This window comes from Channa argus, chromosome 15, assembly GCF_033026475.1.
Source record: "Channa argus isolate prfri chromosome 15, Channa argus male v1.0, whole genome shotgun sequence".
In the NCBI taxonomy this organism is placed as follows: Eukaryota; Metazoa; Chordata; class Actinopteri; order Anabantiformes; family Channidae; genus Channa; species Channa argus.
Window position 1 is genome coordinate 10,293,719 of NC_090211.1, and position 144,179 is coordinate 10,437,897.

Consider the following 144,179-nt stretch of genomic DNA (forward strand, 5'->3'; position numbering starts at 1 on the left):
GGAGTGTCATTAAGTTTGCAGGAAATAAGTAAAATGAAATGGGATCAGGTGAAAAATTTAAGGATCTCTAAAATTCTGATATGTGTGCGTTTCAAATTTCTTGGTAAACCACTGCTGATATATTTGACTACAAATCACAAATGTTAACCTCATGGTTTTAGCAGAAAGGTTGTGGAATCACCAAAGACAAAGGGACAAATTATCTGGCTGTGAATGTTTGTACTAAATGTCGTGGCAATCAACCAATAATTGTTGAGATACTTCAGTCTGGTTCAAAGAGCCGTTGATATTGCAATCCCCTCGAGCCAGGCTGCTAGCATGGTTAAAAGGGGCAGTAATTTATTTTTCCATTTGTTATCTCATCTTTTCAGAAAATATCTACAAAAAATTTCCATCATTTCCATCACTGAGCCACAAACACCTTATGTACTATGTGCCCATAGCAACACAGGTTCGGTCCTTATTTGCAACGTTCTCTCTCTCTCTCTCTCTCTTTCTCTCTCTCTCTCTCTCTCTCTCTCTCTCTCTCTCTTTTTTTTTTTAAGGCCGACCATATTGAAGTAATTTACATTTTAAAAGATCATTGTGACATGGCAGAATAGAAATACCAGGGTACAGCATGAAAGAATGGCAAGGATATGAGCAATTATGAATCCATTATCGAGGGAATTTTTTTTATCCTACAGTGAAACACAAAACAGGCCTGTCAGTCACTGTGATTTTAACAAACATGAATTAGCCACAGTACATCAGGAAAAAAGAGAGGCCAAAGCAGGAACTGCTTAGATAAAAAAAATAAATAAATAAAAAAAAACACTTTCATTGACAGGGATTAAATCAATGGGACTTTAAACATGAATAGCACACTGTGCCTCCAGTACAAAGCAAAACACTCAATTTCTCAGCGGAGGCTTGATGTGACCGGTGTGTAGCAGCGACTCTACTGAGGGGTAATGATGCTCCCTTTCACTGTATTAGACAGATCCACAGGAACATAGGTTGCATACAGTGATTTTCTTTTGCGTGAGCTAAAGTATATGTTTTGTGCAAATTATACTGCTAAATGTGTACAGTGAGCTCCATCTCAGTATCCCACAGTGTAGGCCCCTGTAGCTCCATTGCCTGCTCCTAAAAAATGGATTTAGAAAGCTATAGTCATTTGAGTCTTTCTTTGGCCCATGCTGGTGGTTGAATATTTACTCTTGGGTCATTAACAGTCTTCAAACTGACAACAGGACAAAGGTAGTTGTATTATGTAGCATTACAAACACAAAGCTTTGTTCTTTTAAAATAAAACTAAGCAGAAAAGAAATGAGACACACACGCAGACATGCATGCACACACACTGTCTAAACAAGCTCTGAACCTCATTCTTGTGATAAGGGATGGCAGGCCTGTGATATTAGACCTTTGTTTGAGGCGTTATTGGAAAAGACTTGTATGCCTGACTTCAAAGAAATATGTTTTAGCAATCTTTAATATTTGCCCAGGGTTCATGGTATCACCTCAAGGAGATGAAGAAGAAACTACAGTACAGACTATATATTACGGTGCAACCAACAGAACATTTTTAGTATTTATTTGCAAAGATATTGTGTTAAGAAAATAAATTAAATTATGTATGCACAAATTTCTTTGGATTTCACTTTGGGCATATAAGGTTAGAAAAAAATAATAATTGGTTCTGGTAGTGTTTCCCAGAGGAAGGCCTTTATAGTGGAATATACAGTAACAAACCGATGTCCATGCTTTCGGGGTTTATTTTACCAATGTCTTAATGTCAAGATTTTTATGAAAGACTTCACAGGAGGTCAATTTAATGTGGTTTATTTGATTAGTAAAACCGTGGAGTGTATTTATGCTAGACATAAGAGCTGTGATGTATGGATTTAGGGCATCTATTAAGTCAGTGACCTGCAGACCCAGAGGACACAGCAGTTAAATAAAAGTAAATATCTTTGTCAATATAGTTTTACTGTATTGTTCCTGCTTATATTGATCCCTGCTGTATAGTGTGCAGGTTGTGGTCACCCTTTGGCTGTTCTGTTCATCAATACTTAAATGCTGCAATACACAATTTTGAGCAGAAAAATATTTACTAGACCAATACATTGTTACATGTGGCAAATCACCGAAAATGCAGTTTTGACAGACAACTGCCCAGTTGAAGCCCTTGAAAGCTAAACTGGTTGGCATTTTAAAAAGCCTCCTCTTACATGAGTTAGTGCACGCTTGGGATGCGTTGCCGTGATTTCCAGCATATTGCAAGTTGTTTCTTTTCCCTGACATTGTGAGTAAAATGCAGGTGCATTCATTATTCGGTAATTACCCTGCTTTTAGTCTTCTGCTATATTATTCATTACATGCGTTTGCCACACAGTGCTGTGATAGGAAAGGTAAGATGAATGAGAACCATAGATAGCATCAACCTGCACTCTTGTCATTAATACTATGCTACAGCCAAGGCCACTGCTAAGTGACCAACATGCTTACACGCACACACAGAGCCACACACACACAGACACACACAATATGGTCACACAATCCCTAACTCTTGGCAGTCTAATACTGGAAGCACATGAGGGTTTGTCCAATATTGGTCTGTGATAAAAACAAATCTCTAAAATCTTTTGTTCACATCACACTGAGAAGATACAATTCCAGTCCATTATTGTGGGTACAGGTGGCACTTCATTCTTGGAAGTATTTCATTTTTGTGTAGGAAAGAGCCAACAGCTGGAAAATGTAATGTTTCCGTAAATGATGCTTCGCGCTTGATGGTGAACACGATGCTCGCTGACTGATAATGTTACAGCAGGGGTTGAACGCAGGCCAACGTAGAAGGATTTGGGAGGATGTAGGAGAGAGATGGGACACTGAATCACTCTGTAGGGATGACTGCACAAGAGGAGCGGCTCACCTGAATGCAAGCAAAGCTGGTGGAGCGGGCGACGCGAGCTTACATTGACACTAGTGATCCCTGCAGGGAACACAGCACCAAGTCAAAGTGTAATGTTGGTGACAAAAGAGGAAAGTGGGAAATGTGAACACCACAGAGATAATGCTGTACTGTATGTTTTTGCTACTATTTATACATGTTCAGTGTATATAGTACATGTACAGCAATACATAACACTTACTGCATATATGTTCCGTGTCCCAAGCGCTTCAATATTTGCACTAATGGCAGTCTATCCCCTGGGGAAATGTGTTATTCTGAAACCAAAGGAAACCTGTGATCAATGTGTCTTCTCTCTGCTAACGTCATGACATTTGTGGCCAGGGTCAGAATACACATGTTCCAATATTTACTGTTCTTCTGCTTGGTCTGATAACATTGTTTTCAGCTTGACTTTCCCAAACTCCAGCAGCCATATACTGTAATTAAATTTAAATAAAGACATTTGTGTAAAAAATTAAAAAAAGCAGCAACAAGCAGACACAGAGTCTGTTTGCCCAGACGACAAGTGTTCAGCCTGCTCATCAGCATGTCTCAGCATTAAGAAAATTACTATAACGAATTTGACTTTTCAATGCATTTTTAAGAACTACTGCTGTTAATTTCCTGTCTTTGCATGGTGCTATCACTTATTTAAAATCTCTGACAAACCTCAATCTAAATGACGTGTTTCACAAAATGACGAATTACATGCCTGTCTTTGTTTGTTTGATTCCTGTGGGTCTCAGATCAACATTCAAAATTGATTTGGCTGAAGGCGATTCAGAACTGTCCCACTTGGGGTTTGATTCTGGCCCTCATCGGTCTAACAGAGTTTCTGCAACACAGCAACATTTATATTTCAACGGTTGAATATGAATTATGCACAATAAGCAGTGAGAAGGAATTTAATGATGCCTCACTGCTACAGTGAGGCAAACGAAAACGAAAAGTGACTCCCCCTGTCTAAGCTGCAGGGATGGAGGTGCTGATTTGAACAAATCTTTGACCCCCATCCCTTCTTGTTGCTTGTTTGCAGTCAATGCACAGGTTGGGAGAAGCAGATGAGAATGAGGGTACATCACCCTGTCAGAATATTGATCCTCTCTGACATCTAATGTAATCATTCTTTGTCAGTAAAGAAATGAGTGGACAGGCTGAATTTGGGTCATATCACCAGTGACTTTTAATTAAGACTCATCTGCCATCTCCTTCTGACCTCGTCATCTACAGCACACTGCAGCCAATAAGAGTGGATGTTTGTGTCATCCAAATAGTGAATGCTTCGTCCACTGACACTGAGTGAGTTATCCTCTGTCGCTCAGAATAACCTTGATTTGTTAACAAGATAAAACCAAATCCTTAGAATCAAATATTAGCTTGTAAAAGCAAAAGTATAAACAATTTATTTTATGTATGGGATAGCTTCTACTGTGTCTTGGAAATTGCTCCACTTGAAACTCTTGAAAGAGTGTCCTAAAACAACAGAGAGACTGTTTGGTCTTCCTTTGCAAACATTTGAATAAAGCTCTGGGACCAAATTAAACATTTAAGCAACCATGTTCACTGATTCGCTCGTTTACTGCTAACACTGGTGTCATTCAGAAACATAGAGCTGTTGTGCTAAAGGAGAAAGCAAGTCACATTTTTTAATAATGCATTTGAAAATTTGATTAGTGGACATTGTGAAAAATGTAATTATCATTCTTTCCCCCAGCCTAATTACAGAAAGTACCAATTTCTGAATTCTTCAACTGATTTTTTTCATTCAAAATTAAATGGAATATTATTGCAATCCAAGTCTGCAGTAATTTGGAAAAGCGGTCAAATGATTTAGCACATTGTTGCACAGTCATGAACCCAGATGGGACACTGGGTGCTCAGGAAATTAAGAGACACTCATCACTGCGACAGAAGCACATTTAATAAAACAGAATGGCTAAACAGCCCATGTATTGTACATATTAACATTTTGAATATATAAAGGATCCATCTATAGATGGTTGACACTATCTAATTCTACAAAAGTGCATGATGGCAGAAAAGTGAACATTTAAACAAATCACTTTTTTTCCTGTTTACTTTTTAAAGCTTTTTTGTTTCATGTTTACTTATCTTAAATAATCTAATTTCCCTTTTGCTCCACGAGCTCAAAACAAATGATGTTTACTTGATTTGATGATGATCTAATGTGGAATGGATGAAAATGCACATTTCTTTGAGTTTACATTATGTACTTTAAAAACATATATATATATTCTTTTGTAAAGATATGCTCCATAACTTATCTTGATGTGGAGACGTACAGTGAAAACATCCTGTGATGCCCTGGGTAAATTTATCTCAAGTGTCATGCTGCACCCAGCTTGATTTCAAAAGTTGCATATTGCAGCTTTAACTAGAAGCATACTCTGCTATAATGAGGAAACTACATGTTAATGTTAACTCCTGAAGTACTTGGAGACTTCTGTTTCATCTTATATTGCCTGACAGAAAATCATTCTGTACATCGGATCTGACTTATTCAACACATCATGAAATCTGCTACAGTTGGAGGTCAACAGGAGCATTTCCTGACTAATAATATTGCTATACTGTAACTATGATGACTTGCAAAAACTATCTACCAAACTGAAGGATGTTGTTGTGTGCACTTGTCTGAAGGAGGATGCATGGGGTTGGAATCTGAGCCAAATCCAACACTTTTAAAATTAGAAGCTCCTTCATGGGACTCTGTGCTAAAATAGAAAGGTGAAAGGCTTCATGTTGACCTGGTGTGGTGGCTGGGGAAATTAATCATGCCTATTAGGGTGAATACATGGAATACATAATGTGCAATAATAATCTTTTTCTGTCCCCTGACATGGTGTGACATACACACAATGCTAATGTCCATGTCCCCACCTAGCCACAGCCATCAGCTTGTTTTGTTTTGCTGTTTTCCAAAATAGGTCAGGCAATAAAACACATTTGAAGGTGTGATGTTGAAGGGTTCTTTAGTTTTTAGAAGCTGAAATGGTTTTCAAAATGTTTTAGTTTGTCTGTATATGGCCCCGGGCTTCCATTTGAATCAAGTCACAACACTGTAAATGCCTTTGGACATTTGCTCTGAATATAGAAGTGAGCTATATTCAGTTCTCTGCAAACTGACTTTCTCAAACTGAATTTTGTTCCAATTTAGCAGCATTTTCTCTTGCCGTATCTCTTGTTTTCATATCACTGAAACAAGTGACTATATGCTCAGAATGAACATTTTTAATCTCTAAATGTCCTCGTTCTGAAAGAGACCAATGACTCAGACACTGAAAGCAATGCATCTGAATGGGGAGGTACCCATACTGTAGTAATGCTGTGATAACACTCTGTCTAGTCATCCACGCATTTCAGTAACAAATCAATCTGCCATAGTGGAGATTCTACCATCTGTGGATCACAACAACTGGACTGGATTTTTCTGCATCACGAATTCCCCTGTTCTCTGTCTTATGGGATGTCGTTATTGTGTGTCTTCAGCACAGTTTTCCTCATCCATTTTGATTTCTGCTGCTGTCAATTTCCTATTCAATTAAATGATAAGCCTGTTTTTCACAATTCAAATGAAGGTACAGTGTCCAGGCAGTTTACAGAAACGGAGGTTATGCGACTACTGTTTAAGGGCTTTTGTTCATAAAATATTTATCTTTAAGCCTTAAAATTGTCTCAGTTTATCTTAAGGTTTTGAACTATATCTGTTCTGTCAAGATAATGGCCAATATTTTTTGCAGGCTCTGTGAGCATCCCTGGTAATGTGAATCCTCTTTCTATGTCTTGATTACAAACACACAACTGGTTTCTGCAGTAAAATACACACATTGCCATTTCTAGCAGATGGGAGATGGTGTTTTGTGTTAAGGACATTAACATATTACTTGTTGTTTGACAGCATGGACAGCAGGCTGGGAATACCTGCATGCTGCTGTATAATCCCAAAAAGGTTCATTACACTAAACCTGCTCAATCCTCATTCCCAACAGAATGCATCTTAGAAACACACACAATATTTGAAGTTGTAGTGTTTTTACAAGCCCTGTGTTTTCAGGCATATTTTTTAAATTTCTTCTTCCTTTCTTTCTCTCATTGTCATTCACTTAACAAGTTGTTCTTTACTGCAACATACAGTCCACAAAGATGCTTCCAGTGCTCCTAATTTAATCTGTCATGTGTTTCAGGGATGTAGGAGTCTTAGTCATCTGAAGAACATTAATAATGTTTTCATGCATTAACCATAATTTTCACTTCAGCATGGTCTGCACTGTTTTGCTTAGGAGTTTGATTGCTCGAGGCGAAAACCTGACATGATTTTGAGCCCTGCATCATTCATGCCTTGTCAGCATCAGGATGCAATGGTTGCAACAGACTCAGTCCAATGAACAAACATATTGACATGTTGCCACCCACTATAAGATTAAATCAGAGCCTTTGTTTGCGCCACATCGTTCCACCGATAAACAAATCAAATTTTCTTTATTTAAAGTCAGGTTCAGGTTTGACAAGAGCAGTGACTGAAAACAAATCCATTACGTAAAATAGTGTTAAAAGAGTTGATATTGGTTAAACAAAGAAGAAGACCACGTAAATGTCCGTCACTAAATAAATAAATATACTGACACATAAATAATTGTGATGATGGGCACATCAATTGAATGTCTGTGACCTGCACGAATTTAGAACAAACACATTTTTATTACAAAGCGAGCTTATATTAGCAGTTCTTACTTCAAAAGGCTCTCCCAGGTTATGAGTCACTCATTTAATATATTTTATATATACATTGATCAGCCACAATATTAGGAACATCTGTACTAATGTAATCTAATGCAACCCAATACAGCAGCTCTGCCATTAATTTGACTTTTACCAGTTCATGATTTCAAAGTGTTTAAGTTGAAACAGGAGAGAGTCCTGTGCAGTCTATTACTGTAGCTGTTCCTAGGACAGAGACCCCACTGTGACCACTTGTGCATTCACCTTCCACATGTTTTTTAACTCTTCGTTCAGTCTTTGGTGTTTCTTGAGTGTCTTCTTCCTCGGAATCACTCGGAATTGGGATGTATCGGAAAGTCCCACAGGATCTTAGCTTGTTCTATCTCCACCTTCGAAGGTGTCCGATTTTGACCTTGATTATTACAGCCCATACTCAGCACACATGTTTCTGTACACTATGCCAATCTGGTTATGGTGCTCCATGTATGCCCTGCCTGTTGAATCTTGCACCCTGCTGTTATGCACATGTTGTCTTTTGCTAGGTTGTCTGAGGGGCATCTTTGCACAGCCTGGAGTCCTTCCTCGTAGACCAGGACAATTTATTGTGAACTAATAAATGGATGCTCAAAAAAGAGGATATGTTGGTGGTACGGATGGTAGTTAAGAGAATTTCCTTTGTGAAATGTGTATAATTGACAGGAGTCATTGGTAGAACTTGGAAGGACAGAAACAGACGGGCTACAAGTTGGGACGTCTAAACCTTGGACAAACAAACTGGATCACCTCTATGCATTTTTTTCCCAGGTAATTTATGAAAAGATACCCGTAGAGCTCTGATGTTGATGCTAGTGTAAAACACGGTAAAAAATTTTAAGGTTAATAATTTTTGAGACAAGACAGCAGAATAATACTGTATGTATGTATGAACACAGACACTAACCTTTTGAATTATAGAACATGTGCCCAGCCCTAGTTTAAGGTGGAGTATTAAATTCACTCTAGGCCATCACTGCAACTGTCTGATCTGAGTTTCTTCACCTCTCAGGTCCAAACACCACGGTTCTGGTCTTATTTGCATTCAGGCCTGCAATGTTTTTAGTCATTGCAAGATTTATGCCTGCCACGCGTAGGGTCAAGTGCACTCCTTCAAACGTTATCTCTGGGCTGACAGAAGCAGTGCTGGTGCAGGAGTATATCATTTAGTAACATTTACAGGGAGAATTTATGTTGGTAGGAAATGTAAACTATTGTCGTGACCAGAAAGAAGAAAGAGCAATCAAACACGATGAAGAGATGCAGCTGTCAGCTTTCCTGTCCAGTTTTGACTGATGTCAACAATAATAATATCAGCAGCAACATGGGCCATTTTATTTATATTTCTTTTATTTTAGCTGTACTTTGACACTCATTGGAGTGTACCACTGCCTTATGTTTAAAGGTTTGTACTCTTCTATGCTTTATTTCTGCTTGACCTCTTCTACTTTCTTTGCTCAATATAGTAGGTCTTTAAAATAATTTTAAACTTTAAAGTAAACTGATTTGTGAAACATGTCATTTTTTTACTTGCAAAAAAAAAGCATTTTGTTTTGCCAGACAAAATATCCTCATTAGTGCCAGACAATGGGCCACTGGATGTTGAGTCCCTGAAGAATGAAAGTTTCTGCCTCTCTTTAGTCTTGCTGTAGTGCAACATATTTAGTTCTTTCTTCTACCTACGCAAAAGTGTTCTTCTTCCACCCAAACACTGTCATCTTATTCCTTTAAGCCATAAACTCTATTTTGATTTAAAGTGAGACATATGGTGTGCAGTACTTTTTATCCCTTCAGTAATCTGCTCAGTTTTAAACATTTTAATCTCCACAGTGACATGAATGATGGTACCTTCTATTTGGTGTATCTCTTGTTGTTCAATAAACATTTTCTACGAAAAACCTCTTTTGTCTACACACATATAAACAGTATGTTGCATTCACCAAACTTTTACTGCACCATATCAGGTTTTATCATTCTGAGCACATTCACTGTATGCACCTTTATTTTTTCTTTCAGTTTCTTGTTTCTGTAAAACTCCCTGTTTGGTAGAGGATTTACTGGACTCCTGTTGTAGCTGTCTTTCACAGGAGTCGATAAAATGATATTCTGGTGCTGAAGGCTCATGTCAGGAGTACTTCGCACAAGACAGTCAATGTACCTCATACAGCGATGTGCTGTATAATTTAATTATCAAATGCAGGTAAATTCCAAGCTGGATTAGCCAACTATCATATGAAAAACTCACTCACAAACCATGCAGTGCATGTATAGAGAAGTCTAGAATACTATAAGAGCTTTGTTGACCTATTAAATAAAAGACATTACAGGTGTGCAAATAAGCACATTTATTGCTGAGCAGTAAGTTAAGTACAACTTTTTTATTATTTATTCAATTATACTATCAGTTGGAGTCAGAGCATTCAGTCAAAGGGAAAATGGGATGCAGTGGCCAGGTGGTGCACAGTAATCCCTGACTGGCTGCTGAAAATTTATGAGTATTCAGAGCATGATAATTGTCCTAAAAATTCATGCACGACTACACAAAACAACGGGAATAATCCTCGTTGTCACTTACGGGGCAAAACTTATACTGTGTGAGGTGAGTGATTGGATTGGTTCTAGTGTTGGTTATGGTGGATCAATAAATCCATCATTTGAGTTTAAGAAGTCAGCTGGACATCACCAAAGACCTCTGATGTCAGAAGCCTATTAATTGTTTTGTTTATACAGCTCCAATCACAATAAACCACACCTCTCCAACAGAAAATTAATGATTACTGGTGAAAGGTTAATATCCACTCAGCTGAAAATAAATCAACACTGAATTAATGAGATCATTACCTGCATGGATTGATAATGAAATTAGTCTTCTTTCAAACAGGACTTTCTGCAATGTGAAGGTATTGATTTGAAAAATAATGCATCTGTTGGTAAAGCCCTTGACCAGATGGCCTCTGCGCTGAGTCCTCCACTCTTGGAGGTTGCTGCTAAAAAAAGGCCGGAACAAATTGTACTTTGCACAGGGTAATACTTATATGAATTCATATTATTAAGAAATGCTTTGTTTTGTATTTTAAAAAATACAAATACACGCCAATAAATGAAAAACAGCCATTTACCATAACCACAAAATTTGGAAAAAATAAGCAGTTATGTAACTAGTCATGCTAAAGAGACTAAAATGTTCTTTTTTTTTTTTTTTGCTTTTTTGCAATAACCTGTCTTGTAGGAGCGAAAGTATATCAACAGGTCCCCACAGTAATTTCAGGAGTGATTCAAACACATGAAATATGTCTCTGCAGAAAATTGTTCTGGGTTATTAATTGGCAGGGTGTCAGACGGTACTTAGAGAAAAGTCTAGAGATGGGTTGATTCATGTATCAATTCTTCATTTGAACACCACTTCAAAGTTACCCAGTCGAACCGAACCTGCAACAGCACTAAAATATAATATGAGTACCGCAGTGTAGTCGGTGAGTGCTTTACGTATCCACAAAACAATCAGCCGAAACTGAAACCCTGCAAAAGAGACAGTTAATTCCTGCAAGCTTTTTCTAGACAAATCGTTAGTAGCCACACCCCAAAAACCTAAAATACATTTTTGGGGGGAAACACTGGGGAATGAACACTTAATTTGACTATTTTGGTGGGGTAAAATATGTAAAAAAAAATGGAAATTGTTATTTTTTAAATATCTGTGTAGTACATTTACTATTAAATAACTATGTAATTTCGTCCAAGGTTGTATTTAATGGGTAATTATATGGTTGGGTTGATACTTTCACATAATGTCACCATAGATTGTTTGTTTTTGAACCACATCTACTCTTCCACATTTTTTGGGGTATTTGAAACATTCATGTGTAAAAACTGTAGGGTTGAATGAAAGAGAGGAGCACCACTGTAGTGGCGAGCTGCTGGTTGCTGCTGCATCTCATACCATTGTGTGTATTTATGTAAATGATGTATCACAGTGCAGACACCGAGGAAGAGGAGCAGCTGAGCTGTGGCGATACTGCAAGATGGGATCACACAGAGAGGAGGAAAAAAGTAGGGAGTGCTGACAATAAACAGCTTTTAGAGAAACAAACGCTTGTGTGTCAAAAGGTGGCTTCACTTTGACAAGATTTGAAAACAAGGTTCTGTTTTCAATATTTGCAAACAGAAAAAAAGTGTATGTATATTTTTGCCACTGTTTTTCTAGTTCAGTTTCTTTGATTTAACAGAGTGTAGTTCCTCACGCAATATATGACTTTAAACATCTCAATGCAACTTTTTGAAATAACTGAAAATTATGATTTTTACAATTACACACAGTGATTGTATTGATTTTGTTTTAGTTTTTTCTACTTTAAAAATCTACCATAATAAGCTAATTTATTTAAATTTTTATTACACAAATTAAATATATATTTTTATTATTCCTTTATTGTTTCTGTCCTCTTTCTAATTTGTACATCTGTCGTTGTCTGATAGCCCAAACTAATATTGGGAATTTGTTTTGTTTCTTTTTACAATTCAAAATAACTCCCTCATTTCATTTGTATTTCAGTTTTTTTTTCAGCAACTAATTTTTTTAGAGGAAAAGTCACATCACATACTAAAGCTGCTGGTCCATCACTTATGTGGACAATCACTCCAACAACACCACTGATTATTTTAGGAAAATGTAACTTCTCATAACGCTGATCAGTTTGTTTATTTACAAATACATCATGCGTAACAATATGTGGGTTCTTTCTAACAATAGTAACTTCAAATTTCACTATTATGTGACCCTGATATTAGCCTATTTGTCCTCTAGCTGGCATTTTCTAACAACACAGCTCATAAATACATTGCTGTCCTTCAGCCAACTCTGAAGTCTCTATGTTCATTAACACTGTGGCTTGGCTTCTGGTTAAGAATGTGACTGAATCCAACCAACGCAGTTGCCTCAGGCCTACTCACACTGCCTGCTGAGCCCTCATCATTATCAGAATTAACATGAATAAACAGACAAATTAATGAAAAGGCTCCATCGTGCTATTTTTTTAATGAGTCTGTATGCTCACACCTAGTTGAATGTCTTACATAAGTGATAATTTCTTAGAAATCATTTGGGAAACTAATCCAGTCCAAAAATGGCTCAGAGGTTCACAAAGAACAAACTTCTGTAAATCCCCCTTGCCTGTCTGATGCTAAACCTTCCAGTTCATTCTGTTTCTGCGGTGCTTGTATTTTCTTAAGATCTCGAAATACTAGATACTACTACCTGGTGCTTGTGCTCTGCTATATTAAGGACCTCAATTCAAGGTGACGGAAGACCACCTTAGAAGAGCTTTTCTGCCAGTGGAGTGCTGGGCTTCATGACAAGCCTCTGGTTTGGCCTGAAGCCTAGACACTCAATTCTGCTCTTTGCGGACCAGTTTCCTACAGGTTCATGAGCTTCTTTCTGATACTCCTTGATAGTTCATGTGCCACACTTGGTGCCAAGTACGGCAGATACAGACCATATCAGGTGTGGCTTGTTAACTGTCAGGGTGCATCAAACACCTGGAGGACCAGAATAAAGTACCTTTAGCGGCTTGAGCAGAAGAAATGTTTAATTTGTTCCAACAGAAGGAGAATGAAATATAACTCTGCCTTATAGCCTGTTGGTGGTATGTTCTAGTCAATAACAGGTGAGTGAAGATATTAACTGTCTTGTGATTTTGTTTGACCAGTTTCCTCCCAGATAGAGATTGATCTTTCCCTTACAGTGCAATAGGAAGACAGAAACAAATGTTCCTGTTCTGTATATTTGAATTATATTTCTTCTGTGTTTTTGAGGTATCACCACAGCTCTACGTTTCACTAAGATGGCAGTCGGTGTTTACATGCACCTTACACCCTTTTTGTACTATGTAGCATTGTGGGACATCATATGTAATTTACAGTGACTTGCTGTAATAAAAAAAAAGTTGATTTATTTTATTATAAATTTTATTTTATTATATTTTATATATCGTTAACATATTAGCAGTTGTGTGTCTGTGGTTACTGTACATAATGTCACATGAACTGCCCATGTGACAATACATTTTCTTACAACTTTCATGCTTTTTTGCAGTTCAGTCGTTACATAACCTGTAATAATAATCTAATTATATCACCACAGTCTGGTCCACTTTATCCATCTGAATTAACAGGTTTAAGTTAAAAGGGCTGATGCTTGTTATGCTGCTTGTTAGTATTTCTGAACTTTAACTCATAGGTAAGCATCACCATTCCTGGGTCTTAATCAACTCAGTGGCTCGATCTCCACCTCCTCCTATCGATGTGCTAAAGAGGGAAAGACACTGAGCTACCTTTTCATTTGCTTTTATGTGAATAGGTGAATGAAGTGGGTACCAATAAGGAACAAAAGCACTAAAATGTCTCTGGACATAAATGTTCTTGTGTTTAACCCTTTAGAAAACATTTTTGTGACCAAATTTTTTTGCAGATAAAACATGTCTAGGTGTTGCTTTTTTCTGCAACTGAGGGTGAAGAATTGTAAAATTCTGCCAAAACCATGAAAATGGTAGATGTTATTAAATTCTCACACACAATGCATCGTCATCATCCAGTGAATTCTACTGGGTTCAAAACGTTAGGAACCAAAACCAAAGCACATAGTTGTGCTCCGGGTCCATAAGACACACATGTTCAGTCTTAGTGTGTGTTAGTGTGTTTGGTTAATTCTACCAAACACGAACGCACTCAGACACACAGACAAAAAACATAGCAGCCAAATCTGCCCCTGTGTTTGTTTGTGATCGAGTTGCTGTTGTTGTTTTTGTTGTTGTTGTGAGTATTAATGGAGGACTGTGTAGTGAGGAGTACTGGGTTAATATAATTCAGTTGCAGCTGGATTACTGCACATTATCATAGCACAGTTTCAGGAGCCAATGCGATTTTCTGCCGATTTCATTAAACATACATTAATTATGTATGCCTAATTTATTGGTCTACATTATCAACATGTTTATCTTGCAGTGATTACAGTTTAATTGGTGATTAGATGATAACTGTGAGCACTGATGCCGAGTGACATTTTTTTCTTTCTTTTTTTTCTTTTTGCTTTTCAAATCATCTTTCTCAAGTGAACCTATAAATACTACCTGCAATGAACACATTGCATCTCATTAATTAACAGAAAACAGAAAACTGAACAACAAACCACTATTCCTCTTCATTTATAACATCAGAATTAGTGATTATATATAACTCTAAAATGCATATCAGCAAAGTCATAGCTCGGCATTTGCAAAAACAAACAAGATGAGTCGAATTTTGGTCAATGTAAAAGCATCATACCGGACTCTAAGATGAAAAAGGACTCAGAAAGTGTAGATGGAAAATCACCTTAACAGCACAGAGGAAAGAATGGGTTTTGAGTCAAGATTTATGACAGGATGCTTTTCCTCTCCCGAGGTGGTTGAAGCAAAGTTCCTGATTCAGGAAACAGCATCAGATGAAATGATTACTTCTAGCAGTGGAAATGGTTTTAGCTGGATAGATCCGAGGATACAGGAACCATGTGTGATTGAAGACATTTAAAAAAAATATTTTACTCCTGGACTTTGAAACTGTTGTTATGGAAACTTCCATCCCTGTTTTAGCACCTATTTTGGCTCTAAAATGGGATGGAACATCAGTTACACTCCACAAAGGAGGGAAATACTTGAATGAATTGAAAATTCATGGACAATTTACAAGTGTGGAAATGAAGAATTTTTGTTAAAGAAACAGACAAAATAGATGTTTGGAAGGTGAACCTCAATATGTTCAGTCACCAAAGTGCAGGTTGTCCTTGACAACCACTGTGTGCATTGTCCTCATTTTCCAGCGTCCTCCTTTTCATCCACCTGACAAATATATTAAAAATAAAGAATAAAAATAACTGTACTGAGCAAATCCCTAATTTTGTGATCAATAGGAGTTTAGTTGCATGGGCAGCAGCTAAATTTAATGAGTCACTAAGCCACCTTGGGAAAATTTTTATGCAGATACAATTGCAGTATGGATAAATGAGTGATTTCATTACAGAGGAAAAAGATGAGCGCACAGGGAGAGTGTACAGTTGCATCTCATTTTAAGCTTATTTCATTTTGTGGATCTTTGTTTTTCAATAATTCACAGCTGTTGTAACATGATTACAGTATGGTAATGATGAATGAGTGCACATTGTTCTTTTGAAGATATGAAAGGTATTTGATAACACTGCACAACATGCATGTGTTCCTATAGGAATTTGGATGCCATTCTGCATTAAAATTAGGATTTAGAATCTACAATAAAAGACTAATTAAAAGGTTGTTGTAGAAGTTTAGGCCAACATGCCTTAAACACAGCTGGTAATAATTCAATCAAATGAAGTGAAAAAACAATTAGTTGGTAGTAATGAAGATTTCCAAAAGCAAACTAATCACACTTGTTTTGTTTAAACTGAGTTTTTTTTTCATTATACCCTTTCATTATGCGCTTCATCAGTATATCATTATAGATCATTAACAGAACAGTGAATACGAGATTTTCAAATATCTCTCAAATGCAGATTCAAGCCCCTCAGCCAAAAAAAAAAAAAAAAAAAAAAAGCTGTTAGAACAAATAATTTCCACATCCACACAGGTAACATCTTCACTCCATGAATCGCTTTCGCAGCTCTTTGCCAAATTAAAGACTGACAAATAGAAATTGTACTTCATTTTGAAATGACGGCACTTAAGCGGTGACAGTTTGATGAACAGGTGATGCTCGTTTATCATCGCAGTCGTCTTAACTGGATGCTGCAAACACTGATGAACAACATAACGCAGCGTGACCCCCACTGGGAGGTACACATGAAGGGCAGCTTAGCATGTCTTTCATGCATCATGACTCTCGCAGGATGTATCACGCTACTCCGCCTGTACCTAAAACAAGCAAGGGGTACAAAAGAAAATAAGTGCGTTTGTGTGTGTGTGTTCTCTTAATGAGAGGTTGGAGCAAAATGTTAACTTTGGAGAGGAATTCCCATATGTGGCTGATCCTGGAAATGCAAATCAAAGCACAAGTACATATTCATAGATGGGAAATAGAGTCCTCATGTATCCTAACAACACTGTAGGGTGCCTTCTGTGGTTTTTTTTGAGCGCCTCTACACTGAGTAGGAGGGACTGTCTGGTTTAGAAGGGGGATTATACATGTTTTTAAGCTTGGGGAAAATGTGAATAAATAAATAATGATGAAAGCCTTTTCTTAAATGCATGATTAGCAGTTCTTGCATACAGTTGAGTTATCTTTATAAAGAGAGCTGCACCTTTGTGGAGCAGCTTTCTACCAAGGCACATCAGCTCAGAGGGTGATGTGCGTGGCGAGAGAAAGAAAAGCAGGGGGGTGAGAGACAGAGAGATTGTCAGGAAAAAACCAAGGGATGACTGCACAGAAAAAGCCTCAAAGTGGAAGTTGTGACTCTAGGATAGTGAGACTCAGAGGTAAGTGTTCGGGCTTGGTGCTACAAAAGGGCAGTATAGTGCTTACTTTGATTGAATCAATTGCTCTGTGTAAGTAGCTGCTGGTGCCGGCCTCCCCAGGGTGACCGAGAGGTCTGCAGAGAGTGAACCATTCCAGCCATGCATGGCCAGAGAACTGGGAGGATTAACAGAGCAATGCATCATAGCTGTAGCAACCACTGATGTCTAGCACACTGTATTTATTGACTCATTGACTGTATTGATTGTCTCAATTGATGAGAAGTCCAGAGACAACAGACAGATGCACAGCGAGTTATGCAAAACCAAGTGATTAATAAAGAAAAGATGGTGGATCACTGCTGTTATTTCATTGCATGAATAAAGGAACATATCACATTTAAAGCTTGTTCTTTTCAAAACAAGCATCCACCCATCAGCACTGCTGATCACAAGTGTTTGGTAGTAAACCTCTGGTTACAGCACATTTCCCTTGCAGACATCATCTCATTCAAGTTAAGTACAGACAGTAATGGCTTGGTAATTTACCTGGGCATGTATGTGGCTTTTCCTTGACAGCAAATTCTCTGTGACATTGACATTGTTCCAGTGGCAGCAGTTTATTTAACACGCCATTAATCTCTGATGACAAAAGACCACGTTGCAGCAGATGTTTGTTAACAAACTTCTGCTCAGTCCACCGCTGTTGTTCTTCGCCCTCATTGACTTGTATTGCTGTTACAAACTGAGGGTCAACCGGTAAACAGTCGAAGACTGTAAGAGTTAAGTGATATCTTGAGACGTGTGTTTTGGCACCGGAAAATGTTTTTTGTCAATGTGCAGATTGGTTCGATGCACAGCTATCCCTTGATTTCCGCAGTACATAGATTCATTTGTCAAATTATGCCAAAACCACTGATACTGCACCACGTCTGAGTGCATGGTCATCAGTATGCTAATGTTCAACTATGCAGTGAAACAATCCAATTATTGAATGATGTCCACTGTACATCAGCTCCCTTATTGAATATGTGCAATTAATGAGTGCAAAGCAACCAGAACACTGAAGCTGAGTATATTAACACTTTGGTAAACTTAGTCTGATAAAAATGGATTGTCTCCACTCAAAATATGGACAACTTGAAAGATGAGCACATGTCAAAGGATTGTTGTACTATATGAATATCGGTTTTCAATGTTTTCTCTACGAAGCAGCAGGACAGTGTTGAAAGAAATGATGGAGAGTACTTCATGGCTGTAGCCTTTGAGAGTGAATATCTTTTTGCACTGAATGCTGGTGAGTGGGAGTGAGGGCAACAAACTGCAGAAAAGTAAAGGGAGAAGAAACAGGCAGAGTTTACCCTTAGGACTCATGAGGTAAGGACACTTAACTCATCGCATGCATTGCCATAGTTGACTTGATTTTTATATCAGTGCTATGCTTTAAAAACAAAATGAAAAGATCATCTCTTTTTCACAAATATAAATATATTTTATGTTTAGTATATACAATAATGATTTGCCATCATCAACATTAGTATTGGAGGGAGAGGAAAAAGCATGTCAGTAAACTCTTGCTAATGGATACAGACACTGCAAAGACGGCCATGATTGGTTGATGTGCTCAAGCACTCTCTCTGAAGACAAAGCCAGAAAATAGTAGTTTTATTGAGAAGGCTGGTGGTGTGGCTGTGCCGTGCCATGCCGCAGTCTACTAGTCCTGAGAGCTATGAAATTCACTGTCCTCCTCCAGCTCCCATTCAAAATTCTGGCCGGTCATTTGGTAAAACATCATGTTAAAGGGTTTGTAGAACTTGTGCAGTCGCCGAATCACATCCGGGTCTATTTTAGGGTGAGTTCTCCCTTTAGACTTTCCGAGGCACCTGGGGGTGCTGCTGTCCTCGGGCTTCTTCAGACAGGGAAATCCCTTGGTTTTATTAAAGTAAAAGTGTTTGTCTGTGACGATCTGCTTCAGTCCCAAGAAGTCCTGCACTTTGGCCATCTCACCCGCGGGGTCCACAATGAGCCTTTCCCCGCTAACAAAGTGCATTTGAGAGAGAGGGAAATACTGCATCCAGCTCTCCAAGTGCAGCGCATATATTCCTATACGTAAAGCACTCCATGACGCATCTATAAGACCCAGCGTCCGGTTCTTAAAAGCCAGAACCTCAAAGGTAGGGATCTCAGGTTTCTTGGACAGAGTTTGTGTGTAGTCTGAAATGGCTCTAGTGACAGGATTACGCACTACAATAATAAGCTTGATGTCTCTGGCCATGGAGTGGATACGCTTTGGGGCATGGTTAGTCACAAAGTAGCTGGGTGTCTTCTCCATGGTGATCTGCCCCTCCAGCGTCGAAGGCATCAGGTCTCTGGGAACACAAACAGCAAGAAAAAAAGCTTAGAGCTTAAAGCACAGTATTATCCTCAACACCTCTTGCAGTGCAAAAAAAAAAAGAAACAAGGACACCGCACAAGCAAATTTGGTACATTTATTAAGCAGTACATTATTTGCACTTACAAGTGAAAATAACTGTTATTATCACTGGACATTATGTTGTGAGAAGAAACATACAGCTAATTACATCCATAGAGTAATATGCAAGAGATAAAAGAAAGAAGATGAAACGGCAGGCAAGCAAGTATGCTCATTGCTTAATTGACTCCATCTGTGTTACTCCAGGAGCTGTTTTGGAACTTTAATAATGAGTTTGCTGCATATCATTAGTACTGGGGTGCCTGGGGTATTGTTTTGTCATACAGTTATTATGCATGCTAGGCTCACACTCTGTGCAGTCAGTTTGATTTCTTATGCACATGCACTTCCCATGCAATGGGTGCAGGCAGCTCTGCTCCTCTCTGTATTTAAGGTTAGGGACTGTTCATTGAAGGCAGCAGTGATTAATTATTAGATTCAAGGTGATAATTTATAGAACAATGTAAATGTCCCAGACTTGAGAAGTTTATCCCAGGGACAATGGGAAACCATTTACCATTGCCGCAAATATTATGTTCAAGTGTATTATGTTCGAGTTTTAAGAGTCGACAGCGCAGAGGCAGCATATATCATATGCTTGGAGGCAAGTCTTGTTTTTACAGATTCTATTTTTGTATCAATAATAAAGCATACCATTCGCCACGAGCAAATCCTTATCAAATGTTTACACTGATGTTCAATCCAGTCCGTGCTGTTTTCTTTGTTTGTAGGCTATGTGATTCAGTGCTAAATTGGTACATTAAATCCTCTGTGAGACATGCCGTTTATTTAACTACTAACAAATCTGAGCACAGGAGCTCCACATTGTAATATAAAGAGAATCAGAACCCAAACACACTATTTTTTACCTTCCACATTTAGTGACGTGTCTGAATATACACTCACACACACACAAATATATGTGTGTGTGTGTGCAAGCGTGAGTGTGTGTGTGTGTGTGTGTGTGTGTGTGAGTGTGTGTGTGTGTGTGTATAAAACAGCCAACCAAAATTTGAATTATTCCATCTGGAATTAGTTGCAGAACTGTCTCCATAATTCAGGGATGAAAGGGGTTTCCTCGCCCCTCTAATATGTTTTTTTTTTTCTGTTAGGCTGCCCTGCACTGCAAACTTACAGTTTTAACCATATAGTCACATCAATCATTTGCATCTTGGACATATTCTAAATTAACTGTTCTCCAGCAAAGAATCCAATTTACTCTGCAAAACATGAGAGCTGTTATGCACATATCGACCACCCTCACACACACAGATGCACCCATGGATACTGGGCTGAAAGTCTCACAAGTGGCCTGGTAATTGCATCTCAGTAACAGTATTGCCTTCCTGATGGGTAATTTCCCTCTGGATTATCTTTGTCTCCTGACAGTATACAACTGTGGTTACCTCTGGGCCTGTAATGGGATGAACATATCTACACATAACATAAGGATTAAAAAACGTATTAGTTTTCATTATATTCCATCGCTTGCCACACTTTCTCCTTTACAGTAATGAATAACTAAAGGTTTTTGTAACCTTTCAAGGTCTTCAGCTCCGTCTGCCATTTAACTCCAAAGTACAGTGGGTGGTCTGAGAGTGCAACATCACCATAAATTCTAATAAAAAACATGCACAAATAAAACTACCTTGAAACAGCCGATTTCCTATAGTATGGACACAATCTGCAGTTTCTCATTGGCGATTTGATGTGCATCTTTGGAGCATATCCAATTGACAGATGTACAAGGTTACCTTTTTGAAGGTGCACATAACAAGGTATTGTCCTCATCAGGCCCAAAGCTAATCATCATACAGTAATTATAAACCAATGAAAACCCCACAAGCCTAACACTTTGTTATCGTGGTTTCATTCTGATTGGGAATCAGTCATGGATCATGTACATCTAAAATATTAGTGGGTGGGGAGTGCGGGATGGAAATCAAAATGCTGGTAAACAAGCTAATTTCTCCATGCACAGCAAATGACTCCTCTGGCCTTGCAGTGTAGTGGAACTGGTATAAACAAGAGCAAACAGTTAACTCTTGCTTTTTTTCCCTCTCTGCATCAGCTGCTTAGCTTAACACAGGTCATTCAGGTGGGTAGGTAAATAAAATCCATAGTGCTAAAGAGGCCCTGCAAACCATCTGCTGTTTACTGCCTCAGAATAAGAACATACCATCTTCACATTTACTTTCTTGGTTTTCAACACATGTCCAAAGCTTTATTTACACAGCAAACAGAAGTGTGAAGATGCAGACGAAGATCAAGTGTTTTAAATACCATGAGAGGCAAGCTGCAGTATGCCTGTAGGAGAATTACCTTTGTAGCAACTTTGCAACATCCCTCATGCAGAATACAACCGTAATATTTCACTGCTCAGAAAATGGTAAAAAAAAATTCCATAGAGAACATCTGAATGCTGACAATCTCATCCACAAAATGCAGCCAAAATGGGATTTAAGTCAGACAAATAAATATTCACACAGAAAATCAACCTTTCAAACTACGTTTGCCCAATTGTATCGTGGTCATGTCCTATAACTGAGAAAGGAAATCCATTTCACACCCACTCCACATCAAATTCCAGTATGGAGGATGCACATTCACCTCTGAAGGTTGATTCATCATTCAGAACATGCAGTGTTCAAAATCAGAGCAAATTTTGCGTGTTTGTTAAGACAGAAACTAATCTTCACAGATAATCACAATTCTTCATGCCTAAACACCCACCACAAAAGTGAGGTGGAACATGCCCAAGCATTTAACTCAAAAGTCTTATCAGTATGCTCAGTTAAACTGGTGCACTGGGAAAATTTTGAGGCATGATGAGGTGAGGGATCACGCTAATTTACATTCCCAGATACTAATAGGTCCAAGCTGTTTCTGGAGGGATTGAGTTTGTTCAGAGAAGCTTAGTTGTCTCTAATAAACCCTGGCAGAGAAATAAAAACTCCCCCAGTCTCTCATTTGGATTGATCACAGCTCGGGTGCAGAGTATCAATCCGCCGGGCTTCCTCCATGTCATGTCAAATACAATCAATTATTCTAAGGGAGTCCACTCATAATAAGCTCCAGAGTCCTTGGAGAGCACATTTTTGAGACAGCGCCAGTGATGTGGGCAGACTTCTGTGATCCTCTAAGTTATTTGTATAAAATAATACAATGACAATGTGAATAAAATGTCTCATCTTTTTGTTTGCTGGAAGTATTGACTCACTATAGAGACCGATCATGACTATGTAGAAGACTTTGTAAGATACCAAGATTGTTTTGAAAAATATAAGCGCTGGAATGACACAAAATTGTAGGTCCATGATCAGATTTTAACTCTGATTGCAGGCAGACTATGGTGATAGTACTGAGATGTTACCCTGAGTCTAACTGCAAAGATGAATCCAATGTATGAGTGGCTGTTCATCAAAAACAGTCTCTTAGGACATTTGAAGTGAGAGATACTGTGGTCAGATTGCAATTACTAATCCTATTGTTACCCTCTGAGTGACATGTTTGCCATTAAACCAGCACAAAGAACAAAGACATTGGCTTACTGAGAAGTAAAGAAAAAAAAAAAAAAAACACTTCAAATGAGTCATTCTTTACTCGATTCTCAACAAGTAGATGTGTGTGTTGTGGTGCGATGTGCTTGTGCGTTTGGCACACACAAAATACAAGCCTACAGGCCAGAGCAAAGGGCCTTAGTGGGTCTGTTTTGGAGTGGGAGGCATTGTTTTGTCATGGTTCAGGTGCAACTTTTAGGAGGAAAACAAATACAGGAGTTCAGGCTCAAGTAACGGTGGAGAGTTTGAATCTGACCTTTTCACCTGAGTGTAGTGAAAAGATCCTGCAGTTGAGCTTCTCTTGAAGCTTTCCACTGGGTCTAGTTATGCAACCTACTCTACCGTTAACATGTGCGTTTTCCACACCACTCTTTCAACATTCTCTGACTGACTTCAGGGCAGACTTTCACCACATTCAGACAACTGACAGTATCAAGAAATGTATTAAATGGACAGGATAAAAATAGCCTATCGTTTATTTTCTAGGCTCATGACGCATCAGCAACAGGTTTGATTATAACTCTTGGATGAATTCCTGTCTTTAATTTAATTAAGATAGTGAATATTTGATGAAGCTGTGGTGGAAATGTAACTACAACTTGCCCTGACACTTCTCACTCACACCTTTTGCTTCTCCACACCCTTTTAATAAATTAGTTTCTTTTATATTTTCAGACTTTTTTTCCCCCAAACAAATCACTTAATTTAACTACTTTTTAATGGTTTCTGCTGATTTCTTAGCCAGTTTTGTTTTATATAACTGGATGCTTCCAAATCCAACAAATCCTTCCAACTAAAAAATACAGTTTTGTTGATTTATGGTTAGTTTGGACTTTGTGATACTATTTAAATTGAACTGACATCATGCTGCATCATAATAAAAAGTATTTCTTGTATTGTTATTATGTACACTCTGTTAATGAGGTGCAATAATGTCTCACTTCAGTATTTGTCCCATTGTTAATGAGGAGGTGTGAAAACAGTGGAATATAAAGGTGGTCACTGTGTCTCTGTGTGGGTCACTTTACTAGAATCCAATGCAATTTTGTGCCATGCATTTTATTTTATTCTATTTTTATATATTAAAACTTTATTCATACCGATAAATTAAAAACCTAATTGCTAAGATTAACCTGGCAAGGACTGCAGTATTCAAAGCTCCTAAACAGACAAACATAACACATACAGCACAATACTATTAATACACAAGAAACAAAGTATAAAGGCTTCAATAAGTGAAAAGTAAAAGTTTCACAATTGCTAACAATGTTAAGTCTGTGTAAATTAAGAAGGAAAGCATTCACCACAGTTTACATTCACTCTGTGGAACCAATTTGCTTAATTTAATTTCTTTCTGCTTAAGTTCCAGGCAGTTTGAGCTGTGACGGTGAAAACTTTCTGCAATCTCTGTCTGCACACAGGAAAAAACAAGACATATGTGTCCTGCTATCTGAGACCATGAATGGACACTGACTTCTGTGAGATCAATTTGTGCTTTACTTGAGCTTTTTGACATTTAACATAAAAGCAACACATTTGTCAAGGCTCACACCAATACATTTGTGCCAAGGAACAACATTCATTTTTTGGGGGGGGGGTCATCAGAGTATTAATAGAGTTTGGTGGCATATTTGTTTGTTTGCTTGTTTGTTTCCATTAGAAATTTTTTTTACCTTCTATCCACATTCAACATAAACTTAATTTTATTAAAAATAATTGTTACACGCTGCCTGGAGTGTAATAGCATGCCACAAATATTATATGGCCCTAATGCACCTACTTTGGTCAATCCACAGACTCAGTCTGAGACATCCTTTACTATCAACAGTAATGCTACAAAAGCATAAAGGAAAAAATGCTGGTAACAGCTGAAACAATAGCTGGAACTACTGCAGCAGTACAGATGACTATATTTTACTGACACAAAAATCACATCATTACTTACAGAGACACAAATCAAGCTGATGTGCAGTACTCAAATAAAACAGGCACAACCCATAACAATACAACAAACACAGCAACAACACATACAATACAGTAATAACAGCAATAATCCAACAGCAGCACAGTCATAAACACATATGCCTACCTTTAGCAGGTTTCCTTCATTGTTTTCCTGACAGAGAAGCCCTTGATGAGGCTGGTAAAATCCAGTTTGTGCAGAAATGTATTTTTAATGGATATCAGAGACAGGTGATTCAGTTTGTTTTGCCCCAATGTGGATCCCAGTCTGCTTTTAAATAGCCCCAGTTTAGAAAAAGAATGATCCCCTCAAGCATTGGTTAAAAGTAAAGTCATAGTTAAAGTTCTATGTCAACTCCGCCAGTTTGGCCATGAGTTGGTCTATGATGGTGATAGAAACTAATCTTTCAAACTTGTCTTGGCCTGATTGCTCTCAGTCATATTCAATTGATCTATCTGTTTGTTTAATTCTTTTTCTTTGCCTCTGTGGGTCCACTTTGTAGTGCTGAAACACAGTTGGAGACATGTATTTTGCACTACTTTCAAAGTTGTCAAAATCATCTCGTGGGCCACCCACATAATTCCTCAATGAGTTGACCAAATTAACACTATTGCATAACTCCAGCTCAACTGCCTGCCGAGCAGTACTAGTCTTGTCAAAGTGTACACAAAACATGTTTTCCATCCCCATGTGGAGTGTCCTTGCTTCATACTGGTTTGGATCATCGACACTTTACCAGGGACTTTTCAAAATCCTGTAAACTGCCCATTTCGGGCATAATTATTACACTTATATGCTGGCACACTGCTCCGTATAATATACTCTGTCATGCTGGCATATAAATTCATTGTTGACCCTTCTTTAAGCTGGTTCAAGAGTTAGTGACAAAGGTGACGCACCTTTCCATTGAAGTTTATAAAATGGGCAGCTTCAGAGTATGAAACATTGACCCGGCGCTTAACCTGACTCCATTCCACCCCTGCCCACTTTCCTCTGGGTTCGGATTAGGGGAATTCTGCCTTTTCCTCCCAAGATTCATCACATATTGCTGCAGGAAACAAAATCTGTGACCATAGTAAATCATAATTATGTTGTACTTGACACAGATCATCTTTGTTTGCGTTACCATGCCTTCAGAGTGCAAAATTAGCAAACTGTTTCACAAGTTATATGCAATGTTTTTCTGACACAAGTCTTAATAAATCACGGTGGATGTAACATTTAGTCTCGATAAGTAACAGATAATGAAATGTGGGCTTAGAAAAAAATCATGACAAAATGTAAGAATTAATCTCAAAGCATCACTTTCAACAGGTTTTAAACAGTGTCTGCTGCACACAGTAGGGGTTAAAAGGGTTAATCTTTTTAATGCTTGCAGACCTCTGCAAACATCAGTCATGTAGGAGTCTCTTCAGTTAATTATATCAATGCCCATGTCTTCTGAAACACAGAGAATGCAGTGGTACAGTGATTGTCCTGAGTGACTCTGAGTGTTCAATAACTTTACAACATGCACCGTGATGCAGCTGTTAGACAACACATACCATATTGCATAATTAATTTGAGCGGATCTGTGAGTGTAACATCTTGAGGGGAATCTGCACTGAACTAAAATAATTTTGCCTTTCTTATCTGACAAATTATCTCTATCTCAGATATACTCTGACCATGTTGATGATGTGTTTTTTCTACCAGCATTGTGGGTCAAACTTGCTGAAAACGTCCGGCCCACCCATCAGGATGTCACTGTGTCCTTTAAAAAGTAATCCTCACTCTGCAGAAAACCACCCTTTTAAAAACCTCGATCCAATATCCATGTTCACTGTCAATTTGCTTTTCAGTTTTGAATCAGCACAGCACGTAATATAAGAAACCAGTTCCATTTGCTATAGCCTGCTATCAATATAAACTCAAGACCACTGCCCCCACATGTTTTACATGCCAAACAAAGCACTTTGTCTTTTGAAGGGGAATAAAGCAACTATTTTCTTGTCACAGTTTCACTATTTGACAGTTTTCTTTTACTGTGTTTTAGAAAAATATCTTTTGGTATATGTGTTGCCTGTCTGATGTAGCAACAACACTGTCTTTATTCTTACAACTTTTAGGTCCTATTTTAATTCAGTAGTTCTTCATATGTTCATTAGTTTTGTCCCAGCATGCAGGATCTGACCCATAGGTAATGGGATTAGCTATTATTGAAACATTAGACCCTTGTTCCCTTTTGGCAGCAGCATGTGATGTTTTGGGGTTTTATAAATGCATTAGGTATCTCATTATTGATGCGTGTTGGAAGGAAGCGGAGAAGGACGTTTTTGGATGGGGGTTTTTTTTTTACCAATGAGCCAATCACCAATCAGGAGGCGTGGCACAGCACAAACAATGACGACTACCCAGCAGGCCCATGTGGGGACCTCATGCTGGCTAAATAATCTACTTACAGGGCACAGTGAGTTTTACAACACCTTCTGCAACAACCATGAATCCAGCTTCAGGAGGAGAGAAGAGAGTTCCAGCTGATTTGACACCAAATCTGTGCACAGTAGTTATGATTACTTTAGAATTGCAATAATTATAATCTGAAGATGCAGAATCTCAGCACTGAAGCTTGTTGCATGTTCAAACGTCCAGTTTTACAGATGATACATCTTTTGCAACAAGAAGGGCTGGACCACTTTAGAAGGATGTAAAAGAGAGAGAGAAAGCTGTTTGAGGTGAACTCCAGCTGAAATACGTAATATGATTAATTCATAATTATTGGCTCTTTATCAGTTTTTGAGAACCACCCCAAAAAACTTCCAAGGAGTTCATATACGGTGGCCCTGAAAGCTCAAAGCACTGCAATTTGAGAAAACCCATGCAAATAGACAAAACACAAGCAAATATACAAAAACAACTTCACCAAAGTGACATGTGCGCAGCATTAGGAAACACGCTGAAAAAATCCAAAATCTAAATGTCCATCCATTTTAAGTGTCCCCTGGAAACATTGCTATGACAGTTGTCTACAACTTTTCTGGGGGACACTAAAAGCTGATGGACATTTAGAGATGTAAACGTATTCAGTTGCTCGTTTCCATTTTTTATTTTTTTGGGGTGCTTTTCTTTTTGCTGCGCTTTTCTCGAGTTGGTTGTGTTGTGGCTTTCTCTTTTGGGTGACCTCCCCTGGCTCCCATGTGATTCCAAAGCTGTTTTCCTCTAAAGTTAGAAATTGTCGTTGTAAAAAAAGTGTTCCTCAAGTTGTACGGGCTGAATTGCAAATTGTCTAAAACTTAACCTACAACATTGTGCTCATCTTTCTGCCACTTCCAATGTACAGAACCCCGATAGATGGCAGACAACAGATTTTGATGACACAGAAGTGTCATCTCATCTAAAGGTGCACAAAAGCACTTATCACATTTCTGACTGATTAAATGTACTTTTTGGAGCCAGGCGGTGAAGCATATGCAAAGTTAGAATGTCATAAAATTATAAATCTGCATGAATTGTCTGTGTCTCCTGAGTTCAATGGCAAGAAGAACAAAAATGGTGAGACTAATTAAAAACACAACACAACCTCAGCACTCTAAATGAGCCATTCGTGTACTTCTGCAGGATTGTGGGCTTCAACAGAATAGTTGAAGAGAGAAGTGACAGCTGGTCCTGATCAAAACCCTATTCCCCGGTCTCCTCCTGAGATCCCCCAAAGACTGCCCAATTTATAACAGTGGGCAAGCCAGGTACTTCTCTCCCCACATCACCAGACTGCAGCACTGAGATCTGACGTTGTGTTAAGACGCCCTTTGGACATAAAACATTATGAAATAATGCGTGGCAATGAGGGAAATTACGAGGATGTGTGGAATGCTGTGCTGTCCTGGATTGTTAGTTTATATCAGGGTCTGTTAGACTGAAAATTTGTCCTAAATTCCATGAAGAGAGTGGAGAAAATCTTATCTCAAATCTAAGGCTAACAGATCTTTACTGTTTTCATCTTCACTGTGTAATTTTAATATATCAGCTATAAAAAGGTAACAACTTCTCGTCTCATATACAGTACAGACCCCAAACCCCAAAAATAACTTTCTTACATAACAGTTCATCTGTGCTCTAATATAACAACAACAGCCCTTGCTGAAAGATGATTTCTTTCTCTTATTGTTCTTTGCTTGTTTATTTGCCTTTAGATGAGCTGATGAGAGCACTTCAGCCTACTTTCATACAATTTGATCACAATTGCCCTCAATATTCTGTTACTGATGTTGTCACTACAAACACATTTGTGACGTGATGGTCCCCGCTCTGTAGCAAACCAACCCACAGAAAAACTTTTTGTGCTTTTTTTCACTTAATTTAAAACACAAACAAAAAATATAAATGGAACATACTAGACATTCATCGCCTTTAATGGAAATGTTTTAGAATACCTTGTCAATTTATATTTCTTTAACTACAATAATAGCATTGGACTTTCTTCAAAAGCACACAACAAAGGGTTTGCATTCAATTTGATTTGCTTACAGTGCAAAAACCCACTCAAAATGTTTGTTAGCTCGAAGAAAAGCACAACACGACCAACGGTAATTGGAAGTCACACCTGAATACATCAGAGTCAAAGGCTAAAATTTACATCCTGGTAATGTTTCAGATCCAGCTCACTTAAGCAGAACCAATTAATACGACAGTTTGAACATGATAGATTTCCTTGCCTGTGAAAAATGGCCAGCACTTCAAGATCCAATAATTTTTTACTGAAGTTGACCACAGATAAAACTTTGCACCTGGCCGTAGCACATAAAGAAACAATCCACATTAATTACCATTTATTTCTCATCTAGGCGCAAATATCCCATCACACACTCTGGAATTCATATGGGATAAATTAAAACAGTACAGAATGTCTCAGTTTCGTAGAGTAAGAGCATTTGTTGACATTTTTTTTAATTTAGAGTTGTACGCAGTGCATTAAGCCTGCAGTGATACAGCAACTGACAAAATGACATGATTGAAGGAGATGAAATGTTGATACAAACTGCTGCTTTTATTAAGAGCCAAGACATATGGCTGAACCTATCGTAAGAAATAAAATTAAACTGGTCATTAAAGACACCAAGTGAAACAACATCTGTGTATGATTTCATTATCTGCAACTGGAGGCTCTTTTATTTTAAATATTATTTAAAATGAAAGTGTATATAATCACAAATACTAATAGAGTATTTTGTTTTGCCTGAGATTTGATGGTGTACCATGAAAGGTATACCGGGAAGAGGCCATCTGTGTTTTTTTTTCCCTTTTTGTATATCCGAGAGGTTCTTTTTTGGCAGCACTATCAGTTAAACACCTGAACATGAGCCTTTCCAAGAAATTACCTCCAACCGTCACTTTTTTCTCCATTTTTTCCAATTCATTATGAAGCTATAGGTCAGCGTGACACCACAAAAGAGAAGGCTGCACAAACTCTTTCCATTTTCTCTGCCAGACATCAGTACATCCTATATCAAGTAATAGAGACAGAACGTGATTCAGGGAATCAGCAGAAATTCAGCAGTTTTCTCTTCTTAGAGAAATTGAAGTAAACTCACAAAATGTCAGGATGAATATCAGGGAAAAATTACAGCTAGGAAACTTGGATCTTTTGAAAATGTTCACACTGCAGAAATTGGTAATGTGTGCCATAAAACAGCTGGGAAATGTCAATGTCTGCTGTTGTCTGCCTAAAGGATCAGCAAAACCATTGCTGTGTTATCAAGCTTTGAGTATTTACTGTTTCCACCAGGAGAGACAAAGGTTTTGAGATGACTGGTCACTGGCTAGATTTATTTCTTTTTTTTCTGTCTCCAAACATATTTTACAACATTAATCATAGCTACAGCAAGAAGATGGAAGGCTCTATTAAAACACTGCAGGTAAAATCTCCTTTTCTATGCTTGAGCATGTTTTAATTTAAAGCAACAATTGTCATCAGAACTCACGTGATGACACACATCAGTTTTACACATCAGTTTTACTTGTAACAGACATATTTAATAACCCATTAACAAGTTAAATGTGAGTGTTAAAACAGCAATGAATGATTCTTCTGCACTTGCTCTCACAAGAGTTTGCCCTTGCTCCATTTTCAAGCCCAGCAGGTATTTCACAGGCATACATGGTGTGGGAGTCTTTTGCTTTGTCAGGAATTAGAAACAGCAGAAACATGAGGATGACAATGATAAATTTGAAGCCCTAAAATATTTACTATAATAATCAGCAGAAAAACAATTGTCCATCTTAGACAACTTGCAGAACCATAATTTAAAATTTCAATTAAACGACTATAGAATACACCGTGATTCAAGAGTACATGCAGTTTTACTTTTTAAATTTTATTTTCTTAAGTGCTATTTTAAAAAGTCTGATGAGAATAGGCCCCATTATTCTTGAGCCAGTGAGGCGAGGTCATGTCTTGATAATCTTCATCAGTGACGTGTCCTTTAGTAATGACGTGTGTGTGTGTGTGTGTGTGTGTGTGTGTGTGTGTGTGTGTGTGTTACCTCACTGTTATGCATCCATTATGAATGGAACAATAGTCTTTTATCGATAATGTCCTATCCTGCTATTTCCCATTGAAAAATGCACACTTCCTGTTTCAATTTCTTTTGTTCTAAATTATATACTGTGGTGATTTAATGAAGAATGGCAGTGGACTAATTACTGCGTAAAAATGTCATTGAATCGTCGTTCTTCTATATTTCCGTTGCAGCAGTGTCTCCATCACTAGAAGTGCTACTGATGCATTGTGACTCATGTTTGACCGCTTGTTATAATGGCCACATGTGAAGCGGCAGCACACTGACATGGGATACCAGTGGAATGTCTTTCGATCCTTCTGTTTAAATGGTGGTGCAACTTGAAGCTTTAAAATCAGTTTAAAAAGCAAAATGTATGTGAAGTGTTTGGTCAGCATTTTCCTGTTGCAACTGGTCAGCAACTTAATGTGACAAACGGAAATGATTTTCTCTCGTGAGGAGGGGTAAGAGCAGAGTTGGCAAACCACCATCATATTTATGGTACTGTGCTGATAGGCCTTTGTATGGATTGAAATTCATTTTAAACTTGTGTGAGTCATGTGTGATGCAGCTGCTCTTTGGCATGTTATGACCGCTAAGACCCTGAGCACTGTGAGTACAGGACATGCGTAGCTGGGAGTGTTTTCTATGAAATAAGTTAAAATGGACAAAATGAAATGGCATCAGGTGCTCACCATTCTAACTCGATGGAACACACGTGTTGTTTGGGAAAGAAAACAGAAAATGAAAATGTTATGGGTATAAATAGTGAGGCACTAAGAGCGAGACCAAGTCAAGACCCCAAGGGCAGTCACACAGAAAATACTGCAAAAAAAAAAAAATAGTTATATTTGATCGGTCTGGTTTTGGGTTCTTAACTCAACCTGCGTTGGTTTGGTCTTGATGTATATTAAGGTCTTGGTCTCGGTGAGGTGGTAAGACCACAACACTATGTGGAACCAGCATAGCTTGGTTACATTATGAAACAAAAAGACTTGTTTGGTTATGTGAAAAGGTTGTGATCTGGGTTAAATCACTAAGGTGGCAGGTTATTTGTTGTCATGGTTACATTAAAAAACATACTGTGAAACTATCATTCCACATAAATAAAGTTGTGGAATGATGGTGTCCTGTTTTCTGACCCCTTCCTTCTAATGTAAACTTTCTAGCTCCATATACGACGTCCCCTATGTCCTACATACATCAAGTTATATGCAAGCAAGAGGTTGCTTAACCATAAAATGCTTCTGTTCATAATAACCTGATGCCACAAACAAAATGGACTTGATTGACAGTCGCCTCTGGGCAATATGTTTTTCTCTAGAATGCCTTGATAGTCATCTGATTTCATGTTGCCCTGTACAAATTAAAGGCAGCCTGGGCCAGACATAGCTAAGGAACCCATAGCATAACTGAGCTTCACAGTGGGGATGGTTTTCTTTTATTTGAAAGATGCATTTTTTTCTTCTGTAACATGGAGCCGATGTGACTTAGAAAAATGCTCTCATTTTGTCTCATCTGTCCAAAGGACAGTCTCCCAAAAGCATTGTGGCTTGTCAACATCAATTTAATCAAACTGCACACATATTTTGTTATGTTTATCTTTCACATGTGAGGTCTTCCCAGGTCTTCCATCATTCAAAAAAAACCAAAACAAACGATGTTTGGAGCTAGTGGTTCCTGTTGTAACCTGCTATTGCAGATCAGGTTTCATTGTTTTACTTGATAGTCTATTCCATTATTGAAACATGTCCCCTGGGCTCCGAATTCAGAATTCTGCAAAAAAAAGTCAGAACTCAGATACATTTGTTTGGAGTGGTCCAAATCGTCTTGCATAACAATCTTTATTTATCATAATTTTTAAGGGATAATATACTTGCTCACACCAGTTTAGAAGATATTACGTAAAAATAGCAACTGATTCAGCTCTTTTCACAGACTCTTTCATTTGATGGCGAACCAAAGGCATGCAAGTATGAATGAAATAATAATAATGAGAATGGTTTTATCCATTTAAAAAACTGTGTTTTTCTAATAAGGTCTAAAGGTATGAACACTTTTAAGCATGCCAAGAGAGAAAGGAAGAATGTAAAGTAAAATGTATCTATATATATCTATCCAGCCCGTTCTCATTCTCAAGGCATTGAAAAGTGTCGCTTTGTCAAGGCCTTCTGCATTACTTGCTGACACAACAAGACACAGGACATGTCCACGGTAGACCGGGGTTCAACTCTAGTATGAGATCTTCCTCGCTTAATTGATGACTTTTTTTTTCACAATATAATAAGGGAGCACATGTGTGCAGTTGTCAATTTTTGTAGCGTTTAATTTTTATGTAGTTTGTCTTCTAACTTAAAGTTACCCTGAGGTTTTTGCGCCTAAACCTAACCGGTGTTTCCAAACGTAAAGTTACCCTGGAACGTCCAATACCAACGCCAAAGTGCACCTGCAGTGTCACTACGGGACGCAGTTCTTCACCTAGATAGTGGCACCCCAGAAGCGTCCAGAAATAAATACAAACCAGCACAATTTAACACCATAGGAGCATCAATATCTGGTGCTGTGGGATGTTGCTATATCTTTGCATGAGATATTTAGTGTACCTGCTCCCTGTCTCTTTTTTCTTTTTTAAATACCAGTCACACACAAGTGCAGGGGTTCAATTCTTTTTAGTTGTTGTGGCAGGTCATCTGGTCAGGTTGAACTCTCCCATAATCACTGTAAAATATTAATGTTGCTGCAGCGGTAGAAGAATATGGGGAGAGAAATAGCTCCTCAGACATGGGAAATGCTAAAATATGGTTGAACTGACTTTGGGAAGAGTCTGGTTGTCACTGCTAATTTTAGAATTCTCATGAGCTTCTTGAATTCAGGTTATTCTGGGCCGATTAACATCAACTAATCCATAAGTATGTTTAGTGTGTGTGCTTGTTGATTTGTCATGCTATGGAAATAAGCTTGGATTGAAACTGAGCTGAGGCAGCTTTAAATGTTCAAGCATTCAGACAGAATTGATGCTTACAGGTGACATGTAAAAAAAGAAATCTACCTAATAAGAACAATAAAATTGATTAACTAAAGCCTGGTGCAGATACAGATACATTCTTAACAAGATGAAAACACATAGTATGCAGCAATTTTAGAAGTTACAGAAATTGTATCATCTTATTGCTCTTTTTTCTTTGTCTTTTTTTCTTTTTGATTCACTAAATATTTTTGGAAAAACAAAACAATTATCTGTGTTTGGAAAAAGGGAACTGGGACCTAAATCACGAACTTCATTAAAGTATTTTTCTTTTTATGGCAGAGATCTACTGCTACAGTGTTGTTGTCTGTCTATCACGTTATCCAAATGAATCTGGGAGGTTTCTTTAGCTAAAACAGTAGAGCAGTTTTGCAAGAAAAAAAACATTGATTTTTTTGCCACAATCTCCTTTTCAAATATTTTCCTTGCCACTTATGATCCTTTCAAACCTTTAACCTTCTCTTGGCCTGTTTATTGATTGTGCTTACAATGTGAATGCTGAGAATGACTGTCTACAATTATTAACAATACACTCTTAAATTGTTGTATAAGTGAGTGCACTTGGGTTTACACAAACACATACTGGGAGTGTCTGTGACATGAGGGATAATTCACTTTTATCTGTGTATTTCATCGGTGCAGCTGGAACAGTCCAAAGGGAGCCCCAATTTAAAGTGCAGCCACAAAGTGAAATGTTCACAATAAATTTCCACTGAAAGCTCTGAGAATTATAGGTTTGGAAGCAGCTATAGCGATTTGTAATTGGAAAAAAGTGTAGAAATCGATGACAAGCTGCACAATATAAATTAACAAAATGACATTCATCATATGGCAGAATTTCTAAATGAAGTTTCTCAGCTGAAACCTCTGCTATGACTAAAATATTTAAAATACTGGTAAAGGTGACAATGCAATGCTTTGTTTCAGCAAACACAATGCACAAAATTTGCCTGACGATAATAACTTTTATAATTAATTAAATGCAGCAAGTTAGAAATGAATCTTTTTTCACACCTATAAACAAATATACAGACATTTATTACAGTTTCAATTAGAATCCTAGTCAATTTGCATTTATATGTTTGAGTATATTTTTAATATAGTGCATCATTTTATGCACATGTGATCTAAATTTTTGTTGGGATTTTTGTACTGTAACATCTGGATGGTAGGAAATATGCTGCTAAGAATGTTATAATCATGCAGACAAGGCCTAAGCTGCTCCATTACGGGCTAAGCTGACCTATCAGTGGGGCTTTTGCTAATCCAAATTCTGCTTTAGCTGGCAGAGATTGCTCAATTCAGACAGCCTGCTAGGAGGGGGAAAAGATAGTTCACCTGCATGTGAGCGGCTATCATTTAAAAGATATTTAACTGCCACTATCCTATGCGCACATTTGATACCAGGGGTTTTACAATAAGAAAATGTGCAAATGGCGCATATTCCATTTGCTTACCATATGAATGCCATCTATGACTAGTTTGCACTGCCCCTAAGCACACATTTGTTTGACACGAGCCTACAGTGATAGCCCGAGCTGCCACACTTACATCATACTCATATGTGCTGAGTGACAGTTATTTTTACATCTGCAGACAGGGGAAGGCACAGGAAATGTTCTTTCATGTAAGAATTCCTGTGTTTACTTGTAAAATCGTGTGAAGGTTTTGCACGACGAGAAGTTCTTTTAGGGTGCTGCTGTTTTAAGGATGTCACTTTAGAGGGTGCAGACACTTTTCTAAATTCTTGTATGTCTTAGGGGAGGTTTGTACAGAGGCTAAACACAGCCCAGCTGTTTTTTTTTTCCATAGCTGGTATTACTGTAGCTTATATCAGATACATTATGTTAGCCAGGCTGACATGACACAGGGGAAATTAATTTTGCCACAGCCATATAATGGTTGGTTATTTAATCACTGTTAGATAAAATCTAACACCTTAATCTCACTCTGTCCCTTCTCCTGCTGGAGTTCCATACCTGCAAAAGACTGAAGGGATTACAGACCGAGTCTACAATGAAGAGGACCTGACTCTGCATTAACAATGGTCAGTCACTGTACTGTCAAAAAAAAAAAAAAAATGTGACAATGGCTACTAGAAGAATCACTTTCTGTGACAGCATCTGTGCCCTCCAGTTCCTGTCATGTTTATTTAATAATTATCAAGCTCAAAGCATAGGAAGTGCCTTCGCAGTCTGGCAACTATAATGATGGTCCAACACCAAGTGAAGACCTCAAGTCACTGTACAGAAAGTCTCTGCAGGACCACTAACCTGTTTATTATGGCTGTTTCACGTGATTTCTGCTGGTTACAGCCCTCCAAAACCAACAGAAAGATATTCTTTATCATTGAGGAAATGGGCAGACAACACCTCAACTGTGAAATGACTGTTGCAATTCATTGAACATCTCGCTGGTTTTCAATACTCAAGATGGGAGGAGATATGAGGATTTAATCCTTGAATGGATCTTAGTATTGCCTTCAGCCCTTTGAGCAGCTTGTTTGAGCACTTCCAGTAAAGCCTTGTACACACCCTTAATCTCCCCAGCAGAGGTAGTTTGACACAGTGAGTGAATCTGTCATAAACACACGTCACAAATGCAGGATAATGTTTTAGAGATATACAGATTAACTTGTGTAATCCAGGCTGCCAAAGGGAGAGCTTAAAGAGAAATGTGTCAAATGTTTATAGATAGAATGAAGACAAATGTTAAACCTGATTTTTTTTCTATTCTTGTGTCCAAAATTTCTGCTCTACCTATTGCTCTGGATCATTTATTGACACACATAGTGTTCAATATATTTCAGAAAGCAAAGCACTTCTTTGAATAATGTCCAGGCACTTACTGAAGTAAAATTATCTCCATCAAATGTTTTTTTCAAGAGTGTTTCAGTGTCACATATCAATTTATAATCAATTTACAAGGCACAAAATGTACACCATGAACACAAACAGAGGGATTCTTCTGGGACATGTGCAGCCACTTGACTGTTGTGTCAGCTGAACAACTATGTGATTATCAGTTTAATTCCCATGTAGAGCCAAAACACAGAATGACCTAACTAAATTGTGTCCTGCTGTTACAGCAATGTTGTCATTACCTGTACATTTTGGTTTCATTTCTCTGCTATTATTAAATGAAAAAAACAGAAGTCATGGTTTCAAATTGTTTCCATGTACATTATGGGCATTACCATACATATTAACATGGTTTTGTGAATATGAAAACAGATGATTTGCTTTTTTAAATGGACCTTTAGGGAGAGGCCATGGGGTGGGGGTAGAATGAATTTCAACACATATGATTAACTTCTTAGTTGAGGCAGTCACACTTGATCGCACCCGCAAACTGCTTTTAGCATCATGAGGTTACATTTTCTTTGACAAGTCAGAAAAATAAAATTTAACCCACCACTGTTTCCTTGTATGATTTGTCTCAAAGCTGCACTGATAGCTATAAGACCACAACCACAGACATAATTCTGCTCCAAATGACATCATGCTTAGGCCATATGAGACAATTTAAAGGCGCAGTTACAGTAGTGGAGAGAACGTTTGGGTTATCACCATGAATCTTTCACCATACTTTAACAGTCGGAGGCATTGGATACATTAAAGTAAACAGCTCAGATAAGGGTCATACAGTACACAATGTGGGGGCTATTTGCTTTCAGGGAACATGGGTAATGCGCAGGAAACTATGTAGCCTGCCTAAGGGTGACAAATACAGTACATGACTATCCACGCTATACTTCAACCTGCTCAACAATGCAACCGATGACCTCTATGCACTGCATTTTAATTGTTCCCTACCTGTTTAAAGGTGAAGATAAAACCTGCAATAACAAAGATTTGGGGTACAGTTATACCCAATAGATTTTGTTATAGTGGAATGTCTGTGTTTTGGTCAAACTTGGCTGAAAAAATTGGAACCACATCTGAGCCATTATTCTTTAGCCTATTTAGCCCACATCTAATAAATAAAAAACTAATAAAGTAAATGCTGCCTGAATATTATATAACTCAGAGATGTGGTGAACCTGTCATGTCACGTCATCCTACTGTGTTTGCCATTAATTGCTGTAAATTTACAATAGATTTTTGAACCTATACTAGCAAACAAATTCCTGTACATTAATGGATACATCTGAGACATCTTCCAACATTAAGCACGTTTATTATAAACTGTTAGCCAACTCCATTACTGCATACTTCTATATGTTGACAGGTGAGCATTAATTTTCAGAGAAGCACGCTGACCGTAAAAATCCCTAATCAATAACCAACACTTAAAGCAGGTACACGTCCAACACAGAGGATAAATGAGGTAAAGCAAATTATCCATAGAGGCTGAGTAGCATGTTTTAATTACTTGTGAAACCTGCTCTGGTATCTAGCTGTCTGCATTTCACATCAGTATTCAATTAAGCACTGTGATCAGATGATTTGGCAGAGCAAACTGCATTGCGGCTTTTTGATGCTTCTCCCAGTGTATTGCAAAGAATCTCACGCTGAAGGTATTTTACAAAGACTTCTTTTCTTAAGAACGTGGGCACATATGTATTCTTCAAATAAATAGAAATCTTTTTAAAACATTTTCAATAACATGGCAAAATTTCATATTGTAATCACGTTCATTTTTTGAAACTGAAGAAAATTGGACTTATCTGACTTAGAACATGGGTTTTCTTCAGGCCTATGAGCGCTTTACTGATTTATCATCTACAGTAAATAACCATTGTTGGTGTGTAGAGCAGTGAAGCTGACCGAGCCTGCTATGCTGCTGTGAATGTGGATCCTCCCCTTACATGAAAGAGAAACTCAGTTCATTTGAAGCATATAATTCCACTATGAATCTGCTCTCATGAATTGAATTGGACACTGGGGTGTGTAAAGTTTTGCAATAAATTAATTGCCTAATGACTCTTGTACATACCAGCAATATATTCTCATCATAGCAGTGATTGAAAAGGGGGGCTTTCGAAAGAATTATGCTTTAACTGATGGCTTAAAAAAGCAGCAAACAAGAGCCCTTTCAACTCCCTGTTAACAGACATGTCTTGTAATCTTGCGATGACAGTTGAGATATCATTCATAACACAATGTGACTTCATTTCTTTCTAAACACGAAACTGTTTAGACACTAAATACGTGCGAAAAACGCAAAACAACTTAGCTGAAGGCCCTCTCCAGTGACTTTATCAGCTCATTCAAATGCCAGAAATGTGTTAAAGGAAACACTTTGAAGTTCGAAGTGATGTATGATTATCTCCCCCAGTCAGAAATTTTGTGTAAATGAGGCTCCAGTGTGAAGAACAAGAATGAGGGCAGGAATATCCAGCTGCTATTTTATTTAGCAGTATTACACATATTATTTTTTTTTTTTTTTTAAGAAACTGTTGCCATGAAGGTTGTTGTATTAGCGGCATGAGCTTGTAAATGCCGGTACTTCAATCATACTATATGCATTAGCTCCCTAACCCATAGAATCTGACAATAAAACATTCAATTATTGTTTAATATGCCAACAGATACATGGGATTTCATTCTGGTCATAACTAGGTTGTCTGTGTTAGTATTTTTCACTCAAAGAAGAAAAATTACACTCTATGCCAGTATGTATGTACTAGATTTCGTTGTTTTTTTTTTCATTTTTTAAACCTTTATTTAACCAAGAAGCGAGATTGAGATCAGGGATCTCTTTTGTAAGGGAGACAAAAATCTTAATTCTACACACATTTAATTCTTTCAGCTAGGTGTCAGCAACCTGGTTAAGGTCCTTTTCTTAACACACACACATCTCTGGTCTACATCGTCCACCCAAACGCCCTCATTATGAACTCAGTGTGATATGACACTCATTTCACTTGGAAAAACACCTTTGGGATAAACTAAAATGGCATCTGTTATGCATGTTTTATCAAACAGCATCAGCTTCTTACCACACTAAAGCTTTTGTGGCTTAATAGGAGCAAATCCGGGATCCAGAATCAAGTGAAAATCCTTCCCAGAAGAGTAGAGGCTGTTTAAGCCAAATAAGATGCCCATGAATTTAGAATTATAATGGAATGTCCATGTGTCCACACACTTTTGACCTCACAAGGTTTCTTACCTAAAAAGCAACAAGCAATGTTTTAATTCTATGTTAAAATGTTCACAGTGTTCTTCACAGTGTTATTAAGCAGAATCGACTATGGTTATTTTTGTGGACTTGGATTCACAGCTTCCTGCAGGTCCTCAGAGCAGATGTTGTTATAATTAAAATTACACATCACAGTCATCTTTCACACAACAAAGATTTATGTTTCATGGTTTAAACTGGAACTCAAACTGTTTGCATCTCCCACCAGTTGTATCTTGAAGAAATTAAGAAAGGAAAGTGTTGGTTCAACAGAGGTGATTTCAGATGAGTTGAAATAGGCATATAGTTATTCATGCTTTTTAATGGACAGTTTTTATATCTGAGCATAGCAGTTAAAAGCCTGTCGGAAAGTATTTTCTCCTCAATTAATCCTGGGCTTGGTAGTTCACATGATCACATTTCAACCGTGCATTTTCAAGTCAACAGGCACCACTAATCTTTACAAGCCCAGCTGAATGTCGTGTGCAAAACCTTCTTTAATTTGCATGAATCATGTTAATATTCATACATAGCGTGAGTGTTGTTGGTTTTTCCAAATGTAACGAGCACAAGTAAAGTTTCGCTGCTTGTTTGGGTAATGTTTGTGAGTCAGGAGAATTTCAGGGTATATTATGACAAACAAAATATTATTACGAGGACCACCTAATGATTGCCTCATTATAAATGGTCTCCACACTGACTTTTACCTCAGTGAGACAGAAGGCTATTAAAAATAATTCTTTATTCTTCTGCTGGATGTTCATTATTTCACACAGTTAAAGCTGTTGACATCTCATAAAAAAATCCCTGAAGTGACCAGTCTCAGGCCTGACAGAGGGTGTTGAGATACAAGTCCCTCATGCATAAATTTTTTCCTGTTCATAAATCATTGAAAACTGATGAACTAGTGTCATGATAATGTGTTTTTTTAAAACAATCACACTCATTTTTCAACTAAACTTTGTATAACTTGGCAGTGCAGAAGAGGAAATAAACGTTTCTACACAGCTGTTCTAGAAATTTCTCACAAAGTCTGAGAGAAACACTTTTATTGATAAAGCAGTTATACGTCCATTTGGACGACTCTGTATTCACAAGGACTTAATGCAAAGCTTTTGCCAAACAAACCAAGCTCACGACCAAGTTGTCAGACATTCCCACTAAAACCTATAATTATTCACGTCGCTTAAGTGCTCCACAGCAGAAAAAAATGTGTTCAGCTTAGTTACTTTACCAAGCGAAGCAGCTTGTTAGAAAGAAATTGGGCGTGTTTTCATCTCAGCAGCAGCAGAAGAGCTGAGATAAATTACAAAAATCTGCTTTAGACAAAACCCAGGGCTCAGACGAACCCAAGGGGTCTTAAAAACGGTGCTGGCGTGAGACAAGTCTTCGTATTTTATGACAAACTAATTGCTTCCAGGTAATTAAAATTCGAATCGAGTGTGTTTATATACTTCAAGATTTATTTTGTTAACCTAGACTGTGTTTTTTGATGTTCCTGACAAACTAGTAATCAAATCACACACCTATTATGTTGATTTAATTAGTATTTAGCAACAGAGTGTACCCATGATACTTTCCTGTTATTCTCAAAACAGATGTTCAGTGCAATCTGATGAAGCACCATGGACAAGTAAAAGAAGATGTTAAAACAAACATTATGGAGCTACCATACACATTTTCTGCATGTTTACAGATTTAATATTGAGATTAATTTGGTACAATTAAAGTACAGCAAATGACTTCACTCTAGTCATAAAAGATCCTGCTAGTGTTTAATACTGTTACTTACTGTCCTAAACCAGTCATCATAGTTTCAGTAGGCATTTCAACTTTTCTCCACAAGGCTTCCTGTGCTTTACAGTAAAAAACATCTCTTTCACTTGCAGCCAGTGTGTTTTGTGATGCTATGATGTGACACTCTCTTTTGCCTTGTTTTCAAGTACGGGTTTCTTGGCCCCAATCCTCCACCTCTGCTGTGAGCTGAGAGACAGAGAGTCTCGTCTGGCTGTCATTTGGCCTGACCATGACAGAGCAGCACATGGCTGCGGGCTGCATACACATTCCTCGGTGGCGAATCTGCCTACGATACTGACACTCTATCTCAGCTGGAATGAGCTGTGTTCAGACCCTGAAAGCCAATGCTCCTGTCTGTAACTAAAGTATGTTTGAGGTGGCTTCGAATACCTGTCAAGGAACATCATTGTTGTTCTTTTTGGCAATTTTAACTTATGCAGCAACACAAAAACAAAACAGAAGCTTATACACACCAGATATAGACCTCCCTGCCCCATAAGTGACAACCTCATCAGCTGGTGTTTTGGTGTATATTTCCACAAAGGAAGAGCTGTCCCCTGCATACTAACATATCTACATCCCTGATCATGCACTTCAGGTAGAACACCACAATACCAAACTACCTAAAATATAACAAAACCAGACTTTGCCAGGAGGATGTTAAAATTAAGGAAGATGTTCCACTAACATCTAAACGTTATTTGAATTCATTTGCCAGCACACTTGTTGGCACCCACGGAGCACCAAGCTACTGTAGTTGTTGCTGTTTTGTTTCAGTCAACATAAGCCGATCCAAATATGCTGAACACTTTGCTTGTTCAATACCACCCCGGGGGCAATGCCTCGGAGAACAAAATAATCAACAGCTGTGCTGACACTTAAATCTGTGGTGTTTTACTGTTTTCATTATCTGTGTCAAAGTCGTTTAGCTGTGTCATCTCCACCGAGATTCAACAAGAAATCTTCAACGTTCAACCATATTGACTAAACATAAATAACTTCAGAAATGTAACTCTTTATTAAACAGCAATAGTACGGCTGTGTTGTTGAAAAGGACCCACGTGAACTGACATGATGCATGTTTTCTTGTCACAACTTCTGTCAACATAAACCTGGTTTACAGTTAAAATAATTGTTTGACCTAATAGCAAAGACACCTATTAATTTACTGAGAGATAGTCAAGGAGGAGAGCCTTAAACCACCTTTCAATCCAAAGCCACTGCTGCTGCAGGAAGCAGCCAGAGTGTGTATCTCCTCTCGTTAACAACATAAAAAAGCTTTTCTACAGCAAAGATTAGTGTTGTGCACATTACTTTTCCTTCCTACACCTATTATTTCAGAGGATTGACTGCACATGTCAGTCTCATAGTCATTAGAATGAGAGCCAGCAAACACTGATCAAGAAACTCAGGATATCTATAGGGAATAGTACTCCATCACATAAAGAGATTGTCTGAAATAGCCTCCTTCTTCTGCATAACAATCACACATCCAGCGTATTTTTATATCTGTCAAGAGACATTTAAAAATGACAATGCTTATGCTTTTACCTTAGAAACATGTTATTAGCATATTGTCATTCTTCCTGTCGTGTATATTCCAGGGACCACATAGGAAATTATTTGACTGTTCTGTGTTTATTTTGGATAAAGTATTGGTGCTTTAACGTTAGAATAAATCTAGACTACTGTCGTTCCTCTAGAGCAGAGCCTCTTCATCGGTTGCACAGCGGATTTGGTGAGGCTTTTACTAGCATAGGCAGAAGTGTTTTGATAGCCGTCTTGACACGGTGGCCTTGTGAGTTCTTCTGAATAAAAATATGGAGAGAAAGTCAGTCAAAGCTTTTAAATGTCATCTAAAATACAGAATGGATCAGGGCCTAAAACTTCATTGCAGCCAATTAGAGATAAATATGCCACAGACTGATACGAGAAACGTTAGGTTATCAGGTCACTTCCATTTCATAGCAATTAGTCTGCCACAGAGTCAAAGTTCTTGTGAAGGTTGAGCTGCTGAGCACAGTGTGAGAAGCTCTGTAGACCTGGCGAACGACATCAGTTAGCTCGAATCAAAATCTCTGACCTATGCTACCTCAGAAATTGCCGAGCTGTCTGTATATTGCTTCCTATGATTCAACAGTGTACATATCACAGTGAGGGCTGATCCTGTAACATCTAGGCTGATGTGCAGGCTACCTTTTACTGCACGCTTGTTGATACTTTTCATGCTGTACAGCACATGGCCTTTATTGACTAGAATAATGAAGAATGCTTTGCATGACCTTTCGAATGTTCTACCATTGCCATTAAAATTGACCTCTGGTTCCAATTATTCTCCCTCCTTGTCTTGCAGCACAAACATCTGCTGGAGGAATAATAGTTATATATATATCAATTAATGGATAATGACAACAGCTACATTAGCACGGTGCTTGATTCACTTATAAAAACAGGATCTAACATCTTTTTCAATAAAGCCACCATTTCATTGACTATAGCGGAAAAGATGATGTGTTATGAACCCTGTTATAGGAGATCACAATGCGAGCCAGGCGGGGCGATCACTTTCAGCTTGTGCTTGTTCTATCCTGTGCACTCCATTAACCTTTGCTCAGGTTTAAAATGAAATGCTAACATTGCTAATATAGACACAGCAACAGTGAATGAATATTATACAATTTGTAAAGAGTAGCAAGACCAGTGTAACATGTACTGACTGTTCCTGCACAGTTGTCAGATAATGAATGCCATTGAAGTGATCACATATTTGCACTTGGGCGACATCGTTACATTAGTGGCTAAAGCTGTGACCATTTAATCAGGACAGACTAATTGAGAAAGCTTTATTCAAGAAAACAATTTGAAACTTTGGCACAGACTGCAGTGTAAGTGATTGCGTTTGGTTAGAAGAAGGAAAAGCAACAACTGGACTGACAGCGACAAACAGCTGATGGAATTAAAAATCAAAGTAGTTTTTATTAGTTCCCCAGAGGCCAGGACGAAGCTGCAACAGCTAAAAGGACTAAGAGTCTGCTTTAAACTGGGATTTGCTGCCGTTTTAAAATTTAAACTGACTGAATAATAAGTAGCAGTTGATGCTTAGAATAATAATGTGAATAAAAGAGGTAAACCTGATGTGATTAGGAAGGATATTTAACTGAAGTGTTCGTATTGATTAAATCGTTGTCTTCATCTGACAGTCGTGCTGAAACGCACGGTGGCTTCATGTTGTTCGAGATTGCATCATTGTCTTAGCTTTTACTCTCTTGGGTAAAAATGAAGCACTGTTAGTGACTTAAAATAATTTATGTTATGTACAATAGGCCTGAATATTTCATATACAATTGTGTTAGCCTAAATATTTTATTCATGATTGTCTTTGGATTAGCTCCTGCAAAAATTTTATTTTTAAGGATCATGATGCTCCACTGGCTTGTTGTGATATAAAACCCAATGTTCCCCGTTCAATATCAGAGTTCATGCACTGTAGTAGCTACAACTAAACAAATAATGCAACATTAATCTCCAGCCTGTAGCATTCAGCACACCATATACTGAATTATTAATGCCTTTTGTCAGTTTCGTGAGGCAGTCATCCTATTCTGCCTGAAGTTTAACAGGTTAATCACTCAGCCACATTACAGCACACACTTCTGCAGGTGGACGCATAAAAATACACTTGAATTTAGATGATTTGATGCTGTACAGTGCCCTAGCCCGGACGGCACTCTGGAGAAAAACAAAGTCGGAAACAAACAATATCATTAAAAATGCATGTTTGTCTTCTCTTCCAAAACAATGTATTTTACCAAGTAATGGATTGTTCACATAGCAATTGAGCCACAAAGACAAAGGGTATTCAAGCAAGTAATTTGGGCCTTCGAGAGGATATGATCGCAGTAAAAAAAAAAATTTCTTATGCATAACTAAGCACAGTGCTTGGGAAAACTGCATTCACACAAAGTTTTAGTAGTTTGACAAGCGTTGTCTACAGCTGTTAAATTTTAACTTGAAATGAACTGTGGTTTCTTTGATCTTTCATTCTGACACCCAATGTTCATCAAGTCTGCTACTTAAAATTACTTTTACAGTGTGTGAGCTCTACTCTGTTAGATGTGTTCTTTTGTCTAAAGCGTCTGTTCCATTTTTCTTTCAGTCCACTAATTGGCACACATGAAAAATCCGCTGCACCAGTGACACTAATGGATGCGAATATTTTTATTTTTCATTTTAGTGATGACGGTAAAAGGTGTGAATATGGGAGATCTGCTCACTTGATTGAAAAATAGATATTTCAGGCTGCATTAAAATAAAACTAAACATATTTAGCAGGTGCTCAAAAATATTTAAATTCTTTTGTGAATGATATTTCCTGCATTGGTGATAAAACTAAACTTTTGGTGGGGAAACATGGAAATTAATGACATCTTATGAGTTGATCTGTTATCAATTACTGGCAAATTTCTATAATGTGTGATGTTTCAGGTTATGTTTGGAACACATAAGCTCTTCACTTTACAGTAGCAGAGACAATATGGATGTAATAAAGTTTGTGTATTCCTTTTCTTTTTGTAGCAAACTTTCTGGGTTTCTGTAATGTGTGGCAATTTAATATTAAAAAAAACTCACTCAGATAACCTTTGTATATTATTCATTTTATTTAATCTCCTAATATAAAGGTCGAAAACTATGATGTTCCTCATCAACAGCAGACAGCTATGCAATAGTTCCGCACAATCAGTTTAGCCTAATCTTTGGGGAAGACATAAGCTCTGGTGAGTTTTACTTTGAGCTTCTGTGTGTAAACATGCAGGGCTTTTACCCTTCTAATCCATTAACTACTGTTAAAAAACACTTTTAAACTCTTATCACTTTATCTGAGGAAGGAGAAATGAAATGACATGGTAAAATGAGAAATGCATCTAATAATGACAGCCACGGCAGCAATGATAAAAGGTGTGCGAATACATGGCACTGACATGTACTGACCAAGTGTGGCCAAGTTTCTTATTAAACAAAACAAGAAAATGAATGATTAGTAAAAGAGCATTAATGTAGATAGCCTGTGTGTGTGTGTGTGTATATATATATATATATATATACACACACACACACACACACACACACATATATACAGTATACACAGTACAACCTTCATATCCACTAAGATCAGGGTGGTGGATAAGTTTGTACCTGCGCTCTATGGTTACCATAGTAACAATCATCCCAGGGCCATCTGCTTATTAAAGGGGAAAAAAGAGATTTGATGTGAAAGAAAGAAAGAAAGCAAAAACAGATTCAAATACATATGCATTAAAGTGGCCATACAAAAATACTGCAAATGTAATGTTCGAACATAGGCCAAAGCTTCTTTCAAAATAAAACTACTAAATATGTTTAAAGCATAATGAATGACTCAGTTTCAGTAATAACCATGATATGCATTTTCACTCTATAATATTTGGGAATTAATTCTTTAGTTATAAAAATATAGCCAATATACAGTTTTGGACGCTGTATATGTATATATATAAAACACAACCTCAACTAGGATCATCCATATATGATCCTAGTTGAGGTTGTGTTTTTATGCTCTATGTACATTTAATGCAATACATATATATACGTATACACATACACACACACACACACACACACACACACACTCCTTTGACTTTTCTTTGAACAAACTGTTACTTAAACTTTTATGTCACGAATTTCAACTGCAACAGGTTAAAAGGAATTTGTCACTTTGCAGCTGTCACTTTCTCAGTTTGGTGCCTCGCTGCTTGTACTTATACACAGGTGTAAGTTTTAAAGAACAGAATGCTATTCATTACATATACAAATGCATAAGAATGGAATATTACAGCTAGGGGAATAAGATTTAATAAAAGTGATGTATATATATAATATATACATTTTTTATAGTTGCATGGGCATAAGCACAGAATTTTCATTGATTACCCCAAAGCCACATATCATAGCGTTTATAGCCTTAAGGTAATTTGCACTGTCTGCTCCCACCTTGCCCTTAATTGCTAACTGCTGCTTAAATGCTAACACTATGAATTTTTCAGCAATCATTAATGTGCAATAGCTTAGAGAGGCCCTGTAATGGATCGTTGTTGAATTATGAACCTTCACATGTTTATTTTATGTGTCACTGTGAAAGATGTTGGACATTATGTAGTTCATGTAATGTATTTACATATAATCTTTTTCCAGGAGTAAATATTTGCACAACAGTTGAATTATTATAAAAATGTCTTTGTCTCAACAAGTGTGTCACAAAACTGGGTCATGGAATGATACCTTTTACTGAAATTAAACTTTGTTTCTTTGTTTGTTTGTTTGGTTACAACGACACATTAAGACACATCAGCCACAGATTTTAAAAAAGGCTGCACATATCAATCATTACAAAAGCAAAATCTGGAACTTTTAGAGCCGCACTGAGCCATGTACTCCCTGGTAATCCTTTAAAACCCAATAAATTCAGGGAATCTGTGAAACTAATGCCATGTATGACTGCTGTGATAGGCCTGTGCTGCTTTAGCACAGCGGTGTTGTGAACAGAGCCCTTCGTGATATCTAATTGACTGCGTGTCCACACACGTGTGGGGAAACGGTCAGTTGTGATGTGCAGCTCCAATATTGGAAGTTTTTCTCTAGGGAATATCACACATGATCCTTAGTCTGCAGAAAGGTTGTGCTCTGTAAGCCACAATTATTTTCTTTGAGAATGAAGCAAACAATAATCATTATTAAAATGAATGACAGCAAAAACAGACAAACTAATTGAGCATGTTAAGTGTCCTCAAGCCAAATGAGCGATGACTAACTGCATCCTTGGAAATATGAAGCTGCATTAGGTTTTGGGAAACAAAGAGTCGTTGTATTCTTTACCCAAACATCACAGCAGGCAGAGGCATATGGTTTTGTGCCAGATACATAAAATCAGCAATCACCAGAAACCGCTTGCCAAGGAACAACCCCATGATTTCTAAATGTGCTGTTACTATGATGGAAATCCTAAATAAGCTGTGTGCTGTTTGCCTGTGTTTTTTCATCACACAGCGATGTGTTGTCTGTTAAGCTTTAAACAAGCAATGAAGGCAGCCAGGCACAGGAAATACAGATGAAAATACTTTTACTAATTTATAGGGCTGATGTCAAACATCTGAGATAAGCCTGAGTTACAGCCAGTGAGACACTTTCCTCCAAATTTCCATACTGCAAAGCACTGGTCTCTTTATGTGCTCTATTGGTTTTATTTCTCTGTGACAATGAAAGACTGTAAAAATAGACACAGTGATCAAAGGCACATCTGGGACTGGTGAGAAGAAAAAATTCATCAGCAGTCAGAGAAAGTGGGTCTGCAGCTTATGTCTGTCTAAAAGCAAAGTAGAAACTGTGGAGCTGCTCCTCGCACGTCTCCTCTGAGAGCCAGGTGCTCAAAACCACCTGAGGTCACAGACTCCCCTCCCACATGGGCATCCATGGCCTCTGCAGGCGCTATCAGTGTTTAAAAGCTTTATACAGCGCAGAGAGACTGAGAGGCAGAGAACGGCTTTGTCATATAAAACTAAAAGCAAGAGAAAAAAACTATTAGAGAAAGTACCAGGGGGGAAAAAAACAGAGTTTGGGGAGCAGACTGAGGGAATCTGGATAGAGAGGAGGTGGTCATCTCTAAAACCTCTTATTTCTAAAACCCAAAGTGGGTCACTCATTTTGGACAGTTCCAGTCAGGCAGATCTAACAAATCGGCTTTCCCCAACTTAAAAGCAGACTAGGACACAAGAATGAAAAATTGATGGCAAACAAAAGACGGCACTTGCTGATTGGCAATTAAATCTCTGGGTTTCCTTACCCAGGGTACACACATAAAAATAACAAAGTGTCTGCCAAACACTGAACGATGAGGGGTAATTTTGTTTGAACAGGAGCAGTGCCTCACAGTGTACAACTGATATAATTAAATACAAATTTGCTACATATACAGTGGATTTAATTACTCCCCAAAGCTGTAGATGAAGAGTCTTTTTTGGGGGGGTGATGTGGCACTTTTTCAAGGATGACACTTACTTTGGTACTCATCCCACTCCACATGTAACATGCTACAGTGTTATGTGTATGCTTCATACAGAGAGTCACTTTTAGCAATAACGAGATCCAGAAACCTGCGGTTTTACGACAACTACAGCCGTCAGCTAGACGTTGGCCAGGTGGGCAAGCCATTACTCGAGATGTTACCAGTCATTACTAAGTGTGAGGGTATTCTTGGTAGCTAGCAGCATGTGTGTGAATAATTGCTTCTTTTTTGGGAAAGCAATACAAGGACATGTGATGATGGCATTGAGGCTCACTGTATGTTTGTATAATTCACAGCTACGTCCTGACAAAGACATTCTGATACACTGGGAGGACCTTTTACCTCCAGTGGCCAGACAGCTATGGAGTTCGAATATCAAACGATTAATTAGTTATTTGAGCTGAAAACCTATCTCCTAAGTGCCACTACAGGATGCTCTCACTTACCTTTGTGGTATTTTGGCCATTTAATAACGTGTCCCCTAGTTTTACATATCTGTGTCTTTTAGTCTCAGAGATTTTACTCTCATCCAAATACAAGGCAAAGAACATCATTCTTTCTTTAGCAGAAAGTCCAATAAAAAATGAAATTAAGTTCTAGACATTGTTTCTGGAAATACTAATTGCTGTTAAACATGTAAAATGTCATATGTTTAGTTCTGTGATCATCATAAAAGAAATATGTTTGGTTTAGCATCTTAAAAATACCGATCAGTGATATTGAGCCATTTCCACAGCGTCCTCTGCACATTGAATGAATTGTATGTAGAGCGCTCATGTTCAGTGGACGTTAAATAGCATGTCATCAACCTGTGCCTCATTACCGGCAGCATCATTACGCTGAAAGCTCTGGGAGCAGTACTCAGCCAAGTGACAAACCTGTCAGAAATCTGAGGTGTGACTGCGCTTAATGAAAAATTTGCATCTCAAAACAAATCTTTTTCTACTGGGCTGGATGTTTTATGTACATTTCAATGTGTCAGTTGTTAGCCATGTCACATTCCTGAGCATAGCACTGTGAAAGCAACCCACTGTGCTGTAAACGAGATGAGATGAGTCCTGTTGAGAGGTGGCTGCACAATCTGTCTGTTTTTGTGTGCCTCTGACCTCCTAATGATGGAGTCACGGGCCCAGGATGGCAACCTTGTCTAAAACTGCAACTCAAGCCAGAGTCTGAGGAGGGAGATATGAACGGTTAAGACTATGGTGCACAGAGACTCATTTCATAGCACCTTGCGAGGCTGATAACAAAATCCTTCTGACATTAGGGAGGGAGCTGCCCTCCCATTTTAATTACCTGGGAAACAGCAAGCCAAACAGTATTACTATAGCCTCCAGATTGTTTGATGGCATTTGTCAATTCAGAAAGATAGGAAAAACTGTCAAGTAGGGCTAACCCCTCTTTAAACTGGCACATAGATTTCCAGCTAATCCGGGTGGGAGTGTGAGACTGAATGGATAAACACAGAAAAAACTAAGCAAGCAAACAATTTTAGCTCAAAGCATGTCTTAATGTAAACAGGCCTGTCAAAGCAGGAGAAGTGTTCCTAAATAGTCATACACAGATAGAGAGGATGTACCATGGCGATTTTACTTCAAACTGTGGAGAAGAAAACTCTGCAAACCAGTATGTGGTTTTATTTATTTATTTATTGAGATGTTTCAGCTGTTATAGGAGAGGAACATTTTTTACAGGGGAGTCTTCATCTCTGTATGGCTCAAAATAGCTCCTGAATAAGACAGGAGTATTTAAATAGAAATACTGTGTTCTGCCATTGTAAGCCCTATGCCAGGGGTGAAAAGGCGCTAAAAGCTAAGCTCTGCTCAAAGCTCCTGTCTGATCCACAGTTTGCTTAATGGCATGGAAACACTTCTGGAAACACAGGTCAGGACTGGTGTTTCTTTATGTTTGTGTTAGTAATGGTAGAGCATCTCTACTGATACAGTATGTGCCTGTCCTATGTTGCAGTTGTTAAAGAAAATAAATAAATAAATAACATGGTTTTCAAATTTATTACATAGAGTGTAATTGGCATGTTACTATTATCATTCATACTTCTTCTACTTGTGCACTACTGGAGAAAGTAGGGGCATTTTGCAGTAAGTTAATGATAATTATTTATTCTGGTTTCATGGTGAAACCAGAGCTCAGACAATGCTATTCTAAACAGTAATCAGTGGTAGGTATCCTTCAGAGCCATCTGTAGTTTAAGTAGCACAGCGAGGTGATGATGAATGGCTCTGGAGAAGGATCGTATATTTTCTCCTTGATCAATGTTATCTTTCCTTTTTCCTGCAATATCTTCAGTACTCTGCTCTTGTCCACTTGCAGTAAGTCTCCCTTGAGATAGTGTCACTAGAAGGGTATGCGGAGCACTTTAACATCCCCTCCGTTCTTGAGACACTCTTTGTCTCTCATCAAGTGTCCAACCAGACACGGACAAGCACGCTCAAAGGTTATCTTTGTACATTACATGCAGCCATTAGAGATGACGCCCTGAGCCTTCTGCACAAGCTGAGTGACATGACAAAGCAAACATATAAAAACATTTAGTTTGATGAGTCACTTTAAAAAAATGTATATTTGTTTTACGTTAAGTTCCCTCCCAAGCAGTTTTTTTCTACTGCAGTAAACAACATTCTTAAACCCTAACTAAACTGTGTGATTTTCAGAAAACTGAAACAAAATGTGTCTCTGGAGAGGAGAGAACGAGAAGTGTGCTCATTTGATTTACTGTAGAGACAGCAGAGACAAAAACTTGAAAGATGCAGGTTTACTAGAGTGAAGCAAGGCTTCCCCCGGCACACAATAAATGATCTCTTCCGCTTTGAATTTTTGAATTTTAGAGCAGAACTCGAATTAGAAAACAACCTTTAGTGGAAAGGTGGATATCTGTTAAAAGTGGAAAAATACTGTGTGTACTTCATATTTTGTAGCTTCAAATCCTCAATAAAACCCATTTAATTACTGTTTATTAGCAAAACATCTGTCAAACGGAGCTCATTTCTTCACCACACCAGGATTATAACCCTGATTATCTTACAGATTCTCTTACAGTTTCATTAATGCAGTTGTGTATCATTATTATACAGTTCCAATTCCAATTCCCACACTCTACCTCAAATTGTAACTCAAATATCTGTTCAGTATTTTTGCAACATTTAAAAAGGACTTTCTTTTTTATTGTCATGACATTTAGCCAGTTTAAAAAGCTCATTTTTTACATTCCACTGGTCTGTGATTAGATGCAGTGAGGAAAACTTGAGTAAGAGGTCTGCAGCTAAATTGTGTACTGAGTGATGCCATTTGTGTGCAAATGTTAGTGCTTAGTAGAGTTTATAAACTGCTTGGTTACTAATTAGGGTTGAACAGCACAAATCAAGGAGACAGTGAGGGATGTTGAAGACTTTATATCTTGTTCTGAACATAAATGTAACATTTGCCACGAATGAAAAGATTTATGTTCTTGTTATAAAGCACTGGTTCTTTAATATCCCTTCAGTGGCTGATAAAGAGGTGAAAAGGCCTTGACTGGTATAAATTAAGATTCCCCTCTCTGCTCCTGACATGTGGTTGTGGCAAACGCTCTCTAGATTTAACACTTTGCACGGACTGTGGTTTCCAATAGGTTCACTGGGAGTAAGAGGCATTTAAAAAAAGAAGGAGGAAAGCCAGCCGAGCATTTATTATAGAGCAAATGTCTTTATCCCTTAGAACAGCAGCAAGTGTATCTGTGTCTATACAGAGAGCAGCAGGAGAAGTACGTGTATGCTTCTCTCTTCAGTCAATTCATATACAAGATAAATTAAAAGATAAAAAAAAAACTGTTTGTTGCACTAAGTCAGAAAAGGAAAGTGTGCTGTCAATCAAACTGTTTACAGTTGTTTTAAACATCCGAGGTAGCAAATACAGGGATACAGTGATGTTGCACATTTTAGGACATTGTCTCATTAAATGCATTAACAGTGTTGAACTTGAAAATATATCCAAAAAAAGTGTAAGATGAAAATGTAAGATGAGAAGCTGAAACTGTTGCTGCTTTCTCACCTCAGCACAGGTGACTGACTGGCAGTGTGAAGTGGAAGAGGTTGGTGGATCGACAGTTCAGCAAGCGATTGGACACAGCCCATCTAACATGAATTCAGAAAGGTGTAGAGGGCCATTCTACCATCTGACACACAATACTAACGGTGTATACTAGCCCCTTAAACGGCCATTCATTCAGATAGTGAAAACATGTAACAGCTGATATTCACTGTGAATGAGACCTCACGTTGCAGCCATGTCCCCCAGCTGAGCTCAACGGATTAAAAAAGATGCCACTACGAGGAGAAGTTGCAAAAGACTCAACTTCATAGAGAAAGATAGAGTTCAGGTGACAGCCAAGCGAAAGCCAATCATGATTATCTGGATTACAGATAGAGAATCAGAAAGAGAAGCACAGGGTTGTTTAGTACTCCATCAAGTACATTTTATATTACCTTAAACAAGCAAAATAAACAGAAAAAGCTGATCGGTGGTCTCTGGCTTGGTAATAATATATGGTGTGGTTTTGCTGAGTTGCTGGGAGATGGAAAAAAAAACTAGAGATTTGATATGAAAAACTGAAAACTGCTATGTACTTTGTATTCATATGTGTCAATGCACTGCCCTGTGTGAAGAAGTGCAGCCCTTCTTATTCATTTGAATGGAGGATGATTGTAACTCAAGAGGGACCTGTACCTTGGGGACCAAAGGGGTGGACAGCATTGCCATATGCAGAGTGATGCTGTCAATGTTGCTAAAAATATTTGCTATTTTCCTATGTTGTGCTTATTCTGTATTTCAGACACACCTTATTGGATTTAATTAGCACGGTGTGTATATAAATACTCTAATTGATAAGATGTGGAGAAGATTTAATAGGAGTCTAGGCAAGATAAATATTCAGTAAATGTAAATGTGCCTTTTGAACCTAATTAAAAGACTACAGTGGCTTCTACAGTGTACAAATTAGGGCTCACTGCCCAGACTGCAGCACAAACGGCCAGTAAACAAGCATCCACATACAGTAAGCATCTGAGAAAATGTCTAGGGTCTTTCATTGGGAATAAAATAGGTTACTTCTAACTACAGAAGTGTGAAATGGAAAATCATAAAGTGTCACACAGCTGACAGTATTCACCTCTGTTTGTTGCATTATGGTTAAGCAAGAGCAACTGAAGCTCAAGTAAAGAAAGACCCTGAGCCCCTCTGCCGATGCAAAACTTTAGTAGCACTTTAAAGATCTTGGTCAGTTGGAGGAGAAGCACTGATTCATTTTTAACTCATCCCTTCATTTATTTATTTTCTGCATGCATGGACCAATGTGTCATCCACCCCAGCTTGAAAGGAGCTGTCCTGTGCTCCACTATGGGGAGCCAGTCATGCAGTGTAATGTAAGAGCATGCATCCGATGAGAGCATGTTTATTTAGCTTGCTCTATGTAAACAGGTAAAATCCCACAGAGATTCCAAATCAGAATTTCAAGACCTGATATCAGCATCCACAACATAGTTACACAATGCTATAAAAACTGAACACAAATTTATCTTAATCCAACGATAATGAGTAAAACAGTTCAGTAACAAACAAAAGCGGAAAAATTAGTAACAACAATTTCCAATAGATTCAAGTTCTCTGCACGATAAGATCTCTTTAAATTCACCCAGGGTTAATTTTCCTCTTCAATTTCAAGACCATTTAAAAGCAGGAGGAGCAGCAGAGTTGAACACTGGTTTTCCAATATCAGTCCGAGTCTTTCAGAAAATTAATAGAAAAGAGATGTCAGATCAACATGAAACACAAAGAGGAATTATAAAACCCACAAGTATGGTGGCATCAACTTTTAGTTGGTCTTGTATAAAAAAAGTCAGCCATTAATTTAATGTTAAGGTATATAGAAACCAAAATATGCACCATATAATTATGTAAATGTGAACAAATAAAATCTCCTGCTTAGCCTAGTTCCTTCCAATATAAAAATGGATCTAGTTGCTTTTGCATTTAAATGACTGCAAATGGATTTGAAGGCATTCTGACAAGGATGGAAAAATGTAATTAAAATCTTGGAATGATAAAACAACACAGATACAGTACTGTACAGGTAGGTCATGGGATTTGCAGTACTAAGGTCATTAAAAACAGGAAACGTGTGTGAGCGATCGAGCAAGCGAGCGAGCGTGTGCAAACAGCATAAAACACATGAAAAATAGTTAATCTTGCTGTTACAAGGCAATATGTTAGGCTGCATGTTGTGTACACTGGGGCTACAATGAATTGTCCCAGAATACCAACATGTGTGCTTTCTATTCAGGATGGGAACAAAAGACAAAGGGATAACAGAGCTAGTTGTTTCCGATATTGGATATTACACACTATGCCCACTGAATCACTAATGATCTTCATCCAGTTTCATGGTAATGGCTATCAGCGTGATTTCATTCCTGAGGCTTTTGTGTGTAATTATTGATTGTCCCAAGAAAGGTGGGGTGTACAAAGCCCAGTAAACAGCAGGTAATTAGTATTTCTGGACCTTTGGCAGCATAATGTCCTGTGTTACTTCTATTTGTATGCATGAAAGCAGAAAATGTAAGAATTCTTTTCACACACCAAGATTACTAGGACCAGATCCACAAGCTGCTACCTGACGCTTCATTTTATCTTCCTTTTAAAAACAATTAGAAATTACAATTGGAAAATACTCAAGCTTTCAATTAAAGCCAGTAAGATAAGAAGTATGGTAAGAATCAGAACTGTCCTAGATAATTGGAGTGGTGCTTCATGGGTGAAATCTTATTGTGCTTAAATGCCTGAAAAGAAATACTGTTATTCCAATAAGCGATACATTATTCTCATGATCTTTCTGAAACTTCTTAAGGAAATAGAATGATGTGTGAACTCTTCTTTTCCCAGAGGATAGATGGCACAAATTAAGTATAATCTAGAAGGTAGACTTTCATATTCATGGGGTGTCTTGAGTCCCAGTGGTGGTGTGTGGTATGAACGACGCAGGTAATTGCCTGGGGGTGCTTAGAGAAGGTGGAAAAAAAAATAGCTTAGCGCTCCTCTCTCACCCCTTTCCTCGGGGTCACAACTCAACTTCTCATACACATACGCTGACACTTTTTAGCAGTTGCAGCTGATGTCCGTTTTAAAAAGGTGTAAAAATATGCTTCTTATAATTTCACTATGTGATATCCAATTCAATTACTCTGCCAATTACTTTCTCAGGTTATCAACTCATCATTAAATCTGTAAATTGACAGAAAGATAAATAAAGATTCTATTGTCTTCTTTCAACATTTTGTTTTATTTCATCAACCAGTCCAAAACCTAAAGGTATTCATCTATTTATTTTAAGGTTAACCTAATAACCTATTAATAAAATAGCCAGTCAGAAAACTAGATAATAAACAACTGAAGTATTCGGCTTGTTAGTTATCTCTACAGCTATACCTAGAGTTGCCTACACTATAAAGACGTATATTATCATAGAGGGACTTGTCCAAAAACAAACAAAAAGAAAAAAAAAAGAGTAGTTTTTCATTAACTGGTCTTATCTTGAGCAGCAGAAGGAACATTATAATGTCTTGTTTCATATGTATTAAACTCTATTTAATGACTCCCATTCCTTCAGTCTTAAGCACTGATTACCAAACACTGGTGGGATGCACACCCCTGCATGACATTAACTTTGTGTCTTTTTCTCCCGTAGTCAACTTTCTCCCTCTCTGTCTTCCTCTCTGTCCCTTTGTGCAGGTGTCCCTGGTTTTGTAGCTGTGTGTTTCCAGTGCGCAGCTACTGGTCCTACCAACCTGCCTAGTCTTTTGTTGTTTCTTCTTGTTCTTGTCCTTTCTTTTCTCTCTCCACTTTCCACTCACCCCAACCCGTAAAGGCAGACGGCCGCCCACCTGGGCCTGGTTCTGCTAGAGGTTTCTTCCGTTAAAGGGAGTTTTTCCTCTCCCCTGTTGCCTATAGGCTTGCTCATAGGGGATTTGTTTGGTTTTCTTTACATATCTGTATAGTCTTGACTTTATTATATAAAGTGCCTTGAGGTGACTTTGTTGTGAATTGGCGCTACATAAATAAGGTTGAATTGAAATTGAATTGAATGCACAATGCACAGTTTGTGTCAGCAGGGCACCAATTCACCATAATAGCAATGTGCAACTATGACCGTGTGTTTGTTGCTCATGAAAGTGGAAGTTTTACTTGTATTTCCGTCAAGGGAAGCAGCCACTTATCATCAGAAGGCCATTTTTTAAAAAGATTATTTCATGCAGAGAGAAATGGAAAGCTCATTTGTGCAGCTTGGTGAAGCATCACCTCTTCTGGCATGGTTGGGATGACCTGTGTTGAGCTGGAAGAATACAGAAGACTTCCCTGAAATGCAACACACCATTAATGGATTTGTGTCTTGGATCACTCACTTCAAAATGTCACCACTGTTGCAGGTTGCCATTTTTTCCCCCGTCCAATACTAAGAGTAAGTTGACACAGAGTTCACTATGTGAAAGCCTTCACTTATATGCACATGTATATGGCTGGCAAGAACACAAACACACACAAAAATATTTTTAAAAAATGGGAACGTGGGTTTTATACAATAAATAAAATATTTAATTAATTAATTTTATAAATTTTAATCATTTGCTACCCGAAGCAGCCCACCCTGTGCAGCCAATCTTGGCTTAACCCCTAAATTTCAAAACTAATTTCAGAACAAACTCACCTACACGAGTCTAACCATGAGCAAGTAATTCATACAAACCCAGTTTGATTCATATTCTGACTTCCATTAATAAAGGCTCAGCTGTACATTGACAGGCAGTGATGAATCATTTGTGTTTGTGTAGTAACTTTATTAAGAAACAGGTTGTTACTTAATTAAATTATTAAATTATGCAAATTTACTGTAAAAGTCCTGTGAAATAAATGAATATTTTTTAAAAGACTAGTTGTCTGTGAGTGAAACAGAACAAATGCAACATGCAAAAGGGTGATGTTTAAATTTTTATATCTTGAATGTCTACCAGTGTGGCTGGGAGGCACATTTTATGGTCAGTATTTAACGCCACAGCTGCACACAACAGACAGAATCAGGAGTAAAATATGATGGATTTAGTTTAGACTTTCTGTTTGGAAGGTTCATAACAAACACCACCTGTGATGGCATATGTTGTTACTTTCCTCCTGCTGGACTAAAGCAAGTGCAATGATCCAAAATTTAAGTCAAAATGAATGATTTTCAAGCTGGTTCTGCTCATTTAGTCTTCTTTTCCTTTCGGCTGTTCCCTTTCAGGGGCCACAGCGAATCATGTGCCTCCATCTAACCCTGTCATCTGCATCCTCTTCTCTCACAGTAACTAACTTCATGTCCTCTCTCACTACATCCATAAATCTCCTCTTTGGTCTTCCTCTAGACCTCCTGCCTGGCAGATCCAACCTCAGCATCCTCAGTCTCCTCAATTTGGCCTCTCTGACTTTATCTCCAAAACATCTAACATGAGCTGTCCCTCTGATGTCCTCATTCCTGATCCTGTCCATCCTCGTCACTCCCAAAGAGAACCTCAACATCTTAAGCTCTGCTACCTCCAGCTCTGCCTCATGTCTCTTTGTCAGTGCCACTGCCTCTAAGCCGAACAACATCTCTGGTCTCACCATCATCCTTTTATTCTCGCTGATACCCTTTTGTCACACAACACACCTGACAATTTTCTCCACCCGTTGGAACCTGCTTGCACAAGTCAGATTTGGAGTAGAAGTCTTGTTTATTTTAATTTTTTTTTGTCGTTTCGGCTTATCCCGTGAGTTCAGGGTCGCGACAGCGGATCATTGTCCGCATGTTGATTTGGCAGAGTTTTTAGACCGGATGCCCTTCCTGACACAACCCTCCCCAATTTCTACCGGGCTTGGACCGGCACTGCACAGTTGGGGATGAGAATAGGATTCGCATGTTTAACACGTTATAATTTGGCATGCATTTTAAATCGGATCACCTTCCTGACAACCCTCTGCATTTATCTAGACTTGGGACTGGCACAAGAAGACACAGGCTATTGCAGCTCGTGGTTGCACTGGTTCTGCTCATTTATTTTCTATTACAAAACCAACTCTGCTGGATTACCACAGCACAGCTTGGTGGGACTCCAACCACGGGACATTTCATCTTCTGATATTTCTTTTAAATTTTGAACCGGCCCTTGCTTTATTAATTCAGTTGAAATATATCAACATAACAGAAACACTTTATAAACAATGTTAACTAATGAAATTATGTCTGAGTTTCCTGTAAAATAAGCTGAAGTTATTCTGATGTAAAAGCTTCAGAGCCTGCTATTAAATATTTCAGAGATATTTGCAAATCCTTTGAGTTTGAGCACAAAAACCTCTCCTCTGTTCTGTGCAGCCGATCTATTATTTAACCACATTCTAATGACAGTAAGCTGTCTGAATATTTAACAATCTTCAAGGAGGCAGCAAGTAATTAAAACAACCTTTTCATCTATGCACATGTATGAAAGTGCTTGGTGCAGGTATAGTCCTCTGGCCTGGGATGGCTGCCATGCTCACTGATGGAAATGTCGCCTTTGGGCCTGGCTGTCTCCCCCTGACACCTGATGACGTGACCGATTACAGCTACTGCCAGTTTTCCTGACAACTGCCAATATCCAATGTCTTACCAAAATAAAGCCATTAAGTGTGAATCTGCAATTATAAAGCTAAGTGCCTCTGTGCAAGTGGCTCAACCCCGCTTGATACCTTAAATTTAAAAAAAAACTCCTATAGTGGGTTTCATTTTTCTGTTGAATTTGGGCTTCATTTTAGAAGGATTAGTCATCAACACCTTAAAGCTGCTTTCTCAAAGTTCAAAAAGCACAAGAAAAGCTCAAAACATTACAGTGTAAAATAATTACTCCACAGTTCCCCCCATCCTCTTTAGTGGAAGATGTTGCTTTTGACACAGTCGCCACTACATCATAAAAATAAAGGCAGAAGTCATACCTGTTCCAGTTAGGGACTTCTACAAAGGTGAAAAACACACCTCATTAAAAAGACAGGTGTAAGTAAGAGATGTGAACAAAGAACAGGAGTGTGTATAAAGACAACACACCTCTGTCTTTAATTAATTCTGCCACACAGCTCTCACTATAGTATCTCAGATTACAAAAAGTAAATTGCTATGTAATTACATGCTAAAAGTTGAACAACTACTGTGATGCTGTAACAGCTGCATAATCACATGTAAATGAGTTTTGGGTGCTGTTATCACTTACCTATGCGAGTGGCATGCTGAAATCACAAAGGGACAATTTGGCTTTCAGATCCATTATTCTGCCATTAGGATAACAAAGATGCATGCGCAGAGAATGATAAAGAATGAGGCTCTTAATGCACCAAATGCTTTTTAAATTTAAAAATGGCTGGGGTATGACTACACCAATCACATCACCCTTTCTCTAAGTAATGCAATTTATGTTTTTTGCTTAGTTTAGTTCCCTGGATGTCTCACTGTTGAGAACATGCACTAAGCAAGCAGGGAGGAAGGCAAACGCAGCTTTCCTGGCAAATGCGGGGAAGAGTTGTTTTTAGTTTCTCCACTGCATTACCTCCTGGCGATCACTTATCAGCAAGCAAATCAGCTCAGACATTGACCTTGTGCCCTCTGGCACTCATTAGTCCAGCATGTGACAGTGATGGAAGGGTGGGCTGGTCCTGGAGTATGATGCTCACACTAAGAATACACAGGTCACAACTAGTGGGTGGTCAGATTAGTGTGCACCAGAGAGAGCTCTCTAGTGTACGGTGCCCCGGGCAAGCTTTTGCTTGCTTTCACCTCCCCCCTGTCAGAACCCTTATTCCACCTTTTTCTCTTCCAGTGATTCTGTTCTTGTTGCCCTGGAAAGTGGAAGAAAAACTAGAAATGGAGAGTGGCTACGCTGAGCGATGTCATATAGCTCAGGCAAGCACTCAAGGCATTATGGGCCCAACGTGCTGAGTGCACTGAAATGAGAGAGAATCAGCTGCAGCTTTCCTGCTCTTTCTATAGCATTAGGGACCATGCACAGTGGAGCATCTTTAGAGACCCTAGGGTCACTGTGACAGTGCACATATGGTGTGGTGGTTCTTGGCTAAAGCCTGACAAACAGCACAGTGTGCCTCACTAAGTATATGGGGTTGCACAAAGCAACAGCAGTAGTATTAAATACAATTAAATACAATTCAGCAGCATTTCTGAAGCCCACAGTGTCACACTTTTGTGTCAAATTCATCGGTTCACTTTTGTGTCATTTCCCAGAAGTGCAGTTATGACCAAGTGAAACAGTCATTGCACATACCAGTGTAGACAAAAACACTGGTCACAAACTATCAAACCATAAATGTCACTTAGGTTTAGTGAGCACTTCACTTAAGTGTGTTTTCTTACTCATACGGAGATCTATTTTCAGAAATCACATCTATTTTCCACACATCCCCTCCCACCTTCTCACAGATCCACCTGGGGACTGGATTTTCAGTGCTGATTCTACTGTAGGTGCAGGCACTGACGCATTTGGACGATTCTTCCTGTAGCTTTAGGTGCCTGTTGGCTGAGCTTCCCTAAATAACACAAAGTGTGATGTTAGCATATAAAGCCTTCTGCAGTTAAAATAATTACTGCATTGGACAGAAAATATGTAAAGAAACCAAAAAGAAAGAAAAGAAGTGTGTCTAATTTCATTCTTTAACATAGGCGGGTGTGAATAGTGTTCACCCACATACTGTATTGTCCAGATTAAGCTGGTTGGACAGAAGCTCCCATGGTATTTAATCAGCTTCCACAGGCCATTACCAGAGTATGGGGGAGTGCAAACACCCAGTATTGTCTTTTCTCTAATTCTGTGCTATCTTTTATTAAACCAGCATGACAAGAGCAGACGTGGGAGCAGTGGTGGTGTGATGTGTATGTGTGCAGAGGACTGTACTTTAGCAAAACTAAAAGGGCTGACAAGAGCAAGGAAGTCCGCAGAGAGAAAGTAAATAAAGCAGTATCTCAACCTCTAACAAGGATTTTAATTGGCTATTCAACGATATAATTACACAGACTTTGAGTAACAATTACTGGAAATATGACCTTCAATGCTGTCAACAGTAACAAAATTGGCATTGCAACTCTGATGTAATTTTTAATAACAAAATATTTCATTAAATGACAAAAGGACAAAGTGTGAAGTTGAGGTGAAAGGGGACTTTGCTTTATTTCAAGGTCAAACCCCAGCCACCTACCCTTAGTGCACTGGTTTTTGCAAGCAAGCTGTAAATGTTCTTAATGGGAATAGCCACAGATTTGCTTGACGAGTTAAAAATAAAAGAGAAAAAAAATAAGAATGTTTGTCATGTTTTAGTACAGGGTGAAATTGAGGTGACTAATCACAAAACATAGCGCAGTTTTAATATCACTATACACCACTTTAAGAGCAGATGTAAATTGAGGTGCACAATTGTGCATAAAAGTTCAAGTATTTAAAATTGAAGTTTTAAGTACGTTTGAAAGTGGCAACATTTAGCCACGATGAGGAGCGCACACACCAGGTGCAAGTCTTTACTTTAACCCGTAATATGACTACACATTTTTATTTTTCACCTTCACTATTCAAAATAATGGCAAATGTTAATTTAGACACTGATTGTTGATTTAACATCAATTACGAATGTGGTGAACATCACAGTGTAATAACTCTTTTGCCTATAGCCACAGCCAAACATCCGCTCCCACGTTACAACCTGGGTACCATTGAACAGCAGAGCATGAGGAGGAACCCTCGCTTAGACGTTTTGGCCAAACTCACTCAAAAGATCAAAGTGTGAGGCTTTGTCTGGTGTGAGATCAGCTTGTGAAAATGGGACCTGGAACTGGCAGATTCAGCCCTTTCCCTCAGTATTGGGTTAATGCAGTTGTGCCACTAAACCTGTCAGAGCCTGTAACAGCAGGGCAGATGTACAGCTGCTAGGTCTAAAATGCTATTACTGGTGCCACAGTCAACAGTCGTACAGGGAGAGCTGCAAATGCATAGTCCTAAAAATGATGGTTAAAAATAAACCAATTAACAATGAGCTATGTTTTCATAGTGGGCTGTTTTGTCTGCTGACAGAAGTCTTTTATATAACAGTTACTTTATGTGCTTTATTTGACCTGACAAGATAATCATGTGTGTTTAGTGTGGACAGCACAAGCTGCTGTTACATATAAAGACAAGCAGATTTTCCACAGACTGTGAGCTTCTGTGTCGCAGTGTGATGTGTCTTTGTTCTCGAGATGAGAAGATTTGAAAGCTATGTCGCACTTTCATCTCAGACTGCCTGACCTCACAGGCTGGTCTCCACAAATATGGCTACAATGTAAATGAAGTGTTAAGTGTATAGATTTCTCCTCGTGTCCAAAACAAGGACAGAAAAAGATCATTATAATGCAGACAGAAGCAACAGCAAGAGCAGACCATGCCCCAGAGCATTTTTCCGCCAATACCATTTCTTTTTGTATCCATTGTGTTCCTGATTCAGAGGCTCTCTCAGAGGGGAAGACAAAGAAGATTTGCTTTGTTCAATAAAATGTAGGCCATGAGCCTTATAGCTAGGGTCAGGCCCCACAGAGTATTCTCTGACCAACTCTGGAAGCAAATCAGAGACAGCCACCGAACCCAGAGTCATCTAGTGAAGCTTTATGCAGCAGTAAGTTATTACTTATATTACTAAAAAAACAAATTCATAAGCTTACATTAATATTTTAGGTACATAAGAAAATATTTCACTTTTTGGTGCCTGTCACTCCAATAATCTTACCAAATAAAATACAGTCCTGAAATCTGTGAGATTTGTCCTTTTCTTGTTGATGATAACAATAATAATGTACTGTAATATATTATTAGATGGTAATGATTAGAAAACTGGAATTTCTACAGTGTCAGAGCTTTTAAAAAGAGAGATTTGAACTCACCCTTTGTCTTGAATTTTTAAATTGCACTACACTGCAAATATCTACATAAAAGTAAAATATCTACATCTAGTAAAATTACTAGAAACCACAATTTTTAATCTTTATTTAGTCAGATGTGTGTAAACAATTTCAAACATGCAGAAATATGACATTATCACATTTAGAAGAACAGTGTTTATCCTACAGAATATAACTGGTTTATCGTGAATCATTTACCAGTTATTGTTTACACTGATGTTGAATTAAATATATCTGATATTTTACATATGAATTATGTCAAGAGAATAAAGCATGTCTAAAACACTCGTTATACACCAACAAGAAAAACACCCACACTTCTTGTATTCCGAATGATTTTTTGATCTTTACTAATCAAATTGGTTTGTAGTGTATTTTTTTAGGTGATTTACTTTTCATCGAATTAAATTTGTAAGACTTCCTAATATGTAGAAAGGTGGTTTTATTCTGCATTATAATTATATCTTTTATATAATTTATGTGAAATAATAGCAGTTTAGATATGATAATGATAATGATGGTGAATGACATTTTTCCTGGCTTCCCTCACACAGCAATACACATTTTATTTATTGTCTACATCTATTCAGTTAACAGCACAACAGAGATTACTGGGACTTTAGGCAGATTTTCTATTCATATGCAGCCCTATTTACCCGTCATCACAGAGCAGCAAATTACATGAACATTCTTCAGCTGAATAATGTTGCAAGCAGCGAGACTCATTACTTTCCCTGATTCAAGGGTAGTTCTTTAGCTAATCTGTTGTGCAGTGTCAAGAGCTGATTTTGATTAGCCAGCTAGCACTGTGAAAAAGTCAGTTTACTGTTGCCATGGGGAAATGTGTTTCCCACATTGATCATTTCATCATTTGAAAAGAGGATTTTATTCCAGCTAAGTTCAAACAATTGTGAATCAAAGTCATTGCAAGGATCCAAACCAAATGCCGTGTGCAGAAAAAGAACAAGTAATATTGTTACATCACTTCCTAACACTTCTATTAAACACTTCATCAGATATACAGTATGTTTTAGGCTACTTGTAAAACTACAGATTCATTAGTTTGCGAAAGCTGGTTAGTTACATACACCAGTTACATACACTTTCTGTTGCTCATGCTTATAATGATTATGATTAAGTGACAATTGAATTTGATGTCAGGACACTGTAGTCTGCACCCCCAACTTATATTACTTAGACTGAAGTCACAGAGATAATCTGCTGATTACCAATAATCAGTATGAGGTCACATTTTTATAACCCGCTTTGACACAACTCACCTCGTACTGTATTACCAGAATCCTTGTCGAACTATCTGAATAATTAAATAACCAGATCTATTTAACAAAATTATGATTTGTTAAAAAAAAAAAAAAAACTTTTATGCATCTTTTGGAGCAAAAACCTGAAAGTGGCATTAAGTGTATTATACTATAAATGTCATTGGCAAATTTGTTTCCCCCTTTGTACACCTGGACGTAGGCTGTGCAAACAGTGCAATTCGTTGCCGACCAGCAGACCAGATGATTTAATTACAGTACCTGGACAATAAAACGAATCTATGAGGATTCGCGAAATACCGTCAGTGTTGTAAAATGACTTTCCAGATTTAGAAAACCCTTGCCATGTATTGATTTTAAAGCAGTGTCTTTATCTTTTTGAGTAAAATGGGAGGTGAACTAACTTAGTTTAAGCTGTGGTTACAGGTCCGTTACAATATATATTCCTGCTGTATCAATCTTTCTCATAGGACTCAAGCTGCTGTAAGGACAGAAATGTTTAATCCACAGAGGTTTAATGTTCAGTGTATTTGGATTTGAAGTGCGGAATAAACTGGCTTGAAATCCATTGTAGAATAATTACTTTAAATCCATATTAGCCCCTCCTGCAATCTCAGCCACATAAACAAAATTAGTTAGGTGACATTCAGAGCTCTATGGGGTAGTACTAGAGTAAGTGATTTATTGACTACATATTGACCAGTCCCAGGAAAATGAATAAATGATTGTACAGAGATGTGTGGCATTGCACTACAAGTGTAGCAGTAAGAAGAAACCAAGAAGAAGTTTGTGAAGGGTTAAGTGCATCCCTCCCCTGGCTCTGCCCTACCAGCGTTACTGTTAACAGTGAGCGAGCAGACTGGCCTCTATCAGGAGGGAAGCAGGGAGTATAACCACAGACAGGTATCACTACAGCCAGGATGAATGAGGACAAGAGTGAAGGTGGATATTAACATATCCTCTCATTTCCATATTAACAGTGTGCATGCAAATGTGTGCAAGCACTTACCTCAATTAAACTACAGTTGTATTCCAAGGTCACTGCTACATTAACTCAAATGTTTTAAAAAGTTAAATGAATCCATTTTTCAAAGCACAATATACACATATAAATGTAAAGATGTTATTTTATCAGAAACATTAGGGAGGTAAGTGTTTTATGTGAGTGTGAGGGTATTGTTGTGTTTTATTATTATTTTCTCTGGCTTTCTTCTTTTGCTCTTAGCAGATATCAATTTACTTGTGTGGCAGATATCAATGCAAAGAGAAAGGGCTTAAAAACATTTAAAGAAAATCCAAAAGGATGAAGAGGTGATTAAATATGAGTTTATGTCTGTACAGACAAAGTGTCGTATTATCGTTTGATATATATTGGTTAAAATAACACTGCTGCAGTATTAGTGTCACAGAAAAGGTTTGTCCTCCTCCCTGTTTTGAATGGCGCAGTCTGACAGATGGGGAGCACCGAGCCAGGCGTAGGTTACCATACGCTAAGGCAGGATGGTAATTCCCATATCTGTACAGAGGCACACTGCTTACATAATACTCTAAAGGGAGTTGTGAACCACATATTGTATGCTGCTTAATATCATACACTCCACAATTTCCGCATTACTGGACACGCAAACAGCTCACTTTAATCTGTGACTCATACAGTATATAAATAAAGCAGGAGTGTTCCCATTAGAAGGGGCAGGATGTGTTATTCCAACTTTTTAACGTGTCGTGACTGTTGGTACCGCACTCAGAAGTGAACTGTGCAGTTTTTGGCACACTGTAGTGTCAATGTTTAACCGAGAATGGCGTGATGTACTAAAATAAACATTCAGTCAGGGCAGCCTGACGGATGTCATGCTGCAGGGATTTATTTATTTTTTTCCTGTAAACACGTGGGGTTTTGTCCAATAAAGTGAGCATCTAAGCACTTTGGCGTGTCCTCACATGAAAAACAAAGAGGCCTCTAAAGGGAATCAAACATGTGCCTCTGAAGAGATCACATGTTGACGTCCGAAAAGCACATGTATTTTGGCATGGATCACATTGTCCACAAACACAAAAGAAAATGGTCAAATGTGCCTTTTTTCTAAAGTGCATTAGACGTTCTCATTAGACTGTAATGCTTACAGGAACATGTATGTGATAGTCCTCTGATAATCCCCACAGAGCACCACTGAGATGAGGTGGAAATTGTTTGCAGCAAACATGTTCTGCCAAAAAACTGGGGAAACAGCATGATGCTTTTGAGTCTCCAGTGGAACATTCAGAAGACTTTGTTACATTAAACCCATTCCTTGAAATATGTGCATTGCCTTATCAGAACTGGACACAGTGTGCAAATCAGTTTTGAACAAACCCATTATCTAAATAAATACAGGTGCCATTGTTTTAGTTGTTCTTGCTGACTAAATTGGATTTTGTAGACTATTTGTGCTTTATATTTGTTTTAATGGTGCACAATGCAGGACTCATGCCTGAGAGTTTACATGAAGTGTGTATTTTTTATTACCTAGATTGTACTGTATATACAGTATTTTGAACATATACTGTACAGCTTAAAGATAGAGAAAATGCCACTGTAGATAATAGTAATAGTAACAGTAAGTATGCAAATTCGCCTTACAACAAATTTTATTTGTTTCACATATTTAGTAAAAATGCACTTTTGCCAACATTTTGCTACCACTGGCTGTCAGTTTGAGGAATGGCTTGTCGTAGTCATGTCCATGGGCAGCGTGAATTGAGTTGCACAGCTGGAGTTATGTTAAACGTAAGGCGAAGTGACAGAAATGCTAATCAAGCATCAAAACTGACACTGAATTCCCATCGATGCACATCAGACCTTCAATGATTTATTAGTCAAAGTGAAAGCATGTGTCACTGTGCTGAGTGGCTCATGGATAAACACAGCTCTCGCCAAGGTGCGCCACTTTGCACCTCCCCCCTCTGTTTCCCCTGAAGCATGAACCGCACTCTCCACGAGGGCTGCTGATAGCACAGTTGAAGAGTAACTTTCAAAACAGGTAAGCCACACGCAGCATATATCTAACCAAGTCACTTAGGCTGTACTGAAGGGCTATTATAAGAGCAGAAGGTAGAAGGGTGTGTGTGTCCCTACTTCAAATGGATTCTTCTGCTGAGTAAGCCCTCTGCTCTCCTGCTGCCTGACTTCCAATCCCTCCCTGTCCCCAGATCAGAGAAAGGACGAAGAGCTGCAGCAGACCCCAATTAGCTGCCCGTCATTCACAATCCTTCATTTGCCTCCTCAATCACTGCTCACCACTGCATCAATTTTAGTCTGGATATGCCAGTCATAGCCTTTGGGAACTGGAGGTGGAGAGGTTAAACGCTCCACAGAGCAACTCAGTTTTGGCATACGAACCAAGGGGATGAAGCATAAAAGAGAGCAAGCTCTGCTTTTTCCTATACTGGATATTATTTGCATCATGGACAGAGGAAGAAAGTTGTATGTCTCTACTTTGGTGTTGCCAATTAAATCTGAATTTCTTTGTGAGTGGATTCCTGGAACAGGGCCTGGTTTGATGGATAAACAATGCTCCAGTGCATAATTTAGTTGAGCATGGAAGTGAAAACACAAGATCCATTCACTCTCACTCTCCCAGCTGTATTCTTAGCATCCACTTAAGTTGACTGCAGAGTTGTAATGAGATGATTGTAATTGAACAACTGAAAATCTGATAATTAGATATTGTTTTTGTCACTTGAATCATTGCAACATGAGCTACTAATACTGAAACCTAAATATATAACATAATGTGAGTTTCTCACTATAGAATAAATCATATCACACACACTTATAAATATTGAAATAGATACTTTTTGCATAATTCATACATCTTAACATCTGAGAGAACGCTGCCTCCAAGACAGTTCATTGGCCGCCTTGCAAATCGAGACAAAGCCACAGCTGCCAAGTTTTGCAGCTACACTGGGCTTGTTCCTTTTTAATAGCAAGGGGAGAAAAAAAATTAGATGGCTAATGATGATTATATAGTTGAACAGACTAACATGTTTGGTTTTCAACGAAACCTAAACATGAATCATCACAGTGGACTTTCCATATAGAAAATACTGTCCTTTTGCCAGCAAACACGCACTCACACGTGCGCAGATGTTCTCTAAGGATCCTATTTGCAATAAATTCCTTTCGGTAATGTTGATGGTGTTTGTGACTATTACCACAAATCCTTTGTTCAGGTATTCAATTCATGCTTTATCCTTGATTACTTCAGCTTTTTTTCTAAAATGATAAAATAAAATTTCTCAAAATAAAATGTATCATAATTATGCACAATAAAATCTCACCTATCGTGTTGTAGCTTATGTTTATGCTTTCTTTCCCTTTTCGATTGCGTTCCAGACTGATTGTTTTTCTGTTAAACATGGTTCATTCATTCCTCTGTTACAGCATGGACAGTATGAGTTGGTGTTGCATGAAACCAGCCTGAGGCAATTTATGATTTTATATGAAAAGCAAAGGGGAGGATGCTGTGGGAGATAACCATTACATAAAAAATATAGGCAACTGTATAAGCACTGAAGTGTTTTTCTTTAGTGTTTTTTTATTTATGTTTTTTTATTATTATTATTTATAGAGTTGCAGGCTATTGTACAAAGTGTAAGCCCCGACAGAAACCTTGCCAAGAGGTTTAAATAACCAATGTATCTATCACTGGAATATGCAACCTTTCTTGCACTTGTACATTCAGACCTTAATCTCAGAGATTCAACATTTTTTTTTAATGTAAAATGAATTTCTACCTACAGAAAGATGTTAGCTTGTACTGTACTAGAACTTCATCCTAACAAAAGTTTGTGGCCAAATATGAATCATCTAGATGTACGTTTGTGAAAATGCGAGCATCTTGTGTCATTAAGCCAATTCTCATTTAGTTGTCTGGTGGCCCATTTTCCATAAGTTCACTCATTTCAAAATGCAGCAGGACACAAAGTTTTTGTATAATGATTTAAACACAGATTGCATCTGTGCTGCACACAAAGAGGCACCAGTGGAATATATTTGGCGTTGTTTAAAGTATAATCTCAAAAGACACACAGGGGTTTGGATGACACATTTGCACTTGAATAAAACAAACAAAAAAAAGGTTCTTGCTGGGTACCGTTGATTGTACAGGGCCAAATCTAGATAAACACATGCTGACAACAATAATAATTCTTCTGTCTGACCACATCCGTGTCATTGGATGATGAAATGAAATCTGATATGTATGTGCAGAGAGCAAGCTGCTGCTGCACAGGCAAATCTCTGGTTCTGTACCGCTCGCTGACAGTGACTCATTTCGCCCTTTGTTCCATCTCCAACAGGTTCATCACAAACCAAAGTGGCAAAAAGCTACAAACAGTATGAACAAATTTACCATCATGTTAGTTGATGTGTCTCATCCTAAACATCAAACACTTGGTATTGTGTATGCATTTGTTCAAAAACAACAAGTAATTTGCCGACTGAGTTAACCCTACACGGTTTTATGAATCTTCCCCAAATCCAGGTGAGGCCCTCTGAGGATTCCTAATGGAATGCAAATGTAAGAATCCGACAGGGAATAGTACCTTTAATTAATTTGGACATGGCACACACATTTTGAGCTTCGGATTGAGGTGTAAACCGATGAATGACTGGTGGTATAGCTCCTCTATGTAATAAAGATGTCCCCAAAGTACTCCTAAACAGCTCCAATATGCAAGCGAGAAAGTTTGCAATGTGCCCTGATTTATTTGCTCTTATTAATGGGGCGGTGTTGAAGGAAGTGGTCTGTGGCTGCCAGCACAAGATCTGACCTCTGAGAGTGCATTAAATCAAGGCATTAGGGAATGCAGTAATAAAGAGGCCAGCTAAGGCACTGAACCTGTTCCAAAACAAACCACAACACTAACACAGAGGAGGCTGAAATCACACCCAGTGGTTTCTCTCATACAAAGGTAGTCAATAAGGAAGTCCACCATCAATAGTGGACTTTCATATTGGCAATAGTAATCTTTCAAGCTGGTTTTGATAGAAAATGTAATGCTTTTTTTGCATATGGGATGATTTTCATCTAAAGTTTTTTAGGCTTTCCACGGAATCCATGCATTTTTCATCTAAAAATGCACATTATGTTCACCTGAGACTATGTATATGTTTAGTCGTTTTACTGGGCTACATCGATTCTGAATCTATCAAACTTACAGCATTTTAAAACCAATTTCACTCTTTTCTGATCTCCTGAGCTCCAACCGCTTTACACTCGATGTATCAGAGAAAATCAGAGGCAAAAACAAATTAATAATTGTATCATACTGAATTTTATAAGGGTTTCACATTGTATGATGAAGCAAACATGTATGAACTTAAGTACAAGGATGAAAAGGGTAATTAATCAAAGCATAACATGTAGTATCCCAGTATCCCAGTCTCTCATGGCCACAAAAATATAAACCCGGCTGACATACACTAACATTTCTTTATACAAACCTGAGGGAAAAACAGACGAGAATGTATATTTCTCTCCACTTACCCCTCGTCAAATGTTGTTAGGTGATGTTGCAGCTTTAGTTTTTTTTTTTCTCACAGCATCTTCCTTAGAGATATTTAAATGAAGCAGTTGGCAAATGGTGTTGTTTATGTCCGTTTTACCCATTACTGCATGACCTGCTCCTTTCCGGATGTCTTAGAAGCAATCTGTGGAATACGCTTACCCAACATTTGTCATGTAGATAAAAACACAATCCATGTTGGCAGGAACAAATCCACGTCTGGATGACAACGGATGAAACGCTGGAGTGAATCACACATGTACAAATATAATTCAACCGCAGAGTTGAAGAGAGTTGTAAAAAAAATTTTTATCCTAAAACCTCAAACTGGAACAGTACAGTACAAAAAAGTACAAGCACTTCTAAGTTAACTCTGTTTACAACCTGTCAAGGAAGCCAGTCACTGAGACAACAACAAACAAAAGCAAAGTGCTTTTGCTCCAAAAGAAAAAGAAAATAATAATATAAAAAAAACCTGTAAGTTTGATAGTTTTAATGAGTTTCAGGTAAACTTTGAAGTGCACTTTGTTAACCCACTTTCCAGGTGGAAAGATTTGTGGACATTGTGGAAAACAGAAAAACATTTATTGACCAACAGCATATTCTTTATGCATAAATAGCACTCGAGTTTCTGTTTAGACCAGCTTATAAAATCCTGAACTGTTCCTTTAGTGGCTTATTCTCAAATGCGGTAACATAAGCAAAAGAAATGTTATTTTTCCTTTTTCTGCCTCAACACTACAACATGTTGCATGTGACGTTCAGTTCATTAGTTTTGTTGTTAGGCACAGTTAAGCTTTGAAAAAATGTGAACAGCATGATTCTGATACTCCTACATTGACATGATGCTATTCAGGCATATAAAGTTTACCATGTTCAAAATCTTGGTTTAACATGTTCTTATCTCATTTATGCTTTTAAATCGCACTAAACATGAAAGTAAAGTTGAAGCTTATGGGAATGTTTTTAGTTTTTGTATTTGATCACAAACCAAAGTACTGGCCATAGAAAGCTTTATCTGATGATGGCACAGCCATGTCAAGTGAGCAGCTCAAGACAGCGGACACCATATATAGAAACCTCACTTGTTACAAAAGTAAAACAGTTGCCTGTTCAGACACTGAACATGGAGCAGTGCCACTGTGAACAGCAGCTTATCTGTCTCAAACAGTTTGCTTGTTAAATCTGTTGAACAAACAGAGGCAGAAATTTCTGATGTAAAATGACAATAATCCCAGACAACTAGAGAAGAGAACTCTTCACGGTACCTTAAAAATGTCTTAAATTTCATGATAATCGACATACACACATTTAACAGATCACCACAGATCTTCACAATTTTTTATTTATTTATTTTGTCCTTTTGGATTATCCCGTGGGTTCAGGGTCTCCACAGCGGATCATTTTCCGCATGCTTATTTGACTCAGTTTTTATACCCGATGCCCTTCCTGACGCAACTCTCCCCAATTTCTACAGGGCTCGGACCGGCCCTGCAAAGCTGGGGATAAGAACGGGCTGTTAGGGGTTCAGTGTCTTGCCCAGAGACACTTCGACATATAGCCGGGATCAGGGATCGAACCGCTGACCCTATGGTCTGTGGACGACTGCCTTACCAACTGAGCTACTTAATTTTGTCACATGCCAATATTAGTGTGCACAAACACACACTCAAACACATACACACTCACTTACTCAGGAACCATCTGCTTAAACTTTTCTTCTCACACAGTGAATAGTCATTGTGGCCAAGGCCGTGCGTCACCTCAGTAACTGTACTTCCCTAGAGCTGTCGCTATACGCAAACAGCCCTCCACAGACGCAGCCCACACATAACCAAACAGTCTCTTGACTCCTACTCACATGTACTTGATCTGTCTGTCAACTCACAATGTTTGCACAATCCTTTACTTTGTTATTCACTCACACACTTTTCCAGCGTTTTATTATGCACATTTAGAAATGGTTAATATATTATAGTTTTTAGTCTTTATTAAATTCTTTTTTTGGGGGGGGGGGGGGCAAAGTTACAAAGTTACATCACCCTTCTGTTTGCTCTAACTTTGTGCACCTTGATGAAACATTTCTGTGTCTTACTCTTAACAGCTAAAGCAAAGTTTACATATATAGAAAATGAATCCATCAATAAAGATGAAATCACATTTGTATAAGACAATGAAATCCATCTTTGACCTGATGGTGGAGCACTGGGTCATGACTAAATGCAGTCTGAAGTACTTCACTGCCCAGTCCCAAACTGCATGTGAACTTCTGCTTTGAGAAATTATATGGTCCGTCTTGCAGGATGTCTTGCATGATAATCCAAACACCGATAATTTAAAAGGCTGTAGAAAAGGATTAAGCTTTGTATAATTTTTATAGGGATTCAGAAACTGAATTTGAGGGATAGATGCCGAAAAAAAAATTACTTGTTTTTGCTGGACAGAAAATCAATATAGATTACAAACCTATTAATCTACAAACGCACAAAATATAAGATTTTTGATGTTAATTATTATTCTATTTACAATATTACATGACTATATATCAAATGCAAGGTCTTCTGATGTGGTGCCAAACAAAGACTTCTTTAAATGCATACACGCCTCATTTCTCTTCATAATTTTTCCATATTATGAACACCTGGGTTCATGTAGACAAGAGAACAGCAGATTTGTCACTTCTGTTTCAGTAGTGCTTCTTGTCCTTCTAGTCAGGATATTCTTACACAATTTACAGTAGTTGGATAGTTTTCCTCTCTTACATGCTCACAGCTCTAAGTCCTGACATTCGTTTTTGTAATTGTGTCAAAAACAATGGGAGGCTGGATGATTACATTAATTTTCACAGCACGATTTCTCTGGCAACTTTCAAAAATTGACCGAATGTGCTCTGGACACTGTCGTGCTTTTGAAATTTGGACATTTCTTAAAAAAAGAAAAGGAAACAAAAAGCAATGAAGTCACGAAAAAAAAAAGAGCCGTGTCTGACTCTGTGGGTTAGCACTTATCCAGGGCAGGGGGCACAGCCTCGGTGATGTCAAAGTATCTGTGCAGCCCAGTTTCTTATTATAAGTCAGAATAATGTGCCACAGCACCTCAGCAAACATTCTTCTGTGTGAGCCCACGAATGACAAGCCTTTCGAAAATTAAAAGCACTATATAGTTGCTGATATTTTTCAGGCTACATTTAGGAAGAAATATAACACTAAATTATGTTTTTAAAAGGCAGCAAAGGCAGTAATTAGAGCACTGTAGATAGATTTGGAGGTAGATGAGTGTTTAAGGCTGTATTTCTCAATCCAAGCCCCATGGATTTAAAGGCCTGCTGGTTTTCACTCTGAACATGTAATCAGGAAGTGGTTTACACCTGGGACGCCAGGTGAAGGCAATTACCTGCAATCAACTAGCTGCCAGGAAAGGAAGAAGCGGCGCTCTGGTTCCTCAAGCCCAGAGTTGCATTTATTGTTTTCCAAAACAGCACATAGTTTCACAATAAAAGTACTGAACATCCTTATAGGTGCTTTAGAATAACACATTTTCATATTTTAAGTGCTTTTGAGAGCCCTAAAGCATACTACGGATATTTGTCAATGTTTAAAGTGAGGACAGCATGCATCTCTCCTTTAGGCATGCGGCATGAGGAGCATGAAATACAGTAGCGTAAAGAAACATATGCACATTACAGGCAAGGCAAATGACAGTATGTATTATTAAACTCAAGGTGTGAAATTCTTTCCTCTGGCACTGTGCCGTTGCTTAACTAATTATCATGGCACATTAATTTTCTAAACCCTGAAGCCTTTGTTGAGTTTACCCAAAGTGCAAAGTGTACGTGTTTATTCTTGTAAAAATGAGGTGCATTACAAAACAAATTTGAGAAAAAGCAATTCGCTCTGAGCCGAGACAACACAGAGCAAGCAGCTGCTGCCTGAACTGCTTCATTTATATTCTACAGATTGTATCAGAAATTAGGAAAATGTTAATTGGAAACAATGTGTTAAGAGATAGATATGGTTTGACATGTAGCCAACATAATAATATTAAGAATGAATTCGTTTTCACAATGTGCTAATGGTGAAACAGAATGCCATCCTCGATCCACAATAATACATAATAGATGAAAGAGATAGCAGCGAAGGCAAAACATTTACTTAGACAAATAAGCTGGAGTGCCTTTCGGCTGAAGCACTGAAATCAAAAGACACTGTTTCCCTGCATCCAACAGTGGACATGTTGACAAAGCCCTCATTTATTCCATATTCCCAGCCTGGCAAGCACAGCCCCAGTGTGATGCTGATTAGAAGGCTTGTACGTAATAGACTCGAGAGCCCCATTTCACCACAAACCTATATTCATTTAGTTCTGCAGATTTATACATCCAGCTATCTAGGCATGAAAATTCAGCATGACATGAGAATGTATTGTGCCCTTTTGGAAAGAGGGTTAATCTCTCTTTCTTTCTTGAAGAAACCTCAATCTTACAGTTACCAGCATGTCTCGTATGATGCAGCGGCTGAAGCAATAAATTGAATTAAATAAACCCATTAGTTACAGCAGCTACCTTCTCACCTCGGCCGAGATACACTTTCATGGCATGTTGGTCCTTTGTAAAGACCAGAGGACACAGCTTAAGACTGTGATGACAGAGTGACCTTGAGTCAAAAGACAGAAAGCATGTCATTGTTCGTTAATCAAATCAATTAGGACAGTGTATTTTCTGCAGCGCATGGGCCCAGTGTGTTCTGCAGGTGTTTAAAAGTGAATGTATGCTCATTCAAAAATCAATTCATACTTAGGATTCTGCCTCCTCCTGTCTTGTAGACATAAAACAAACCAGAGGTCGATTAGAGTAGAAAGCGACTACAGGGAGATTCACCCTGTGCGTACTTAAAATGCATGGAATGAATAACCAAGTGCAGTTCACATACCTTCTGAAAAACAGCCAGAAGTCAAGAATCCTAATCCAGCAGCCTGAACGCAGACTGCTGCAGTTTTATTTCTGACTGACAAATAATCGAAAAAAACAAACAAAAAAACATCCAGAATTAAACACAAAGTTTTATCTATATTTCAGATACGAGCTTAGGAAAAAAAAAGCACCATTTCACTGAAAGTCCTGATTTACTCATTCATGCAGATTTTGCTTTGCCTTATTCACTGCAGACAAACATTACAGGCAAACCAAGGTTCAAAAACAGTCCAAAGACATGAATCAATAGATGTCAATAAACACAAACAATGGGAGTTTCCAAAGGTAGCAATCAATAATATGTTGCCAATTTTGGGAATGTTGCTGTGATAACTGCTCAATGTTTTGGCGTAGACATTTCAAATAATTCCACTTCTTGTGAAACACACTAAATATCCAGTAGTTGTCACATAAATTATACCAAACCAAACAAGCAGGCGGGAACTACAGATATCAAGACGTCCTCATAACATTCTGTGTGTAGGATTCAAACATTTCTTTGATAACTCCTAGTGATAATGGCAAAACAGGTAGGGGTGAGGGTTAAGGTGGATTTATTTGGTGCACTCATACAAAGCAGCAAGGTCTCTAGTGTCACTGTTCACATACTTACGTGCATATTTTGTGCGTATTTGGAGGATTATTTCATTTATAGGGGGCAGATAAGGGCATAACCTCGAGTTTGTAAAACCTAGTGTATGTTTTCTGTTCTTATCAGCAAGATTCAAACTAAGTTGTGCAACAATTGGTAGTGTAGTTTGTCCCCTTCCATAAAGTAATAACTATGACATTTTTCTAAATCCCTCCAGTAATGGGACTCCTTTCTTGACTTTTTAGGGCAAGTTTTGAGCTTTTTCTCAGAATCTTTGTGAATACGGCCGTATCTCTGTGAGGCAGCGTTAGGGAAGTCGGAGGAAATGTCTATGATTTTAGTCTGATGCAGAGATCATTAGATGCCACCAGTCAAGTTAAAAATTGCATTTCATGTTTGTGTTTCTGGCAACATGCACCACTAACTCCACCTTTGTCCATCTAATTGTGTAAATGAAGTATATATTGGAAAATACTAATTTATACTTTGGGTCACTTAACAAATACAGCAGTGACTGAGGTTGTATACTTTGTTGTGTAAGTTACTTTGGTAAACATGTTTTTTGAATGTTGTTTTGCAACAGCAAATGAAAATAGGCCAAGGAGGTCCAGAGTAAAGTCGTACCCATTAGCCCTGGGGCAGCAATTACACTGAATTATGAGCACTATTTCCACTAAAATTCTTAGTTTTTCCCTTCTCTTTTTATGAAGCAGTATTGATTGCTAATTTCAATTTGTGCGGCTGTGTAGTGCATTACTCATTAAAAGCCCTGCGAGGGAGGCGTTGGCCTTATGTTTAAAGCAGGTGACAACCTTATTAAAAAAACAGAAGACAAAAACTCTCTCCTAAACCTCTAATTCCAATAATCCAAATTATCCAAGAGAAACAATCACATACTTAATACAGCAATTATCAATTAGCATAATCCCTAAAAAGCTTCCTTTTGCAATTCACTGGCTTACTCCAACTCTCAGGGGAGTTTGGCAAATATCACAGCTTGTGTCAATGACTTCCAACATACCCAATGTACCCAGAGTGCTGGTGGCAGAGACGCCAGCAATATGTTTAAGCACAGAGTTATGAAATAAGGATCTCTCCTCTTCGAAGTTCCAGTCAATCCATCTTAAGCGTACCTCTACTCTACTGTATGTAAGACGTGTGTTAAGTTGTGTTTACGCATCTAAAACTCAGTTCATACATTGTTTCACACTGTGCTAAAATTATTCTAAACGAATACCCCATGGTGATCTGAGGAAAAGAAAGAGCTTGAATAAGTAAACAACATAAAGTGATGAGAAACTTCAAAGGCGATGGGACAATCACAGCAAATAAGATCCTGGAAGCCAATGAATGTGTTTGTCTTTGTTTGTGACAGTGACTCAGGGGTGTAAACAGAGGAATTAGCTCACGCCTCCAGAGTCTCAACACATCACACAGGCATAATTGAATTAAGTCTGTCAGGTTGTTGCTGAACTGTTATGCGGAGCACGAGACACATGTGGCTCCAAAGTTTACCGCTATAATTGTTCGTAACTTTTTGCTTTCATCAGCTTTTTGAAAAAAATGTAATTGTTGGAAAATGACAAGCCTGGAAAACAGCTGAAAAATTCAATTGGGTTTAACAGCCAACGTTAGATGGTAATTTCTGTGGTTGGACATAATAGTTAGCAACAGTTTTTTTAAAGACACACTTGATGTAAGAAAGGCAATATGCTGCATATTGCTGCATACATCTACAGCATAATGCTTGCGTGTGTATGCTTCTTATACCAGAGGGAACTGCCAACATTTCCATTCTCACCATCTCCCACCATAACACACTACAGAAGCACATATCAGCTCATGGACATACATTTGAAACATACTCCCAGTAGTCCTTGTATCTTGGCTCCATGACCATTCCTGTCAGGGTTTTCTCTTTGACTGAACAAATGCATCAGCTGGTGTCATGAGACCACGTCCCTCGCAGCCAATAAGGAGCACAGGCAGCGCAAGTGCTCCGGGAGATGTGGAAAGGAAAATTGGAATCTTGACAAGTATGATTGACATGTGCATTTGTCCCAAGGTAGTCTTATTTGCTGAGATTCAAAGACGTCTGTAAACCAGCATTCTGCTGAACAGAATCATTGTTCCTCCAGCAGCACATCACAGCAATTCTGTTCCATGCAAATAATCTTTCAGGAAAGAAGAATTCCTTTGAGTATAAAATGACTTTAGCATATACTTTATTTTGGGTCCAAAATAAATTATTTAACAGATGAAGCTATGTCTCTCATTTTGAGACAATCTGTCCACGTCGTGGAACAAAAACACAGGCCTAAGTCTTCCATTCTATTACAGAAAAGACGGAGGAGAAGGCTGCTCTGAATTTTATCTTTTGATGGACACAAAAATAAAGTGGATATGAGCCCTGACGTGAACCATAACCCACGGCCACTTCATAGCGATGGAAGGGGGAAAAAGACGGTGAATTAAATTCTAACTATAAGCAAAATAGACTTCCACTTGAAAGCATTGGAGTGTAGCTACAGCAGGGCAAGAGAAAGAGATGAACGCGTGCGCGTGTGTGTCAGCGTGTGAGACAGATAGAAAGAAATAGAGAGAGGAGGAGGAACGCACATGAATTCTGAGCAGGACCAAAGGCAGGATGAAATTGGCTATACCCATTAACTGCTCAAGTTTTTTTCTCCATATGCAAAAAGGATGGAGCGGTATTACTTCTTCCATAATTCTCATGTTACAATAGAGATCACTAGAGAAAGATCAAACCAATCTGTAATCCTGGAATGGAATGAAAAAAGGAGCCCCTATTCAGTCAAACTAAAACACCTGTGAAGGGAACAAAAAAGTGAAAGCTAATTCAGCATTGTGCTTTGTATGTGTTGATCCAGCGTATTAGAATATTTGCTGTGGAAAATATGAAACCTGCAGAAATGTATGGTCATTGTGGTACTAATTAGTTGGGATGACACGATACAGTCTTCTCATTTCTTTTGCTGGTTGAAGTTCAAATCTACAGAATACTAATCTGTTCAGTGTAAGTTATAATTTGTAGGCTTAACATATTTGTTAATATAAATACTTAAGCATAATATATACATAAGTGAAAGTCAGATAATAAAAGTATAGAAATGAGACAGACTGTGGAATATTGAGAAGTCAAACCCCCCCCTCGAATATACATACAGATAATGACCAGTTTTTTCTTTATTAGTTTACAATTAAAACCAAAAAGGGCAAAAGAGTGCAGTAGGAATGAGTGTTCTTTGTTTATAGCCCAACATTAGGTTTTTATATCTGGCAATTGTATTTAATCTTTAAAAATCATGAAAGTGGTGTTCATCTGTGAAGATGATCTTGCTGCACAACAGGTGTAATTATCAAACACTTTTTTGTCATCAAGCTTGTTTTCCGCAAAATGTCCAAATGCAAGTGGAAAAATTGAATTTACTTTTTGTCGAGGGGACCAATGGGGTACAGACGTCTGGGTTGGCCCACAAAAAACCCACATCATCCCTATGGCACTCTATTGTTAAAAATATTAGAACTTGGGGGTGGGGGAGGGCATATCTGAATATCATCCTGCACAACCAGGTTTAATGTTTTAAGAATTTTGAGATGGCAGTTTAGAATCTTTTTACCTTGTGGCAGCCAGATCTGTGAGCGTTGACTTTGACCTCTGAGCAAAGAAGATCAAAAATGTGTTTATTGTATTCAGGAACCTGAACAAATTTCAATGACGATATAAATACATAAACTCATACAGTACCAACCATTCACAAAGTAAATACAATTAATGATCCATGTAACTGGAAAGAGTCATGTTTAACTTCTTATAGATGATTAATAGGAATTATATGAAGTGGTACAGCACTCACTGGTACTCAACTATTAAACTTGGCTAAATGTGTAATAATCAGGATTTACTCACGGAGAAGATGAGTTCATCACATTGTGATTCAAGAGGATGGACAGGAACGTCAATAAATACAATGATTTGTGTGGTTCTGTGTCCAAACAGGAGAAAATCTCTGTCCTTTCTGGCTGTGGGATATAATGGCTGCTATTCCTGTGCTATGGTGCGTCTGAAGAGATGCTCAAACAAGAAGTGAACATGATTGGTCCTGTGGTAACTGGAACCTCACAGAGCATTGATGCTGGGGAGTTTTATCAAGTGTAAAGAGGGTGGGCTACAAGAAAAACCGGACTGAAAAGGTCCACAGGGGTATGCTGCTAATTAAAAAGTTTAATTCCACAACTGCAGCACTGGCATTGGAGCACTCAGAGATGCATCCTTGTGAGTCTTGGCGCCGTCTTATCAGGCGTAGGCAGATTCTGCCATGTTGGGAGGTGTGGGACAGGGAGGCACTGCAGCACCACACAGGCCCAGCTGGAAGGGATGGCATCCTGCCTACTCGGGTATCTGGCCCTCCTTGCTCTTTCCCATCTCCCCAAAGAGTGGAGTCACAGGCTCCCAGTCAGGTGGCAAGAGTCAGGGGCTAAGCTGCCTGTGGAGCAGCTGAGAGAGGGAAAGCAGGGCTAAACAAGGGATAAACATTGGATTTAGACTTTCGGCTGCTGGGCTCGGCAGTGGATCCATGTCTCCATTACTACCCTCCTGTCAACGGGTCCTGTCTCACGACCAGAGGTTGTGGGTACACTAAAGCCTGTGCCGAAGTACAAAATGTTCCTTCAGTGTCCCACAGTGGCTGAATAACAAATGATACACTGACAATGGCTCCATGAATATGATTTCGTATTTCAAAAAAGTTACAATGTAGTGCAAAGAAAGGATTTGTATCTTTGATAAGGTCAGAAGAGAAGTGAATAGGTTTGGTTAAGGCTTGGTTGTGGCTGTTAGGATCTAATAATTAGACCATATTACAACTTCCAAAAAAAAAAAAAAAAAAGATGTTGAAATGGTGAGACTCATTTTGTGAAATCCTTTTAAAAAGCCACATTTCTTGAGGCACCAAGAGAAGACAATTGCAAAAAGCCAGAAAAAGTAAAATAGTTACAGAGTATGCTGAAATAAAAACAATGTCTGCCAGGAATAATCACCATGTAGCTGGGAGTTATCACAGGCTCATTTCTCAGCACAGCAACATAGCCCTGAAAGCGTAAGAGCATCGCCCCAAAGATTTATAGGTATATCTCCTCAGCCTTTATTGCATAGAGGGTTAAAGTGTCATTTTAATAACACAGAGATATTAAAGCTTGCAAACCTCAGTAAAACAGTGGTTCTAGATCACAGTTAGCTGATTTGTCTTATGTTTAAACAGAGGAGAGAGGATATACAGGAAAAGGTATCCTGTATCTGTGATCATGCCACATGGTCACCTGAGCTCTAAATGTCTCTTATAGTTAACATCCTCTCAGTTTCAGGATTTTGTCCAGTCATGCAACCACTTCAATCTAAACTTCTTTAGAATATCACCTGCTGTTGCTTCATCCTTTTCTCCTTAAAATACGCTTTTAATTTAATGCTGCCAAGTCCCGGCTGAGCTATGAGTTTGATAAATGATGTATTCACCTCATAAACAGGTGAGCTGGGCAATAAATCCTTTTACACTGGGTCAAATCCAAAGAGTCGGTGGTGAAACTCAGCATTACAGAAGGTGGCAGCTGTAGAGTGTTTGCAGTGGGCTGACAGAAAGATAAGTTATTCAGGGGAGCTGCCTGTAGTTTCGGGTGCAGGAACTCAACTCCTGTTATATAGGAAGAAATGTTTTCTTCATACTCTACCTAAGTGTGCTGTCTGTTTTTCTGGCTCCAGTTACTTGACATTTATTTTTTAAAGTACATATAAAGGAAATTATCTTGTTAAGGCTGATAATAAAATACTTTTTTTTAAAAAAATAAGTGAAATGTATTTATTTTGTCTTGGCAAATTATTGTGCACAAGTAGCAGGGAGTGTGTTCTTTTGTGTCTTATGATTGAAAATATACTGAGTAGCTGCATGGTAAATCAGATAACACACAAACCCGTCAGGGGATTTCCATTAACACTAATATTCAGTATAATGCCCCCTCCCAAACAAGTCGGGGGTGTCTCCACTATGTCTTTGTTTCTGCTGCATTATGTTCTTTAGATGAGATTCCGGCCACTCTGTACACAGCAGAGATGGATCATTTCGTGAAGTGGATGTCTTAAGGTAGGTCCTGTACATTACAAGCGATCATAGTACAAGAAGGCTGTGTTGAAGACACACAAGTACACCATAAGCAGAAGGGCACAGAGGCAGAATTATCTGAAAGTTTAAGATTTGTGCTCCACAGCTATATTGATTTTAGAGGAATTTCACATATTCGGTCCGGATCTGTAGTTCTGTGTCAAAGCGGCTGTACCTCTGACTTCTGAAACAAATTTTCAGTGGGTATCAGCTCAGCCCTGAACCCTGGCAGATACAGATAGCGGATGGTGTCATCACTTAAAAGGTTTTGCTCAAAATGACAAAGCAGTTTCAGGACAAGTTAATGCTTCAACATTTGAGATTACATATTAATGATATAATTCAATTTTACATAGCATATTCTTCATAAAATATATATCTATACAGAATTCTTTCAATGTGAAAATAGACATTGTGCTTCTTATGAATAGACTGGTATAAGTGCTGTCGCTTTGCTAACTATTCAATTCCCACATCACTGTGGAGGAGAATCCATTGAGCCTCAATAGATGAGAAACCTCATGCCTCCTGCTGCATTATTTGATCTGGTCACACATGCTTCTCAACTGGAATTAATCTAAAATGGACAATCTGACATATTTCAAAATGGTGTTATTTTCAACAGTGTGATAGGCTGATACTGCCCCTGTTAATCTTGAAGTTAACCATTTTGTAAAAGTGTTCAGAAAAACAATTTCTTAGTCTAACTGATCGTTTTTACGTTATCTACCTGTCTCAAATAATAATTGTTTTTATTACATGCTGAAGTTTTTCAGACAGCAGTTCAACATTTTCATGATTTAGATTCTTGCCCTTGTGGTCGCTCCTTTCAGAGCCTATTTGTTAACACTAATGTAAACACCATTTGTTTGGCATTTTGCAGAAAATGCCAAAAATACCAAGAAGTCAACCTCACTAATAAGCCCTCATTAGGCTTAAGCTTGTGTGAACACTGATGCTGCTGAGAGTGCTCATCCACAACAGGCATAAATCTTCATGTATGACTGATAATCAATGACATTCTTTAGCACGATTTATGAGGCCCATTATCTTTCTGCCCAATTGGCAGTGAGCTGGAGTAACAGTTGCCATATTGGTCATCGTGCATCAAATGTTTCTTATTCCAGAATGGGTGTTTGCACCAGGTTGAGGAATGCTCAAGAGGAGAGATATGTAAAATCCTTGTGGTGGTGGCTCATCCTCTTTACTCAGAAATAGAGGCAACATTAGAAGCGCCAGTTGGCTGATGAAAGTCCTCTGTGTACGGTAATGATGGTACTACATTGCTAATTGCTTGTTCAAGTAAGCCCAAAACACACTGGAGAAACTGTCCAAGAGTGCTAAAAACAGGAACGTTGCACCAGTCACCAATCTGGGCCTGTCTTCGGAGGCTCGTTCCAGGACCCACACCAAACTTGTAATTCTGATGTGAACCTTAGATGTGTGCACAATTTGTGCGAAAAAATAAATAAATAAATAAATAAATACATTTAAATGTCCGTTTGGTAGATTATATTCTTATATAAAAATATTAAAATAAAATTATGCCGGTTTTAAAGCATAATTATCATCATTTCCACTAAAGCAGTAAAGTGAAAAAAAAATTAATTAAGGAATATAAAGATTTGCATTACATAATTTTTAATGTTAACAGAACGTCTGAACAGCACAATCACATCAGCACAACTTGCTTTGACTGGCACACATGTTGTAGTTTGAGCATAATTTTCATTTTAAACCCACCCCAGTATAGTTATTTTATCTGTTTCAGACATCAAAAAGTATGATTTAGTGCTCAGTCTGTGCATCCTCTCCCACAACAACAACAACAACACAGAGATTCAAACCTTTGAGAAAATCAAAGGCCAGTTACTCCTTTTTATGTTTTTTCTCAAAACCCTGATAAAGTCTAGTGCAGAATTAGTCCTTTAAATAACAAGCTTTACCTTGCAATAACTGACAGGTTACTGCCTACGTTAACTTCAGTAAGAGCCTCACAGTTGCTTTTCCCAATAACACAGTTGTTGTGCAATCTGGGGTAGGCTGGGGTGGGCTGGGATGGGCTGGGGTGGGCTGGGGTGTTCTGGGGTGGGCAGTTGCCCTCCTGCCATAAAAGAGCACACATTTCCTTTTTCTCCTCCACTGTCCCTGACATTTAACTGTGTCAGACATTTGCCAAGATAATGACAACATCCTTGAAGGAGCTGATTCTTTATGACAAGTACCAACAAAGCACATCCACTGAAAGCAAAGTGCTGCAAGCCGAGCAGTTTACAGTACAACATTCTCTCAATTCATCATTTTATTCCCTTGTCCAAGTGGGCTAACCTTGTGACCTACACTATACCACACGCTGCACCGCAGTGGTGAGCCTGAATGCATTCACTGTATGTTCTCACTTCTTTACAGCAAGATCTTTAATTCACAGCACAACTGGAATTTCTCTCATCCTGTTGTCTTTCCCAGAGCATCACACATAGTAACAGAAAACTAATCTTCCAAAACAAACAGCAACTTAAATACGAATGCACAACCCTGCATCTTTGTAAAGATCACTGAACCTGAAAATGTGCAGGTTAAAATGTAAAGTATAGTTTAATGTATGTGTCCAGGTAACTGTAATAACACCCTGTCATCAGTGACATTGCCACTGCATGTGTATTTGAATACATGTTCACACTCACGTTATGCTTTTGTATTAAATTCACACTTTGTCGGATCCATCAAAAGGTGGAGCGGCTGTTACTAAGACAGACCCAAGCTTATGAATTCTATGAGATTACTGGTCTTATTCAACTACACCAGCATCAAATGGTTGCAAACATCTGTATCTGATCATAATTTCACTTTCATTAAGTGCACATTAGCCAGAGCATCACAGACAGAGAAAAGAGTGATCCAGTATAATGTATCATTTAGAAACAAACAAACAAATAAACGTGGTCTGAATCTGTTTGCGGTACCTGTCACTTGTAATTCACATTTAATCATGAAACAGGCTGAAATCTCATGTTTGCGCATCATTCAGCTGGAGCAAATATGTTACATGCATCTTTAAATCTTTGCTGAATGCACAATTCTTAGGTAAACACCAAGTGCATGACAATGTCAGATATGAAATTAAGGCTCCTTTAGGGATTTGTTTTGTTCGGGGGTCCCAAAACACACTAGCACACTTATTATTATTTATGTAAGCATGTCATCCTCCTGTCTAATGAGCCTTTCTCCGTAAACATAATGAAACAGCTTGCATTAACACAGGCTAAATGAAGAGCTGAGAGCTCCCATGTCTGTGTAGCAAGATGAAAGCAGATGCTTTGCAACCCAAGTGCTGGCAACCCAGAGCCAGTTCTAGGGAGAACCAGACAGAACTTTCAGTCATCATCATTATGATCAGCTCATCAACTCCATAAGAAAATCTTGAATTTCCCTGGTTAATTATGTGAGAACAACTGAGCCAAGAACACGTGACCATGAATGAACCCTCAAATTGATTTTTTGTTTCTCCCTCCTATAAACACAGAGATAATAAACTCGGGCTAATAAACATAGACTCAAAGTGAATGTCAACCATCACACACGAAAGGTGGTGCAGTTAAGTAGAGGAGGGTAACTGCTGGTAAGAAAGTTTGTTTGAAAAGCAGAAGAAAAATGAACTGCTGCATAAGATAAATATAGCATTCTAGAAATAAACTTAAATCCTAAAGAAGTGTTGAAAGTATTGAAAAGTGTTTTTCTTCTATTATTACCTGCGAATATGTTTAATTAAACCTAAAACAGAGAAACTGAATAATAAGCCAATTTCTGTCAGAAGGTATCAATAGGGCAGCATAGTAAATACCTACTCTTATTCAACATAAACACCTTAAATATTCTCTTACAGTATACGTTTTATATTTCGCCAATCAAAATACAACCCCCCCAAAATATTTTTTTTACATAAGTAAAAAGGTATTTTTTGCTTATAGACTACTAAGAATCAGATATTTAAAAGCAGAAAACACATCTAAATTAGCGATTATCCTCCTCTGTGTATAAAAATTGTGTAACCTTGTTAAATGTCTGTGCTTCGACTTCCTGAGAGAACATATTGTGTTATATAACAGACAGACCTGGTACAGCCTTTTCTTTAGTGGGAGAAACTGTACTCTTCAACACAAACCATAGGATCCAGAACAAATGAGAAAGAAAAAACCATTCAACTACCATGTATTTTTGAAAGTTTAAGCTCAAGTAAAAAGAGTTTAAATATACAAACCGTCTTGATTGTGTAGGAGAATAGTCATAAGTTTGCACTGTTAAAGGACAGTTTGTCAGTCATGTGTGTATTTGCTGCTATAATCGCTTTTTTATGTTCAATCAAAACTACATTGACTTGAAAAGTTTGCATGAAAACACAGCAATGCATTTACCTTTGACAACCTGGAGGGACCAAACCTGTTCACCGTGACACTGTGATAATATGTCACACAAGTTATTTTCCACACGTCACACGCGTTAATTGGTATAACAGATGATAAACAGAACGCACACGTGGTTCCAGTCCTGATATAATGGCTTAACACCGAAGCGTTAACTCACCTGTACCAGTCCAGCCCCTTCTCGTAGTTCCGGTCAAAGAAGTGTGGCTCATTTCCAACAGCTCTGACGTCCGGATGCACCCTGAGAGCCTCCAGCAGGGCTCGGGTCCCCCCTTTCTTCACCCCGATGATGATGGCTTGGGGGAGTCGCTTCTCTCCGTAATCCGAGGTGCAGTTCACCCTGAGTTCGCTGTCCGTGGTGCTGAATTCCTGGTGCTCCTTCTCCAGCGCGGTGGTGTGATACGCCGCCGCCGATTTAGTTGGAGACGCCTGCGTCCTGATCCACTCCACAGTCCTTTGTTCGGCCTCAGCATGATCCTTTACGGTGGAGACCGCGGTGGTTCCGTCGGCCTCCGTGAATTCGGCAAAGCCCTGGGAGGCGGAATAAAGTTTTTCCCTCAATGTCACAAAAGTTGTCTCCTCCGTCACCAGCCTCCCTTGATACACGTAGTTCTCTTGCAGGGGGAACTGCAGCGAGTTGTAGCAGCTCATCAAGCTGTAAAACAAGTAGGTGACCGAGAGGGAGAGGGTGAACATGAATAAGATTTTCCGGGGCACTTTAGAGGTGAAAACCGAAGTGCTGGACCAAAATGCCATCTCTGATAGCAGCGATCCTTTCAAAGAAGTGGCCAGACATGTTTCCACCCCGAGTCTTGCATGGACAAAATCAACAGCAATAATCAGTCACTATCAGCACTGCTCCAGCTAAAAAGGCGTGAAGCTGGACCAAACCAACCTAATCCAACCAAATCGCATTTTATATGGATGTCGAGGAAATATATCGTTAACATTCCGGGAGAATATTCTTGAGTATCGATTTCTTATTCCAAAGCTGACAGACAATGTCACAATTTATTGGACTGAACTTGCAGATTTGAGAGGCTGGAGATCATCTGGCGTCCTTCCAAATGAGCAGCCTGGCTGGAACTGGACAAAATATGGTGATGGAAATCGTGGCATTTTATGAAAAAAAGGAGGAGAAAATAAAAAAAAACCAAAACAAATAAAAAAACCAAAAAGAAAATTAAGTGTTTAAAGTGAGCTGCTCCTCGTCAGCCGCTCAGCCCGAAGTCCAGTCCAGTCTGCTATGCAAGAGTGGACCCACATCCTTCCAGGCAAGCTACACATCCATTGATTCTTTCCAACTGAAGACGAATGAGCGCACAATCCTCTGCGCTTCTCTCTGTTTACTTTGTGTGTGAAAACTCGGCAGCCTTTGCATAAAAAGCATCCACTCTTCCCACTGCCAACCAGGCTGCTGCTCGCCGTCCTTGCGCCTTCTCACATTGGTAGGATCCTACGATGTGCGCATTGGCTGGGTGAGCTCATCTGAAGTGAAGCACTGTGGAGCCACACAACACAACTAGTGCGTGCGTACACCCACATTTTTTCCTTCTTCTTCTAACCGTGCACGAGAAGGATAATAAACGTTAGATTTCCTAATCTGAGATGGCTGTGTGGAAAGCGGTTTCTCCTCATTCCTGTGATGCCTGATGGGAATCATTGGTGTGAGATGTGCAACCTTATTACGCTGTGAAATGTTCCATACTGTCTAAAGTTCTCCGTTCTCTATAAAACTCCATCTCAAAGGTTATTTTGATAGACATTATATTCCACACAAAGCTCATGTCTGCACCCTGCTGGTTTTCTGTGGAGCATTACATAAGTTAATTTCCCCCCAAAAAGACAGGAAATAACTTTATACTGATACATAAAAGCCTGTTATACGAATTGAACGGGATAGTGAGCAATAGTAGGCTATGTTTGAAATTGTAATAATAAGTTGTGGTGATGGCCAGTTTCCTTAAAGACAGCACATGCAAAAACAATGCTGTGTTCTGCATTATGCTGAGGATGGAGATGGTGTTTAAGCGTATTATACACTGAATCTATTATACATGAGTGCAGACTATAATTACTGATAAGCATATTCACTAGACCTTAACTTGTTCACTTTGTTGCCACAATATGAGGATTTGAAATTGCATGCCACTGAAATGTCTCCCTGCATTAGAGAATCTCATTCATCATACACCTCCAAAACACCAGGAGAGCCAGCGTCAAACTAAGTACCAGGTCACGAATAATGCGCAATGTCAGCCACTGCAATATTTAAAGTTCTGGGTTGAAAATATTGAAAATATGCCACACAACCAATTTAGTCTTTTCTAAGTGTTTGTAGCAGGAATGTGTTGACACAAAGTAATATATACAGAGTGTTGTGGTGCCACTGAAGGACAACACTATACACTAACAGGGTTTTGTGGGTGTTTCACATTCAGCCAGTACATCCCATCCAAATAAGAAGATCTATGTTGTTCAATAGGAGAGAGAAAAAAAATGTTTTTTTCTTTTCTCATTGCTGACTTTCCTTGCATAAAAATGTTTTTAATCTAAAACAAATATGCACATATGCACACACATTTAAACGTCTAATTAATGACATAAGTAGTATCCAGCCATACAGAGACTTTGGTGAAAATTTGACCCAAAACAGTTTTTGTTCCTGCATTGATTGTTTTGTAAAAATAAAATGTCAGTACTGATTTTTAGTCCAACTTTACATCTCAGTCAATTTGAAATGCCATGTCATTGGCAAAGTTGACCTGTGTCTAAGCAATGCAGGTGATTGGGTGAGGGGGAGGAAAGCGTGGACAAGTGTTTGGAGCACAATGGTTACTGTGAGTTTGGCAGTCAAGAGAGCGTAGGAGAGCTCAATTGGTTTGTTGAAATTGTTGTATTCGTAAATTGCCACTTGGAGAGGCAGAGAGTTCTCTTATACGATCTGCCTCCTTTGTAAATTCCCACTGTTATCAGACTTCCTGCCTGTCTAAGAGTCACTCTGTCAGAGATTTCTGGGCATGCTCAGACTGCTGTGAAGACGGCTGATGCTACTCTGTACAGATGATAATTATTAGAGTGCAAGAGAAAAAGATATTGACCCATTTTATCTTTCCTTTGTTGTGTCTGTAATCTGAGCCATTCATATATAATTACCCAGTCACTGCCCTAGTGAACGCTGAGGGCTTCGATGTGTCTATTTGCATGTACAAATAAGCAGTCACTCAGGAAAATTGGGTTTATTGAAGTTTACTTTGAGTCCAGACAGCTCTTATCTTAAGATGACAATCTACTGGTCGTGTCAAATAATAAATCGACGGAATGTATATTTTTTACTCTACTCGCAGAAAACAAGTCATCACAGGATTCAAGTCAACTTCAAAAATTCAAAATGTTGCTGTTTTCTGGACGGAGTTAGCCAGCAGTAATTTACTCACTCCATTATTATTTTCTCGTCTTCTGGTTTCCTGTAACCGTGGCACAAACTAACGACTTTAGCCACAATCTACCCGATCATATTCGGTGTGCATTAGGATGAGACTCTGAGCAACACTCTCTCTTTGCAGCCTGCATTAACATTCACCTCATCTCTAGATTGTATTCAGATATGAATTATCCATATTACTTTTACACCTGGAATTAAAAATGTGTTTCAGCTGCCCAATGAATCTGCAGTTCCGGTGTAATTATAATTTTCAATCCTGACAATATCCACTTGCAGTTACAGAATTGTTCATCTAATCCGTTATAAGCATCATCTCATAGGTTTTAGAGGAGGCTTTATTCCGCTTTTGTACATGTTGCATTGTTTTCATGGATAAACAGCACATCTGGTCAACAATGTTTTAATGCAACCAGTGCTTTTTTACTTTTTTTGATATTTCTCTGTTACAAAGAGTGCACACATTCTGTGCATAGGAGTAAATGGAACTACAGACAAATTAAAAGAGAGTGTTCAAAACAACTTATTCTTAATAAAATAGGTGGCCTAACTTATAATCTAAATGAGACAAGTGTACACTAGTTGTTGTACTACGAGCCTGGCCAGCCTGAAGGCAGTCCGCACAAGCAAGGTATTGATTCAATTGCATCTTATGTAATATCACGGTGAACTAATGCAACCAGAGATCCTTCAGTGTGACTCATCAACATGCAACACAAAGACCCAAAACACAGTAAAATAAGTGTCTCAGATGCACCACACACAAAGTTATACTGTCAATGCAAACCACATCAGGCCCTTGACACTTTGTTAATATAGTTACAGCTCGGGGACTGCTGTCCCAGCTTGGGATTTAGGTCTTCTAATATGAAATGACCGCATTCTGAACTCTGCCACAGTCTGAGCCTGTCTGCTGGAGCTGAGATGAACAGCCATTGTGGGGAGGTTTTGGCAGGTACAGCCGCCTGGACTGTTATCGTGCTCGCTGTAATTTAAGTTGCAGTACTGTGGCCGGCCCGGTACCACACCCCGTTGTTCCACTGGGGCTGACAGCTGAGAGTGTTTATAAGGCTGCAATTAGACAGAAAATGACAGAATGGATACAAGTGACCATCCTTTTGCCATTTACAAGACTACAGAGGGTCCATGTCCAGTGACTAAAGACAATATGCAAAACATTATCAATAAATTATTGTCAGGACTCAAATCTACACACACACACACACACACACACACACACACACACACACACACACACACACACACACACACACACACACACACACACACACACAGCAATCGTAAATAAACAGCTCAATTATGGACTAATGGTCTGAGAAGCGAGCTTGTGACCGACAGCTCACAGGTTCAGTCCATGGACCCACAAGACTGTATCTGGTTGAGACAAGTGAAAAACCTTAATAAACATGCTATGTCTAAAAAAAAAACAACCAACACACAAAAGGCAATTTGATGGTGTTAGTGTTGGCATCCATTGAGTAACAATGTATAGTTTTGGTGTCTACAGTTAATATAAATCACTTCATGAGAAAAATGACTTCAAGTGATCCTTCTGGGCATTTTCCACATGATTTATTATTAGAAATTGCTCTGCAGTAATTTTGGAAAAACATAAGTTTCTTACACATGTATCACCTTCTTATTATATAGCAACTGTTAAAAAAAAAGGATATTATTATTTTTATTTTTATTTTTTTTAACGCAGAATAACATTGTGGAGCATTAAAACTGGATTTTAACATCACACAGGAACATTTACGATTAGTCATTTAGCAGACGCCAAAGCGACTTACAAGTGAGAAACATCACATTTAATGCAACAAACCACTTTTTGATTCTAAAGAGCAATTACCAATGTGAGAATCCCATTCTTTCTGTATGAGCCTGACAAACAAATTTGGATCAGTGTCACACAAACTTCTGTGGAAAGCATTTGGCTTTCATTAGCATATCAAATATAATCTGGTTAACGTATATGTGAAGACACGCTGAACAGGAAAATGGGCCAAACAAGAAACCTGAAATGGGGGGTCATGCATTCATAAACACAAACACAATGTGCAAATACCCACTTTGTAGTCCTGCTCTGTAGCGGTACACCCTGGGTATGTGCTGTATGTTTTAATGTTAATTTGGTTGTAGCGAATGACAAAAATAAAAGCAAAAGTTTGGCCAATGGAAGCAATCTCAAAATTGCATTTGCCTTAAAATGCACATGCAGGTAGTGCTTTTTGGAAATTGGAATAAATTAATATAATACCTGTCCCATGATTTTTTTTCCTATGCCCTTATTCAGATGTGTCTATCTGAATATATTTTTAACAAATGTATAGGTATTGTTACTCCTCCTGTAATTTTTATTATTCAACAAATGTTTAGACATCAAATGAGAGAATAGAAGGAAAATGGAGGTAGACTAAAGTTGCATGCAATGATTTAGGCCGTTATAACCAACCTGCCTGAACACAAAATGGTGTCCTGATGTGATGGGTTTTCACACAATAAAGATGTTTTCCCTTTTCGCATCCTGCTTGTCCACATAACACCCCAAAATTAAAAAAAAATTCAAAACAACTGACTGATTTTTACGCCATTTGCCCTATAATTGGTAAAACTCAGGTGGCATAGTTGAAAGCTTCATGTCTATATGTACAACTTTAATCCAGCCAAGGATTCAAATGCCATTGTGTATTAGGCCATTTTGACGAATTGGTTTGACCACAACAATATGTCTTTTACCAAACTAACTGTTTGATGTTTATGACAAGCCACACTGGATGCTTTAGTTCACTTACACAAATAAAAGTAGTTCAGTTTTTTTAGTGCTGTTGGTTCTCCTAACATATAAAAGCAATTTGCTTTGACAAATGAGAGGCACATTTAATGAAATTAGAGCTACAATAATAATATATTCTCTCCCTGCTCCACTATGCTCTTCTACTATCTGTTACACTCTGCCACTCTCTACACAGCTCTATTATATATAGGTATTAGTCATTGCCAAATCTTCATAAAAAATAATTCTGCAAAGTTCTCTAATTAAGCAGAAATTATTGAAGTACTCTGACAGGTTAAATGTCGCGGAAATGTCCCTCATTTTTAAAAGTGAGCATTTCTGCACGGTTGCTAGAATATTCATTTAGCCTCAAAGGAGGGACAGAAAGCACCCCTCCACAGTAAAATACATTTTGGAATATGTTTATGCCAAAAAAATTACACATTGTAGTTTTAATATGTCAAAAGTGTTATGTTTTGCAAGGATCCAAATATAACTTTTGCTCTGCTTAATAGTTAGCAGAAGTTTGCATGTTTAAGATTGCTGTTAGTTTTGTGTTACCAGAAAGGAATTAAGTAAGAGACAAATGGATGACCAAGCAGCGAGAAACTGGAGCATTTAAAGTACAGTAATAACAATTTATGGCTAATTGTTGGAGCTGGCAGCTATTGATTTAGTTAGGTATTAAGTCTGTTCCTGTACAAATTCGCACTGACTGTCATTAATAATACCGATCATTTGCAGTAATGACATAATTTTGTAAATTAATAATGTGTTCCGAAGCCCTGCAGTGTGCACAAGCTTCCATTGGTCATTCTACACAAATGTTGATTCTGCATAAAATAGAACCTGTTTTGCAGCACTTGCATATACAGTACATTAGACTGGGTTGTTATTTCCCCCTCTATCCTATTGTTGTGATGTTTGCATACTGTAGCTCTGAAAATTCTGAATTCCTGAGTGTGCTGTTTCAAACTAAATATGTTATTTGTCACTTTAGCCTGTTACTGTATTGTTGTTTGAAAGCTCAACTTGCTACCACCTCTTACAGTCGACTGTCAGATTGATTAACTGATGCTGGGATTGACGGTATTGATTTGTTTGCTCTACTATTACAGATCTCAGTGGGGAGAAATGTAGCTGTGTCCCATTTCAAGAGCTGCTTACTTCAAACGTAGGGAATTCAAGACAAAATACATCATAACGTGTCAACAAGGTCTTTTTTCATTTGAAAGTCTACTCAAGTTGTGGCCAAGGGAAAGAAAATTTGGAGGACACGTCATTAGTGGCCCTCAGTACACAGCAATCTTGCTGCTCAGCCACGAGTTTTCCAGTGTGAGACAGTCCTTTATTTGTGACTTTAACCAGGTTGTGTTTAAACCTGTGTTAACATATGAGTACCAACAAAATGCTCCACTAGTTTCTGTTTCTGTACTGTAATATAATCCTTGATTAAAATTTGACCCACTGGCTGCAAAGAATGCATTTTCGTAGGCGTACATATCTCCTGCGTGTTCAACGCTTTCATGTTCAAGCATGTCAAGTCCTCTTAAAGGAAGTTATGGCTTTAATATTTCTTTGGAGCAATTGTTGGCCTCCCGCTGGAGAAAGGATTTAATGATAATGTGTGCGAATTGTTTGTTTTATCTCAGCTTTTGTTTTCCGACCATCCCCCTTAATGGCAGAATACACACATTTCATAGATCCTTTTTGCCAGTAATATCCATGTAGTGATGAATTAGACAATACTGTGTATCAAGATTAAGTTACATATTTATCTATGCATAGAAATTGGTAAGATAAATCTTATGACTTAGACTTTAGGTCCATTGTTTGCTTCCATCCATGCACATATAAAAATAATACCATTATTAACAGAAATACATACATATTAAATCAAACCTGCCACGAGTTAACAGTCATAACAGTCAATAGTGTTACACTGATATTGTATTTCCAACAATCATTCACAAACATGATATATAAAAAAACTGCAGTTATACTTTATGGTTAAGATCAACAGCTTTCGGCTTGTCCCTTCAGGGGAACATGTTCCGCGTGGTGATTTGGCATCTGTTTTTACGCCGGATGCCGCAACACTCCCATTTTTATCCCCACTCAGGACTAGCACCAAGTTGGCCCTTGGTGCGTGGCTGAGTGGGGCCACACCTGGTGGGGTGGGAGTTCATCGTCCAGCCTTCTGCATCCCAGCACCATGCTCGAACACTGAACCACCAGGGCCCTTCAGTTATATTTTTACTGTATGCTTCTAACTACAGTTTACTATTCTTCAAGGTGTTTATTATCCCAGTAGCTGCTGCACTGCCAGGTCACTCACAACACGTCTATTAGTCGATAGCTTACCTGAAACAAAACAAATGGCCTTATTTTATTTATTATTTTTGAACGGCATTCGTGATTATCATTGGACTATGCTGCAACTACATTGTCTTTCCTGTTTGAAAATGGCTAGAGTGTCAATGCTGAGGTGAAATGATAGATACTATCCTTTACTTGATCAATAATTCTGCTTCCCTCCAATGTTGACCAGCCTGCCACACTGCAGACTAATTAGATGATAAAAAGTGATGGATGTGTATTAAAGTTAGCTGCTCCTTAAGAGAACTCCTAAGGGATTTGTACCATTTCCCGTTGACCTTTGGAGTCCTAACTTTATTGTAGGTGGATGCAGTTATTTCAGTTTGTTAAATGTTTGGATGCAGTCTCCCCAAGAATGGATAAAAAGAAAGACAGGCTTTGACTGGCTCATACAGGTATGTTCAGCAGTATCAGGATGAGTTGACAATTACTGTAGGAAAAACAAAGAAGGTGTATATCAAAGCGACTTTGAGTCTGCATCGACTGGGTATTCCCACAGGAACGTGAGAGGCCACTTTAACACACGTTGAATAGATTAATATATCCCAATTTAAGGTAATTGTCAAGATGCCAGCATTTTGAAGTAGATTTTGTGCAGCCTGTGAGCAAACTAGTTTATCTTCACAGAGGCAAAGAGCAAGTTTCTTTCTCCAGCTGCACAAAATGACCAGCACTCTGTTCTAGAACAAAAATTCATTTGAAGACTCTTCCAATCTCCTCCTCTCATCTGCTCCCCACACATTCTCAGCCGCCACGAAAAAACTAAACCCCACCAGAAAGGTAAATCCAAAACAAGGCCCGCATTTCTGACATGATAAACCTTTAAAAGAACATAAAGTCTCTCTTATTGCTTTTACAATTTTGAATGTGAACATATTAAATATATAACCTAAATTTATGGTACACTGATTAGAGGGAAGGTGTCCATGTCTTTCTTTGTCTAATTAAATTGTTTGCAGAGGATTTGGTGTTTTTCCTCATTTTCCCTCATACTGTTTACTCATGCATTTTGATCAAATTCTCTTTTTTACTCATCCTTCCTTTGTGCCAGTGTGCTATCTTTAGAGTGTTGATGTTAGACTGATGCAACACTCGCCATGCTTTGCTTTTTTCTTTAAACGTGTCAGAGCACAGCCAAATAATAGGGAACAATTAGATCCATAGTGAAAATGCTATGTTGTAAGCATCTTCACAGAAACAAAAACCTCCTAAATAAAATTCTTTTGGGGTTGGCCTAAAAATCTTTTCCCCACTCTGTCATTGGTGTGTTTTAAATTTATTTTGAATTGATGACATCTGTTTGCCATTTCCACAACTTGTGCTCTGGAAGTCCGCCCCTGTTGTAATGTCCTCCACAAAGCTGCTGTAAAGTCTTGCTTTTTCCAAGGCGTTATGGCGACACGCTGGCTGAAGCTGCATGGGGATGAGCTGCACGTGGACAACAGACCTTCTCCTGAGTCATTGTTCCTGTGTTAGCAAGGCGTCCCACGGTGCCTCCCAGGTGTGGCTCCCTCAGCATAATTAAGGTGGGATCTGTCAGGGCTTCTGTGCCAGGGTCATTCATCAACTGGATCACCTGCAAGATTAATGTGCACTTGCTGCAGCGCTCCAATGGATTGCTGCCACTTGCTGAGATCATTAGCGTTGGCCTCCGTATGACTGCAGAGGGCTCCGCTCAGTGGATGGGGAGATTTGCAGCTTTGCATACTTAATGAATAGTCCATCATTGCCTAATTAAGGGATTATTGGAGACACTTGTGTCCAGTCCCCCGGACAGTAAACCATAACTGAAGGGCAAACTAGATAGATTAGCTCCCCCTGCTTCGTAGCGAAGTGCAAAGTAATGAAACTGCTGACAAAAGTAAGCTCAAAGGAAAACGAGGAGGGAGTGTGTCGTTACACAGCATATAAATCTCATTGTTAAATAACTCAGAGTTTTTACAGCATGAGGAGTCAAGATTGCAACTTTTCACTAGATAAGCAAAGCTGAGAATCATGCACCATTGGACACTTAAAAAGTTAGAAAGTAAAGAAAGTAAAATTACTTTTACTTTCATCATTGTAGTCAGGTCTTATATTTATAACTAAAATTAAAAGATTAAAAATGTGACCAGAGTGATTAAAAAAATGACTCTTCCTAACTTTATATTAGAGATTGTGAAAGTGTTTAGCATATGCATATGTTTAAAAAATGTTTTCCAGTAATGGTTATTTTACTGCACATGTTATTTGTAGTAAAACATGTTTAACATTTAAATCCCTTTCTACAAGTCGTAAAGCCACTTCCTTCAACAGGATGGGACATCTACTGCATGTCCCATATGTAGGCATTAAAAGATGAGCTTTTGGGGAGCTGAAGGTTGTGTGTTTGTACTTCAGTTGTTAATTGTCTCTGTCGGCTGTTTGGTGCCGAGCAGACACTTTAATTTTTTTTTTTATAGCTGGTTAACTGAAAACAGCTGCCTCCTCTTACCTGAAAATGAGGCTATTAGATCAGTTACAGAGAAGCAAAACTGTAAACTTGCAAGACAAACAGCTAAAAAGAGTTGAAACCAGCTTTTAATTTCCTAAAATTTACAGGTGCATCGAGCAGTCGCTGAGGATACAGAACATGTTGGCAAACAGCACACACGTCTTTCATATTCAGCTAACACAGAGCAACGTGTACATAGGCAAACAATTTTCTTTTCTTTTTACAGATTTGCTTACATACAGACCATATACTGTATATGGTCTTTCAAAAACAGGAAAACAAGAAACCTCTGAATATGTGTTTAACTGACATTTATTTACCTCATGTGTAGTATAATGTGGGGCAAAACCAGTTTGTCTGATTTGGATGCCTACAGCTTTATCTGTGGAGCTTCATGAAAACTGGGAGACTTGAGACAATACTGGGAAACCAAACCATGAAAGCAACTAAAACTTGCATAGTGATGGTGTGTGTTATGTCTTACTTGCTTCGGTCATACAAGATATTCCTTTACAGTATTCCTTTAATTCAATAGCAAATAAATATTACTCATATTAATATTACATCAGTGTAATTTGTAAGACTTTTGTCCGTTGCGTTGAATGTATTCAACATGCAACGACCAGTTGTGACTAGAACGACTAGATGTTATCAGAAACATCAACATGATTATTATTTTCTGCAACAACACATTTGCATAGACATAAATCTGAATATGCTAAAATTTCTAAAAAACAAAAGGAGCCTCCACTTGTGTAATTTTACAGTTTCACATTGAGAGTGGAGGGGAGGGCTAAGCACAGCTTTTCTGGCTGTAAGCCTCCCTGTATATGAGGCTTGTTTTTCATTGACTGTGTCAGGAATCAAGAGGGCTAATCCCTCAGAGACTTCAGATGAAAGTTTCAAAAGAAATAATGAAAGGCATACTGCCTGAGGGTGCATATCGGGGTGAACGTACAGCAAGCTGGAGAGAACAGCAGCGGTGCACGACAAGCAGCAAAGGAAGAACATAACAGCTTCCCTTGCTGCCACCCCCACCAGTCTAACTATAAATCACATATTCTGTCTCCGAGACATAAACAAATACACAGCAGAGCACATCAGAAACTTGGCACAGCATGAATACTTATAAAACGTAACATTTTTGTACTTTAAAAATTATCTGAATGATCCGTAAAACATCACAAGAGACTTTATAAAAGGGAACAAGAGACCACTGTGTTTTTGCAATTGGCTTTGTATAAAAATGTCCTCTCCAAGTATTAAGCAATCTTCCAAATTGGAGCATTTGCATATTTTGTGACTATGATATATGTAATTACAAGGATGTGCTCTATATGATACAAAGCCATTGAATCAGATTTGGCAGCTATGCTTAAAAAAGGTTCTCTGTGTGCCGTTTTGTGATCAAGTGTGCTTTTGTGTCTGTGTGCATGTTTGCATTTATTTGTCTGTGCCTGTGTGGGTGCATGGGTGAGTGCCATGTGCAATCTGTCCACGTTGTTAGGTAGGTAGATATGAAATTTAAAGTCTCTTGGCTTCAAGCTTTGGGGAAGTAAAACAATGTGCAGGAATATGCATGATATATAATTTTGCTGTTAAAACCCAGAATTTGTGTGTTGCTATAAAACATAAGAGCATTTAAAAAAGTAGGCAAACTTTCTCCATTCACACCTTTACACCTCAATATGGCTGTGTCACTGTTACACCTGTTAGCTGACTCCTTGTCAATGTGCACCATCTGTAGTCTTGCAAAAGGCCATCAAGTCACTTAAGCTGTAAAGTAACTGCATGTGATACTTTATTAAACTGACCCTTGTTTTATATTTAAGTTGACATTGCAGCTATTAGTAAAAAAAAACACCATATGTTCCTTTAATTTCTTTGAGTTTGAGAAGATACTCACAAATACCTGCAGTTGGCTTTATGACGTGTTTCACAAACAAATCATTCTCCTGACCTCAAGTCAAGCAGCAGATGAGACGTGAACTGGAGCTGCATAGTGTGTGCACTATACCTCTGAAATGACCAAATTAGAATGCTATACTGTTCATGAGCATTGTGCATTGAATGGAGAACACCCTAATAGCACTGGCAGAAAAATGCATCTGCATTCTGCTGTTCATACATATGTAAATCTTTCTTTTCCTCTCTGCATATTAATGATTTGTAGGTAGAGCCGGGCAATAACCCTTGCAATTATTAATGCGCAAATATGATTTTGAAAGATGTTGTTCAGTCACATTTTTTTATACAATGACATTAGTTTGAATGGTAATGGTTGGTATCACTGCTGCCAGCCACAGGCAACTTGTACTATTCACTGGGGCTTAAACCATTGCTCATAGCTGACTATTTTACAAACACCTATTCAGTTTGACCTAAATTATTAGGATTGTTGCAGATACACTAATGAAATAGTGCTAAACCCTGTGCCCATTTATGCGGTTAGAGTTTCATATTATTCTGAACAGTTTCTGCTCATATTTGTGTCTTTATACCAAAATAAAAGTGGACACTCTGTACAGTCCCTTATAATTTAGCTTTTAGCACAGAATTCAGCACACAGCTTGCAAACCTTGCTGGTGGGAAGAGGTGCAGTGATCAAATGAGATGCTTCAAATAAAATGAAAAGCTTCTACAATAGCATACTTCTACTTAATTCTTTTTTTATACTTTACTAATTCGATAGGAAATCGTTGTTAAGGACATTCAATGTGCTACTACTATTTTTTGGTTCAGTGTCTTGTGACAAGGACACTCCAACATGTGGAAAAAAAGGAGCCAAGAAGTAAAACACCAATCAGAGCGCGTGTGCATGACAAAAGGCTGCTGCAATGTAGTGGGCCACATTAGATGCATCTGAATGCAATATACTATATGAAGTACTGGCTCATACAGTAACTGCCCTTGCACAATGCATATAGAAAAAATAAAAAGCTTGTGATATTCTACAGATATGGTCCAGATTCTTGTTAGGATAAAAATAAAGAATGTCCAGATATGTGGGGTTTTCGTGCAGTGTATGCATTATCTTTCTTTGCTGCAAGCCTGGATGACTGAGGGGAAGAATGGTATGCATTTTCCTGTGACCAAGCTGGGGGGTAATTTAAAGGATTTATCACAGACAAGATAATGTTGGGTGCAAAGGGAACATTTGTCTAGATGTGAGATTCAGGATATACAGTACCTTTACATTCAGAGAAGACCAGAGGGTAAATGTTCGCATGGGAACGAAATACGGTCCTGCTCACTGGAGTTTGATAACATCCAGACAGAGGTTAAGTTTATCCACTGTGTTGACAGATAAAGATTCTGGTTTTGGTTTTTCCATTTCTTGCAGGATTTACTCAGCTCTTATCACTAAAATGTTACACGGTAGGAAAATACACAGAGCCTAACGTTGTCTGAACAGCACTCTAAGACCACTGGATATGTGTTTCAATTGTTTATCATGATGACTGATATTCAGACTGAGTTGGTATTTTGAAGTATAAATATTGAAGATGCATGATAATTAAATTTGCTGAAATGTGTTCTAGAATGTATTCCATGATGATATTGTACGACACAGAAACAGACTTGTTTTATTTTATTATATTATTCCTGGTTATTGCAATATTGTTTTTTCCAGTCTCTGTTATCTCTGTAAGGTGAGTACATAAATACAAATTTCATTTAAATGTAAATAATCATGTCACATTAGCATATTTTTGTAAACACCAAAAGTTTGAAATTTATGGAACAGAATAGTAATGCTTTTATATATTAATTATATTAATTCACATTGCTCACTGGTCCAGCAGATCTGTGGCAGGTCACTGCAGGGTACTCAGTCTGCCTGTAGCTGAAAAATAAAAAACAGTATTGACACAGTGAATGCAGTGCCAGTTAGTTAACGGCCCTGACACAGATGGCCCCTAACCACTGTGTGTTATGCAGGGATAGAGTTTGAACGTAGACATAGAACCTAAAATAAGAACAACATGGTGAAAATTCTATTTAATACTTTTCAAACTCAGTGACTGTCAAATAAACGCACCACTCATGTTTTGCATGCATGATACAGTTAACATTACCTGAAGCCAAACTCTGTCACACTTACTTTTATATGATGAACAGTAGTTAAATGTTTAAGCAAAACATTCAAACCTGTTGCAAGTACTGTTAAATCTGGCTGCTGTTTCAATCACTTTGGGAAAGTGTAGCTAGAGTTTATAGCACTGAAGCTGATTTGGCATGTTCCCTACGGGTCACTGAGTTATTACGCATTCATAAATGTCATCTGTCCTTTTTTCTTTTGTTTGTTTGTTTAGTTTTCTTTTTTCTCTCTGTCTTACAGCTCAGAGGCAGCAACAGGAGCCTGTTGATTTAAACAAAGTTGATGAAAGGTTTAACAAAGGATTTCTTTCACTGCAGAGTTTCACAGATCACAGATTACTATTATTACTTTTTTTCAACCCAGGACCAGATCCAAATTGGAACTGCCTATCGGAACACATCCCTAGTGTTATAATACTTTTTTTGGTTCACCAGGAGAAAAACCTGAACCTAGTGCACTGAAGTAAGTGCCTCAAGTACACTGACAAAAATAACCAACATGATCTACTTAAATTTAAATTTGGTAACTTTTTACATCAGATTATTTTGTAGTTCAAGCAAGACTAGTCATTGTTTTTATTGCCTAAATTTCTATATGTAAAAAATATTTTTTGCTGGTAAAGTCTACTTAATTCAGTTACTGTTTTCTCTGTGCTCTACTCAACTTTAAGATGACAATAAATCAAATATGTATTTTTCCTTGAGCAAAACACTGAACTCCAACTTCGTCGCTCCCAGTGAGTGTTGGCCAAATGCATAGCAGCTCCTCCATCCTCCAGTGATAGTGAGTGAGAATGAGAAGCAGTGTAAAGCACTGTGAGTACCAATACGAAGAAAAGCACTATATAAGTGCAGAACATTTACCATTTTACCTTCACATCCTCATATTCACAGGGTCCTCAATCTGGTTGTCAAAGTCCCCTGCCCTGCTTACTACTGATTACCTGGAACAGGTGTGTTTAGTGAATCAGAAGCAGAAAGATACCATCTCCAATGAGAGTCAAGTAGGCGTATCTTTGTAGCTTCTGATTCACTAAACACAACTGATTCCAGGTAATGAACAGTGGGGAGGAAGTTTAATTTAAAAAGAGTAAAACTAAAAAGATGATTGCTTGTTGTCAGTGTGCACCTAAGAAAATTGTCAGTAATCACTTTAGATCATTTTGTTCAAGAAAAAATGTACAATTTCTTGTGTTCTGAACAAATAAAGTTTAACTTCTAACGTAGATATAAAAGTAAAAGTAAACGTGCAAACTCGATTACTTATTCTTGATACCACATCATCTCAGATTTATTTTTTGAGTGTTGGCTTGCTGGCAGAACTAACTTAAATGGGATCAATGTCAGTTTCTGTAAAAAAGGTCACATATACTTAACAAATTGATAATAATAATGGTAAGTGTAATAAATACAAACTATGACATGTTAGATGAATGAGGTTTTATTTGTCACTCGATGTTTATCAGATTTTTCCCCTGAATGTATTCATTATTTGTACTAACCTACAGAAGCAGGATCCGTTACTAAATGAGCGTTGCTGTGTGCATTTACACACAACAGCGGTAATGTCATTAATTATTTACAGTAATTAACTTTCAAAATGCACAGTGAATTCTGAAAGTTGCAATAACCTTTCAAGTATTGCTGAAAATGTCTTAATGTCTAAAAAAACAACTACTACTATGTGGTACTACTATTATTGACAACCCAGTTGAAAGATGGAATGGTGTTGGTAAGTAATAGTATGCAGACACAGTTACATTTCAAAATAGAGAAAGTTGAGCATTTAAACATTGTCTTGTTACTTACATTATAAAAATCAGGTAATTGTGCAGATTTAGTCAGATTTAAAGTAATCCACTTCGTGATACTACACAAACCTAAGTTAAGTGCAGAAACAGGGAGATACATAACCCACTAATATTTCTTCATAGTACAGGTGGTGGTGACAGCTGTGTGTGTGTGTGTGTGTGTGTGTGTGTGTGTGTGTGTGTGTGTGTGTGTGTGTGTGTGTGTGTGTGTGTGTGTGTGTGTGTGTGTGTGTGTGTGTGTGTGTGCATGCGTGTGTGAATTTATAATCAGAATAAACACAAATAGTGGTAGTATCAGTGTAACTGGTAATAGGGGCTAATAATGACGAACACCGACTGACCTCAATAGAACTGGATCCCACCTGCATGTAAACACACGCACACAGAGAAAGAGGAGACAAGATATGGGTCAGATATGGGTCAGAAAACAGCTGCAACTTGTTCATGTCTCATAAAGACTTTGCCTCACAAAAGAGACTACTACACAAAACTATAGGTCTTGATAAAATCTCGCTTCACTGTTTGTGACAGGAGGCTTCAACAAACAGTGACAGCGTTTATGTAAAGATAAATGAAGGTCGTGCTGTGAGCTAAAAACAGCCTTCACCTGGGTTTTTAATAAAAGCTCTGAACTTCACAACCACACACTTATGAAAACCAGAGAAACATTTTCTTAAAGTGGACAATTCTTTTTGCATTTGTAGTGTCAATTTTTCAACCTGTAGGTTGAGAAAACAAGAAAACGAAAATGCAGTTTATGTTACCAGGGAGGACACCAATGACAACAGACTGGCCTCCCTGGACTGCGCAGTGAACATAACCTAGAAATAGAAATCTACAGGAAACTCACACACATGGACCAGCACCTACAATTTGACTCCCACAACCCACTGGAACACAAACTAGGAGTTATCAGGACCCTGCACCACAGGGAAGAAACCATCCCCACCTCCTCTAAAGCCCAAAAGAAGGAGCACATCTCTCTGAGGACATGTCTTAAGGACTGTGGATATCCTAAGTGGGCCTTAAACAAGATCCAGATCCAAACAAGCATCCAGATCCAACAGTAGGACGACGGACAAAGCAGAGACTCAGAGTCAAAAGAAAAACCTGGTGATTTCTGACATGGCCGGAGTGTCAGAGAAAAAAAGGATCTTCAGAAAACACCACAAACCTGTTCACTTCAAACCCACTAACAGAGAAAGACTCCACCCGAAAGACCAAACATACAGTGTCTCTGTATGCTGTCAAGTGCAGTGAAGAGTGTTCGGAGCTTGGAGAAACCAAACAGCACCTACACAAGAGGTCGGCCCAGCACAGGAGAACCAACACTTCAGGACCAGAATCAGCAGTGTACCTACAACTGAAGGACAAAGGACACTCGTTTGAGGATGACAATGTTCACATGGAGAATCCTTCTCTCAAGGCACTCAGGCCTCAGGTACAACCTGTCTCCCATTTTTCATCCATCCCCAGGAAGATTAAGACCACTTCACACATCCACCCAGAGGGCCACACCTAACAACCCCCATCAGAGGGAGTTAAGGGTTGTAATCGTTACATCTTGATGACTCCACCCAACCTCCCACCTTAACGTGCCTATTCAGGCCAGGTTGGAACAAAGGTGACTCTGGAGGATTTAAGTGGCTTCCCCAGCAACTTTATTCAGACTGAAGAAGCTGCTTGGATGAGTAGCAAAAACGTTTTTAAACAAGAAGAAAGAAGTCCTGTTGACATGATTAAATCTTCGGATAACAAAACCTGGATGACAGAATCTTCACTGAAAGAAAACAGAAAGCTTTTTACAACTGTATAAGATACAACGAAGCTGAATGGAAGAGAAATAGCTTAATGTTATTGAACCCATTTATAGTTTAAATAATGTGTGTATCTGAATGTATGCTGAACAAGTTGAAAGTCAAATGTCATGTCTATGTGTGCATTTTTTTCAGTGAGAACTAAAGAGTCTATCTTGTGATACAACATAGGTGATCTTGTTGAAGGTGACACCACAAAGGCAAATGCCTACAGCAGCATGAGGGTGGACAGGGTGGCAATCATCAATCAAGCACTGATTGCAGAGCTGGCAGCGGTCAATCCTGAGATGTACAGGAACAAGTTTATGAGAACTCAGTGTATTTTAAAGTGAAATGCTCCCCTCTTAAACAATCAAGTAACACATTTCCAGAAGACAGGGGTCAGCAATGTTGTTGGGACAAGCAGCCTGCTCTGTGTCTAAACAGGCTTTATTCATTTGAGCATTGTTGCTGAGGTTGCTGGGTCTCTTGTTGGATTTTTTTGTTGTTGGACAAGATCATCTGTACGTGCTGAAATTCAACAACCACTTCTTTCTGAAAACAGAATGCACTTCACCATTACGGTTCAGTGTAAAGTTTGTTTACCAGCAGTGGCATCGACTGAATGAACAAAGTGGCTGATGCATTATCTACTGCATTTTTAATGGGTAACACATTACCTGTAACCTGTTCCCTTGCAAAGGTAATCTTGCAAACCCACTGTAATTTTATATGGTGAGGCACATGACAATAAGTCATTAGTGACATCCACACCAGTATTTAGTCACTCTCTCACCTACTTTGGGCACTAATTGTTGCAGCCTTTTCTTTTTCTTTTTTTCTTTTTATATTATATTATATATATTATATTATATTTATTTATTTATTTATTTTATTTCTGCAGGCTAAAGGAACTAACTAGGTAGCATTTGTTTCAAACATCTACACCGTACTGTATATTGTAATGATTTTAGATCTTGAAAAAAAAAACTTTGGGAGCAAATGAAAATCACCAAAACTCGAGGAATTTGTCATTTATCATTTTGTAACACTTATGTAGTTATACATTAGTAGAGCCAAACTCTGCCTATAGCAGTAGACCAGAAGGTTATATTTGGCATTGATATGCACTGTCAATTAAAATGGAGCAAAGCTTGACATCCACATTAAATCCCCGCTCTGTCTCCTCAAACACGTCTGCTTTTAGATTCTGTCCCGCACTGACCAAATGTAGAATGTAGCTCATGTAAATAGCAAGTCAAAAAATGACGCAGAAACACCTACAGTATGTGTTGTATGTGCTTTGTTTTATTCTTGTTATTTTGCTTTGGCCCACACAGCTCTTGGCTAAGTGAGAGCAAAGATAAATGCCTAAGAGCTGAAGTTGTTCTCAGCTTGGAGTCAAACTCGGGTCACCTGCACAGTCCTGCACACTTCGCATTTGCCATCTGATTGAATTCACATAGCATTTGGTTTGTGAAGATGAATGTTGTTGGTTTATTCATTCAAAAATACACCACATTCAAACATCATCCACACATTAAAAAGGTTCATATATGGTTGGTCAGAACATTTTTTTTATTTAAGAAACAAGGTTGTTTCTTAAATAACGTTCTTGTATATTATCTTCTTCTTCTTCTGTCTTTATATGACAACACATTATATAAAAATAACTGATCTGAGCCAAAATCCTCTCTCAATAGTAATTACAGTTTACAGTAAATCTTGACTGAGGACTACTTACAAATACTGTAGCACAAATGACAAGCATCTGTACTTATTATGGTAATTAAACTTATAATACATGCAGTGTTTATTAATGCCAAATGTTTAAAGTGAATTGTTTCTGATGATAAACCTAATATTTAGTTAATTAAACAGGGGTCTTATTAATGAATAATGTGTGTATTAACTTATGATTCACACAGTAACAATGTTACCTGAACACAAATAAACACACACACATTGAGCTGTCTATAATAAATAACCCATCAAAAAAACATATTTTCTTCAGACATAATATCAGTAATTATGGCATATGTATACATATGCCATAATTCCTATGCAATTTTTAAATTTTTAATAGAAGATCAATAATTGTAAACTTAACGTTAGTATATGGGGGCAATTTTCCATGTTAAGTTAATTGGACAATGTAAAATTGCCTGTAGGTGTGAATGTGAGTTTGAACAGTTGTCCGTCTGTGTATGATGACTGCCTGGGATAGACTGGCGGTCGGTCCAGGGTCTACCCCACCTCCAGCCCCCTTGCGACCCAAATAGGATAAGAGGTGACAGATAATGGATGTATGGCCATTTGTACAGCAAATAAATTAAATAGAGCTAAAATTAACAAACTAAAATATCATTCGGCAGCTTTAAGTGAAGGTCACAGGAATCTCTGAGAACCTGCAGAGGGACCTTTATCAAATCATACCACATTTTGAGTGAAAAGCAACTCCAGCCATATTTATCCATTCATGAGCCTTTCAACTGTCCAATTAGTCTTATCTGTGTTTTGCAAGAACAAAAACGTCAGTTTCTAGAAAAATGTAATGGAAACGTGTGAATGTAACTGTCCAAACAATTAAGAACTGAATGTATCACATATTTAATATTTAATAATTATATAATAATTATATTATATATAATTATATAATAATTTCAAAGCTCTGTATGTCATTGTCTGTTTTATGAGATGGCACAGATGAATGTAACCAAAGTGACGAATGAAGAATAGATAATGAAATTCATACTGTCTCGTATTTAATCCCAAATGTTGCATCAAACTGCAGGAGAAAGTGTCATATGAGTGGAACTCTGAGATGAATCAACCTCGTAATGAGCAGCACAACAATCCAGATAGAGGGAGTTATAAGAAGGGTTTTTAGTTTGACTGATTTTCCTTTAGTTTATTCTCAGTTGAAACCTTAAAGATCAAGGTATATTAATCACATGCCAGGCAGCTTTATCGAGATCTATCTGATCTATTATAAATATTCAGACTGCTGTTGTATAAAGGTGAATGTTTCCATATGAGTGATGGCACTGTAACTATAGAAAAAATTGCCTGGTGACTGAATAGAGGAGAAGGAACAGTTGTAAATAAGACGGCCTCTTTATCAGATGAAAAAAAAATATCTGAAACACCTCCTCAGCAAATATTTGCACTGTATTGAAGTTGTTGAATATCAGACATCAAACAGTGCCATTACGTCCGCTGGCATCAAGGACACGTCTTGCTTGAAACAATTCTACAGTCCTCCGCAGGCGAGTTGTTACTTCTCGGCAGGTGCCTGTTGCAATTGGAAGTGTATAAATCATAGAGCAGGACGGCTGTCAGCCATGATGACACTCCTCATAAACACTGCTGACCGCTGGCCATGGCATTGTACTTCTTCATCAGCTCCCCCCATCGCAGACAAGTGCTGAGGGCGCCGTCCGCATCCTCACTAAAGAGGAGCACTGAACTCTCTGGCTGACAGAAGACAGCTCTACACTCTGGAGTGCAAAGCTTTGAATTGTAGTGATGTTTCCTTGGCAAAAATTTAGGCCCAAGTGCCCACGGCATTGAGGTAGAAAAAACAAAATTTGATTGCAGAGAGTTTACATCACACTGTAATGTGGCTCAGGCTTTTATCAACATAAGCAAGCTGGGCAACTATGATTGGATGTTTGGTTCACATTAATATTTCTCTCAAGGCTATTACAATAATAAATATGAAAGAAAAACACAGACTATATGTGGTTCCACACAGTTAATGCAGGGTGACGATAATTCAGCAAGACAGCAGCAATTTTATTTAATGGTTACAAAATATGTTCTGCAGTACTCCATGATGCCGTGAAGATGAACTCACATGCTTTGAGAAGCCCCTCACTGCTGTATGCAATACGAGAGTGGGGTTACACTTTATACATGTGGGGGCCCACCGTCCTTTAAATCCTTAAAATCCTCATGGAAACTTCCAGAGGGAACGTATATTAGTTAGCTAACTACTAACAGAGAGTTTTTGGTCTTATTTTAACAGGGAAACTATGTTACTGTCATTTTGCTTTACAGCAAGAACCAGTGTCTTACATTATAGTTAAACTGGTAAAATGGTAATATATGATATAAAATAAAGACATGGGCTGCAAGAAAGAGCTTGGTGTATATTGTGTTTGACGCCAAGATCATATTAAGAAACACACATAGGCTGCTGTAAAGCACAAAGGTAAATTTAATGAATAGAACTTTTTTAACAATTTCACTGTTATAAAAAAATAAAGGTTGAAAAATTCACATATTGTAAGAATCATGATGCACGTGCTGTGGTAAGCTCTTACTGTAGTTTGTCTACACCTTCAGAGAAAATGTTGGAGCACTAGAGGTTTTACTAAATACACCTACAGACTAACGTTAGCAAAGCAGACCCATGAACTGTGCTGCTAACAAATAAACAGCTCAGCAACACACGCTGCAGCACATAAAAAAAAAAAAAACCTTCAAATTGGTGGAGCAAATAAACTAACCTGTTTCAAAATATCTGGGTTCAGGATAAAGAGGCTGTTCTGCACTGCTGCAAAGCTCTCAATTTTTTTTCTCACATCTCTTTTATTCCAGGACAAACGTGACAAAAAATAGTTCACAGTGTTTGTCTGTAAATTACATGTTCAATAACAAAATGATTATTAAAGTATTCATTTCTTTGTTCTGTTTCAGTTTCATTATTTGCATACAGACATTTGGCTAGTAGTTAAATACATAAACAAGAAAGCTATATACTCATTTACTCACCTTTTTCTGCAGTTTTTCTGACTGAACCTTATCATAGTCCTTTAGTTTAACTGTCAGTTATGTTTTATATGCACCTCGTTGGGTAAAGGATCAATGTCCCATATGTCATGCTCTTGGATCTCTTTATTGAATCACATTTTTAAATCAAGAATTGCCATGAATTGAATCGGTACATCAAGAATTGGAGTCAAATTGAATTGTAAATTTGCCAAAAGACATAGTACTACTGTATGTATATACACAGTACTAGTCACTTTCATTTTTTTTTTCAATTTTTGACGCATGGTCTTGAATGTAGAATTTAAGCCCCTTTCATTGTTCTTACTATTTAGCAACCCTCATGAGCAGATCACAGCTGCTTTAACATATTTGTCAGAATTCTAAACTGACCTCTTCAGAAGACAGCCTGCAGCCACCACAACAAATTTGTTCATCATAACCTATTAAAATCTGTGTTTTTTCTGCTTTTCTTGATCCCAGTACTTAAACTCATGCCAATGACCAAAAACTGTATGTAAAGTTGATCAATGCAATGTGATGCTGGTTTTGTACACAGAAGTGGGACTGTCTTTTTCCCTTTGAAAGCAAGCACATTCGTTCATTGGCATTGTTATAGAGCTATTTCGGTGCCATAAATATTTGTATCTGTATTTTTTGATTTACAAATTTAGATCGCAATTGTTTAACTGCCTTTGCGGCTGGACAGCTGTGGTGATGCTGGCTACTGTCAAGGGCACCAACGCTAGTTCTCTTTTTTCTACTCAAATTACCTCCCAACCTTTTCCAGTTGTGTGCCCGCTGAGTGCAGCGCTCAGCCCGGCAGACGTCGTCCTCTGTGCCATAGTGCCAGCGGGAGTGTCGTTTTATCAAAGGGTACACTGCCTTTAGACAACTCCAACTTGTTTAAAGCTATCTTTCCCCAAAATCAGAAAGGGCAAAGTACTGTAAAATGACAATCTGTGTGGTAAAAAAGTGGACTAAGCAATCGAATTTTATAAAGATGCATATAATTAATTGCATGCTCTGTGATTAATTATTTTTAAGTATTTGCAGACATCAATTTTTGCTTTTAAAATATTTTAAAATGTTTCAAATCAAATTCATTTTGGCAGATAATTGAATCAATGAATAATTGACAAACATTTTAAAGTGCAATATTTTTTCAGAATCAGAGTATTTGTTTCCACTGTCCAGACAATAATGGCAACAAGAGTGAAAATTTCCCAAGAAAGAAGGTCCAAAAATGCCTCTGCATTCCACAAGTGTCTCCGGCATCATGGAACTGTTTTTTTTTTTTTTTTTCGTTTGGACTTAGCCTGTAAGCTTGGGGTCGCCATAGCGGATCGCGTGGTCTGCATGTTGATTTGCCACAGAAGAATGCCCTTCCTGATGCAATACTCCCTAATCTTTACTGGCTTGTGCAACCCCGACTGCTGGGGTAAGGCAGCTTGGGGGTTCATGGTCTTGCCCAGGGACACTTTGTGGACATTCGTGAACCTATGGTCGATAGGTGCCCAGTCTACTATGCCACTGCTGCCCTCTCACCATAGATCACAAATAATCAGCATTTGCTTTAATGCACGTGTGATGGATTAATCTAAATCAACAGGTTGTTTTGACAGCCATAATAATTAATTGATAATAAACTGCATATTTTTCTTTCTTTTGTTTTTAGGTTGTTGAATAAGCCTGCAGCTTGTTGACATCTGCATCCCATTTGTTCTGTATTTCTATATCTTTTTATTTTTTCATTCTGTTTTCTATGTGCAAGCAAAAAATGTCAAGGGCAAAATGCTGCATGCAATTTCATAAGTCACGTTTACAAAACAGTTAACACACAAGCCAAAACAAAAGCTCACCGTCAAATAATAATGCATTTTCTTACACTAACAAAACATTAAAAACGTGCAAAAAAAGCAAAATTGTTCTTCAAACAACACAACTTGTAGTCAAACTTTTAAATTCCTTCAATCAGTCACTACACAGTAGATAAGAAAATACAAAATAAATCTATCAATATTCCAAAATCCTTCAGTGAATTTACTGTATAAGAGATAACAAACCCTGCTCCACTTGCACTGAAATACTATATATGTGCATCTTAGTGATAGAGGAAAACTGTATTTATCTGTAGTTCCACTAGTTAAATTGTTTAGCTTCCCTGTGTTTGAACAATATGGGAAAAGGAGTAAAATCTTATGCAGTACACTAAAAACTGGTTTCTTAGGTGAAATTTGTTTCTTTTTATTGAAGAAGTAACACAAATTATTACACATATTGTCCAAATTGGCCTAATCTGAATGCTCGTGTTGGGTCATTTTGTTGCATGATTTTATTTTTAATGTGCATGTAATGTAATGAACATCTTCCAAACAATATATTGCATTTTGGGCAGTGCCCTTATCTTTCAGCCTGTGTGTTAACTGTTTTGAAAATATGAATTTAGAGTGGATAGAAGTGTCTAGGAGTCTGAGCCAATGAGAAAAAAAATGTATCAGTTACATTATATATCATAACTTAGGCAGTACACATAGGCCTCAGGTAAACATTTGATGTGGACCACGATTGGAGCCCAATATTTGGACAGAGAGAAAGAGAGTCAGAACTAGAGGAAATGAGGGAGAAGTTGGTAAAAAAATAAGAGGAAGAAGAGGACATGCTAGAGGTCAGCTGAAACTTGCCTGGGCAGGGCACGGGACTCGGGGGCCGGACTCCGGAGGCGAGGTTGATTAGAGAACAAGAGAAAGTAGAGTTTGAGGAATGTTACAGTGGGACATGATAGGAAAATAAATAATTATTTCTATAATAGGCAAAATGCTTTTTATAGAGCTTTACATGTGTACACTCTATAGTTTTACCTAAACCATCTGGGAAGTACTGTACGTAACAGAGCTGGTGGATGATATATAAATTATGGCAATATTTCTTATATTTTAATATTTTATTCAGGCTACAACCACAAATTATAAATAATTAATGTTCATCTTTCCCATACTTTTTGTTGTAGCAGTATGAGCTATTAATATTACCATTGATAATAGGCCTCATTAAGGAGCACCACTATAAAGCAGCAAACATGCACATTATCAATAATTTCTTTCTCCTCATTGTAGGGCACCAGATCAATTAAAAGACATGATCCTTCTGTTAAAGCCAGGTAACAAATTAATACATCTACAGATAAGTGATCCTCTGACTTGATTCACTAATGGAATAAACAACACATCGCCTGATATTGATAAATGACTATTCATTAATCTAATAACTACAAATATAAATACAGGTGGTAAAAATAACTGAGATGATAAACAGATCAAGTTATAAACAGTTGTGAATGGACATTACTGTTCAACACTAGAAATATAACCAATAGGTGAGCAGATGATGAAAGAGAATACGATTCATCCTAATACTAAAGAGAAAGCTGAAGGGTTCAATATAAAATATAATTTCAAGAAAATGTCAATGTCAAGCAAAATGTATAGTTTTAAACTTTATCTTATTACATCAGCCTTTCATAGAGCTTAACATGGAGCTTAGTTTTTCCTATTTGAGACTCACTGATCGAATCCAAAGTCTCCACACAGAGAAGCTTCCTTCGTCGCCCGGGCAACCACTGAACGCAGCCTACAGCGACACAGGAGGAGAAGCAGCACTTTCTCTTTGTGTAAACCAAAGAGGCATAGAATAGGTTGAGTCTCCCTCAGGATGTCCAGATAAGCTCAGCCACATTCAATACACTAAATGGTCACAACGTAACTTTGACAAGAATTAAGGCTTTTGTCAGGTGTTACAATAAAAGTTATCTCATTTTATTAATTGAGGCAAGTAAGTTAATAAAACAAACAACATAGAAAACAGCATAGAAAAGTCACGAGTTAACAAGCTATACTTCAAGGTTATAAAGTTACAAGAAAAGGAAAATAATCGGAGACACAGACAATGAGATGAGTTAAAGTCTAGCTTGAACCGAAGTTCAGATTAATGCTTGATGGGCATATATTTTCTTTCGCACCTTTTGGAGAAAACACCTAGTTTTCTTTATCTAGAACATATATATTCTGTATGTGCATTAGGCTGTGACATATGATCAAATATTAGGTATACAAAACTTTAGAAAAAGTAAACTGGGACAAAGGTCAAATAGGTCATGGATATAATGGACATCTTACATTTAAAATTTTTTTCAACAAAATTTTAGCTTTGAAAATTTTAATCGTATTTTAATCAGACTTGGATCAAACACAATGGAATCACTTACTGAAACTTTTATTATTTATTTATTATTATTATTTTTTATTTATTATTCAAGTTTAATGAAGCTTATAACATCAGCTAATACAGATATTTTTGATATTTATGGTTTTATTACTGTCTCTGCTTTACATCAGGGTCTGGACATAAATTATGGGAGAGTCTATAATCAGTGTCAGATTCTCGGGAATGAGTGTGGTCCTCTTGTTGGGGAGTGTTGATAATTTACACAGTCAGGGGTTCTGTGTCCACATGCATTTACATGTCACATGAGTCTTTTTTCATTCATAGAAAGATGATTTAAAATTCCAGGAGGTCCCCTCTCCTTCCTCTGGGAGCTAAGTTAAAGTTTAGTTTGTTACCTTGGGCCAGAATCTGTGCAGCCTTGTGTGTGCTACATTGTTCATCCTTTTTATTTAACCTTTATTGCTTGCCTGAGCATTTATACACTTGCACAGTTGTTTGTTACATTTTTCTGTGGTCTACACTATGATTGTATCTGTGTCTCTTTGTAAGCTTCAGGTGACTGGGCTGTCATCACTTGTCCACGTGATGTCATTGTATTTTGTTAAATTTAACATTGTTGCTGAGAGCCCTCGTGATTTTGCAGATTTACTGCTGACCTGGAAGCACTTCCAAAATGCCAGTGTATTTCTATTCAATGGGACTGGCTGTTCATACAAACAAACAAGAGGCTTTCCAATGGCTGTTTTCTCCATTTGAGGGTGGTCTAGTAAATCCTTCACTAAAAAATATATAACAGGCATCTAGAAAGGAGAAAGTTGTCTATTTGCTTCTGTTTAAAACAGCCCAAAAGGCCTGCTGATGAAGGCGCTAACCCAATAACTGGATCATGTGCTTGAGAACATGCTGGACAATTGCCCAGCCTAACCCTGTCTCCTTATGTTTCTATACAACTAAACTGCATACGCGATTATATTTTTTTAGGGAACGTAATTATTACGATCTGAAACAACATCTTTTTTGAATGAATGATCGGTACTTTCATTAAGGGAAAGGGAGGTGCCAGGAGGTGGTTGTTGAGGGTGGTAGGTGTACAATGCACAGGAGTGTCAAGCTAACGACTCGAGCTCACCTCCCAAGTCCGGCCCCCCGAGTCCCGCCAGGGCAAGAAAACTGCTGACCTTAGGGTTACAGCAAGATAGTGCATGTGTTTAAAAGAAATAAATCACATTTTGTGTAAAATTACTAATACACCAGCCCGGTGTACTGTATCCATGTATGTATGAAACTGGATACTTTTCTGCAAGATCAGATCTTAAAATTTGTCAAAAATCCATTGTCTGGTATCATTTCTTTTACATGTTCACTATCAAAATATACAACTCAACCTTTACTTTACATGACACCGTATTGTCATTATGTTCACAGGAAACGTAAAATGAATATTGCGTTTTCAGTTTAGGTCTATAGGACTATTTCTTTCATGGCCTTAAATTCAAAAAAGCCTACATGATGTCAAAAGAAAGCACAGAATTCTGGGGCAAAACACCTAACATCCAGCAGACCAAACTATTAAGCAGGATGTTGGTCTTTGACAAGCCTTGTGATGTTTGATAATGGCCTGTTATTTTTTATGACCATGTTAATAGCTCATGGATGTTTTGTATTGAGAGTCACTCTAAATATAGTATGTTGCATCTGGGGAAGGCGCAATTCTCACCTATGCAGATATTTCGGACTATGGCTCTGCAAGAAGACATTAAGGGGATGATAAGATTCTGTTTCAACCTTCCTTCATGGAAACATTGACAGTATTCATTTATACTGTAGCTTCTCAATTGCTGCCTTAAGATGATCACCAAAGTTGACAATTGGTGACAAGAATAAATAAATCTACATAAGTGTCACTTTTCTACTTATCCTTTGGGGAATTGATGTGAAAAGCTATGTATGGCAAACATGGCTGCCCGCAATGTCAAAGAGTGGATGACTTGCTGGTTCATTGAGGGGCCTTTTCTTTATATATGCAGTAAGATAAATGTTGTTGCTGTTGTTTTAGCTGCCTTGTTGTTTTAGCATGATGCAGTAAATAATAACTGTGTGGTTTTGTCACTGTGTGGTTGACACTGGACAGCGTTCCATTTGTGGTGAAAACATTTTTCTTCAGTGAGTTTCTTCAAGCATGTTGTACATCTTCAAAAATCTTTTTGAATTTTTTGAAAACTTACATATATTCGTTTTTAAATGTATTATTATTATTTCTTTTATGTGGACAAAAGTTTAATTATATATTGGAAAGGTCACATTTGCCATCACTTACAGTGTGTCTGTCTCTATCTATTTGTTTCCCTCACTAAGCCTAATAGTTTATCTTTTGTTTGCCCTGCTTTTATGAGCCGGTTTCAGTTTTAGTTTTAAAGCATTTTCAATAAACTTTTTATTGAGTAAAAAATAATTTCTAGGTCTGTCTGAGGTTACAATTATTTTTTTCATGGACTGCCAATGTTTCTATAAAATCTTGATCACATCATAACTATGATAAAAAATTGGAAATAGAAAGTAGGAAATCCTTATTTTGTGTCTCTCTCAACCAATGAACAGTCAAGCCTAATTATTTTATTGATCTAGAAAGTAGAAAGCTGAGTCATGAGGAACTATTGACATTTTTATATGTTGTAAATTTACTGTTAATTGGTAATATACTATCCATCAATTTATCCATTATGTTCCGGGTCAGGTAGGCTGGACTCTATCCCAGATGTTATTGGGTGAGAGCTGTGGTACAAAATGGAAAGGACTTCAGGGCCAACAAAGACAGACATCCACAGACAGACAACATCCATTTCATCTAAACATATCCATGCATATCATCATATTATCAAGTACATACTTTAATGACTTTCCATAAAATAAATGGAATGTGGATTTGTGTTAGCAGTACCTGCTGTTTCTTCAGGGTATCAGGGACAAAATGCTCACGATTAATAATTCATGTGATCTGTTTGATCCCCATCATCATAGAAATAGTTTTCTCTCGCTTAATCCCCATCAGCCCAAAAATTGCTGTCTCTGGAGGACAGTACACCTCGCCTCTCCCGTAATGCCTCTGTTGTGCTCACTACTTTGAAATGTGCTGCATTTCTAAGACCATGTGTCATTACATGGAGGAGGAAATATGATTTCAGAGCAAACTTCAAGTAGCTGGATTAGATTTCAGCTGGCAGGGTTGTTAACAGAAGTACCCTTCTTGTGTTGGAGGCACAGAAGGAAACTGACTGCAAAATGAACGCAGGCCTAACCCGTTTTCTGCACAACACTTACTCACTCTGGGGGAACATTTCATCTAGCACACCTCAAGGACCCGGGACATAGTGGAGAGGTGAAGATAAAATGGACTACAGAATGAAAAGTAAAGTTTCATTATGAGGTGTGAGCATCATATTGCACCCTGCCTTTATGACAGACATAGTTGCTCTTATGAAATATTAGATGGAACTTCCATCCCTGTCTTTGTTCTGTTGTTAAAGAATCAACCCTTTATCCTGTTAGAAAAATGCCTATATTATTGTATGTTATCAATTCAATGCTATTCACGTGTAGCCACTGTGTACTGATGTCATAACACATATCTGTTCTTCAAATGAACCAAAGTTGTGCAGTGCAGATGATGTGGAACAGACCACAAAACCTAGGATAGGGTGTCATAGCCTCAAGAAAGACCACTAACTGAGGAGGTGCTGTATGTGCTATTGCAACAGTATATGTAGTATTATACAATATACTGCACTCTTAACCACAATGTTAACCCCTTTATGACCATAGATTCAACAAAACCCCAAAGATTTATGTTATCGTTATAGGCCATGTACACTTCCCTTTTCTACAAATGATTGGCGAAAAAAATAAAGAAAAAGAAAAACATGCTACTGAATAAAGAACCACTTAAAGCATTGATACAGGACAAGGTATTGTCAGTATTAACACCTTGACCTCTGATTTATGCCTTGAAAAAACCTCTTCAAATCAAAAAATGTAGAAGGATAAAACTGTCAGTATTTTTAAGTTATTGTAAGTTTTTTATATTGTCATATAAAATATATCAAACTCTGACTAACCTAATGCTTGTTAAATACCCTAAGAAGGTGATGGGTTTTTTTTTCTTTTCAGAAAAAATAACAGGCTGTTTTTCTAATCTTGAAACTTTGAAGCAATGCTTGAATAAAACAAGCAGATGCATTTTCTTCGGCGCAAGTCATCATAAGCAAATTATAAGAAAGGTCATAACATTTTTGCCTTTATACTAAAGTTTATTTTGTATTAAGCTACATATTGATTTAATGGTTACTTTAGTTTTTTTGCATAGGCAGTATGTTTTGTATCCTGTTCTAATGAACGCAACAGCTCAGCAATGTGGCAATGTCTTAAAAATTTGCACAAACATCTACAATCTTGGACTGAAGGATGAACTGGTTAGATTTTTAAGAACAAGCTCACTGTGATCCCAGATTCATCCTATTCTTGAGAGTGAATATATCACCTTATGGGAATTTCTTTGAAATTGCCACAAATGCCAACTTGGGCTCAGAAATTAACTGATTAGATTTTGTTGGACACACAGCAATTGTGACCTCACATCTGTCCCATTCTGGTCAAAGCAGTATCTCAGAAACAACTAAAGGGAATTTCATGAAATTTGCCACACATATCCACATAGAATCAAAAATGAGCAAATTAAAACATGATTTTTGGAAAGAAATGCTGCATAACTGTCATTTGACTGGTTGATGAAGGCATATGACTGCAAGGTGGTAAATCCAGTATCTACTATTCTAGATGTATTATTATGATTCTACAAAGTATTTTTATTGCAATAAATAGCAAATTTCACATGTACCTAAATATTTGTAAATGCATTTTTTATATTGTAACATATTGTGGTTGAATGTTTTATACCTCATAAAATGACTCAACCAACACCTACTGCAAGTCAAGAGCTAAGCATAAGCCTGTGTCACTAATGGGGGAAAAATATCCCCTGATGTCGTAATCTAGGTCAAACAGAAATGACTTCCAAATGGTTGTTAACCTGAATGAAGGTATCATTGCAATTTTAATGCTACATCACATAGTAAAACAGTGTCTATTTCAGTCCCCGGAGCATTAAAGCTGATTGGTGATGCTCTATAATAGAAGCTAAGGTATATATCTACTATTGTGAAAATAAAGATTACCAAGTTACACAGTACATACCGTGTAAATATGTAAATATGAAGATTTGCTGAAACATCCGTGTATTTAAATAATTAAAGTATGTTTGAGAGTTAAAATTCTGTGTATTTAAAGCAGATCTGTTCCACATATACATGAAATTAGCAGGCAGGCAGCAGTGCTGGTATTGCTACAGTGTCGGGCTGTAAAGGCACCTGATCCTCTGTGATTCTGCAGGGACTGGATGCAGTTGAGCAGCAGAGGGGAGCTGACATGCACCTTTATCACATGGCTTAAGGAGACTGAGGCTGAGGAGAAGACAGGGCTGGTGATGAATGGGCTGCAGGCCTTGCCTCACCTCTTCCTTTGACAGAGCTGCTGTAATCTGTTACAGAGCCACCGTTGCCTCTATTAACTTCTGACACATGCACACCTGCACATTCACTACCACTGACCTTCCACTCCTCTGCATTCAATCCCCTGCATTCTGATTCCAAGTTGCGGAAAGAGGACGGAGCAAAGCAAAATATTTGAATCGTTATTGTGGGTGCTTTCTTTCAAGCTTTCTTTCACGGCAGAAGCAAAAATGTTTCACTGTTCGAAATACACTTTCACTGCATGTTGGTGTTTACTTTTAAATCAGAGGAACCAAAATAACATCTATTCAGTCAACAAGCTGATAAACCTGCAGAGTTAAAGACTCAAGATTCATCTGCACACTGCAAGATACTATTGCTACAATCAAGGGTATGCTACACACTCAGCAGAGCCTGGTATTTTTTGTCTTGTTTTTCTTTTGAATTTGTTGTAAATGTTTGAAAATTATGTTGCGTTATTATGTTGAAAAAGATGCTGTGTGCTCTATACTATAGGTTTTGACAAGGGAGAAATCAGAATATTTTAGAATATTTTAAGATTTCATACAATTATTTTTTTCATTCAATGATGAATTACAATGAAACCAAAACAAAATTATCCATCTATCTATCTATCTATCTATCTATCTATCTATCTATCTATCTATCTATCTATCTATCTATCTATCTATCTATCTATCTATCTATCTATCTATCTATCTATCTATCTATCTATCTATCTATCTATCTATCTATCTATCTATCTATCTATCTATCTATCTATCTATCTATCTATCTCTTTCAAACGTAATTACTTTCAAATTAAAGACCAGTGACAACATCTTTGCTTGTTTTACATCAACAACTTTGCTTTTTTTACTTGTGAAATTGTTAGGACAGGATAGATGATATGCATTAGTTACGCAAAGTTTTAAGCACTTTAAGCACAGTGTGTATTTTGACTAATTTATTCCTTTCTCTCCATTTATCAAACCAGGCATAGCTACCTTTAAATAAGTGAAGAAAAGGATTAAAATCTGATAGCAGCAGACACTCACTGGTCTTTAAGTACCTTATCTAGCTTCTTAATGGGATTGAGAGCATATCCATTACTCATATAGAATTATAAATGGGTCAAGGAGACAACTATCAGAAAGATCTATGTAATTAATCTACAGAAATTGCTAAATTATTTTATTATAGTGCACATTTACTTAGAGCTTCACAATGAATGAATTCACTGGAAGATGAGTTTTCATTAAGCATGCACATTATGTTGTGTCTATAGTATTAGCACATACTTGTTATGTAACTTTCTTTTTTGTAAAGTACTGAAGAAGTAAAGTCCGGGTTCCTATAAAGTTGTTATGGTACACACAGCATACTGTTCGGTGTGTGTTTATACTGTGCAGTTTATGACACAAGTAAAATATTGTATTGACACCCTTTGAAAGGATGTCATAAAAATATAATTATACATTTTGATGGGTACAGATGTCATTATGATGATATATATGAACTCATCTACCAGGCCAAAATAATTTCTAAAGCCAACAGAGGAACAGAGGGTCTGTCTGGGAATAGGTTCAGCAGGGGCTAGTCCCTGACTTTATTTACAGGTGGAGACATGATTAACCTGAATAAAACACAGGCAACAATAAATAAATGTATTTATTTATTTTGTGTAACTTATTTGATACACAACATTATATTTCACATTTATACTGTAAATTATACAAAGATTATTACATGAATAGACACCTTGTGTTATTGTAATTACTGTATTATGGGCTTCAGTTTTTTCTTGCATCTCTTCCTGTGCCCCTGTTACCACATTGCACTGGACAGTTGTAATGGGGTAAATGCACTAAATAGAGTAACTAGCATTAGTATAGTAGAGGCAGCAGGTAAGTAGTGCTTGCAGTGCTTTAAGAGATGCTTTATGGTTGTTTTGTTATATTTTTAAAATAATGTAACATACCTGCTCTTCAGTAACCCCTTATTTCTTCCCTCTTTTCTAGAGCCTAGTCCTGCAAAGCAGACGTAAAAATGATGCCTCAAATTTCCTATTGTTCGTTCCTCGCTTTTCACAGACCACATTTAATACCACCCATACCTGCTATAGATGGGCACTGAAAATGGGGCTCTGCAAGAAGGGATTATTAGTAAGGTCACAAGTGCTAAGAGTTTTGCTTCCAACATGAACTAATCTAAATAATCAGCTGCCTTTTTGATGTTGACCTTTATGATATGTGAACGTTTCCATAACATAGATGTTGCTGTTCCCTTATGTTGGGAATTAACTAACTTAATTGAGTACAATATTGTTATAATTGCAACAACAATCAAAGTTATAATAATAAGACCTAAGTTATAATAAACTAGAATTTTCCTGTAAACAACAAAACAACACAACTCTTTGTAGCTTTACTTTACTGAGCCTTTCTTCTCATAGAAATCCATAAACAGCAATACAACCGCAGTATCGATTGTACTATATTTTGTCGCTGTAAACATGGAGAAAAAGCTCTACTAAATCACTGATATAAATGAAGAAAACCCAAACAAAGACACATTTTTGCTCAGCTGACAGAAATAGATGCAGCTCCAACAATCATTGTTTCTCCTGGGAACTGTAAATGTACGCAAAGATGACAGACACGTCTTTCTACAATGCTTCGGCCGCTGGCCACATGGACACACTGATAAAGAAATCAATAGCCACCCACTGCTTTATGATCTTTGTGCAGCAGGAGTGCTTATGCAGCATCTGGCCTCTGACCCTCAAGTGAATTTCCAACACTTGCTTTCTGTTACGCACGTCTATTACATTCTTTTATGTGGTCCACAAACCCAGAAGGCTTAACATCACTGGATACCGGAGGTCACTAAGTATCATTTACTTTTTTCCACCTCAGCCAATTTTGGTAGAATCCAATCACAAGTGTAGAGGAGCCAGTATCCGCCCCTAAGGGAGCAGTACTGAGGAACCCATAACCACCCCGGCATCCTACAATGAATTGTTGCCTCGAACAATGCTGCGCGATTCCTGGCTGTAGCAACAAAGGTGAGAGTTCATTTGTTTTCATGAGGTGTGTCCAGAGGAGGAGGAAGACAAATTGCTGAGCTGTGTGACGTTGCTATTTGGCTCAATGCCTTGTCCTGCCGAGGCCTCCCCAGCGTGTTCTGCTGCTGGCGTCAGGTTCCACAAAGGGAAGGCAGAGGGGGTATCAGCTCCTGCCCACACAATCAAAATATAACATGCAGCATGGCTTTCAGTGGCTGCATCAGATAACTTTGTAATCCAACCCTCAATGTCGCACAGATCATTAAGGTCATGCTCTGATCTTTGAGACGCAACAAACAATTGGTCTTGTCGGTAAGATATAGCTATGTTTCACTGAGAAGAATTTAGCTGTGCAGCAATTGACGGGACAGATAAACTTTGAGTCCAAACAGGACTGTAAATCCTCAGCTCCCTAAATCTTTAATGCTCTGGCCTCTCTCACACTTAAATAAAAATCTTATTATTTAAGCTGACCCCTCATTTGTGGCCAGCATTGAATAGGCTGGCTTTCCTATTAAAATACACACTTCATTGGTTTTGCTTTGCACTATAGCCTTGCTGTGATTTATAACATGTCGTTAAATATTTTATGGAAGTCTCCTTATACAGAAAATTAATGCAAGAATGGATATGTCATGTGTGACCACATAGTGCTGTCTCCAGGATGAGGTCATGATGCAATATTCTTCATGCTTTGTGTTCTCTTGGAGCAGCAGCAAATGTTTTTTTTTTCTTTCTCATCAGATGAAGGCCTAGACTTTTATGTAAATGAGAAACCCAGCCACAGGGTGTACATGTTGAATGAGGCACTAGACAGAGTCGATCTATATTGGCTGTTCATCATCTTTTTTTCTACTCTGTTTTAAGCTCCAATTTGAACTTTTTGCAGCTCTGCCTTTCATCTCTCCTGGAGTTGTTGCAATTTACACTTTGTCTTTCAATTCATTCCCGTCTGATGTACTGCTTGGTTATCAGTTCACCTCATGCTTTCCCTGAGTTGGACTTCTAAAAGGTTGTGGGATGAATCACACGAGTATTCACTTCAGTGACTATGAGGAAAACCTTTTTTTTTTCTATCCTCCACAAAAAGACCCTCCCTTTTATTTAATGTCTGTGCGCACGTTCCATTTCATCTCAGACTAGAAGCAACACAGAATTTTCCTTCTGTTGACACCATAAATCTGAACTAGATTAAAAGTACTACTACACTGTTGGGAAAGCTCTCTGTCCTCATCTGTCACCTGTAGAGGAGTTAACGTTTGAGATAAAAAAAAATAAAAAAACAGAACATGGCTCACCTGCATATGCCTGTTCAACTACTGCCATCTGCAGTATGTGACGGTGACGTCCACCTTTCTGCTTCTTCCTCACACTATTCAAAAGCAGCTATGGAAATGTGCAGTGGCTCAGTGATCAGCATCTATTGTATGCAGAACCAACAAGCATGAAAATAGAACAGAGTAATTACAGCCCAAACTAAGCAGACCTCAGGCCTAGTCGGTAGAGAAATCCCTTTTAGCTACAGCAAACATTTAGCAGCCATGACTTTGTCTGAAAGAGGACACCAAAAAACAAACAGACCTTAATACGCCTATTTTCTTTGTCAGACCAGTGTAATTTGTTAGCGAGAACTGAACGAGAAGAGACATGACCTGTAATGGTATAAGAAGGACACTTCGTTGGTGGTTGACTTTGCAGCCTCACACCTTCTAAAATCCAAAACAAATACGGAGCAGTAGAGACTAAAGATGTTTATTCAGGGGGACAAAAACATCAAAAGCTCGTATGGAAAATGACACCAGCACAGCGTCCTCTTCCTTCCAGTGTCACAAGAAATGTCTATTTTTACAAATCAGGATCTAAAGGAGAAGACAATATAAATTTTCAATTTATATTCTGTCTATCACACAATTGGGACCACAGTGGGAATGCTGCAAGTACACATGAATCAAAATATCTTGCTGTATAAAACCAAAAGTATCTAAATATATTCATTGTGTAAGTCTGTGCATGTGTGTCTCCCTCTAAATGTGGCCCTAACTACAGTAATGTGCAAATTCTCTGCTCTTCACAAAATCTCCCACTCAAAATGCTAACGATCTAGTGACCTTGCTGGCCATTTTTGATATTGTTAATATAATTTCTTAATAATGGTTAATTTCTTAACCTTTTTGAGTACAGACAACAAACAGGCCTATAGCTTTTTTCAGGAGGATTAAAGGTCATTTAAATATCTGTGTGCCCTTGAGTATCACTTAAAGTCCATGGAATAACCCTCACTACTTTACAGCATGTAACCCTGTGTGAGTTTAATCTCCGTGTGTACATGTTTGGGTTGAAAGAGCAGGTCAGCCTGACCACAATCCCAGCTAAATCTGTATTGCAGCTAGAGTCTGACTCAAACACAGCAGTTCAGGCACCACTTTCTGTTGGGATTTAAACCCTCAAGTCTGGATGTGCTCCCTTATCCTTCAGTCCCAGACTGCACAAACTGCTGACCTCTGACCTGTCATACAAGCTGTAAATGTGTTTTTTGACATCTTCACATTTTACACCTCTTTAAATCTGAAAATAAAAATGCCACTCGTGCCGACGAAGTGAACACTCAGATGTGTCTGTTGGATTGCAAAGATAAGATCTATGTTATTCTTTGGCTGTGGAGACCTGTCAACACTGGGACAAGCTACATATTTCTAACATCTGCACATCTTGATAGGGAAAGGAGGTGCAGAGGAAATAAACTAATTAAAAGAAAAAAGAAATAAAATGTGAGTGTGAGTCTTTTTTTAGTCTTCTTGTCTGAAATAAATACTAACCTTACACTAAATACCTAAATATTCTCAGGCTAAAAATCTACACCTTTTAGCGCATATTTTTATGCAGTGCGCAATTTGTGTGGTGCATCAGAAAGCCAAAACACTGATTACACAGTTCTTGTGCAGATAGGCACCAGTTTGAACTTTGCTCCCTGCCAGGTTTTTCAGTCCTCCAGATATAATCAAATTCTCAGACTCATGCCAGCCCCTACAGATTGACTGAACAAGCACCTGCTGTGCCAGTCTGGGAAGGGGGACAGAGCTGGCAGCTTGTAGATTAAATAAAGCTGTCTAGTCTGTGCCAAGGTAATGGCTTCTCAAACCAGAGTTAAATGTGATACTGATTCCGTGTCAGTGTTGCTTTGTTGGATAACTCTGTCCGGGTTATTGGAGGAGGGGAGCACTCAACACAAAGTGTTTAGACCTCCAGCTGAGATCACTTCAATTCTCAGCCTCAATAATGTGTCTTTAGTTTCCCTTGTTCAACACACCAGCAACAGTGAGATAAATAGAACAACCTAATGAATAGCAAAATGCAGAATTCATTTCTACTGCAGGAATCAGAATTATTTTGTTTAAACATTTCCAAGCTATACTTTAGCAAACTGTATGCTTTTAAAATATTATTAAGGTAGTAATAATATTTCGGTGATAACTTCAAATAAATACATTTAGATGCAGAAGAAAAAATGCAGAAGACCTCTGCTTTGCAGGCATGCTGACAGAGATATAGTGTTTCCAAAATCTTCTCCTGATGGGCAGCACAGGGTTTGTTTTTAGAAACAGGGTGTTCACTAATATTAACATTTTTCATGGATTTAGGGTTCGTGTGTTTGTCCAGTTCCAGTAAGATGGCAGTTGAGAAATTTTGGTTTTTGTCACAGATTATGTGAAAACATCCAACACTATATGGATTTTTATGGATTTACCAAAGCAAAGGTTCTATTTATAAATTCATGTGTGATTATTGTGATATTTCATTTTAATCTGACATCAAACAGACTCACACTGAAAAATTAATATTTTTAGCAGGAATTTAATTTATTTTACTTTGTCTTGTGCATTAGAAAAATCTACAAAAAACAGTGTATTTTAACAAATCAGGTAACAATGTGCATATTGTTAAATAATCAACCACAGTATAATGTTTTAGGTTTGTGGACCGGTTTCAGTTGTGATTACTAAATCTTTTGGAATATTAGTTTCTGGGAACAGTTTAAATATTTCTGAATTACATATGAAGGCAGTATGTGTTAAAAGAATACCTGCATGTCCAGGACAAATGATCAACACTTCAAAAATGGACTGAGAGATAATGTAACATTTGCTCCGTTTGTGGCACACACATATTCTGGGTCACATCATGAAAAGGCCATTTACCCTGTCAAAATGCAACCATTTTCTTTTTTCCTAAATCAACTTCAGTTGAGATAATCCAATTTCTTATTTCGTGACCACACACTGGCAGTTGCTATGACAAAGCATCAATCCTAAACTGTAACAAATGGCTTCAATTCATACAGGGAAATGCTTCCCATTTGTCCCCAGCTGGTCAATACAAATTTGAGGTCCAGTTGAGAGCTCTTTAATGAATGTGTGCTGGCTTGTTTACCCTGGGAGAAAGAGACATCATTTCTGACTGCATGTCTCTAGCTCCATTTTGCTGGAACTTCATGCCATGATTGCTGCAAAGCAGGTTTACTACAAAATGTTCAGCCTTTCTTTTTGGCACGCTGCATCACATTCGCCACCAGGGTAAAGGATGGCAATAATCACTGCAGCTTTGTATGCTTTACTCACATCCCCATTTTAAAGGGCAGTGCTTAAAGCTGTCTCACTGTGAAGACATGCACACAATCTGTGCTACCGAAAATAGATGGTGCACTGTAGAGGCTGACCTACAGTAAACTGTACTTATTGCTATAAAAGGACATCAAGCTTTCTTTGCAAGTCAACCACTTAAGTGTCGTGAGTGAGTTCAAGAGCATGAGCAATTTCATAATCAACAATAGCTAAAGATCCTAATTTATCAAATTATTTGTAGTGACTAATTACATAAGACGACAAACTCACAGAGGTCGTTGGGAGAACATCCTGGAAATCACTAAAATTCGACGTTAAAAAATCTCACCTTGTAATACTAGTAAATTTTGTCCTATTGTTTATTCACAGAGACTTGTTGCAGGGGCGTTTCAGTTAATATTATTGATCTGTCATGTGGAGTGTTGGGCATCTTGGACTCCACACTACAGTTGTCAATAAGCATCCATTTACAACGACATCCAACAAATGGGGAAGGAATTCAATTTACCAGCATTCATTCAAAACTATTTTGTTCTATGGTCTTGCTGACATCAACCATCAAGCAAAACCAATGTGGTGGAACCCACAGACATGCTGCAGGCTGACAGTGAATGCTCCCCCCATTACTGCAGAACAGATCATTCCACAGCCACTATAGAGGAAGTGCAGCTGACAACTGACTATAAATATGTATGTTTGTATGGAAACTACTGCCTGCTGGACATTTTCTTTAGATGTGTCATCTAAAACAAAACATAGTAAACAGACAAGACTGTCTCACAAAACAGTGTACGTCTAAAAAAACTGAAAACATGATTTGCTGAGGCTACTTGTGTGGGAATGGATACAATTTGTAAATTGTACCTTCACTATAAGGCCCTAAATGTGGTTAATGGTATGCAGAGCCAAATGACAACAAATAGCTTCTGGTAGTGACATCATGTCACAGTTATCAAGACTGTGGTTGTACTTGGCATCTCCCAGGTGTGAATGTCTGTTAAATGTGATCGGGGCATTTCAGAGAAAGAGATGTGACCCCCTGATTGTTTCTGGATAAATATTAGAATTTGAACCTTTATTTTTTGTCATTATTGAGCAGATATACATTTTTACATGCACGTTACAATGAAATTCAGCTTCTGCATTTAAGCCATCCCCCTGGGGGTAGCAGTAGGCTGCCACAGGGTTCCTGGTTCCTAGCTAACTGACTATCTCTGTTACTGCAGACTTCTGTAGCCCAGCCCGATGCCCTGCCATTGAGGTACCAGCCCACCGAAGTAAAAGTAATGTTCCTTAAATGATCCATTGAAAAGCATTGAGATTCATTACTGCATCAGCATTTTACTTCAAGGACAGCACACAGCTGTAAGTGTTATAACAATTATTTATTAATCTATGGGTTAGATTAGGGCAAGTGTTGGGTTCTAATAACCACAACAGCGCTGATTACACCAGAAAGTACAGTTCTACAACAGTGAAATAAACACAGAAGTCGACTTTGTCTTTTACTTGCTGCAAGGGGAGCCGGTGGGTCTCAGTGACAGTTGCACTCACCCGAACACAGCCACTCCAAAGAGTATCCCCTTGCAAGCTCTTTTTATTGTAAACAGGACAGAACAGAGAAGGGTATGCCTTCACGTGATTGGACATTTCATGTATACATTACTTCTCTTTAAGTCAAACCATCTGGTTACTGAACAACCAGATATTCTCACCCAAGAAGGAATGTGGACACATGATGTATGTCCTGCTCTACAGGTCCTAAACTAGAAGATTTACAGAACAGGATGCAACTCCTGCTCTGTCCCAAGGGTAAACTAAATTAAGAAAGAATGTAGCGTAGAATACATACATCACACCAAGTTGACCATGTGAGTCCTGTGACTTACCACTCTTCACATAATGATAACAACACCAAGAATATAATATAGAATATAATAGAAAATATAACAAACTCCAACAGCAAGTTACATCTGAATGTTTTTTATAGTTAAAATATTTTTTTTTCTCAAAACAAGTTATGGGAAATCAGTTCAGTGAGGCCTGCAAGGTCATAAACAGCAACCACATGTTCAAAACGTGTAACTTTAACAACAAACAACAACTTAAGCTGACAAAAAGTATCACAACATCCGGTTCTAATGCTGTATATGTGTTATGGACTTCAGATATAAAGAAGTGTCCATTTTTATCCAACACAAAAGTAGTTAACATAAAATGAACACAACAGGAGAAGTAAATGTGAGAAAAAATGAAGCACAATACAAACAGCATTGTCCCCCACACTGCATAATCACATTAAAGCAGTAAAACAAGGCCGTACATGCTCAACATTCAAGAAGTTAATAGGTTCTTTTCATGATCTGTACATCTCCATCTCTTGTGGAAAGCACAACATATAGGAACTTCTCATTACATCACCCACTCATCTTAAACCTAAGTTCTTAGGAAGTAGCTGAATTTCACACATGTGTACATGTGCGTTGAGTTAATGATACAGATCAGGAAGGTACAGTGCACCGAGGAAAAGGTGCTGAGCTGGGAGGCATACTTTGACATAGTAGCAAAAAAAAGTAAGTTTCCATGATGTGATGTACACTGGCTCATTTTCTTCAAGGACAATCCCTGGAAAAAGTAGAGTCGATAAACTTTCATAGGCAAAAACATGCTCTTAATCCATTCGTGGGCAGCACAGAGAAAGCTTTTTCATCAGTGCCTATTTGATAAAAAAATAAGCTGTCCACTCATCTCTTCAAGGGAAGGACTAGAGGGAGGCTAGAATCGACTGTATGTTTGTTTACACCTGTCAATTTTAAAACATGTACTGAGTCTGTCATAATTGAAGAGATGGTTAAGTTTGATTTTGTCACATGATGAATCTGCTTGGGAAAAAAAGGGGGTCCAGTCACCTCCTCATCAAAAAAATGCTTTGTATTATGCTTGTATTTTGTTTTGCAGCTCTATGCTGCCCTCTGCTGACCTAACTGAAAAAGAAATAATAATGCATTTCACTTAATGTTTGTTATATTTTTTTTTAGGCATTTGAAATCTTCTACACAATCATAAACACACAAAACTCTGTGTCAGAAAACTACCTGTGAGCAACTGTGGTAAAATCTGTACATTTAACTTCATTTTGTCTTTAATATAAGTACAATAAACATGATATATGATCATTGTTCTTTACACTAATATGGCTTTATGGAAATATCTGCTTGTGTTTTTAGCTTGACTGCCATCCTTTATGGACTATAAAACACAAGTGTATCATAAACTACTGCTCGTCCACTGTGTGAGGCTCTCACAATGTTATGGCATAACAGAGTATATAGCTGTCTCATACAATGGTGTGTGAAAAAGTCTCAGTGAGCATTTATTTATGTTGGTATCTGTATGAAGGAATGTGAAGCTCTGGGATATGGTTGCAGGGGTTATTTTGAGCTTAGCTCTGCTCTAATCTGCAAATCGATCAGACATGAAAGAACCCCCGCATAAGTCAGTGAAATCAGCCCAGGGACAATTAAGCTCCTACTTCCAGCCCATCACCCTGTCTCACGAGTCTAACAATAGTATACACTCAGTATATACGATCCTCCTTCCAAAAATAATATGTGAAATGTTTGGCTGTTATTAAAGTGCAAGGTGCAATTTATGAATGACAGGTTGAGGCAAACGTACGTTAAGGGCCCAAACATTGAGAAAGTATCTAACTGTAGTTTATTGTAATTTACAAACTATATAACCTATTTCCCTAGAACTCAATTCATTCTTCTCACATCTTTTATGTCTCAGGTTAAAGATTTAGTTCTCTGGGAGGTCATATTAGTTACTCTGATTCAGGACTTTTTTTCTGACATAATTACTGTTTATCATTCATTATACTCTTTTTTTTGCATGTTTGACATGAGTATCATCAACTTTAACTGACAAAACTGCTCTGTAATACAGATGAATGTTTTTTTTTTCCCCCACAGAGACCAATAGACCCACCCTTTTTATTCAAATAAAAGTCCGTGTTTGGCAGTGGACAGTTCTCCGCCCACAGGAAACGATGAATCAATATTTAACTCTCTTTCTACAAAGTGAGTCAGTGCTCCCCCTAACAGAGCTCCACTCAACAACAAAATGTGTTTTCGAAAGAGAGAAATGTAACATAGCTGCAGGCGACAAATGGAGGAGTCAAGCCCAAATGTTCACAGATGAAAGTTTTTAATAGTGGTGAAATATTAACTCAGTCGTACTTACGGTGCAGGCTGCCAACTTTGTGATAACATAGAAGTGAATGTAAAGTAAGTACAATGTCTGGGCCAGGAATTTAATTTAGACTCTTGTAGGATGAAATAATATTAATCAAGGAGCTATGGTATCATGCCACCCTCTAAACTTCCTTTAAACAGTGCCAAAAGTATGTGGTGCTGAACTGATAAAACATGAATGAAGAAAATAAAATCAAAAAGCAAAGCACTTGACAATACCTGTAAAAGGTTTTTTGTATATGTTTAAATAGTTAAATGGGTTTTGTAGACCAGAGTTTTAAATGTCAGCCTTAACTCCCCATTGTACGGGCTGACAGACAATTTGTGTTTCAGTTTGTTTACATATGAGATGAAGATACTGTACATACATATCATAATATGTAATACACATATTTCCATCAATGGCTTTCTAATACAACACAGGTCTATTATATTATTGTATACAGTATATTATATTATTACAAGTATATTATATATTCGATTTTAACTGAGTTAAATCATGAAATACAAACAGCTCCATGTCAGTGATGCCGTTTACATCAGTGGTTTTTGGAAGTGACAACTGAATAAAGTCACATGCTTCTTTATTTGAAATGTTGTAGCATCAGTACATGTGAAACAGTTTGTTTGAACAGCCTGAAAAGATGAGAGTATAGTTCGTTTGTAAAAATGCTTACATTTATTATAAAAGAAAATTCAGAGTTTCCCCACCAAGGGGCTCCCTTCTCAAACACTGATATGACTATGCAAAGTGGACGCAATTCTTTGGAGTATGTTCAGTCAGAGTTTGCAGAGTTTGTCGTTTGTAGGAGAAGTGAATTGTGTCAGAAGAAGGTCTGACAGATATGTTACATATGCTGGTGCAATTTTTTCTTCTTTTTTCATGGCTTAATTATTTATGACATAGTCGAATATTCTCTTGCCTTTTTTCTCTAAATTGACTAAAACAGATTTTTTTATTTCTCTCAGATAGAACATAGCACCTGTTTACACTTCTTTTACATCACAGATGGCACCTTTTCATCTCCTTGTACCAAATACAACCCCTTGATTTATTCTATTAAATATGGTGATCAGCATTTTATTTACCCGCAGACTATATGCTGCACATTTATTATTCAAGGCATCTTAGTCAATGCAAACCCCATATCTAATGCAAAGTCAAATGGTTAATATTCTATGTATTTGTCCACTGGAGTGATGAAATCCAATTCTACAAACAGACAACACAATATGAAAAAAAAAAACAGTTTTGCATGGGGCCCACGTCCACCACTGACCTTTCTTGATTGAGTGTAATAGCATACAGAGCAAATGCAAAAAGGTCACTGGTAGAGACAGCTTTAATATTATAATTGGCACTTTTTCCAGGGAGACAGTTCAGTTACAAGGAGCACACACACACTTTACTCAAGTAAATCTATTACATATTCAGGACACAATGTTTGCAGGCCTGCTATAGCAATGCAAGATGGACAAAACACACACAAACACAATGCTGTGATGTGACTAACACAGTTGTAATCTAACTTATTTTTTCTCTCTTTTAGCATTTTGCAAGGTGTCTTGGTGTTTTGCCAAATCTTCTCTGTATTTGGCATAATAATCAACACATTTTCAGCTGAAATTTATGTGAATTCACTACAATGTGTAACCTGAAAATGCTGGTAAAAATAGAAAATGACTATGTTTAGCCCAAGATTTATGTAGTCAATACAGTTCCAACATGTTACCTCTGTCATCTTCAGGAATAATCTTCATCTAAGCTCCTCTGCACTATGTAAGCCAATCAGCAAAGAAAAAGTATTGTGTTCTGTGACTGTTAAGCACCTTCAAGTATTCTCTGACTGCCCTCTCCTTGTGCCATAATGATGAGCATGCTGTCTGCCCAGTTTAATCACTGTTATTCAGGCAGTTCAGCTTTGTACGTGGGCTACATACAATCTGAAAACATAAAGTGAAGCACACTGCAGACACATTCTTGTTCCTGCGCTGGCTTTGTTTACATTGTATTGGCGGGATCAAAGACTTTGTCACACTGCAATATGGATATAGTTTTTCTTTTTTTTTGAAGGACATTAATGCCACAACCGTAAAAGGGCTTTCTGATGATAAGGAAAGATTTGTAAAATAATAAATAAAAAAACATCATAGAGCATTCTCAAGGACATACTATAGTATGTCAATAGTCCTCCAGTATATTTTTTAACCATCTGAATTAATCTCACAAAATATGAGGTGGGAAGTAACTAAGTAAACATCTGAAACCCTGAACTTACAGTAGGTGAACTTTTGAAGCACTTTTATTTCCTTGAGTTTTTCAAATTTTTGTTCTACTTTATGCTTTTAACCTGCTGCATTTTAGAAGAAAATCATTTGTTATCATTTACCTATTACAGTATGACAGCTTTTGTGATCTACTATTCTGGTGTTATATTGTACTGCCTCCACATCCACTGGCCAAACAATCAGTGTGAAACTGTAACTACATTTATAACTATGTTCTTAATAACTAAACTTCTTCTACTAAAGATTGTGTTTATTGTTTTTATAATAATTTTATTTTTAGATAGAAGATCTAGATCCATTTATTACTAATAAATATCTATTTTATTTTTTATCATTTATTCGTTTAGATTTGCAAATGTTGCTGGTGAGTGTAAATCAATAAGAAAAATCAATGTTTATTCCCTATTGTAAAAAAGCGGGCTTGCCTGTGATAATTTGTTCCTGAATTACTGAACTACATTGTAACAATGGCAACAGCAAGTAATTATTTTCACAGAAGCTTAATAATAGGTTTAGCTCAATGGCTTATTTGTTCTGGGTTATGCAAATGCAGAGCATTTTAATTAATGTAATTGGGTAAACAGGAAGACATAATTGGGAAACATCACAAAGAGCGGCTGTGTGCTTTGTTTAATAAAAAGGTCAAGATCACAGAACACAAACTTGAATGCAGCATAATCATAAGCGAAGTAGCTCAAATTTTCACCCAACTCAGACACACATTGAAGATTGTATGAAGATGAAAAGCCATTAATTGTGGCAAAAACTGTTGCACTGGTGGATCAGACCACACCATCACACAGAATGCCCCAGGCAAATGACATCATGGCACAATGTGATTGATAAGGTTCAGCCTGGGGGAGATTTCTTAGTGACTGATGGGTGTGTCAGAGCCCTCTGCACATCCCATCATAACTGCTGCAATGTGCAGAAGTGTTCACACCACAAGCGATGCCATGCCTTGCAAGCAGCTTTGCTTTAAGGGTGTTGGTCAGTCACTTGTGTACAGACTGACATTTCTCAGCATTTAGATCATTTGGAGACACGTCATCTGAATTCCAGTGATATTTTGGTGCAGACAATTGTCACCACAGTAGAATGAAGTGTAATAACTTTGAGAGCATAACTGCAAACATTTATCCGTCTTATAAAACAACAAGCCTTTTGGACACAATACGAGACAAAAAAAGACGCTTTTATACAACTTCACACAGACCCACTCCTTTGTAATTACGTGAACAATCTCTGAGCACTGTGTAAACTCAACATTAATGCATGAATATGGAGGAGGGAGAAAGAAATATTATATTTCAACACACTTATTATCAAACTCATCTCAAATCTTCACATGCAAATGAACACTAAAGCTGAGAGACTAAGATTAGCCCGATCATCGGCCTGTGGAAATGATAGATGTCGACATGTCTCCATTGGTTGATTGATTCTACTCAAGGCGTTCGGGCCAACACTGTTTGTGACAAATAAGTGTCTGTATGCACCTGTGAGCCCCCTGATGCTTTCATGATTATAGCATTTAATGGCTCCCTCTCAGTAACACACTGACATTGTCCACCCGAGATCCTCTCCAAGATGGCTTGATTTACCAAACCCCTCGAAAGAGAAAAAAATCTCATTGAAGAGACGGATTGCTGAGAGGGCTCTCCAGCAGGCCTATAAATCATTCTTTAATCAGAGCGCAGTGAGAGTGAGGTTACACACTCAGACCCCACATTAGCACCACAGACTCTCAGCTGTCTGTGCTTCTGCTCCTGCACTTTGCCTTCCAAACTCCTTCCTTGCTCTTTTTGCCCTCCATCGTTTCTCAACCTCTACACAGCACAATACAAAGCACCGTGTCATTTGGCCAAAATGTTGTTTGGGGAAAATTTACATTTTCAGAAACTTAAACACTGACGTCTAATTCATCTAAATATTTGGGCATCATTTGCTTCAGTCAGCGCTTTGGTTGTGGAATAGTCAAATGATTGTGAGGTAGGCATGTGAAATGACAGCTACAATTTAAGCAAATTTTCTGCTGCAGAACTGTGAGCAGTCGAAGAACGATTTTACATTTTGTCCTTCTATTTCAACTGTAAAAATGTTTGCTCAGGCCAGTGTCACATTCTTAAAATTAACAATGAAAGAAAGGAAAGACCAGAAATAAAGCTCCACGACTTCCTAAATATCAAAACAGTTTGAAAGATGACACACTCTAAAACATGTTTTGGCATTGTCTAAGGTCCCCCCCCCCAGTGGCAAGCTCTGTGTGCTAAAATCTATCCAGTCCAGTTAACATTTGTGAACGTGCTAATATTTCACAAAGATCGAGGTCACAGATGTAAGATAGGAGTTCCTCGTTGTGTTGGGTTAAGATGATGAACTGCCTGATAATGTACAAATATAGCAATCACTGAACAACATAAAAATAGCAAGCTGGTGTGATTTGATAAAAAGCAGGCTGACTTTCATTTCCTCATTAGGAGCCTAATAAGTGTGTGATTAGCTTTTTTGTTTCCTCAGGCCACAGTGATGTTATTGCTCTTTTGTTCAGGCTGAAGTTGACAACCCATCTTGTTTCATCTGTGCACACTGATCAACCAACAAGCTGCAGATTGCCAATTTTTCCACACATAAATCATACATGTGTCACTCTGTCGCTCCTGCTTGAAAAGTGATGGTTCAGAAAGCTTCCCCCCTTTTTATTTGTGTTCTGCTATCAGGAAAGGTGAAGAAACTAGAGCACAATATTTCCATGTAATATAATAATAGAATAAAACATATTTATATTTTTTTCTTTCTTTGCATGTGGCCAGCTAAAGTTATGCAAAAGCACTGAAATCAAATTAAGGAGGTGGTCAGTGGGAACATGCTCTTAGATCAATTAAAACTACTTGTGTTTTAAATTATGTTCTTTTCAGAGAAACCTTCTTCAGCTTTCATAGTACTCTCATTCTGCAGGTTTCATGAAAACATCGTTACCGTCTGAAGGCTGTTTTGGAGGGAACATGAAACATTAGCATCCTCATTAGCTTTGCTGTATGTCCTCACTTACTGTACCCACAGTTCGGTCACAGATGAGGGAGTGCACCCAATCGTGGTTGGATTTAAGTTCTTTCAACTCACTTCAAAAGCAGCCTTACACTGATAGTGTGGCAAAAATTCAAGCTTCAGCACAGGGACATCACAGCCTGCACTCTCTGGATGTGTCAGCTCCATCATCTGGAGCCTCTTAGTTGTCATCTTCTTCAAATAGGATGTGTTCAGCTTGACTAAGATAAGGAATAGAGAACTGCATTTCTGGCTGTGTATTAGGATATCATACAGGCTCAGTTTGAGGGTTGTGTACAGAACTTCATCCACATGCACTTCACACATATGCAGGCTCTCTTTTAAGTGAAGCAAACTCGTAATGACTTTGGTGAGGTTTTACTGGTATGGCTTTGAGACTGATTTGGAATGATTTTCTTGTTATTGTAATAACACATTTTTGGTCACTTGGGAGCAACAGATGTTAAAAGGTCCCACTGCTCACCAGCTAGTCACTTTCTCTGTCTTTTTCTGAGCTTTTTCTGCCTTTGATGCTGAAGAAGTTGTGCGCAATTAGTTTATAAGCGGTTTTCGTGAGAATGAACAAACCAAAACATTAGTAACCAGAACAGTGAATTTGAAGGGGAAGCAATGGGCTAAAAGATCCTATAAAACTGATTCCTTTTGTAAGAAAGAGATACATATGTTGCCCAGTGCTATTATGTGACTTTAATGTGTTTTTAACAACAGAGGATGTCTATGACACAGATGAAAGGGCTAAAATCATCATATGGATTCAAAGACATTACAGTGACAATTCGGTTTTGGCCTTGTTATTGGATTTCTCTCACTGCCGACCTTATTCTATTAAGGATTAACACATTGAATTATTCTACTCTTTGATCAATGTTATTCTCAGCTTTTAGATGGCAAAATTAAGTTAACCTGGATAATACTATGAAATCACCTGCTGTGTTAGGTTGCTGATTACAGCCATTTAATGAGGTGATAATACTTAAAACTGCTAAACGTGGGCAGTTTCAGGTTTACGGTGCACTTTTTAGTGACACTGGTACCATACTTTCTGTTATAAAAGAGCAAACTTTATTTTACTGCCCCCAGAGCACATATGGTAATTTCACTAAGCACAAATCCCAAAAGCCACTCTGTGATAAATATCCTGATCTTAACCTCTGCATACTGAAGTGTACAGTGTGTATAACTTCCCTATCTTCCTCTTGGAGAATGTCCCTGCAGGCTTTTAGTAAAGTGGAACCATTGTTGCCTATATAGCACCCAACCTTGCCATTAGTTGCTAGTTTATTTATGAAAACAAACTGGCAGTGTGCCTTCAAGATGACGGACTTATGTGGCTCCCTTGCTACTGATATCCTTGAAAGGCAATGTTGGTGCTGACACTGCTCTGGTACAATTGTGTATGTTAAGTCGAGATATAGCCCTGTTTCTTTATCGGTTACCAAATTTACACCCCAAAACGTAAAGGCTTATGCTATGTGTCTCACAGTACGTGTCAGTGCTGCATAATTCATAAGAACTTGTAAGTGTAAAAAGGAAAACTGTTTAATGTTGCCGCATGATTTGACTTCTCCATCTGTATTACACCTAAAACATTTTCTTTGTTATATATGACTTTTGGAGACAAGGTCATAATGTCTGGTGGTTGTCTTCTATTCCATGCTGAAAAGTCCAAGTCACACAGTTAAACCAGTACAAGTGGAGGAAGCTACAGGTCCATCACACTGACAGTCTGCTGCTCAGTCACTCAGGACACAGCTCTCAGGTTTGTCATACTGCAGGATTTACTGCCCCCACTACCAGGGCAGCAGAATCTCCTCAACCTTTTCACAAAACCCCAATCAGCCCTAAGACAGTGATGTCTTGCAGAGACACTGGCTCCACACCCAAGGGAGACACAGTAGAGTCATAACTCAAATGTCCTACAGAGAAGGAACACTACCGAATAAGTAGGTAAATAAATCGAAATAGACTTACAGTTACACTCAGCGCCTGTACACAGGACATTCAAACTTACAGTGTCTGCAAAAGTTGTTCTTAAATGGTTTGCAGAGTAAAGCCCCATCCCCGCCCCCCCACACACATTCACACACACCTATGATCAATCAACTCTCTGCAATCAGTTCACTACAATCAGCTACTGATGTTGAAATGAACCCCTCTACCCACATGCACACAAATAAGTAATAAGGCACCAATGCAAATTCACCATTGCAACATTGCGATCTTTTATTTTCATTTTGCCTTTTCATTTTCTGTTTGCATTTTGAAGTTTCTGTATTCTGTATAATTTCTATCACTGACGCAGAAACAACACAAGCACACAAGTGAAAATAAATATGACAATTTCCATCTTGTGGTCCTGGAAGATCTTTGGCAAATTGCAGCATTCTACAGTTCTGTGTACTATGCAAAAATGATGACAAAACCCCAAAACCACAGGCTCCTGGTTCTGTAGTTAAGCAGCCCTGGACCTTCTGTCTTTGTATTCTGAATCTCCACCCCTGTGACACCGGTATGGCAAGAGGTGATGAATGATTGAAGCTTTTTTTTCTTCCTTTGTTTTTTTTTCCATTCTATCTCGTCTGACAGAAACTGTGTGGAGCTTTCCTTCAGCAGTGGAGGAATGACGGTGGCATGGATGCAGAGTCAGGAAAGACAAACAAGGCAGAAATGTAGGCAGAAAATTGAACACCTCTATCTGTATTTGCAACATTCAGTTTGCGTGAATGGAATATTTATGCACCGATCCTAAACCTTCTTGTAGATATACTGCTCTCCAAGTCATGTACTGTATTTGGCTCCATATTTAACCAAGCTGTTTTCAAACATACAGGGCTCTGCTAGGGTGATCTCGAGGATAGCAAAGAAGCACTAAAACAAAAGCCATACAATTAAATTATTCCAGTGTCTGTGTGAGAACACAGAGAGTTGTGTTTCCATGGCCACAGAGAAACACCTTTACTTTCAAATCCTCTCCCAAATCCCGAAGAGAACATTCATTGAGACTAGATTCCAGGAGGATAAAGGTGCAGAGTCTGTACGGATGACAGTAAATGAGATCTGAATATGTAGTGGGGACCAAGAAGGATTTAAATATAAATTATGAATACGGCAGAAATTCAGAGTGCTCTAAAAATTCTGAGTGACACTTTAATAATAGATACGGTTTAGTGCTGTGCCGAACCATGAGATCCACATTTATACATTGGTGTCTCGGAGAGTAATACCACATAATATTTGTTCCTTTAAACATGAGATGCATGAAATTTTTATTATTGTTTTGGCTTCTCTTGTTGATATTATGATTAAACCCGTGATACTGTTTTTTGATCATAAAGCACTGGCATTTTAGGAGCACTTGTTACAGTTGCTACCTACAGTAGAAGACACAGTTCAATTTTGTAAGTTTTTCAAGTGCACAATATGTGCATGGTTGGACCTAAAATCATTTCAGACAACAAATTTCTAAATATATAAAATATATCACAGTCTGAATTGAGTATTGGGGATTTGCACTACACTAAGTTTTGCCTAGGTGTTTGTTTGCTGGATTACACATTCTAAAACACAATAACTACATAAAGTTGCTTTTTTACAAACACCTTCTCTGACAGACGCTGAAAGCTGAGGTCTCACTTCTGTTTTCACAGCAGGATGTTCTGGAAGAGTGGAGCCACTTCCTCCTGTACTCCTAAGCTGAGATGTCTAATGACCTCCAAGGCTTCTCAGGAAAATCCAAAATGACTGTTCGATGAGGAGCATACTGGAGGGGAATCGGTATCAG

At 38.0% G+C, this 144,179-nt stretch overlaps 1 protein-coding gene across 1 annotated transcript; it reads right to left on the reverse strand.

Moving 5' to 3' along the window:
- Positions 1 to 13,730: 13,730 nt before the first annotated feature.
- Positions 13,731 to 91,428, reverse strand: hs3st4 (heparan sulfate (glucosamine) 3-O-sulfotransferase 4). Its single transcript, XM_067478363.1, has 2 exons — positions 89,899 to 91,428; positions 13,731 to 19,538 (listed from the first exon to the last, which is right to left on the reverse strand). Exons 1-2 carry the CDS (start codon positions 90,492 to 90,494, stop codon positions 18,884 to 18,886), a joined length of 1,251 nt encoding a protein of 416 aa, XP_067334464.1. The 5' UTR covers positions 90,495 to 91,428; the 3' UTR covers positions 13,731 to 18,883.
- Positions 91,429 to 144,179: the final 52,751 nt, after the last annotated feature.

Excerpts from the sequence above, each read along its gene's own strand:
- hs3st4 (XM_067478363.1), bottom strand. The coding sequence starts at position 90,494 with ATGGCATTTTGGTCCAGCACTTCGGTTTTCACCTCTAAAGTGCCCCGG. Across the intron at positions 19,539-89,898 it reads AAGGGGCTGGACTGGTACAG|AGACCTGATGCCTTCGACGC; the intron begins GTGAGTTAACGC and ends TTGTGTTCCCAG.